The sequence below is a fragment of the Lithobates pipiens genome, unplaced genomic scaffold (assembly GCF_037356315.1).
Source record: "Lithobates pipiens isolate NorthernLeopardFrog02 unplaced genomic scaffold, aLitPip1_a1.2 Scaffold_23, whole genome shotgun sequence".
Taxonomy (NCBI): domain Eukaryota; kingdom Metazoa; phylum Chordata; class Amphibia; order Anura; family Ranidae; genus Lithobates; species Lithobates pipiens.
Genome location: NW_027507785.1, coordinates 87,931,129 through 88,075,307, shown reverse-complemented (window position 1 = coordinate 88,075,307; position 144,179 = coordinate 87,931,129). Strand labels below are relative to the sequence as shown.

The following is a 144,179-nucleotide window of genomic DNA, read 5'->3' as shown; positions in this document are numbered from 1 at the left end:
GTAGCAGATTGTAAGGTTGAGATTATTTGGGATTACAGCTGTTTTCTATGGAATGGCAGATAAATAATAGAAAGGAATGCCCATAGAGTATAATGGGAAGCAAGATGTGACCTGGAGTCAAAACCATTGGTCATATCAGATCAGTCTTTAGCAGACATACTCTCTATGTCCAGTGGTGATGTCCAAAATTCAGATTAAGTGGGATTATTATTGGTTTCTATGGAATGACATACATATGACAGAGTAGAATGCCCATAGAGAATAATGGGAAGCAAGATGTGACCTGGAGTCAGAACCATTGGTCATATCAGATCAATCTTTAGCAGACATACTCTCTATGTTTGTTAGTGATGTCCAAATTAGACATTAAGTGGGATTATTTTTTTTTTCTATAGAATGACAGATAAATTATAAAAAGGAATGCCCATAGAGTATCATGGGTAGCAAGATGTGACCTGGAGTCAAAACCATTGGTCATATCAGATCAATCTTTAGCAGACATACTCTCTATGTCCAGTGGTGATGTCCAAAATTCACATTAAGCTGGATTATTATTGGTTTCTATGGAATGACAGATAAATAATAGAAAGGAATGCCCATAGAGTATAATGGGAAGCAAAATGTGTCCTGGAGTCAAAATCATTGGTCATATCAGATCATTCTTTAGCAGACATACTCTCTATGTCCAGTTGTGATGCCCAAAATTCAGATTAAGTGGGATTATTATTGGTTTCTATGGAATGACATACATATGACAGAGTGGAATGCCCATAGAGAATAATGGGAAGCAAGATGTGACCTGGAGTCAGAACCATTGGTCATATCAGATCAATCTTTAGCAGACATACTCTCTATGTTTGTTAGTGATGTCCAAATTAGACATTAAGTGGGATTATTCTTTTTTTCTATAGAATGACAGATAAATAATAAAAAGGAATGCCCATAGAGTATCATGGGGAGCAAGATGTGTCCTGGAGTCAAAACGATTGGTCCTATCAGATCAATCTTTAGCAGACATATTCTCTATGTCCAGTGGTGATGCCCAAAATTCACATTAAGTGGGATTATTATTGGTTTCTATGGAATGACAGATAAATAATAGAAAGGAATGCCCATAGAGTATCATGGGGAGCAAGATGTGACCTGGAGTCAGAACCATTGGTCATATCAGATCAATTTTTAGCAGACATACTCTCTATGTTCAGCAGTGATGTCCAAATTTCTAATTAAACGGGATTATTATTGTTTTATATGGAATGACAAGACATATGACAGAGTGGAATGCCCATAGAGTATAATGGGAAATAAAATCTAAACTCATTTTCAGGCAAATCTGAGTGACATAGCAATTTATCCTTTACCACAGCTGTTCCTCAAGTAGAGTAGCAGATTGTAAGGTTGAGATTATTTGGGATTACAGCTGTTTTCTATGGAAGGGCAGATAAATAATAGAAAGGAATGCCCATAGAGTATAATGGGAAGCAAGATGTGACCTGGAGTCAAAACCGTTGGTCATATCAGATCAGTCTTTAGCAGACATACTCTCTATGTCCAGTTGTGATGCCCAAAATTCAGATTAAGTGGGATTATTATTGGTTTCTATGGAATGACATACATATGACAGAGTGGAATGCCCATAGAGAATAATGGGAAGCAAGATGTGACCTGGAGTCAGAACCATTGGTCATATCAGATCAATCTTTAGCAGACATACCCTCTATGTCCAGTGGTGATGCCCAAAATTCAGATTAAGTGGGATTATTATTGGTTTCTATGGAATGACATACATATGACAGAGTGGAATGCCCATAGAGAATAATGGGAAGCAAGATGTGACCTGGAGTCAAAACCATTGGTCATATCAGATCAATCTTTAGCAGACATACTCTCTATGTTCAGCAGTGATGTCCAAATTTCTAATTAAACGGGATTATTATTGTTTTATATGGAATGACAAGACATATGACAGAGTGGAATGCCCATAGAGTATAATGGGAAATAAAATCTAAACTCATTTTCAGGCAAATCTGAGTGACATAGCAATTTATCCTTTGCCACAGCTGTTCCTCAAGTAGAGTAGCAGATTGTAAGGTTGAGATTATTTGGGATTACAGCTGTTTTCTATGGAATGGCAGATAAATAATAGAAAGGAATGCCCATAGAGTATAATGGGAAGCAAGATGTGACCTGGAGTCAAAACCATTGGTCATATCAGATCAGTCTTTAGCAGACATACTCTCTATGTCCAGTGGTGATGTCCAAAATTCAGATTAAGTGGGATTATTATTGGTAGGGATGAGCCGAACACCCCCCGGTTTGGTTCGCACCAGAACTTGCGAACGACCCCCGCGTTCGGTACGAACGTTAGAACCCCATTGAAGTCTATGGGACTCGAACATTCGAAATGGAAAGTGCTAATTTTAACGGCTAATATGCAAGATAGTGTCCTAAAAAGGGTTTGGGGACCTGCCTCAGGGGACATGGGTCACTGCAAAAAAAAGTTTTAAAAACTGCCGTTTTGGCGGGAGCACTGATTTTAATGACGATTAAAGTGAAAAAAAAAAAGTGAAATATTCCTTTAAATATGGTGCCTGGGGGGTGTCTGTAGTATGCCTGTGAAGTGCCACGTGTTTCCCGTGTTTAGAACAGTCCCTGCACAAAATGACATTAAACGGAAATAACACCATTTAAAACTGCTTGCGGTTTTAATGTTATATCTGGTTCCTGCAATATGGTTGAAAATCATTGAGAAACATGGCATGGGTAGCCCTCCCTGCCCATTACCAGCCTATTTGGGTCTTGTATGCATATTAAGGGGAACCCCGTACCCATATTAAAAAAAGGAAATGCGTGTGGCCCCCAGGCCCTATATACTCAGAACAGCAGTATACAGGCGGTGCAAACAAGACAGGGACTGTGTAGGTTTGTTGTGTTAAGTTGAATCTGTTTGTCATTTTCAACCGGTACATTTTTAAAGTGTAGCTCCAGTCAAAAAAACGATTTTTAAGCTTTTTGGAAAACATAGGGAAGGGTTATCACCCCTGTATAATTTGTTTTGTCGTCCATCTTTTTTCATCTCACTTGCTGCTGTCTCCTTGCGTTTGCAAGTAGGAGATGTTTGTAAGTTGGATGTTTGAAAGTAGGGGCCTGCCCTATATTATAGCGGTATGTACTGGGTACAGAGCACGCAGATAGCACGCATCTCCTAACACTACTGACTGCAAGCTCTATTATTAACCACTTGACCACTGGGCACTTAAACACCCTTAATAACCAGACCAATTTTCAGCTTTCGGTGCCCTCACATTTTGAATGACAATTACTCAGTCATGCAACACTGGACCTATAGGAAATGTTTGTCCTTTTTTCACACAAATAGAGCTTTCTTTTGGTGGAATTTAATCACTGCTGGGTTTTTTATTTTTTGTGCTATAAAAGAAAAAAGACCGAAAATTCTGCGAAAAAATGAATTTTTCTTCGTTTCTGTTATAAAATTTAGCAGATTAGTCATTTTTTCTTCATAAATTTTGGCCAAAATTCATACCACTACATATCTTTGGTAAAAATAAGTACAAATTGGTGGATATTATTTGGTCTTTGTGAAAGTTATAGAGTCCACAAGCTATGCCAATATCTGAAAATTGATCACACCTGAAGTACTGACGGCCTATTTCCTTTTTTTTTTTTTCCACAAAATTGTCATATTATCAGGTTATTTCACACACACAGCATATGCATACCACAAATTACACCCCAGAACACATTCTGCTATTACTCCCGAGTACGGCGATACCACATGTGTGAGACTTTTACACAGCGTGGCCACATACAGAGGCCCAACATGCAGGGAGCGCCATCAGGCGTTCTGGAGCACCCAGGCCAATTCTGACATTTCTCTCCTACATGTAAAAATCATCATTTATTTGCTAGAAAATTACAGAGAACCCCAAAACATTATATATATATATTTTTTTTTTAGCAAAGACCTTGGAGAATACAATGGTGGTCGTTGCAAATTTTTATCTCACACGGTATTTGCACAGCACTTTTTCAAACGCGTTTTTTGGGGGGAAAAAACAGTTGTGTGCTTAAAAAACAAACAAAAAAAACAGTAAAGTTAGCCCAATGTTTGCATAAAGTGAAAGATGAAGTTATGCTGAGTAAATAGATATCAAACATGTCACTCTTCAAAATTGCACATGCCCGTGGAATGGCGGCAAACGTCGCTACTTAAAAAATCCCCATAGGCGACGCTTTAAATTTTTTTTTACTGGTTACATGTTTTGAGTTGCAGAGGAGGTCTAGGACTAGAATTATTGCTCTCGCTCTAACATTCTCGGCGATACCTCACATGTGTGGCACATGCGAGCACATGGGGACATGGGCGCTTTAATTTTTATTTTATTTTTTTATTGTTCATTTTACTTTATTTATTTTAGTTTGACATTTTTTTCCCCAAAAATATATTTTTGATCACTTTTATTCCTATTACAAGAAATGTAAACATCCCTTGTAATAGGAATATGGGGTGACAGGTCCTCTTTACAGTGAAATCTGGGGGGTCAATATGACCCCACATCTCACCTCTAGGCTGGGAAGCCTGAAATAAAAAATAAAAAAAAGATTCTGGCTTTGATCGTACTGGCGAGTTGGTAGAAGCACCGGAGGGCGGTGAGGGGTGGGGGGCGTCTATGGCTGGGTATTTCAGGGTATCACCGAGTATGGCTGGGTATCTCTGAGTATGGCTGGGTATGGCAATTTATGGCAGGGTATTACAGAGTATTGGCGGGGTATTGGCGGGGTACTACAGAGTAATAGCAGGGTACTGCAGAGTATTGGGGGGGTACTACAGAGTAATAGCAGGGTACTGCAGAGTATTGGGGGTACTGCAGAGTAATGGCGGGTACTGCAGAGTAATGGCGGGTACTGCAGAGTATTGGGGGGTACTGTAGAGTAATGGGGGTTACTGCAGAGTAATGGGGGTTACTGCAGAGTAATGGGGGGTACTGCAGAGTAATGGCAGGGTACTGCAGAGTAATGGGGGGTACTGCACTGCAGAGTAATGGCAGGGTACTGCAGAGTAATGGCGGGGTACTGCAGAGTAATGGCGGGGTACTGCACTGCAGAGTAATGGCGGGGTACTGCAGAGTAATGGCGGGGTACTGCAGAGTAATGGCAGGGTACTGCAGAGTATGCACTGGTATTGCAGAGTATTGGCAGGGAATTGAGGGGTTAAATTCGGTGAGCAGCGATGTGGCCACTGCAGATGCAGCCCACATCGCTGCTGACACCGATCTCTTTCCCCTCCGCTGTACCGATCGGTACAGAGAGGGGAGGGAGGAACCGGCGTCATGTTATGACGCCGGTTTGTTTCCAAGTGATCACTCCGTCATTTGACGGAGCAATCACGTGGTAAAGGGCCGCTATGAGCGGCCGTTTACCGTGATCCGTGATGCGCCGGGTCCTGTGGACCCGGCGGTCACGGATGCTCTCGAGTGCGCGCACCTCGGGGCACGCGAGAGCAGAATTCTGGGAGGCCGTTAATTAACGGCCTCTCAGAGTTAAACAACCGCCCTGAAGCCGTTAATCGGCAATGGGCAGTTGTTAAGTGGTTAAAGCTAGATCACTAGCTATATAGGTGAGGTGAATATAGTGGTGTATACTGCAGTCAGGGCACAGACAACAACCACTACACAGCAGCAAGATAGGAAATCAGCCAAAAACGATTGGTGTGTACTGTGTTGAAGGTACACAGAACACCCACTGCTTCAGATGCTAAGTAACACACTACACGAGGCGTGTGGGGCGTGCACTACACAGCCTGAGCTATGATTGGCCACAGGCAGGATGCCTGTGGCCAATCATGGCGCTCCTCGCTGCCGGCGCTGCGATTGGCCAAGCATGCGGGGTCACAGTGCATGCTTGGCCAATCATGGGGCAGCAATGCACTGCGCCACCGCAGTGCATTGTGGGCCGCGCGCGCGTCACTCGAATTTTGACGCGAACGGCCCAAAGGTTCGGAATTCGCCGAACGGCCGAACAGCCAATGTTCGAGTCGAACGTACGTTCGACTCGAACACGAAGCTCATCCCTAATTATTGGTTTCTATGGAATGACATACATATGACAGAGTGGAATGCCCATAGAGAATAATGGGAAGGAAGGTGTGACCTGGAGTCAGAACCATTGGTCATATCAGATCAATCTTTAGCAGACATACTCTCTATGTCCAGTGGTGATGCCCAAATTAGACATTAAGTGGGATTATTTTTTTTTTTCTATAGAATGACAGATAAATAATAAAAAGGAATGCCCATAGAGTATCATGGGGAGCAAGATGTGACCTGGAGTCAAAACCATTGGTCATATCACATCAATTTTTAGCAGACATACCCTCTATGTCCAGTGGTGATGTCCAAAATTCACATTAAGTGGGATTATTATTGGTTTCTATGGAATGACAGATAAATAATAGAAAGGAATGCCCATAGAGTATAATGGGAAGCAAGATGTGTCCTGGAGTCAAAACGATTGGTCCTATCAGATCAATCTTTAGCAGACATACTCTCTATGTCCAGTGGTGATGCCCAAAATTCACATTAAGTGGGATTATTATTGGTTTCTATGGAATTACATACATATGACAGAGTGGAATGCCCATAGAGTATAATGGGAAGCAAGATGTGTCCTGGAATCAAAACCATTGGTCCTATCAGATCAATCTTTAGCAGACATACCCTCTATGTCCAGTGGTGATGCCCAAAATTCAGATTAAGTGGGATTATTATTGGTTTCTATGGAATGACATACATATGACAGAGTGGAATGCCCATAGAGAATAATGGGAAGCAAGATGTGACCTGAAGTCAGAACCATTGGTCATATCAGATCAATCTTTAGCAGACATACTCTCTATGTCCAGTTGTGATGTCCAAATTTCAAATTAAACAGTATTATTATTGTTTTATATGGAATGACAAGACATATGACAGAGTGGAATGCCCGTAGAGTATAATGGGAAATAAAATCTAAACTCATTTTCAGGCAAATCTGAGTGACATAGCAATTTATCTTTTACCACAGCTGTTCCTCAAGTAGAGTAGCAGATTGTAAGGTTGAGATTATTTCAGATTCCAGCTGTTTTCTATGGAATGACAGATAAATAATAGAAAGGAATGCCCATAGAGTATAATGGGAAGCAAGATGTGACCTGGAGTCAAAACCATTGGTCATATCACATCAATCTTTAGCAGACATACCCTCTATGTCCAGTGGTGATGTCCAAAATTCACATTAAGTTGGATTATTATTGGTTTCTATGGAATGACAAACATATGACAGAATGGAATGCCCATAGAGTATAATGGGAAGCAAGGTGTGACCTGGAGTCAGAACCATTGGTCCTATCAGATCAATCTTTAGCAGACATATTCTCTATGTCCAGTGGTGATGCCCAAAATTCACATTAAGTGGGATTATTATTGGTTTCTATGGAATTACATACATATGACAGAGTGGAATGCCCATAGAGTATAATGGGAAGCAAGATGTGTCCTGGAGTCAAAACCATTGGTCATATCAGATCAATCTTTAGCAGACATACTCTCTATGTCCAGTTGTGATGCCCATTATTCAGATTAAGTGGGATTATTATTGGTTTCTATGGAATGACATACATATGACAGAGTGGAATGCCCATAGAGAATAATGGGAAGCAAGATGTGACCTGGAGTCAGAACCATTGGTCATATCAGATCTATCTTTAGCAGACATACTCTCTATGTTTGTTAGTGAGGTCCAAATTAGACATTTAGTGGGATTATTATTTTTTTCTATAGAATGACAGATAAATAATAAAAAGAAATGCCCATAGAGTACCATGGAGAGCAAGATGTGTCCTGGAGTCAAAACCATTGGTCATATCGGATCAATCTTTAGCAGACATACTCTCTATGTCCAGTGGTGATGTCCAAAATTCACATTAAGTGGGATTATTATTGGTTTCTATGGAATGACATACATATGACAGAGTGGAATGCCCATAGAGTATAATGGGAAGCAAGGTGTGACCTGGAGTCAGAACCATTGGTCATATCCCATCAATTTTTAGCAGACATACCCTCCATGTCCAGTGGTGATGTCCAAAATTCGGATTAAGTGGGATTATTATTGGTTTCAATGGAATGACAGATAAATTATAGAAAGGAATGCCCATAGAGTATCATGGGGAGAATGATGTGACCTGGAGTCAAAACCATTGGTCATATCAGATCAGTCTTTAGCAGACATACTCTCTATGTCCAGTGGTGATGTCCAAAATTCAGATTAAGTGGGATTATTATTGGTTTCTATGGAATGACAGATAAATAATAGAAAGGAATGCCCATAGAGTATAATGGGGAGCAAGATTTGACCTGGAGTCAAAACCATTGGTCATATCAGATCAGTCTTTAGCAGACATACTCTCTATGTCCAGTGGTGATGTCCAAAATTCAGATTAAGTGGGATTATTATTGGTTTCTATGGAATGACAGATAAATAATAGAAAGGAATGCCCATAGAGTATCATGGGGAGCAAGATGTGACCTGGAGTCAGAACCATTGGTCATATCAGATCAATCTTTAGCAGACATACTCTCTATGTTCAGCAGTGATGTCCAAATTTCAAATTAAACGGGATTATTATTGTTTTATATGGAATGACAAGACATATGACAGAGTGGAATGCCCATAGAGTATAATGGGAAATAAAATCTAAACTCATTTTCAGGCAAATCTGAGTGACATAGCAATTTATCCTTTACCACAGCTGTTCCTCAAGTAGAGTAGCAGATTGTAAGGTTGAGATTATTTGGGATTACAGCTGTTTTCTATGGAATGGCAGATAAATAATAGAAAGGAATGCCCATAGAGTATAATGGGAAGCAAGATGTGACCTGGAGTCAAAACCATTGGTCATATCAGATCAGTCTTTAGCAGACATACTCTCTATGTCCAGTGGTGATGTCCAAAATTCAGATTAAGTGGGATTATTATTGGTTTCTATGGAATGACATACATATGACAGAGTGGAATGCCCATAGAGAATAATGGGAAGGAAGGTGTGACCTGGAGTCAGAACCATTGGTCATATCAGATCAATCTTTAGCAGACATACTCTCTATGTTTGTTAGTGATGTCCAAATTAGACATTAAGTGGGATTATTTTTTTTTTCTATAGAATGACAGATAAATAATAAAAAGGAATGCCCATAGAGTATCATGGGGAGCAAGATGTGACCTGGAGTCAAAACCATTGGTCATATCACATCAATTTTTAGCAGACATACCCTCTATGTCCAGTGGTGTTGTCCAAAATTCACATTAAGTGGGATTATTATTGGTTTCTATGGAATGACATACATATGACAGAGTGGAATGCCCATAGAGTATAATGGGAAGCAAGATGTGACCTGGAGTCAAAACCATTGGTCATATCAGATCAATCTGTAGCAGACATACTCTCTATGTCCAGTTGTGATGTCCAAATTTCAAATTAAACGGGATTATTATTGTTTTATATGGAATGACAAGACATATGACAGAGTGGAATGCCCATAGAGTATAATGGGAAGTAAAATCTAAACTCATTTGCAGGCAAATCTGAGTGACATAGCAATTTATCCTTTACTACAGCTGTTCCTCAAGTAGAGTAGCAGATTGTAAGGTTGAGATTATTTGGGATTACGGCTGTTTTCTATGGAATGACATACATATGACAGAGTGGAATGCCCATAGAGTATAATGGGAAGCAAGATGTGACCTGGAGTCAAAACCATTGGTCATATCAGATCAATCTTTAGCAGACATACTCTCTACGTTCAGCAGTGATGTCCAAATTTGACATTAAACGAGATTATTATTGTTTTATATGGAATGACAAGACATATGACAGAGTGGAATGCCCATAGAATATAATGGGAAGTAAAATATAATCTCATTTGCAGGCAAATCTGAGAGACATAGCATTTTCACCTTTACCACAGCTGTTCCTCAAGTAGAGTAGCAGTTTGTAAGGTTGAGATTATTTGGGATTACAGCTGTTTTCTATGGAATGACAGATAAATGATGGAAAGGAATGCCCATAGAGTAGAATGGGAACCAAGATGTGACCTGGAGTCAAAATCTTTCAGCATACCAAATAAATCCTTAGCAGATATAGTATCCAAGTTTAGTGGCACGATTTTAAATCGAGTGTGTATGGATTTTAATTGTTTTATAAGGAATGAAAGAAGAAAATGCCCACAGAGCAGCCCTCAAAAATTACACTCGCCTGCTCACATTTTGCGAGTGGATTTTGAGGGCTGGCAGATGTGGGCTGCCTGGGGGGGCCAGCACCACCACTGGCGGCCCGCCCATAGGGGGCGCCCGGGCGCCGCCCCCCCTCCCCCTAGGTGTAAAAAAAAAAAAGTAAAAAAAAAATAAAATAAAAAAAACGGGCCCTTTAAGACATTTAAAAAAAAAAAAAAATGTAATTTAACAATTTAACATAGTGTACTGTGGCGCCGGTCACAGTGCACTATGAGAAGCGCCACGTCGATGCAATCACAAGATTGCATCCATGGCACTTCATTTGCGGGTTAAAAACCCGCCTTGCGGCGCTCTGCAGAACGCCGACTAGCTTCCGCCCGTAAAATCATTGTGTTTCTACGGGCGGGAGCATTGTCAATCTTAGACAGGCAGGTCACTTCCGGCTTTCGGCTGCTTCACGAAACCCGGAAGTGACGTTGGCAGCTCCGTTCCTCAGCCCGAGCGGAGCTGCAAGACAGTGAGGCAGGAGGTGAGTCACCGCATAAAGGCTTTCTAGTTTCTACTTTGTTGAGAATGTTCATGCATTTAGCTGAATGAATGGAAAAAAAGCTTTCACAGCCAGAAAGCTTTCCCCAGGCAAGGCAACTTTTGCCGTGGCCAATCAGAGAATTAGCTCTGAAGGACGAACTCCACGCCAAATTTCTGAAAAAAAATTTGACGTGGGTTCCCCCTCCGAGAGCATACCAGGCCCTTAGGTCTGGTATGGATTCCAAGGGGAACCCCCTATGCCGAAAAAGCGGCGTGGGGGTCCCCCCCAGATCCACACCAGACCCTTATCCGAACACGCTACCCGACAAGACCCCCGAAGTCGGAAGAAGAGGCCGGCGGCGAGGAAGAAAGCCGGGCTCCTCCACTAGCAAAAGAGCTACAAGAAGATAGCGGAGGAGTCCGGCGAGAAGACCCCCGAAGACGGAAGACCCCCGGAGCTGTGCAATAAAATATTTTAACCCTGTGTTGTGTTTTTTTTGTACTTTTTTTCACAGGTGAATGGGTAGGGGTACATTGTACCCCATACTCATTCACATAGGGTGGGGGGCCAGTATTAAAGGGGGCTCCCGGATTCCGATAAGCCCCCGCCCGCAGACCCCGACAACCAACGGCCAGGGTTGTCGGGAAGAGGCCCTTGTCCTCATCAACATGGGGACAAGGTGCTTTGGGGGTGGGGGGGCCGCCCGCCCCCCCTCCCCCAAGGCACCCCCCCATGTTGGGGGCACGCGGCCTGGTACGGCTCAGGAGGGGGGGGGCGCCCGCTCGTCCCCACCCCCTTTCCTGGCTGGCCGGGTAGTGTGCTCGGATAAGGGTCTGGTGTGGATCTGGGGGGGACCCCCACGCCGTTTTTTCGGCGTAGGGGGTTCCCCTTGGAATCCATACCAGACCTAAGGGCCTGGTATGCTCTCGGAGGGGGAACCCACGTCAAATTTTTTTTGGCGTGGAGTTCCCCCTTCAGAGCTCATTCTCTGATTGGCCACGGCAAAAGTCGCCTGGCCTGGGGAAAGCTTTCTGGCTGTGAAAGCTTTTTTTCCATTCATTCAGCTAAATGCATGAACATTCTCAACAAAGTAGAAACTAGAAAGCCTTTATGCCGTGACTCACCTCCTGCCTCACTGTCTTGCAGCTCCGCTCAGGCTGAGGAACGGAGCTGCCGACGTCACTTCCGGGTTTCGTGAAGCAGCCGAAAGCCGGAAGTGACCTGCCTGTCTAAGATTGACAATGCTCCGGCCCATAGAATCACAATGATTTTACGGGCGGAAGCTAGTCGGCGTTCTGCTGTGCGCCGCAAGGCAGGTTTTTAACCCGCAAATGAAGCGCCATGGATGCAATCTTGTGATTGCATCGACGTGGCGCTTGTCATAGTGCACTGTGACCGGCGCCACAGTACACTATGTTAAATTGTTAAATGACATTTTTTTTTTTAAATGTCTTAAAGGGTCCGTTTTTTTAATTTTTTTTAACTTTTTTTTAACTTTTTTTTTTTTTTTTACTTTATTTCTTTCTTACACCTAGGGGGAGGGGGGCGGCGCCCGGGAGCCCCCTATGGGCGGCCCGCCACTGGTGGTGCTGGCCCCCCAGGCAGCCCACATCTGCCAGCCCTCAAAATCCACTCGCAAAATGTGAGCAGGCGAGTGTAATTTTTGAGGGCTGCTCTGTGGGCATTTTCTTCTTTCATTCCTTATAAAACAATTAAAATCCATACACACTCGATTTAAAATCGTGCCACTAAACTTGGATACTATATCTGCTAAGGATTTATTTGGTATGCTGAAAGATTTTGACTCCAGGTCACATCTTGGTTCCCATTCTACTCTATGGGCATTCCTTTCCATCATTTATCTATCATTCCATAGAAAACAGCTGTAATCCCAAATAATCTCAACCTTACAAACTGCTACTCTACTTGAGGAACAGCTGTGGGAAAGGTGAAAATGCTATGTCTCTCAGATTTGCCTGCAAATGAGATTATATTTTACTTCCCATTATATTCTATGGGCATTCCACTCTGTCAAATGTCTTGTCATTCCATATAAAACAATAATAATCTCGTTTAATGTCAAATTTGGACATCACTGCTGAACGTAGAGAGTATGTCTGCTAAAGATTGATCTGATATGACCAATGGTTCTGACTCCAGGTCACACCTTGCTTCCCATTATATTCTATGGGCATTCCACTCTGTCATATGTTTGTCATTCCATAGAAACCAATAATAATCCCACTTAATGTGAATTTTGGACATCACCACTGGACATAGAGAGTATGTCTGCTAAAGAATGATCTGATATGACCAATGGTGTTGACTCCAGGTCACATCTTGCTTCCCATTATACTCTATGGGCATTCCACTCTGTCATATGTATGTCATTTCATAGAAAATAATAATAATCCAACTTAATGTGAATTTTGGACATTACCACTGGACATAGAGAGTATGTCTGCTAAAGATTGATGTGATATGACCAATGGTTCTGACTCCAGGTCACACCTTGCTTCCCATTATACTCTATGGGCATTCCTTTCTATTATTTATCTGTCATTCCATAGAAACCAATAATAATCCCACTTAATGTGAATTTTGGACATCACCACTGGACATAGAGGGTATGTCTGCTAAAGATTGATGTGATATGACCAATGGTTCTGACTCCAGGTCACACCTTGCTTCCCATTATACTCTATGGGCATTCCTTTCTATTATTTATCTGTCATTCCATAGAAACCGATAATAATCCCACTTAATGTGAATTTTGGACATCACCACTGGACATAGAGAGTATGTCTGCTAAAGAATGATCTGATATGACCAATGGTTTTGACTCCATGTCACATCTTGCTTCCCATTATACTCTATGGGCATTCCTTTCTATTATTTATCTGTCATTCCATAGAAAACAGCTGTAATCTGAAATAATCTCAACCTTACAATCTGCTACTCAACTTGAGGAACAGCTGTGGTAAAGGATAAATTGTTATGTCACTCAGATTTGCCTGAAAATGAGTTTAGATTTTATTTCCCATTATACTCTATGGGCATTCCACTCTGTCATATGTCTTGTCATTCCATATAAAACAATAATAATACCATTTAATTTGAAATTTGGACATCACTGCTGAACATAGAGAGTATGTCTACTAAAGATTGATCTGATATGACCAATGGTTCTGACTCCAGGTCACATCTTGCTTCCCATTATTCTCTATGGGCATTCCACTCTGTCATATGTATGTCATTCCATAGAAACCAATAATAATCCCACTTAATCTGAATTTTGGGCATCACCACTGGACATAGAGGGTATGTCTGCTAAAGATTGATCTGATATGAGCAATGGTTTTTGACTCCAGGACACATCTTGCTTCCCATTATACTCTATGGGCATTCCACTCTGTCATATGTATGTCATTCCATAGAAACCAATAATAATCCCACTTAATGTGAATTTTGGGCATCACCACTGGACATAGAGAATATGTCTGCTAAAGATTGATCTGATGGGACCAATCGTTTTGACTCCAGGACACATCTTGCTTCCCATTATACTCTATGGGCATTCCTTTCTATTATTTATCTGTCATTCCATAGAAACCAATAATAATCCCACTTAATGTGAATTTTGGACATCACCACTTGACATAGAGGGTATGTCTGCTAAAAATTGATGTGATATGACCAATGGTTTTGACTCCAGGTCACACCTTGCTTCCCATTATACTCTATGGGCATTCCACTCTGTCATATGTATGTCATTCCATAGAAACCAATAATAATCCCACTTAATGTGAATTTTGGACATCACCACTGGACATAGAGGGTATGTCTGCTAAAAATGTATGTGATATGACCAATGGTTTTGACTCCAGGTCACATCTTGCTCCCCATGATACTCTATGGGCATTCCTTTTTATTATTTATCTGTCATTCTATAGAAAAAAAAAATAATCCCACTTAATGTCTAATTTGGACATCACTAACAAACATAGAGAGTATGTCTGCTAAAGATTGATCTGATATGACCAATGGTTCTGACTCCAGGTCACACCTTCCTTCCCATTATTCTCTATGGGCATTCCACTCTGTCATATGTATGTCATTCCATAGAAACCAATAATAATCCCACTTAATCTGAATTTTGGACATCACCACTGGACATAGAGAGTATGTCTGCTAAAGACTGATCTGATATGACCAATGGTTTTGACTCCAGGTCACATCTTGCTTCCCATTATACTCTATGGGGATTCCTTTCTATTATTTATCTGCCATTCCATAGAAAACAGCTGTAATCCCAAATAATCTCAACCTTACAATCTGCTACTCTACTTGAGGAACAGCTGTGGTAAAGGATAAATTGCTATGTCACTCAGATTTGCCTGCAAATGAGTTTATATTTTACTTCCCATTATATTCTATGGGCATTCCACTCTGTCATATGTCTTGTCATTCCATAGAAAACAAAAATAATCCCATTTAATTTCAAATTTGGACATCACTGCTGAACATAGAGAGTATGTCTGCTAAAGAATGATCTGATATGACCAATGGTTCGGACTCCAGGTCACATCTTGCTCCCCATGATACTCTATGGGCATTCCACCCTGTCATATGTTTGTCATTCCATAGAAAACAGCTGTAATCCCAAATTATCTCAATCTTACAATCTGCTACTCTACTTGAGGAACAGCTGTGGTAAAGGATAAATTGCTATGTCACTCAGATTTGCCTGCAAATGAGATTATATTTTAATTCCCATTATACTCTATGGGCATTCCACTCTGTCATATGTATGTAATTCCATAGAAACCAATAATAATCCCACTTAATGTGAATTTTGGGCATCACCACTGGACATAGAGAATATGTCTGCTAAAGATTGATCTGATAGGACCAATCGTTTTGACTCCAGGACACATCTTGCTTCCCATTATACTCTATGGGGATTCCTTTCTATTATTTATCTGCCATTCCATAGAAAACAGCTGTAATCCCAAATAATCTCAACCTTACAATCTGCTACTCTACTTGAGGAACAGCTGTGGTAAAGGATAAATTGCTATGTCACTCAGATTTGCCTGCAAATGAGTTTATATTTTACTTCCCATTATATTCTATGGGCATTCCACTCTGTCATATGTCTTGTCATTCCATAGAAAACAAAAATAATCCCATTTAATTTCAAATTTGGACATCACTGCTGAACATAGAGAGTATGTCTGCTAAAGAATGATCTGATATGACCAATGGTTCGGACTCCAGGTCACATCTTGCTCCCCATGATACTCTATGGGCATTCCACCCTGTCATATGTTTGTCATTCCATAGAAAACAGCTGTAATCCCAAATTATCTCAATCTTACAATCTGCTACTCTACTTGAGGAACAGCTGTGGTAAAGGATAAATTGCTATGTCACTCAGATTTGCCTGCAAATGAGATTATATTTTAATTCCCATTATACTCTATGGGCATTCCACTCTGTCATATGTATGTAATTCCATAGAAACCAATAATAATCCCACTTAATGTGAATTTTGGGCATCACCACTGGACATAGAGAATATGTCTGCTAAAGATTGATCTGATAGGACCAATCGTTTTGACTCCAGGACACATCTTGCTTCCCATTATACTCTATGGGGATTCCTTTCTATTATTTATCTGCCATTCCATAGAAAACAGCTGTAATCCCAAATAATCTCAACCTTACAATCTGCTACTCTACTTGAGGAACAGCTGTGGTAAAGGATAAATTGCTATGTCACTCAGATTTGCCTGCAAATGAGTTTATATTTTACTTCCCATTATATTCTATGGGCATTCCACTCTGTCATATGTCTTGTCATTCCATAGAAAACAAAAATAATCCCATTTAATTTCAAATTTGGACATCACTGCTGAACATAGAGAGTATGTCTGCTAAAGAATGATCTGATATGACCAATGGTTCGGACTCCAGGTCACATCTTGCTCCCCATGATACTCTATGGGCATTCCACCCTGTCATATGTTTGTCATTCCATAGAAAACAGCTGTAATCCCAAATTATCTCAATCTTACAATCTGCTACTCTACTTGAGGAACAGCTGTGGTAAAGGATAAATTGCTATGTCACTCAGATTTGCCTGCAAATGAGATTATATTTTAATTCCCATTATACTCTATGGGCATTCCACTCTGTCATATGTATGTAATTCCATAGAAACCAATAATAATCCCACTTAATGTGAATTTTGGGCATCACCACTGGACATAGAGAATATGTCTGCTAAAGATTGATCTGATAGGACCAATCGTTTTGACTCCAGGACACATCTTGCTTCCCATTATACTCTATGGGCATTCCTTTCTATTATTTATCTGTCATTCCATAGAAACCAATAATAATCCCACTTAATGTGAATTTTGGACATCACCACTGGACATAGAGGGTATGTCTGCTAAAGATTGATCTGACATGACCAATGGTTTTGACTCCAGGTCACATCTTGCTCCCCATGATACTCTATGGGCATTCCTTTTTATTATTTATCTGCCATTCCATAGAAAAAAATAATAATCCCACTTAATGTCTAATTTGGACATCACTTACAAACATAGAGAGTATGTCTGCTAAAGATTGATCTGATATGACCAATGGTTCTGACTTCAGGACACATCTTGCTTCCCATTATACTCTATGGGCATTCCACTCTGTCATATGTATGTCATTCCATAGAAACCAATAATAATCCCACTTAATGTGAATTTTGGGCATCACCACTGGACATAGAGAGTATGTCTGCTAAAGACTAATCTGATATGACCAATGGTTTTGACTCCAGGTCACATCTTGCTCCCCATGATACTGTATGGGCATTCCTTTTTTATTATTTATCTGTCATTCCATAGAAAACAATAATAATCCTAATTAATGTCTAATTTGGACATCACTAACAAACATATAGAATATGTCTGCTATAGATTGATCTGATATGACCAATGGTTCTGACTCCAGGTCACACCTTGCTCCCCATTATACTCTATCGGCATTCCATTCTGTCATATGTATGTCATTCCATAGAAACCAATAATAATCCCACTTAATCTGAATTTTGGGCATCACAACTGGACATAGAGAGTATGTCTGCTAAAGAATGATCCGATATGACCAATGGTTTTGACTCCGGGTCACATCTTCCTTCCCATTATACTCTATGGGCATTCCATTCTGTCATATGTTTGTCATTCCATAGAAAACAGCTGTAATCCCAAATAATCTCAACCTTACAATCTGCTACTCTACTTGAGGAACAGCTGTGGCAAAGGATAAATTGCTATGTCACTCAGATTTGCCTGAAAATGAGTTTAGATTTTATTTCCCATTATACTCTATGGGCATTCCACTCTGTCATATGTCTTGTCATTCCATAGAAACCAATAATAATCCCACTTAGGCTGGGTTCACACTGCTGCGGGGGGAGATCCGGATGTGATTCGCACCGCAAATCACATCCGATCTCCGTAGCGATGCGAGTACAGCCATACAGATAGTATGGCTGAATTCGCATCGCTCCCGCAGCAAACTCGCACGGGACCCTTTTTATGGTCCGCAACAGAATCAGATCGCATGGGGGTTCACACCATGCGATCCGATTCCTGTGCGAGTCGGCAGATCGCACTGCGATATGCGGACGGATCTGGGGGTGTCATTAACATATCATTGACACTCCCAGCCGTCCGCATAGGGCAGTGTGAACTGCCGGCGGGAGTAATGCGATGCGGGAAAACGACGTGGATTCGCGGCGTTCCCGCATCGCAGCGGTGTGAACCCGGCCTTAATGTGAATTTTGGACATCTCCACTGGACATAGAGAGCATGTCTGCTAAAGATTGATCTGATATGACCAATGGTTTTGACTCCAGGTCACATCTTGCTCCCCATTATACTCTATGGGCATTCCACTCTGTCATATGTTTGTCATTCCATAGAAAACAGCCGTAATCCCAAATAATCCCAATCTTACAATCTGCTACTCTACATGAGGAACAGCTGTGGTAAAAGATAAATTGCTATGTCACTCAGATTTGCTTGCAAATGAGTTTAGATTTTACTTCCCATTATACTCTATGGGCATTCCACTCTGTCATTTACCTTTGTTATGCCATAAAAAACAACATTAATCCCATCTAATCTAATATTAAACATGGCCACTGATATTTAAAAGTAGGTCTTTAAAAAAAAAAAAAAACATTTATATGTCAAAAGAGTCTGTCACAAACTGAATTTTTTTTTTTCCATTATTCTCTATGGGCATTCCACTTTGTTCCATTATTCTCTATGGGCATTCCATCTCCCTGTTAAAGTCTATGGGCATTCCATTCTGTCATTCCTTTTAGTATGTCCCTGGAGTGGACACATCTACCCCTTAGGAGACGGTCACCTCAGTTTACCTCATTGGTGGCACTCTCCGCATACAGACCCTCCTCTGTAATAATAACCTGCTAGCAATGTTTTGTACACTCGAATTTAGTTTCATTTTAATGGACATTAAATTGAATGGACCAGAAGTCATTTTTATCTACCTACATTTATTTCTATACATAAACACATCAAAACGGATCAAAAGAGGAAACAGAACACAGGAGCCGCACTGCATGCTCCCGACACACAATGTCGCTCAGATTGTCTATTGTTAATAAAGTTAGTTTAAAGAAATAAAAAAAGGCGGCTTGGAGCTGCTTGTGGCCTGTCAGCGCTGGCCCCGCCCCCCTCTCGAGGCCCGGTGCACTGTGGGAAGTGACAGGCTCAGGCGAATATGGCGGATGGTGAAGAGCCGTGAGTATCCGTGTGTGTGTCCAGCTAGGGTCCCCTCTGTGTCCCAGGCCGGGAGGGGGTGAGACCCTTCTTTTATTCTCTCTCTCTCTTTTTAGGGAGAAGAAAAGAAGGCGGATAGAAGAGCTCTCTGACAAGTTAGTGCTGGCACAGGGGAGGTGTTAGAACATGAACAGAGGAAAGCACCTCAGACAATGCCCAGGATACCCATAGGGGAGAGAGAGGCGGGGCCAGCTGTCAGTCACGTGACCTGTACACCATCCCCACACTGAGGAGCACATAATACTGACCAATGGGGCTTCACTGGAACATAGCGCGTGCAATGATTGGTTCATTTTAAGGACATGTCCACCTAAACTAAAATGTGTGCCAGGAGGGTTACTTTGTGTTTCTTCTCTCTTTTTGTGGTTTATTCACACCGCCTCGGTGCACCCGAGGTAATGTGTTGCGTTAAGGCAGCCCATCCCCGTGATGCACCTAAAACCGTATAAGAACTATTATTTTTGTAGCGTAGCACACTACAGTATATGGGAGAACGTTATTGTGCATTCCCCTCCCCCTGCTGTACTTACCGCCAACCCTCCCGAGCCATCAGCATCCATGCTGGAGTTTGAAATCCCCGCTCTTCTCCAAGGATGACTCCGGCATGTTCACAGCTCCACGTTCCCGCTCCCCCCAGGAAGCTTACACTGCACACCGCTAATCACAGGTAAGGATGAGCTCCGGCGTGTTCGCATACGCCACGTGCAGAGCCCGCCAGGAAGTCGACGCAGTGCTGCTCTAATCGCAGGCAGTGAGACATTGTCCCGATCTTTGCAGCTATGCATCGGGAAATGTCTCACTGCCTGTGAGTAGCGCCACCCCAACTTCCTGGTGAGCTCTGCACGTGTCGTATGCGAACGTGCCGGAGCTCATCCTCAATCACAGGCAGCGAGACATTTCCTGATCCGGGCTGCACAGATCGGGCAATATCTCACTGCCTGTGATTAGAGCAGCGTAAGCTTCCTGGCGGGAACATGGAGCTGAGAACACACCTGAGCCCATCCTTGCTCTTTGTCAGAGCTTCCAGAATGGACCAGATCGATTTTGATTGGTCAGCACTACCCCTGTGACGGTGCAGACCAATCGGAATCAATCTGGTCCATTTTGTAGAAAAGAGTGGAGATTTCAATTCCTCAACCACTGGACCAGCTGTGGGGTGCTGACAGCTCAGGATCGCTAGAAGTAATACAGCAGAGACCAGGGGGTGGGGCGTGTGTCTGGTGTTAAAGTGTTACTAAACTCAGGACCCTGCATTCATTATATCTGGTCTCCCACAGAACATGAAATTCAATTTTTTTACTAAATATAAACTCCTAAATACGTTTTCTCATCAGCAGTATATAGCAGTCTTGTGACTTCTTTTGGTGTCCAGCAGAGCATTGGTTAAAGTTTGTAGGAGGAGTTTTCATTCTCCTCTGACTGTCCTATGAGGCTGCAGGACTCCTGATCCTCTGTCTGGACAGTGCTAATTGGTGCTGTGCTGATCACATGCACCCTCCCAAGAAAAAATTGAGCATGTGCAGAGTGACTCCAAGCCTCTCTACTATCAGCAGATGGATTGGGGACAGTGGAAGAAGGGGAGGATCAGATAGACTTTACACAATGTAGAGCATTAACCCCTTAGGTTCCACAGTGAGTATAACAAGAATGCTTTACTGCATATACAGGCTGATTTTACTGTTGTGGGTTTAGTAACACTTTAACTTTTACATTTTTTTTTTTTTGCACCACAAAACTTTAATGTACACGATGGTGGGAACAGAGCTTTATTATTAGGGCAAGCATAGACTGCCTTATAAAGTGTGTATGGGTAAGTGATGTATCTCTGCCATACATGCACATTTCCATAGTTTACACCAGTGGTCTCCAAACACCAAACTCCCTTTGCTTGCTTTTATCCAGCCCTTGGAGCATTATTCCTCCCGCTGTCAAAAACAGTGGGGCATTAGTCCTCCCACTGACCCTTACAATGGGGCGCTAGTCCTCCCACTGACCCTTACAATGGGGCGCTAGTCCTCCCACTGACCCTTACAATGGGGCGCTAGTCCTCCCACTGACCCTTACAATGGGGCGCTAGTCCTCCCACTGACCCTTACAATGGGGCGCTAGTCCTCCCACTGACCCTTACAATGGGGCGCTAGTCCTCCCACTGACCCTTACAATGGGGCGCTAGTCCTCCCACTGACCCTTACAATGGGGCGCTAGTCCTCCCACTGACCCTTACAATGGGGCGCTAGTCCTCCCACTGACCCTTACAATGGGGCGCTAGTCCTCCCACTGACCCTTACAATGGGGCGCTAGTCCTCCCACTGACCCTTATAATGGGGCGCTAGTCCTCCCACTGACCCTTACAATGGGGCGCTAGTCCTCCCACTGACCCTTACAATGGGGCGCTAGTCCTCCCACTGACCCTTACAATGGGGTGCTAGTCCTCCCACTGACCCCTACAATGGGGCGCTAGTCCTCCCACTGACCCCTACAATGGGACGCTAGTCCTCCCACTGACCCCTACAATGGGGCGCTAGTCCTCCCACTGACCCCTACAATGGGGCGCTAGTCCTCCCACTGACCCCTACAATGGGGCGCTAGTCCTCCCACTGACCCCTACAATGGGGCGCTAGTCCTCCCACTGACCCCTACAATGGGGCGCTAGTCCTCCCACTGACCCCTACAATGGGGCGCTAGTCCTCCCACTGACCCCTACAATGGGGCGCTAGTCCTCCCACTGACCCCTACAATGGGGCGCTAGTTCTCCCACAGACACCAATAATGTGGCGCTGAGTTGATTTACTCAAGACAAAAAAGACCGTGCACTTTGCACAAAGTACAATTGCCCTCTGCAAATGCAGTTGCTCCAGAGCTTAGTAAACAAGGTAAAGCTTCACTTACACTTTGGAGTACCCAATCATGTGCAAGGAAAATAAAAAAAAAATGCATTTTTGCTTGCACATGATTGGATGATGGAAGTCAGCAGAATTTCTTCTTGTTTACTAAGCTCTGGGGCAACTGCACTTTGCAACGTGCACAGTCTTTTTCCCATTAGTAAATCAGCCCCACTATTCCTGCCCCTAATACCAAAGATGGGGCATTGTTTTCGGCAGCTGACACCAGTACAGTTCCTACTCCCGCTGGCCATAGTCCGCCCCCCCTAAAGTTTGAAGGGTAATAAACTGGCCCTTTGTTTAGAAAGTTTGGAGACCTCTGGTTTACACCATTAAAGAAGAATTCCAGAATTTTTTTACATCGTATTGGACCCGGCTGGACCAATGTAACTAACTCTGTGTACACTATACCTAGCCGATGCCCCTGGAATCACTGAAGTAGACACCGCTGCTCCAGTGACTTCCACTGGCTTTTGGGTCTCGCGCAGAGCAGCTTCCCTGCTGCGTTTTTTTAATTTTAAAGCAAATGGTTTCTTATTTGTCAAGGGAGTGACATCACCGTCCCGCCTTTTCACCTCATCCAACCAAAGAACGCTTTGCATTCATTCAGAGAATTCAAAGCAATCTCTCAATGCCGCTGTTGCCAGGCGGCTCAGCTGTGCCAGGATGCATTGGTATAGCTGCTTGGCACATGGCCTGGAAGCAAGTGGAGATTTCTGGAGTAGCGCGGTCTATTCAAGTGATTTCCAGCTTCCAGGGGGATCACCCAGGTGTGGTATATACATGGTTAGATTGGTCCAAGCTGGATCAATGTAATTGCGTATAAAATATCTATTCCATATCGTTCCCTCCGAGAAAAACAAGCATTTGGGGGCTCCCCATGCACTGCAAGGGTATTTTATAAGTTTCTCCGCAGTTCACCTTTAATGTATATGGAGGTGGGAAAGTTTCCTTAAAGGAGAACTGTATTTGTAGAGCCGTTCCACGCATTGGCTTTTCATCTCTGCTCCCTCCAAGTCTTATAATATCCTGTCCCCGCTACACTGAGATCTGCACTGTGCATGCTGCTTGGTGTCACACAGCCCCTTCAAATTCGTCCCCGGCAGTTCCTCCTCCTCCCAGGCATTTGATGCAGAAATTCGGTTGGTACTTCAATGGTTCATTTCCATAGGATTAACTGGAGATTGCGATGAGCATGTGTGGGTTGCGAACTTGCGATACGTTGCTGGTCTTTTACCTGCTGTTTATAATCTACTTGACCCATACCCACACTAGCAATCCTGGTGCTGGAGACAGCGTGCCAGAATAAGAATGAGAGAGAACTCCTCTGTTCCTATGTCATTGTTCTTGGCTGAAGGAGTAAGGTGTTGCTTCATCGCTGCTGACTGGTGAGCAGAATTCTGCACCGTTTCGGCCTGTGAAGCAACACTAGGATTAGGTGGGTGTTCTTTAGCAATCCTGGAGACTTTTAACCAGCATCAAGATTGCGAATATGAAGCAGCGCTTCTAGTCATTTATTATTGTAGTTAAAAGGGTCAGACTGTCCAAAAGAAATAACTTTATCCCACCAGACACCACAAGACACCACCACCACTATCTACAGACATTCCGGATTCTAATAAAAGATTGTAGTAAAAATTATAAATAAAAATAACAAGAAGGTATTTTATACCTGATGGTGCAGGTGCATGGTAAAAGTCCTGATTGCTTATTATTTAAAAGATTAGATTAGCACAGAAGATTCCCTATAGTGTGTGTGGGGAGAGGGATATCTCTCTGTAGGCTGGAAATGGGATTATCGGTGAAGCTCTTCATTCTTCAGAGGTTCAGGCAGAATGTAGTTATTTTTCTTGTCCTCCTTTGATGTTGAGTGCTGCTAAGTTACAAGAAGGACAGGAGATTCTATCATGGGGAAGAGCATGATTAAACAGACACCAATGTAAACAAGCTAGGCCTAAGATGCCATTTGGAGCTCTGAAAACAGAAATATCAATGCTTGCATTTCTGTAATTCTCCTTTCCTGGTGCCGATAAATGGCAGTATACATATGGTTGAAGCTCAACCCACAGGACCTACCATAACTCCTATAAAAGTTTACAGTAGAACTATAAGCAAAACCTCTTCATTTTGGATAGAGTAAGGGAAGGGTATAACCAATGTAAAGTTAATTTTTGCCATCTTTGCCACATTAGGGAGAGTTCTCTTCACTTCTTGCTCCACAGCTAAAACATGAAGTGAGAGGAAATCCCTTGGGGATCCTCAGGTCACCCAAACTTGTTTCCCCACTGGAGGGTTTGTCTACTTTTACTTTTCTGGGTACAACCCAAAGTTTAGGATTTTATTTTACTTTCAATGATAATGGTAAACAGGACAGAGAGGATGTTTCTCCCTAACGGGGACACAGACAGCAATAAAAACTAAAATCTAAAACTAAAATAAAAGTTTTGCCTTCTAGTTAATGTTCTACTTTAGGCCAGAGGTAGGCAACCTCGACCCTCCAGCTGTTTTGGAACTACAAGTCCCATGAGACATTGCAAGACCTTGACAATCACAGGCATGACTCGCAGAGGCATGATGGGATTTATAGTTTCACCACAGCTTTAGGGCAGAGGTTGCCTACTCCTGCTTTTGTCTATAGCCCAGGCTCGCCCTTCTGTTTCTGTCCTCAAGACTTGAAGGATCCAATCTACTGACCTCTTGCTTCAGACATTTTGGACTTCTCTAGGTGTGTTCATACTCTCCTGTTTGAAGTCCTTAGGGTGGTGGAGCTTGTTGTGGAGGCACCAGGAAATCAACATTGCACTGCATAGGACAGTTCTATTTGGGACAGGGAGGTGAGGGAGCAGCTACTGCTGCAGGGAGTGGTCAGGAATTAAAACTATTATATTGTACAATCACATCAGTCCCTAAAGCCTTTGTACATGTGATTGGATTTTCCGCTGGCAATTGTGTGATGACAGACTGTTGGCCTAAAATCTGGCTGTTTGTATGCTCCATCGAACAATTGTCAGATTTTCCGCGGACAAATGTTGGATGGCAGACTTATAAATTTTCCGTGGACAATGGTCTGTTGTCATATTTTCCGATCGCGTGTACACAAGTCCGTCAGACAAAAGTCCAAAGTACAAACGCGCATGCTCGGAATCAGTGCTCACCAAACACAACATTAGCAGAAGGCGGCCAAAGGGTGGCGCTAAAGAGCTGAAAAAACACATAGTACGTCACTATGTTTGTGTTTGTTGGTCGACAATTGTGTACCGTTTATGTGCAAGACAAGTTCCTGGCCAACGTCCTTTGGACAAAAGACTGACGTTTTTGTCTGGAAAATCCAATCGTGTGTATGAGGCTTTACCCTTTGATGCAGAACTGTTATTAAACTAGACAATGGTCCCATTTATAAAACTTGAAGCAAATAATTATACATTTGTTGCTTTTAGAAACTAATTATCCAGTAGCTGTAGCTCAAAGCTTGGCGAGAGTGTAAAAGGTAACTTTTTATTGGTTAGTATGGGCAGTTTTTTTATGAATCAGCCCAGAACCACTATTGTGTACTTAAATCACAAAGTACCTCCAGCATTTTTGTTTAGGTGGATATCCTCATTTTGTTATACTGATACAGTATTAATGCTCTGTTATTTCCTTTATGTATTTTTGTTGTGTTTTTTTTTTTTTTAACTTTCTGTTTTGAAGCTGTTTAATATTTTTACTTTTTTTGTTTGTTAATAATAAAAAAAACAATAATTAGCTTTTATTGCTCCGTGTTACTAAAAAGTAAGTCTTATTTTAACTTCAAGCCCAATTTTACTTTACTAAAACCTATCCTGGCTACATTGAAAAGGTATATGGTAAACGTCTTACTAACCTAAGTTCCGGCATTCATTGCAGAGAAGGATTGGCTACTGACCACTGTTCTCTTCAGTAGTCCAGACTTGCCTTCTGCTGAATCAAAGCTAGAGCTCTCCAACCAGCAGGGAACTGGAGATTGGATTACTAGAGAGGCATTGACCATATACCTGCTGAACTTTAGTCAGCTTATAAATACAACTTTTAAGTGACACACATATAGTAGGGATCTATTCTTCTACCACTATAGGGAATATAACTTATGTACTTAAAACTTTATAAGTTATAACTTAAAGTGGAGTTCCACCCACATATACATATTTTCAGGATCCGTTTCTAAACAGCAAACTAAAACATCATTGGGCTCCCCCCCACCCCCCTCTATACCTTGGTAGGGTGTATGGCATTTTCTTCCTTTCTCGGGGCCGCGGTGATGTACATCATATCCTGTGGTGCCTTCTGGGAGATGTGTGTCATCATTCCCAGGCATCAGTGGGCTAGATTGATTAGGTTACCATCACAATGGGGTGGGAACTGCCTCCGCAGCCATTGTGATGGCAACCGTGCGCCACTCTGTGTTTTACGCACATGCGTGAGATAGGGAGGTGCATGCTGGGTCACAAGAAGCACCTAATCCCGGAAGAAGAAACTAGTGGGCTTCACATGCCCACAGTTAAGATGGGAGCATGCTGACGAGCCAAACTAATGGTTAGTTTGAATGAAAAATACTGAAATAAGACAGCGACTTTGCATATAATTTAGCTTTTTGGAAAGTTATTAATCATAACATTAGGGGGTCTTTAAAAAAAAAAAAGGGGGGGGTGGAACTCCACTTTTTACATATTTTATATACTGTATATATAATTTATATAACTTAACATATAACGTGCATGCCTTATTCCTCTCTCTCTGACAGCTGGTGTTCTTCTCTACTTGCATCCCTGCCTTCTAATATGGGTTGGCCCATTGACTTCCTAACTTGCATTGCAGGACTTTGACTTTACAGAACTTCCCCATTAGTAGAAGAGCCAACATGGATTGCCATGTGGTTAAAATGAAATGCCAAGCTTCCATAGCCCTTATGCTAGACATACATAGAGCAGATGTCTAGAGGTATCCTCGTAGCTTTTGTGTGCAAAACCGATCAAGGCAACTGACCATAAATAGTTGTTATATATTTATATGGCAGGGATGTTGGTTGGCTTGATTTGATTAATGTACATGTAAACCCAAACCCAATGGCATTTAATTTGCTAAAGCACCTTGTAACATAAAAATCCTCCTTGGCCTTTTTTTCATAAAGTACAGTACTAGTTTCACCATTTTTTTTTGCATATCGGTGCTTTATATTGACTCAGCTCCTCTGCCCCGCTTCACCTTTCTGCATTTTATCTGGGGGGGGGGGGGGTAGGTGTAGGAGCAAAGAGCAATAGAGCAGTAGAGCAGTAGTAAGCACTCCAGCTGTGATGATACTACAAATTTCATTATGCCTCTGAGCCATGCCTGTGCCTGTCAGTCTTGTAATTTTCCTACAGCTGGAGTGCTGACGTTGCCTACACCTTGCGGTAGAGTCCCAGCTCTGAGCCTGCTGACATTACATCCATGGAGGAGGCACAGACCAGCAGTCTCAGGGCATTTGGATGTCTACACAAGGGAGGGATTTCCAGGTCAATAACCATAAGATCTCTTTCACACTAAGGCAGTTTTCAGACATTTAAGCGCTAAAATGAGTGCATGTAAAGCGCCTGAAAACTGCCTCTCATGCCACCCCAGTGTGAAAGCTCAAGTGCTTTCACACTGGGGCAGCGCTCTTGTGGGACTAGAGAAAAGTCCTGCAAGCAGCCTCTTTTGGGTGATGCGGGAGCAGTGTATACAGCGCTTCTACACCACCCCTGCACATTGGAATGAATGGGCAGCGCTTCCGAAGCGTCTGTTAAGCGCTTCAGAAGCCCAGCGACACGGGCACTTTTAACCCTTTCTTTGCTGTTAAGAGCCCTGCTAGCGGCCAAAAAACGCTGCTAAAACAACGGTAAAGCGTCACTGTCCCCCACCACCTCAGTGTTAAAAGGGTCTAAAGGCATATTAAACCTTTTTAACGAAAAATCTTTTTATAAGGTCTGGTGACGGGGTCTCTTTAATCTCCTTATGCAATCAAAATCTGTTTGAAGTTCCTAGAAATCTGTAAATGACCAACGTTCGAGTTTTATAGCCTTGCTGCATTGCAGGGAGACTTTAGGATACGTTTTTGATTTGTTTTCTGGATAGCTGATAAGATGTCCTTTACTAACGCTGCTCCCAGGATTTTCACATTTCTGATAGTTTGTCCCTCTCATGCCTTACGGCTATATTCTCCTCTGCTCTAAATCTAAATCTTTCTCTCAGTTCTTTATTATAAAAGTAATATGAACTCGATCACTTTGATTTGCTGTCTCAATGATTACCACATGTGTCTTAAATGTTCTGTTATGTAATAATAAGCAGGATTGTATTTTTTGTGAATTCCATTGATGTGGGTAATTTAACCTTTATATATAATGGCTTATCAATAAGCAAATGTATTCTGTGGGCATTGTGTTTGGGGCTTAAAATGGACCTATAGCTGACATACAACCTCCACCCCTATCCTGACCAGTCTGCTTTAAATCTAATAAATGACATAGGAGGGGAAGGAGGATCTTTGTAAGATATATGCGGCAGAAAATATTACATGCTGGTAATCACTTGACCTTTTGCCTCGGCATTCTATCATCTGGCCTCAGCTGAAGCAGCTTGGGGACTGGGTGAGCCAGAGTGAAATACCTGTATCTGGTGCAGCTGTGCATGTTGGCCAATCAGCTTCTAACTTCAGCTTGTTGAGTTAAGTTTTAACAAATGGAACTGTAAGCTGATTGGTTTCTATGCAGACTTGCATCAGATTTTTCACCCTCTAGTTTTAGCAAAATCAACCCCAATGGCTTTTCCTGATTTCTGATCTTCTCTCCTTTTCAGCTAAGAGTATGGAACCAAATGCCTAGACATAGGGTCACCTGGCTATCCATTATAGGAACTTGGGGAAGGGTGGGAAAGATGTATTTTCTTTTTATTATAGGTCTACTGTAAGATATCTAGCTCGGGCAAGTATAGGCCAATTATTAACGTATCCTATTTCTGTGGGCAGTGTACAATCTCTGCAGTCACTCTCTGGCTGACCATTCCTGGGGCGGGCAGGGGGGGGGGGGGAGGGGGGAATAGATCATCCCAGCTGATTTCCAGATAAGTCCTTGTTGCTCCTCTGAGGTGAGTCCAGCACTGTAGGTTCATAAATATGTATGTTCTCATTAAACAAGCACACTTCTTCATGTCACAATCCTCAGAAAACCTGCTTTTGTGTTTGGATTTTCTAATTGTCATCTAATGCCTATGATTTAATCACCTGTCATTTCCAGAGATCATTTTCTGTAAATACTGCTTTGTTGTAGAATAATGTCAGTGAACTGTATTGTGTTCTATGCAGAATGGCTGTGGATGTTGGGTGTGGGGAGACTGGAGACTGGGAAGGTCGCTGGAACCATGTTAAGAAGTTCCTCGAGCGATCAGGACCTTTCATACACCCCGCGTTCGAACCAAGCAATGAAGTGAGAAACCACATGTTTACATTCTTTTGTCTATAGCTTTGCATTCTAGCTAGGTGGAATGAGAGTGAGACTTCTTATTTATGTCTTTTATATCAAGTGTATAGTATGATCCATTGAAATTAAGAATAAAGCTAAACTCCAGGCATGTGGCTAAATGCACAAATAAAATATACATATAGGAGCAATCTAACCTACTAATTTGTGTCTTTTAATTTTAATTGAATTTTTAATATTTTTTTTAATTTGTGTGTGTGGATTTGTGTGTCTGTCTTTTCAGCCCTGAGATTTTCTTAGTTCTGCCACATAGCATGGCCCTGTTATCAGGGCAGGAGACCCGATTGATTTTCTTCTTCTTTGCATTTAAAGTGGTTGTAAACCCTTACAACCAACTTTGACCTACAGGTAAGCCTAGATTAAGGCTTACCTGTAGGTCCAAGAAATATCTCCAAAATCTATACGGTTGCGGAGATATTTACCCGAAGACAGCCACCGCTGTCTGCGGCGCATGCGCCGTATACAGCTGCGCACTGGGCAGGCCGCAGATTGCGGCGATATGCCGCGAGTGTCGGCTCCCGTGCACATGCGCGGGAGTGCCGTCATTGCGGCTCCGGCGAATCACAGCGCCGGAGCCGCGAGACCCGGAAGTTGCTCCGGGATACATGGCAGCGGCGAAGAGGAAGACGGAGGACCGCTTCAGGGGCTTTGTTCTCAGGTAAGTTATTCATAATGAGCTAGTATGCTATGCATACTAGCTCATTATGCCTTTGCCTTACAGGGTGTGGTGTTTGTTTTTGTTTTTTTTGCCTTTAATTCCTCTTTTAAGGCTGGGTTCACACTATTGCAAGTTGGAATGCGGCTTTCCCCGCAACTAATTTGCATAGCAGGAGATTTTGACTGGCTCTCTATGGAGCCGGTTCACACATTTTCAGGGCGGCTCTGGTGCGAATTGTACGAATTGTCTTTTGGTCCATTTCGGGTCTGAATTCAGCCAAAAATTTGGGCTGATATCGGACCTGAAGCGATGAATGGAGACTCACCGGACTCCTGCTATGAGCTGTTGCGTTCTTCTCCCGTGTGAACCCAGCCTGAGTCCCATTTAGACTATATTTGTAAGCTTCTTAGCGTTTTTCCATGGGGCAAATGTCAGCGGCAGGAATCTACATATTCCTGCTGCTGTGTTTGAGGCAAGGTTCACATATATGCAAATTGGATGTGGGTTTCCCCGCATTCTATTCGCATGACAGAAGAATGTGACGTGATCTCAAAATGCAGCCGGTTTACACAGCTCTGGGGCGGCTGCGGTCTGCATTTGGAAAGGGTCCTGGTGCATCTTCTGGTTCGTTTTTCAGTTGCGAATTCGGACCTGAAACAGGGACACACCGGACCCCATGTTGTGAGCGGAGCCTAACAGGACTAAGTGGCTGACACAGGTTCAGTGACAGGTTGTCGGCAGCTTATTGTGTCTATTCACACTGTGTCCAGCAGTGATCACCGCAAGCATTCGCTGGCTATACTAACAGCCGCAAGTAGCTGCTGCCACCATTCGTTCATACCACCTGTCATTGAAATGTACAGGTTCTGCTGCTGCAGCTGGTTGTTTACACCTGTTGAATAGAACATCAGAAGTCAATAGGTTCCTGCTGCTGGCATTTGCATTGTGGTAAAAGACCCTGGCAAATGTAGCCTTAGGACCCATTCACGTTGTTACTTTGTGGTAACAGGCATTACAAACGTTGGTTTGATGCAGCTCCATTAATAATGGTTCTTGCCACATTTTGCCAATGAGATGCACTTGAGGTGACGCACTACCATGTGTTGTGTTGGGGGAAAAAAAATGTACGTGTTCAGTCTGGAACAGTGTAAATGCCCCCCTTAGATCTTGTCCTTCCCCCAGCCTGTGATTTGATAGTGAAAGGAGAAACCTCAGATTTCAGTTCAGCATATGAGCACTGAAGCACTGATTGGATTTATGTGCTGCTTCTTCCTTTCCCATTCTGAACGGTGATGTTCAAGGCTTACAAGAAGTTAATACCAAGTCATATTGAGATAATTACTCTGCTTACAATTTAAAAATACATCTAATGGTGTTTTGATTACAGAATTGCATTAATTTGTTATATATCTGCCTGGAGTTCAGCTTTAAGAGCAAATCGGTGATAAGAGAAATATGTTGCTACCATTGCTGATCTCCTTTTTAAAATGCTAGTTTGTCTGCCAAATACAAAACATATATGCAGATCTGGAGCTGTGCATTTACTCTGGCTTCACTTGCCTTGTGCTTGTTCTAGATAATTGATTTGGAAACTGTTGTGGTCAGAGACAGCCAGGCATCTGGGATTTTCAGAAGAAGGTCAGCAGTGTCAGTCCCATTATTTCCCTCATTCCAGTTTCTCAGTAAAGTAACTGCAATTTTTCTGAAAAAAATTGATGACCTATGTATTTTTTTCTATGTATGTTAGCAGTTTTAAAAAAAACTAGTCATCCAAAAAAAAAAAAAAAAAAAGTTCCCCTCTGGATGCATTGCAGGAAATTTAACAAACTTTACTACAAATTCCTACCTTTTGTTATTCTGAAGAGATAGCTGTTCATGTGCAAAACAAATGCAAATAGAGTGATTTCTTAATTATCAATCAGCTGCTGCACCTGCCGGGTTCTATTCAGGAACATTACATGGTCTGAATCTTTTTTAGATGTAATTTCCCTTTGAGAGTATCTTACCAAAAATTACAAGGGATGCCTAAAATCTATCTTGTATCTTAGTGCAAACATCTGGGGAAATCAGTAAGCCAGTCACACAAGCAGGAAATGACATGTCTTGGGGGTGTTCTGTATACCATCTGTGTACATATTGCATTTTACAGAAAGGAAAAGTAATATTTAATAACATTCAATTACAATATGACTTGTGTCACAATTGTATTTACTGTATTTTTTTTTTTATTTGGTATTTATTTTTCCCCACAAAAGTGGAGTTACCCTTTAAGCCTAGGCCTTTATATGCCCTTGCTAATATCTTTTAAAGAAAGTGCTTAATGGGAAGTTTCTTTGCTATAATTATTTGTTTAGTCTCGCAATAACCAAACAGTGTACTCCAATCAGTCGCTCCATCCTGCAACATATTTGTAAGTATTTTCCTAAAGATAAACCTGGCAGAGGGCATACTGGGAATTGATTCTTGTAAGATTTCCCCTTTAACTTGACCCTCTGGGTTTTGTAAATGTTTGGGTGAGACAGTGATTTAATAACAGGAAAAGTGGATAACTGTGGGGAATTCCTGATGCAAACGGTACTGTTGCCATGCTTGCCAGGTAAATACATACATTTTTTGGGGAATAGAACAGAGCTGCAGATCTTAGAGACTGTAATTACAGAACATTGTGTCTTTCTTGTCCATTGAAGGACACAGGAATTCAGAGGCAGTCTGTTATCTTACCATCTACAGGAGGTTGGAACACTGGCATACTGAATGATTGTATGCCAGCTCCCAAATTGTAGGCCAACCCACACCTCTAGCAAGCATGCCTCATTTTTTTGCTATTGTCCCAAGACCCCTTACACATTGGGGCGCTTTGCAGGTACTACAGCGATAAAAATAGCGCCCTGAAAGAGCATCTACTGTCTCTCCAATGTGAAAGCCCTGAACTCTACTGGACTAGAAATGCAGGGCTAATCTGGAATGTGATTTTCCAAAACTGGGCTCTGCATTGTGGCAATTTCCAGACCCGAGTGTACTGTGTTAAGAACGCCTTTCAGAGCCAAAGCTGTGACCCTGTCTCTGGAGACTGAGTTTGTGTGTAAGGCCACTTGGGCTGAAGCACTGAAAGATGCACCATCAGGCACCTTTTCAATTGTCCCACCACTTTCAGGATTACTGCAGTAAGGGTTAACGCAAAGCAGTCAAGTAAGGTGTTGGATGGCTTGTCATGCCTGCACACTTGCACTTTTTTCCACCACTGAGCCTGGAGGAAGCAGTTAAATATTCAGTCTCTTTCCACTGGTCACCTTGAGCCACATGCAACCCTCATCTGCACAAGCTGCCCTAGCAAAGACATGTTGTGACCGCAACATGTCTTTGCTAGGGTACACACAGGACAGTCCCACTGCCATGGATGACCTCCGCTTATTCTCTGTAGTGGCTCTGGTGGCATTTACTTGGTATACCCAGAAGGAATTGCCACCCTTTATCTGGAACCTGAGACCCCTATTGTTTGTAGGGTTGTTGGCAGCAGAGTCTTCCTCAGGTCCGTTCGGCAAGGCTAAAGCCTCCCTAATATCCTCAGGGACCTCCATATCAAGACTTCTTGGCTCATTCTGCACTTAAAGGTTCCAAGTGCATTGCTGCACCATCCCCTGTAGGTCTGCTTCTGCCCCTCCTGAGCCCCTAAATCAAGCCAAGCAGAATACAAGCAGTTTATTGCTAAGGACTAGGAGACTGTGTTTTTGAGGCTCAATGGTTTCCTGTCATTGACTCCTGGTTTTTTTTCAAACCTTACTGATTCAGTGTGTATTACCTTACCTCTGAAGGATCAGCCTGCTTTTCCCAAACTTTTATTTTTGAAGAGGAATTTGTAAATCGGTGGTCTGTTCCCTCCATGGATGATCCACTTTAACAGGAATAACACTAAAGGGTTGGGGGTGTATTCGCTTTTTGCAATTCTACATTTGCCCTCTCTTCCATGTTGGCGGTAATTTTTTATCTGTCAAATTTATAGAATGGGTGAATTCTCTTAATAGGGATCCCTTTAACACCGGGGAATAGCCACATTTTGATAGGGAGCTTGGAGCAAATGTCTGGAGACTTGTGCTTTAGCTGTGATGACTTGTTACAACCATCTAAACTTTGTGTCTCCACGGGCTAATGTCCATACTTACAGCACTTTGGCTTTGTAGTCGGGATGCTGATGCTGTGTTTTTAAGGAATATCTGACTAATTAATCTGCATGAGACATTGTCTCTTTGGACCTTCTCTTGACACCATGATTAGCAATGTCATACGTGGCTGGAGTGTGCTCCTGTCTTAAAACAGAAGGTCTATGGAGAGGTGCAAGGAATCCCACCCTACATCTAGTTCTGCAGTAGGTACTTGCAGGCCTTCGAGCCTAACTCCCACTTCACCATAGGGCTGAAAGCCTGAAGTCAGCTAGCCCTTTGATACGCATTCTGGATGGACGTATACCCCTACTTCTACAAGTTGGGGCTGTTTCTGGACAGGTCTTTTTGGTAGTTTTACCTCTACAGCTTTTGGGTGCTCAGGAAAACCATTTTAAGTAAATGGGCTATCCTCTTGTATCTGACACCTCCGTTAGTTGACGCAAGGCTTTCCAGTGTTCCCTGGATTCTAGGACACCTTGTACCTGTCCAAGTGGGGTTCTGCCTTTTGGAGTTGTACCCCATGTAAACTCCCACTGCTTTCGTCAGGAAAATCCTATACCCCTGTTACCCCGCAGCATTCCTCCTCTACAGTGTTTCTCCCTGAACTACAAGATAATGCCAGGACCGGTTCCTTCTGTTTTTGCCCTCACAAGGATTTGGCCCATTGGTACCCTTCATTAGCATTTACTAAAACTATTATTTTACCACTTTACAAAACTCTGGTTTGACCCCATCATGATTTTACAGTCCAGTTCTGGTCAAGGATCCGCAGGAAGGATGTGCATGAGCTGGAGAGAGTGCACAGCAGGACAACAAAGCTAATAAGAGGGATGGAGGACCTCAGCCACAAGGACCAACTTTTTATTTATTTTTTGTTTTGAATTGAGTCCAGAGGGATTGGAACACCAGACAGGTGTTTATTGCTGTCTGTACCCCCGTTAATGAGAATTACCCTCTTTATCTGTCCTGTTTACTATTCTCATTGATAGTGAAAATAAAGTAAAGAAAATCCCAAATTTTTGGTTGACCCCAGGAAAGTAACAAGGGAAATCTTCCAAAGGGGACACTAGTTCTGGTGACCTGGGAATTCCCTTCATTTCCTCTCACTTCCAGTTTGGCTATGGGACAGGAAATTAAGGTAAATCGCCCCATGGGACACAGATGGTGAAAAAAATCTGACAGTGGTTAAACCCTTCCTTAGTTTTGCCTACAGTTCTACTTTAAAGGATAAGTTCACCTTTGGGTACATGTTCCTCCCATTTTTAGGGGGGGGGGGGGCATGTAACAGGTTACCACTACTGCTGCAGCCACTCACCGTTCTCTTCTCTCCTGTGACATCAGTAGGGGGAGAAGTTCCCTGTACTAGCTGTCACTTTTTAAAAATGGAGCGGCCGCATCATTTATTCACATAGCTCTGTGTGTGAGTGAACTACAAGCCCCCAACATCTTTTGTGGCTGTCGGCTTTAGCACAGCGCTGTCGAGCATCATGGTAGTTTATTGATTCTTTCTGTCAGTGTATCTGCTTGCCCATATGTACGGACACACAGATAAACTGGAGGAGACCTGCATGGCACCAGCGATCTACTGATCACTAGTGTAATGCTTTAACAGGCTCCAAAAATATATAATAAGTGCACATTTTGTTACCTGCAAAAAAAAGTGCTATTAATAATAATCATTATTTATATATATATATATATATATATATATATATATATATATTAACCTTTTTACCTGAGGTCTCTAAAGAAGACGTGCGATCACACAGTGTTACACAAGAATCGGTTCAGTCTTACACTGCGCAAGAAGTTCTTTACTTGTCAGAGTTGTACGGATGTTAAACTGCTTAGCCCTTGTACACACGGTCGGAGATTCCGTCGGAATTTTTCCTATCGGAATGTTTTGTCGGATATTCCGACTGTGTGTGGTCTGCATCAGACTGTTTCCGTCGGAATATCCGACGGACCAAGTTTTCCAACTTGCCGGTAAAATTTTCAGACAAAATGCTCCGATTGGACATACTCCGATCATGTGTAGCCTACTCCGACGGACAAAGTGCCACGCATGCTCAGATCAAATTCCTAGACCAAAGCTATTGGCTACTAAACTGAACATGGTCCCGTCCTAACGAAATAACCTCATCACGTTATGTACAATCGGATTTTCCGACCGTGTGTATGCAACATCACTTCCGGACCTCTTCCAGAATTATTCCGTCGGAATTACTCCAATGGATTTGGTTTTGGTTGTCGGAATCTCCGACCGTGTGTACAAGGGCTTACACAGTTGATGGTGTCAGCAGGAATTGTAGGCAAATAAAAAAAAAATTGATGTGTTTCTTAGCAAGCACAGGGATGTAAAAAAATTGTAGTTATCCAAAATGATGTACATACACACGTTGAACTGGATAGACTGGTGTCTTTATTCTACCTTACCAATTATGTAATCGGTGACCTAAGTTATATAACCTCTATCATCTTTATGAAGTCTCACACTCATTCTGAACACTTTCTATAGTGCTAAATCCTAGCATGCATTTAAAAGCCAGTAGCACTTAAAACCAAGCTTAATTTATACAGGTGTGGCATGTTCTAAAGTGGATTTGTCATTAGGAAAAGAGGCATAAAGTAATGCATGACATGTGGCATTTCAATGCAGGAAGAGGCAAGAAATGGGTATTTGCTGGAACTTTGTTCTTTTATGTTGGTTTTCCTAATGCCGGGTTCCTTTTTAAACAAAGCTTTGTATATGAGTTCCAGCTGTTCCAAATACAATATTTTATCAGATTATTTAGAATTGTAACTTTTCATGCCTGTCTATGCATCTCAGACCTATGAAGCTGAACGCCAGGTAGATGAAGTGTATTTAAAGTCAAAACCTTGGTCAGAGGGAGCTTCATCCTCTTTATTTGTCCAAATTACCATTGTCATCTTGACTTAAAGATGAAGCGTAGTGTATGCTTAAAATACCTTCCCTTAAACACCCCCACCTCCTCCCCCCCCCCCCCCCCCAGTTAAAATGTCTTAATTAAAAATATTGTAAATATACCTGTTTATAGACTCAGTGATCTATTCAATGGATCTCTACAGTTCTCTTGTCACTCTTTGCTTGTACTTGTTTGGTGAGTGGCAAGATCCCTCCTAAACAGTAGGCAGGCTCTTGGGTATGCGAGTAAGATTCATTTTATTGGCCTTGGGGGGAGTCCCAGCTACGGACCACAAAAGAAATGGGACAAACTAAACCACACCCACAAATGATGGCAGTCACCAATCATGCCCCAACAAGCAAAAAAGATTGACGATGAGCAAAACCAAAAGTTCTAAAGCCCAACACTGGCCCCCACTGCAAAGGTACATAGCTCGTTTTGTCTAGGAGAGAAGTGAAACCGTTTTACTTACCTTATTCTCTGCTCCTCCATCCAGCAGATGGTGCTCCCCTGTGCCTTAGCAATGGACTGTCCCTTTTTTGTATTATCATGTCCAATTCAAGGCTATGGACTCTGCTTTGGCCTTGATGGTGCAGGACTGCTTGCGCACACGGGTGAAAAAGTAGCGGGGACCAGTCTAGTTGCAGGGAGGAGTGGAGAATTGGGTAAGTAATCCACCTTCTCTTTTTGTTCCACCAAAACCATCTTGGGCTACATTTACATGGGCAACTAGGGTCATTGCAAATGACAGCTCCAGGAATCTGCTGATTCAGCCACCTACGTTTGGCTAGTTGCGGTTGTTGAGCTCTGCACATTTCAGTGCCAGGTCAGTTGTAGCCACACCTGTCCATGACTGTCTGAACAGCCGGCGTTTACCTGCAGTGATCGCTGATGGACCTCTAATACTGAAGATTTTTTCTGTAATAAAAAAAGGCGAGTGTGTATAACTTTCTTTAAAGTGCTGTTTTTATGTGTTACTGGCTTTTCTGCCTCCGATGTGAAATCAAAGTAACAACAGTAATCCAATAATTTGTGTTTTGGTGATTAGTATGCTGTACTACTGTGTAATAGAACTAATCTAAAATCTTTCATTGGAATTGGACTTTATCAGCCCAACGTTTTGCTTGTAGCCAGAGCTATGAGTTGTATTCGTCATATTGAAACATGTGAGATTGATGTTTTCTAAGGGCCTCTTCACCTATGTACAGCTTTCCTGTGGTGTAACACATGACCAGTTACTGCAGGTAAGCCTCAGGACACGGGTAAAATGTATAGAAGACAATGGATGTAGTTCATGCCACTGTCCTGCACTGTTCAGGGTTTTGTAAGCTTATACATGCGGCAGTTGTGCAGTAAATCAAATCTGTGTCCCACGTAGGTCAAAGCAATACATTGCCTTTCATTCTCCCCACCCCATCCCATCCCATCCCATGCCAGAAGCTTATACTTACTGTTACTTACCCCTCATGCTTTGTTAAGCAGTTGAAAAAGAAAACTTTGTGCAAGCTCCAAGACAATCTAGTCAGAGCTTACATCAGGCTGAGGATTCTTTTGGCATTCATGTGACAGTGCTGGGCAAGTCACTAATCACTAGCGTTGTCCCATGCTCCTCTGTACACATAGGTACTGGCTATTTTCTTCACTCCTAGTTTCTGAATGGAATAGTGAGGAAGCTAATGAAAGGTGAGTGTTTGATGCTGTGTGCAAAGTACAGGTGTGTTTTTAAGGAGACTTGGCCATTTTTCCTATTCACTGGTGAACAGAAGGCAGTCACTTTTAAAAAGTGGCTTGGCTGTGCAGGACTTTATACCCGCACGCCTGTGTCATTCATTCACACAGCTCTGTGTGTGAATGAACTACAGTCCTTTTGTGGCTGTCAGCTTATAGTTCTCCATAAACTACAATGGCACTGTGGAGCCTTGTGATAGTTCATTGATTCTTCCTGGCAGTGTATATGCTTGCCCATATGGGCACACAGATACACTGACAGAGATCTGCAGGAGACCTGCATGGAACCAGTTATCTGCTAATCGCTGGTGCAATTCTTTAAAGGCTCCTGCAACAAAAAATTATAAACATATTTTTTTTACCTGCAAAAAAAATGTGCATTTATTTTTTTTTATTTTTTTTAAAGTGAACCTTTTCACTACTTCAATACATGGCACTTATACCCCCTTCCTGCCGAGGCCATTTTTCAGCACATTACCGGCATCTCCAGTTTACATGTGACTGGCTGTATATCGACCCAGCCGATCACATGGTTAAAGAGCCGAGGCTCTTTACAGAGATCGGGGTTGAGCCATGTCCTAGCAACATGGCGCGGCTGCGATCACTGCTCTGAGCGCCTGTTCTGGGTGCCATCATATGACATCCACCCAAAACAAGAGCTGCACCACCTGCCATCAAAGCCAGTGACACAGGAGTAGGGCAGGGCCAAGTCTTACTGTCTGTGTCAAAGGAAGCAGCAGCAGGACTCAGGAGCTTGCCTACACGAGTGCCCCCAGGAAATGTGGGTCTCTGTGGGGGCACTCGAGAAGAGGAGGAGCCAGGAGCTGTGCTGGGGGGACCTCAGAAGTGGAGGATCTGAGCCCCTCTATGCAAAACCCTTGCACAGAGGAGGTAAGTATGACATGTTTTGTTATTTAAAAAAAAAACTTTACAACCCCTTTTTAAGTGTGTCTGTGTAGTAGGTTGCAGGAAAGAAATTTGCACGATTCCCCCATCAACGCAGACAGTGCTGACGGGAATTCCTTCTGCCAAGATATTATGTTCTCCCAGGGGGAGACAGTGATTATTGTAAACTAAAATCCGTCAGGCTGGTTGTACCCAAGTTGATTGATCGATCAACTTGGTACATTCTGCCAGCTCATACACGATTCGAATCTCAGCCCGTTGCTGCTGAACTGTGTGCAGAACCATAAAAGAAAACTTTGGCTGCTGTGATTATGGCTCTTTACATGCTGATCTTTTCTTTATTAAATAAGGCTGTTCGTGTGATGTGCACATAAAACTGCATTGTTATGATTTTTGTGAGCTATGTAAGGGTTGGATAAACAATTTAAACTTTTTATCATATAAAAGCATGTACACATAACAAGATCGTGGTTGCAGGTTGGTAATGTTGGTTATGCAGTGGAAACATATTAATTTTTTTTTTTTTTTTTTTCTGTTTACAGTCTCTCCAGTTTCTATTAGAAACCTGTAAAATATTGGTTGTTGGAGCTGGGGGTTTGGGGTGTGAACTCCTCAAGAATCTGGTAATTTTAACATTTTATTTATATATTGAAAATTTGTTTTTTTTGTATATTGTCATTGCTTACTCATTGCTTAGTAAATTGTTCATAATTGTAAAGCTAAACCTGAGCCCAAAGTCTTAATTTTGTTTTGGATTAGCGGGGAAGGCTTAGAGCAGTTCAGGTATTTATTTTAAAGTGTATTTTCACCTTTTACAGTCAAGGTTGAGACCCCCCCCACTATGCGTTTGTGTTCTTATTCACACAACATACCTAAGAAGTACCGGTGAACGATTGTGTTCTGACAGTGGCTGAGAGCGCTGATCGGGTCATGATCTGCAGACCTTTTTTGGTCAAGCCCCTTCGACAGAAGCCAGCCCGGCTGCTGTACATACGGAGCCGAATGTCGGCCGGTTCAAAAGATACCAGATCCCTTCTTAACATTATATCAAATGGGGGGGGGGGGGAGAGATTAGTAGAATTTTTAGGCAAGAAAAAAGTTGGAAGTTATACTATAATAATGGGAGCAAATATAAACTAGGTCTTATCCTAATTTGACTGCAAAAACAGAAATACAAAAAGTGGATAGCTCATGCTATCCAAAGAAAAGTTTTCCGAAATCCCCATTCTTTAAAGTGCATTAAAAGAAAATTGTACCATCCTAATCAAGACACAGGCAAAGTATTCATAGACCCTGTTATAGGTGCATACTTTCAGGTGTTTGGACGCTGGCAAATCTTTCAAGGACATGCCCCCTGGGTGCTTCCCCTATAAACCTGCCCCCATCTGTAAGTCCTCCGTTTTTTGCTAGTGTCTTAAGGAACTTTTTTCCTTTGCGGAGAAAGCGCGTTTACCTTAACCACCTTTTAATTTTTATTTGTTATTTTATCTTCAAACGCCTTAATTTAACTCCTCACTGCTTCTAATGCCACAAATAAAAGCAGTGCATCCAGATAGGCGCAACCGCAATAAGCCTTGGGAGCCATACCTGGACGCCCACGCTGTGAGGGAGGCCTGTGATTTTTGCTTAAGGTGCTGGATCCTGCATGGTCTCTTACCTTGGCACTTAATGCAATGAGTGTACTCAGCCAGTGCAACCCAGCCTCTGAAGACCTTTTCAGGGGGTATACCTACCATGATGGTAGAATCCTGGTCTTTATATACAGTTCAGTGTCATGGACAGATAAGACCAGGTCATCCTGTATGCTTCGGACCATTACTGTTAGGGACTGGTACAGTATTTGAATGGCATTTAGTACTGTGTAAACATTTCAAATTTGGTGCTAAAACTCAACCACTTAGAGGTGAATGGCCGGTGTGACACCACAGGTTACACAGTTTACTGCTACCACCACCTATAGCTTTTGTAGGTTACTCAGGCGCTTCCTCCAGCTCTTTCACCATGAGGATTTGCAACAGGATGGTCTACACTTGGGTTGCTTTATTGTCCTTCTGGATACACTTGCCCTGTATTTAGCATCCTGTTCCATGAGTACTCCACAGGGGAATACCCAAGAGCAGGTTAAAGGAAATTGCTGCACAACTGCAAGTGAACATTCACTCTGCCTGCACAGCACACAATCGCACAGTGGCAATGCACCCCTTACATCAGAGCAGAAGCTGGCTCTAACACTGCTCTCTTTATCCGAATCTAGGGATGTTTTCAGGAATACAACAAACCGCCTATTTGACAGATAGGGAGGAAAGAAAGAGGACATTGAGGCAGTGTTAGAGGAAACTGCAGAATTTTTTTCTCCTCCTGGTTGTCGCTATATTGTAGCGGGAGCTTCACGCAACTGATTTTTAATGTGAAAAAACTCACTGCTACCTTCCAAAAAAGCCTTGCCATTGTGCAATTTGATTATTTTCTGTCTTGAAATGCCCCTTCAAAAACTTTCAAAACATTCCATGTTCATGAACTGCTTTTTACTCCAAAATCTTCGCCAAATGTATCCAGTGAAGAAAAAGTTCACAAAGAAGTGGTCTGTCCCTGTAGTTTATTCTGTCTTATACTTAAATATCTCATTGTACCTACTGAAGGTGTTCCTTCTTTCAATGATACTGCAGCTTGAGATACTCTTAGTAGGCTCTCTTTACTCTGTTACCCTGTTTTCCAGGATCATGCTTTAACAGATAAATTATAGAAATGGCCTTCCGCTCTGCCCTTTTGTATGGTTGCCCTAGAACAGCGTTTCTCAACTCCAGTCCTCAAGGCACCCCAACAGGTCATGTTTTCAGGATTTCCCTCAGATGAAACAGCTATGGTAATTACTAAGGCAGTGAAACTGATCAAATCATCTGTGCAAAATAATGGAAATCCTGAAAACATGACCTGTTGGGGCAACTTGAGGACTGGAGTTGAGAAACACTGCCCTAGAACATGAGGCAGGTCCAGAATGACTCCATTAACCTGCACGGCAGCAGCTGCCTGTAAAAAGCGTCTCCCACATTTCTTTTCAAGGAAGACCTCTATTTTGTACAGGCACTTGACAGATTCATAATACATGCCACAGGAGGGCAGGTTTTGCAAACCTACCTCCTCAGGAGCCTCTACTTCCTCAAAGCACAGAGCACCTAACTGTTGCACCCAGGCTTCAACTTCAAAACCTGGGGTCAGCCCTTCCCTTCGGCACAAGACTTAGGCCGCCAAACCCAGTAATTCTTCCTCAAAGCCGCCTTCCCAATGAAGGGGTGCTCTCACTCCTAAACGTGGGGCGATATCTGTTACAATTTGCTCCTCTATGGGTCGAAGACATCCCAGAACTTTAGAGTTCATTTGGTGGTTTCAAAGGATACAAAATAGAGTTCAAAACTCACTGCTTTCTTCTCAAATCATCCAAAAAACTGCCCAAGGACAGTCAGATTCTCAGAATGCCTTAAACCATCTCTTGTTATGGGGAGTAGTCGTACCAGTAACTACACAAGACCGGTTCAAAGAATTCTGTTCAAACCTGTTTACATTACTTAAGCCCAGCAGAGTTATACATCCTTTTTCTGAACCTATAAATACGTATAAAAAATTCAAAAAGGTTTTGCATGGAATACGCAGTGTTGGTTATTACCTCTCTGAGATAAGGGGAATACATGTTATCCATAGACATCTAAGATGTCTACCTACATGTTCCCATTTATCCAGCTCATTAGTGCTTTCTGCACCTTACAATGGCAATCACTTCTAGTTTGTTGCATTGCCCTTTAACCTATACTCTGCTCCCAGAGTATTCACAAAGTACCTCTTCTTGCCCTTCTCAAAACTCTGGGCATCCAGGTCACAGGGAACCTAGATGACCTTCTTAAGGACTCCTCCCACATCCAACTGTTTGCAAACATCCACAAGACAATTCAGATGCTTCAGGCTTTCAGTTGGGTGAGCTATTTAAAAATAATCTGCTCTCCAGCCTCCTTTGCCTGGAATACTTGGGTCTGGACCCGGACAAATCCCAAGCAAAAGTTTTCCTTCCAGAAAAGAAAATTCTTCCTATCAAAGCCCACACTGTGACATCTCGCAAAGATAGAGTTTTAGGCCTCATGTTAGCTTCATTTTGAGGCTGTACCATTTGCCCAATTTCTTTCAAGAGCTCTCCAACACAACATCCTGTTAACCTGGAACAGCTACGTTCCTTATGGTGATCTACCCATGCTCCTATCAAGCCAAGTGGGAGACTCCCTGTTTTTAAGCCCAGCCCTAATAATAGGGCGGTCTTTCTTCCCTGTCTCTGGAAAGAGATCACAATAGATGCCAGCCTTTCAGACTGGAGAGAAGTGTTCCAGTTCCCCATCAACATCTTGGAGCTCAGAACAGTTTGGTTGGTTCTGCAAGATTGACCCCGCCTTCTGCGAGGACACCCAATTGGGGTGCAGGTCCTGGCCTACATTTACCATTAGGGGGCACCAGGAGTCATGCAGACACGAAGGAAGCAAATCAAATAATCTCATGGATGGAAACCCACTGTCCAGTGTGATCTCAGTCCACGTCCCAGGAAAACTGGAAAGTGGAAATATTTAATATCTTATATACTGTATGTAAGGGCTGTACATGCTGAAAATTAAAGTCCCAGTTTTATATGATTTATGAGGTTTATATATGATGTATAGGGATGCCAGAATTTAAAGCCTTCATGTGATTTAGATCTCTACCTATAGGATTTCTTTAATCCACACTGAGCTAGGTGTAGATCTGTTTCCAGAAGATGGTTTCTCTTTTAAATCATCCTACTGTTATAAATTCTAAATCTGGAATGGAAAAATGCTGATGATCATGTGGAAATGAACCTTCAATCTGCTTTAGGGCCTCAGGGAAATTGTACTAAATGCGCACTATTGATCGTAATCCATAAGTGCACCACTGAATCAATATCTACTTTCATTTCCTTTTGCTTGTCTGGAAGCTGATGTAGAACGAGGGAGCATTTAAAATATAATGAGCAACGAGAATATATATATATATATATATATATATATATATATATATATATATATATATATATATATATATATATATATTTTTTTTTTTATTATTATTATTATATAATATTTTTTTTTTTTCCTCTTGTCAACAGGCACTCTCGGGATTCCGACAGATCCATGTTGTAGATATGGACACCATAGATGTCTCTAATTTAAACAGGCAATTTCTTTTCCGGTTAGTATTGACTTCATTAGTAAGAAAGTTGAAGAGAACATAACTTTTTACATTTTGCAATAGTTTTAGGGTATTATTGAAGGGTGATGTTAACCACTCCCTTTTTTTTCCTTACTATTACCTTTTACTTTCACTATTCACCTGGAATTCTGCATTAAACATGATAGATCCACTGTGCACTAAAGCCGTCCTCTTTGGGAGAACCGTTTACAGTGTCTACATTCCCTCTGTCTTCACATAATTTGCTTGCTATTTAATTACAGTTATTCTTGAATAAATTGTTTTCTGATATGCTTTTGCAGGCCAAAGGATGTAGGAAGACCAAAAGCAGAAGTGGCAGCTGAATTTATAAACAGCAGAATACCTGACTGTTGTGTCACTCCGTATCCTTCCTGGAAGTGTATGACTCATATACAACATTTCAGATTTGGCATTGTTAAAGTTTAACCCCTTGGCACCAAGCGTAGGAAAATATGCAGGCCCCCACTGCACTGGGCTTTTTCACTGTGGGACCACGTATATTCGTATCTCTCTTTTGTGCTGGCAGCGCCCCACACGGTGAGGTCCCAGCACAGAGATCGAGGCCCTGTACTAATGATCAGGACCCGGAACTCTCAAATCCGGGTCACCTGATAGCAAATCAGGGGCTACCAAAGCAATCACAGTGATCAGTCACTGAAACCCACCCCAGTTTTTTATCTCTGTCCTTGCAGAGAAAAAAAAAAGTGTTTGAAGTGTTTGTTACCCCAACACTTCATATTCCTGATATGTGCTTGCTGTACCATGTACTTGTATGAGAAAGTATCCTGTTCTTTTTATATTGCTTCCTTTATGTGAAATCCCTGGTGTTCCTACCAGTCCCCTTGCTTTCCTATTAAAAACTGACTACACTAAGCAGCAGAGCACAGCGTGGTTAGTTCTCTTGCTGTGCTGGGAACGCAGTGTACTCTCCTCCAATGATCAGTCTTTTCCTGACATGCCCCCCCTCTTGCACAGCCATTCACTGGGTAGCTCAGTGTGCTGCTGCTGCTGCTCCCCCCCCCCCCCCCTTTCCAGCTCTTGTACAGCTGAGAACAAAAGGAATGTGATCACTTCTAAACAAGGTAATTTTTATTTTATTTTTTTATATTTATTAAAACATGTTTTGCCTTTCATTACTATTTTAAACTGAATAGATTGTTTTACAAGGTGAATGTTTACAATCAGATACCCTGATCAAGGTTTGAACTAGGTCCATGGCAGGGATAGTGTTTGGGTCAGAGGTTAGGTCACTGTTTTTGGACAGGGTTTTTTTTTTTTTTTTTTTTATAATTCATATCAGTGTGATTTAGGTAGAATAAAGTATAAAATAAAACCTTTTTAAAAAATGCGCACCATTGTTTCTGGGCTGTACTACGGGTACAAATCACAAATAATATACACATACATGGTATCACTGCAAGCTTCAAATTTATTTTGGGTTGTCCTTTGGTGGAAGGTTTTGGTAGCGGAAAGAAATATACAGCTAAATAAAAAATAAAACCAAAAGATATATATATATATATTTTTTTTTACTTTTTTAGCCCAGTTTTCCTTTGATGATAATAATAAAAAAAAAGATATCCATTACCATTTACCACCAGATGAAAGGCCAATTTGTCCTGAAAAAAACAAGATCTAATCCACCTGGACGCACATAGTAGTTGTGGTGATATGCACGGTTTTACTAACGCATGTCAAAGTTGCAAACTTGTGCTTGAGCATTAAGATTTGTTTTACCCTTGGGGACGAAAGGGTTAAAAAAAAAAAAAAAAAGTTTAAATTGTTTTTGTGGCTTCCACAGACATTTTGTACATGCCCTAGGTTATTTCTAACAAATGCTGATGGCTTTGGCCAAGACCACTGTGAAGACATAAAATATTATTCCTCCCAAGCTCGCCATGAACCACATATCTCGCCAACAAAAATCATTTTTACTCTTTCTTGTTTAAGCTCTGACGCCTGCTGATGTTTGCAATGTTGTAAATTTATTTTTTAGATTATCCATTGATTTTTGTACTGTAAATAATGCAATGGGTGACAGCAAGATGCACCCTGCTGCAAATGTGAGAGCGAATCTTTCCCTGCCTGAGTACATGGAGGGAGTTCCCTTCTCCCATAGTGTAGGCAGAAAATGCCTATTGTGGGGGGGGAATTTCCAGTAGAGAACAAAGTAATACGTGTGAGCATATTGAAGGAGGCAATGAGCAGCAGCAAATCTGAATTTACTTTGTCCTTAACCTTGGATCCTAACAAAATAGTCATTATAAAAAAATTCAAGATATGGATGAATCGTTTTATCGAGGTAATGCATGTCTCTTGATTTCAGATATTAGCATATTGATCCCTTGTTGTTCAGGAATGTAATTTTTTTTTTTTTTCAACCACTCCAGAGTTCCATCTTGTAGTATGTGGTTTGGATTCAATTATTGCCAGAAGATGGCTGAATGGAATGCTGGTAATGTTATACTTCCTTCTTATTGCGTTTTAAAGCAAACCTGTGTTTTACATAGTAAATGCCTCTTATGTACATAAACCTTTTGTACATGTACATTCATACATGTAAAATTGTATACAAACCCGAATTCTCACAAATCTGTGTATGTATATTTATTCATGTGTACAAATGTGCTGCAAGTTTATATCAAAATAACTGACATAAAAATTCCACAATTACATTTATACCCGGGGAGAATAATTGGGCGGTGTGTGGTATGTGTGTGTGTGTGTGTGTGTATGTATGTATGTATGTATGTATGTATATATATATATATATATATATATATATATCTCTCATTTGCAGTATCTCACAAAAGCGAGTACACCCTCACATTTTTTGTAAATATTTTATTTTATCTTTTAATGTGACAACACTGGAGAAATATTACTTTGCTGCAATGTAAAGTAGTGAGTGTACAGATTGTATAACAGTGTAAATTTACTGCCCCCTCAAAATAACTCAGCACACAGCCATTAATGTCTAAACCGCTGGCAACAAACGTGAGTACACCCCTAAGTGAAAATGTCCAAATTGGGCCCAAAGTGTCAGTATTTTGTGTGGTCACCATTATTTTCCAGCACTGCCTTAACCCTCTTGGGCATGGAGTTCACTAGAGCTTCACTGGAGTCCTCTTCCACTACTCCATGTCATCATGGAGCTGGTGGCTCTTAGAGATCTTGTGCTCCTCCACCTTCCATTTGAGGATGCCCCACAGTTGCTCAATAGGGTTTAGGTCTGGAGACATGCTCAGCCAGTCCATCACCTTTACCCTCAGCTTCTTTAGCAAGGCAGTGGTCATCTTGGAGGTGTGTGTTTTGGTTTGTTATGTTGGAATACTGCCCTGCGGCCCAGTCTCCGAAGGGAGGGTATCATGCTCTGCTTCAGTATGTCACAGTACATGTACATGTTGGCATTCATGGTTCCCTCAATGAACTGTAGCTCCCCAGTGCCAGCAGCACTCTTGCAGCCCCAGACCATGACACTCCAACCACCATGCTTGACTGTAGGCAAAACATGCTGGTCTTTGTACTCCTCACCTGGTTGCTGCCACACAGGCTTGACACCATCTGAACCAAATAAGTTTTTCTTTATCGTACATCACGGGACACAGTGCCATAGTAGTTACTATGTGAGTTATGGGCCACCTTCAGGTGATGGACACTGGCACACCCTAAGACAGGAAGTCCACTCCCTATATAACCCCTCCCACTACTGAGAGTACCTCAGTTTTTTCGCCAGTGTCTTAGGTGTTGGTCACGAGTAAAGATGTGCTATGCTGAGCTCCACTGGAATGTTCCTTGCTGGGGGCAAGCTATGTGACCAGATCCAGTCAAAGTGTCTTTTTAGGCCAAATTGAATGGTACCCAGGCCTCGTGGCGGAAGAAACAAGGTTTAGCTCTTAACACTTCTCGTTTTAGAGAGTTGGACCTTGGGATCCAGTACTTTGTTTTTTTTTTTAGCCGTAAAGTTTTTGTGGCGGGGTGCTTTACGGGTCCAGGAGTGTGGATCCCCCGATAAAAAGGGGCCCCAGTTCCTGAAGGTTTTTTAACGGAGCCACCACAGAATCCTTGCGGCAGGAAAGGTAAGTGGCGATTTCTAAGGAATTTTTCATTTTCTTATGAGTTGTCTCCTTTAAAAGTAAATGTTGTCATGCCTAAAAGCCACCACTGGGGGCTGTATAGAGCATGTACCTTGTCATGCTTTCCTCAGGTCACGTTGTCTCAGCAGAAGCTGCAGATCTTCCTCCGGCTAGCAGTCCCAATGGGGAGGCATTTTTTTCCAAAAAACACTCCCCACCTGGACAGAAGCCCTCCCCCTCTCCCTGGATTGAGGGGGGAGTTAGAATGATCGGGGAACGGATTCCACTCTTGCTTTTTTTGAAAAGAGGAGGGGGGGGGGAGCGGTGGAAGTGCAGAGGGGGTGTGGCTTAGAGCGGCGTTGGCGTGCAGCGGGGGAGTACACTTAAAAAGCTCCATTTTGCTGACTGCAAGCTGTCGGAGGGACACAAGCAAAAAGGGGTCATGTAAGTGGTGACACAGGCATTCCTTTGGCACGTTTACTAAAGCACTAGGCTGAGCACTAATAACAGTGGCAGTTGCTGGACTATTTGCTTAAGCAGTAGGTGCAATTTCTTCTGGTAGTACCTCTGCATTTTGTGCATCGGGCTTTGGTCAGGAGAGAGGTAGAATCGCCCCAAAAAAAGGTCTGAAAAGGGACTCCCTCAAGCTATAAAAAGCCTAAACTCATCTCTGCAATGGCATCCTCCCCTGAGAGATCTGAGGTGGCTGGTCAGAGTGAGCCATTAGGGCTGGCAAATGTTGCAAATGTTTCCAACACTGCAGCCCCTGTCTGTATTACTGAGGACGTTTTTTCCTCAGCCATGATAGGTTTGGAAGACAGGTTAGCGGCTTTAAACGCATCCCAGTGTGTGGCAAAACGCGGCAGGTCCCCGTCCATTACCCAGGACCCTCAAACTGAGGAACTAGGGTCGGCAGAAGACTATCTTCTCTCAGGGGACCGTGAAGAGACTGATGACTCCTCTTCTGAGGGGTCAAAATGTGGACGGATCGGCTTCACAATCTTAAAGATTGATGGTGCAATCTCTTATTGAGATGGTCTGTTCCACATTTATGCTACCCTTAACTGAGTCGGTTGATAAGCCCATGTCTTATTTGTGTTAGCTAAAGCCTCCTCAAGCTGTGCATACCTTTCCTGTCCATTCATTGATGGAAAAGCTTATGTATTCTGAGTGGGATCACCCAGATAAGCATTTTTTTTCCTCCTAAAAAGTTTTCAACACTTTATCCTATGGAGAAAAAATTCACTAAGAAGTTGGAGATGCCAGCAATTGACGCTGCTATATCCTCTATGATGAAAAAAGTTTGACTTGTCTGGTAGACAATGCTCAAATGCTTAGGGATCCAATGGATAAGAAGTTGGAATTCCTATTAAAAACACTTTTTCTCTGGCAGGTTCAGCGACTCAGCCTGCGCTGGCATCAATCTGTGTATGTCAATCCTTGAGAGACCACTTTAAAAAGGTTCTCAAGATTATTCCTGATCAGCAGGCCCAGGATTTAGCCAAGCTCTCCAGGCCTCACGCCTTGCGCTCGGGCTGGTATATATGTGTAGAATCTTATGGCTGAAAAATTGGTCAGCCAAAGAGCCATGCAAAAGCTCCTGGCTAGTTTTCCTTTTCATGATGAACGGCTGTTTGGGGAGGATTTGGATAAATACATCCAAACAATTTCTAGTGGAAAAAGTACCCTTTTACTAGTTAGGAAGATGAGTAAACGCATTTCATTTAAACAAGCTCCTTCTCTAGTGCCAGGGGTGTCTGCCACCAGGCAGTCACGACTGCCTACGCCGTCAAGTTCAAGAGGTTAACCTCAGGTTCAACCCCAAGGACAAAAGGAGTCCTGGGGGAGGAAACCTACAAGACAAAATACTAAAGCCTCCTTATGAAGGGGTGCCCCCACTTGCTCGAGTGGGGGGAAGACTTCTGCAGTTTTCAAGGGTCTGGCAGGAAGAGTGTTGAGACAGATGGGTGACCTCTAACTCTAGGGTACAAACTAGAGTTCTGAAAATTCCCATCTCCTCGTTTTCTCAGATTAAACGTTCCCAGGGATCAAGGAAAAAAAAAGTGTCTCTGTTAAGCATTGGACCATCTTTTGTCTCAAAAAGTGATCTCAGTGGTTCCCATGGAAGAGCAGGGTTTGGGGTTTTAGTCAAACATTTGCACGGTACCAAAACCAAATGGGGATGTCAGACCCATTATAGATCTCAAAGATCTAAACTGGTTTTTCACTGTCCGCTCTTTTCGCATGGAATCAATCTGATCAGTAGTTTCCATCCTACAAGGGGGGGAACTTCTGGCGTCAATCGACATCAAGAATGCATACCTCCATGTGCCTGTTTTCCTCGCTCACCAGAAATATCAAAGTTTTTGAGTTAGAAAATCTTAATTTTCAGTTTGTAGCTACTGCACCTCGGGTGTTTACAAAGATCCTGGCCCAAGGTATAACGATTATAGCTTACCTAGACGATCTGCTCTTGATAGATCAGTCAACTACCTGGAATACCTTGGGTTCTCAACCTAGATAAATCCTCCTTAAAACCATCAGGGAGATTAGAATACTTGGGTCTGATTATAGATACAGCTCAGAAAAGGATATTCTTGCCCCAGTATTTGGATTTGGTACCGTGAAAAGGTTTGAATAAAACCCCAATCCCTGCTTCCAGTGACCAGTATGAGAGGGAACACATTTAACACACCTGCTCCCCATTCACACCTTAGACCTTGTAACACTGAGTCATATGACAACAGGGAAAATGGCTAATTGTGCCCAATTTTGGACATTTTCACTTTGGGGTGTACTCACTTTTGTTGACTGCAGTTTAGACATTAATGGCCGTGTGTTGTTATTTTAAAGGGACAGCAAACTTACACTGTTATACAAGCTGTACACTCACTACTTTACATTGTAGCAAAGTGCCATTTCTTCAGTATTGTCACATGAAAAGATATAATAAAATATTTACAAAAATGTGAGAGGTGTACTCAGTTTTGTGAGATACTGTATCAGGATTGGTAAGGTGAAATATATTGCGTTTTGGGTTTATTACGCTTTTAAAAAAGAAAACTAATCCAGCCACCACCCTTTTTTTTTTTTTTTTAGGTAGATGCGTGGCTGATTAGCTTCCTAAAAAGTATACACTATACATTTATTTTTATTTTTTTATTCCTAGATGTCCCTCTTAAATTATGAAGATGGAGAGGTACAGCAAAGCACGGTTGTTCCCTTTATTGATGGAGGTACAGAAGGCTTTAAAGGAAATGCCCGTGTCATTTTACCGGGAATGACAGCATGCATAGAGTGTACTCTTGAATTGTATCCACCACAGGTTAGTGTAAAATGTTTTCGGTACGATTAAGGTCACCTGCATGTGTCAAAAGATACACCAGTTGTCCACAGAACAAGTGGGAAGTGGGGCAGTTGCACAGAGGTTTTCACAATTCTTAGCAATGACCAGTGTGTTAATTGTTGTTGTTGTTATACAAGATTTATATAGCGCCAACAGTTTACAACATGAGGGCAGACAGTACAGTTACAGTACCATTCAATACAGGAGGAATCAGAGGGCCCTGCTCGTTTAGAGCTTATTTTATGTTGTATTTACTAATTTAGATGGTAAGAGTTCCTCTAATGGTCCCTTACCTGTCTATTTAGCGGTCTTGCTGTAGTTGCTCTAGATAGATGAGCACTCACAGAAGTTGACTGTCTCCTGCCTTATATCGCTTTGCATCTTGAGAAGTACACGGTGTGAAGTGCAGATTAGTTTCCTGTATAGCCAGACAATTTTGTTATGGAAAACCACTATATAATATGTATGTCATATGTCGTAGGGTTCTTCCCTGCTGGATGCACACCTGAGGATGTAAATGCCAGTAATGAGCCAATGATGTGAACATTTTTCTACACCCATCAAATTCAGGCTTGTCTTTGATTGGTGAGATAGTGAGGCAGAGGAAGTTACAAAGTCAAAGTATACATTTACGGGTTTTGTATAGAGGTGTTTGTTTTGCACTGAACACAGAAAAAGAATCTTACCAATTGAGTGGTAACAAACTGCAATACTTCTTACTAAAAACTTCTACACAAACAAAGACTGCAGAGCGCAACAGCAAAGTGTAGAAACTCCTTTTAATATGAAATATAATATTTTAATATGAAAAAGTAAAAACAAAGTATCACATTTACAATGGAAACTCTTTACTCAAAGCATGCCAGGGTTATAGACTGGCTCCGGCTCTTAGCCACTTGTTAGCTTGGGATCCGGCAAGGTTGACTTGTTGGCTCCAACATTCAGTCCACACCCCTATCCTGTTCCTCCTCTTGTCACCCACATGATGACTTTTAGGAGCGCACCATTCACTGCTAGATATTCTGTCAGCTTCCTCAGCCTTAGGCTGAGAGCAGGAGCCAGAATACACCCCATGTATGCTAGAAGTAAACGGTTTCTTTTGTGAGTGTAATGCTTTCCTTTTACATTTCATATTAAAGTTACTAGATATTACAGTTACTGCACACTGCTGTTGTGATTTGCAATCTTTTTTTTTTTTTTGTACTGAACACCATTAGTAGCTCAATGAATGCTCTCACTTGTTGCCTGGCATTGCCTATAAAAACAACGTTTTCTCATTATCTCAGAGTCCCATACAATAGATGTACAAAAAAGGGGAAAAAAAAGTTAGACTACGCACTTTTATTTTACACCTGTCTTTTGCCCTACACGCGATGAAATTGCTATCTTTCTGGCAAGATTCCTAAGGGCTCATTTCCACCAGCAGCGGCTGGGGTGCAGTCTGGCCGGATCATGGATCCTGGCACATCACACTTTTTTAACATATACTATTAAAATGTCACACAAATCTTTAACAAAGTTTAATTGGCACCAGTGGATTGCCTCACACTTTACTGTGCTGAAAAAAAGTACTGGATGCAGTACTTCTTTTCAACTCACACCACCAGAACGCAGCAGTGTGAACCACCCACATAAGGTGACAAGGCATGTTTCCTTGTTACCTTGTCATGTGGTGGGATTTTGCTGATGTGTATGGTCATGTGCCTTACATGTGCCTTACAGCTCATCTTCTGGTTTTTCTGCCTGGAATCTATGATGTTCATCAAACAGTACTGTGTCAAAGTGCCCTTAATCATTACACCCAGCTGGTTCAAGTACCAGAGATTGCCTTCATATATTGGTCTTGTATTCTCTTGTACTGAGTTTGGGAGAGGGAGGCCTACATGAACAGTCAGTCTGGCTCTGCTGCACTTCCCATGTACTGATGGAACATATTCATAGGAGGAGAAAGCCAAGTGATGTACTCACTTTAGCGGCTAAAATAATTTCTATATATGTATTTAGCCACTTTCCCAGAATTCAGCTTGCAGTGTATATATTTTGTGTAAAAATGCGATGCACATGTGGGATTTTAAATTTTTTTTTTATTATTCTAAGGCTAAGTTACATTTAAGCGTCATTCCATTAAATTCGCCTGTTTTCCTGCACTGTTACTGTAACGTATTTGTATTGTTCTCTCTCTCAGATTAACTTTCCAATGTGTACGATTGCATCTATGCCCAGGTTACCAGAGCACTGTATAGAGTATGTCCGGATTTTACAGTGGCCAAAAGAGCAACCATTTGGAGGTATAACAGAAATCTCTTTGATCTGTAGTTGGCAACTAATTTCTGATCTGCAAAGTGATACTTTTTCAGGTTTTCAAATCTATGTGTATATATGGCTTAATATTTTTTAATTTTAGATGTATTTGGAAGGGTTAGTGACCTGTTAGGTTCTTATTGCTGTCTCTGTCCCCGCTGGAGAGAATCGCCCCCTCGATCTGTCCTGACAACGATCATCACAGAGCTGACAGTGGGGAAAATCCAAAATTGTAAGTTGTCACTGGAAAGGCAGTTGAGGGGAATCTTCTAGTGGGGACACTTGTTGCAGCGGCAGCTGTTTAAAAAGTGCGTTTCCCTCAGTCTGGAGAGATTTCCATGTACACACCTTACCTATGCTCTCACAGCTCCCTTGCTGCTACAGCCAGTACTGAAATCAGCCATGTCAGCGAACTGGGGGAGCATTGGCATCACTCCCCTAATCATGTGACAGACAATATCAGGGGGGGGGGGGGGCAGGTCACATCCCCCATACCTGGAAGTGCTGGGTATTGCTAGTTTTGGAGGTGCAGTGGGGGAGCTCAGGTAAAAGTGTATGGGGGTATTGTTTGCAAAGAAAGAAGACAACAGTGACAGGTTTTGGTACATGAGACTCTGACCTGAGTGCAAGGGTTGTATCACAAATGAGGCCAGGGTTCAATTAAGAGTGAGTTGTATTCAGACAGCATTTGTTTATCATGGATATTATATCTAATCAGAAGAAAATGGCTTCTTTGCTGTGCACAAGGCTGTATACTTTAGTATAAACTGTTTGTTTTTTCTAGAGGGCGTTCAGCTGGATGGAGATGACCCTGAGCATATCCAGTGGATATTTAAGAAATCTCTTGAGCGTGCTTCTCAATTCCATATCCGAGGAGTCACCTACAGACTCACTCAAGGTAAACGGAAGCATTCTATAGCAGGAATATTGTGCATGGAACTTTTTTCATATTTCAATTATAACTCCAGTCAAAATCTATACACACCTCAAATTCCACCACCTAAGTGTGTCAACACTGCGCCAGCACCCACCCTCCCCCAGCTGCCACTTATATATATGTCACTAAATAAATCAAAAAAGTAAATATAAATCAACAACTCCACTTTGTCAAATCGATATTACCTTGTGGCGCTTATTCAGTACAAAACCCCCCTATATACCCTCGCAAAAATATATACTTTTCAGTAGAGTGAATGGAACGGGTCAGCTAGCCCTTGTTACACTTATTTGCAAAATATGTATGAAATATACCCTAATTCACCAAATGAATACATATAAATAAAAGCAAAATGTCAATCCAAATACACACATATATATATATATATATATATATATATATATCTACAAAAACAAAAATATACATTTCCTTTGAAATGCTAGTGAACAGCACAACAAATGTAATTATCATTAAACCACAAAATGCGAATGTGAAAAAAACATCTTTTTATGTGTTTTTAGAAAAGCAAGAAAAAAAGTACTAAAAAGTGTCCAAAAAAAGACTAATGTTGGTATAGAAAAAATCCTTCTCCTGTGCAATTTCTTGTCAGGACCATAGATGTTCAGCACTCAGCAAGCATTTTTCATCTTTTCAGGCTCCAGTGAGGCTATCTCTCAAAATCCCCCTCCTTCTGCTGTATGATACCCATGAATAAGTCCTATGAACAAACATGTCGGGGGCGTGGCTATCTGGCAACTATCTTTGATTGATTCAACACTGCAAACAAGGCGGAAGTGTGTGTGTTTGTAACACGAGGAACAGAACTGGAGAGAGTGTGACGCTGGGCTTGAACTGAGAACTTCGCTGTGGGGTACCATACAGCAGAAGGAGGGGGATTTTGAGAGATAGCCTCACTGGAGCCTGAAAAGATGAAAAATGCTTGCTGAATGCTGAGTGCTGAACATCTATGGTCCTCATTTAAGTGATTCAAAACGCCTGTTGAGCCTGGTGCGAGAGTGCTAGGCGCTATAGTTGGTGAGTGCTCCATCAAAGGGGGGGGGGGGGGTCACTGTCACTGTTGGTGTGGTGAAGGTTTCATCATCTTGTGGACACTGACAAGAAATTGCACAGGAGAAGGATTTTTTCTATACCAACATTAGTCTTTTTTTGGACACTTTTTAGGACTTTTTTTCTTGCTTTTCTAAAAACACTTAAGATGTTTTTTTCACATTCACACTTTGTGGTTTAATGATAATTGCATTTGTTGTGCTGTTCACTAGCATTTCAAAGGAAGTGTATATTTTTGTTTTTGTAGATGTATAGATATATATATGTGTATTTGGATTGACCTTTTGCTTTTATTTATATGTATTCATTTGGTGAATTAGGGTATATTTCATACATATTTTTCAAATAAGTGTAACAAGGGCTAGCTGACCCGTTCCATTCACTCTACTGAAAAGTATATATTTTTGCCAGGGTATATAGGGGGGTTTTGTACTGAATAAGTGCCACAAGGTAATATCAATTTGACAAAGTGGAGTTGTTGATTTATATTTACTTTTTTGATTTTATAACTCCAGTCAACTTTTTTTTCTTTTTTGATTGCATAGGCAAGGTTTTGACTCCCTAACAGGTTTTCATTGCCGAGTCCCAATTGGGGAAATTTCCCCTAACTTTCTTTCCTCAATATTGCCACTGGGAAAGAAAGCATAGGGAGATCTTCAACAAGAAATTGCACCGCAATAACAATTTGATAGGTTCTAATCTTCCCCACGCTATGTTTATTGCCGTTGTGTCACTAGAACCACCAATGAGTGGAAACCTGTCCAAAATTATTATAAAGGTTTAGGCTGGTGTTAAACTTCAAATATCTGAAATTGTGATGTCTGGAGTGTTGTGATCTGCAGTAAGATGTATAATTTAACCTTTTGGTAGTTTGAACTTTAAAGCGGAGGTCTAACCCACCTCCCAAAAATTAAAAGCCAGCAGCTACACATACTGTAGCTGCTGGCTTTAATAATCAGACACTTACCTGTCCTGAAACCCAGCGATGTCGGCACTGCAGCTGAAGTTTCCAACAGCTGTCTGGTGCTGCTGCCAATGCCTGTAAGGGAAATCGGCAGTGAAGCATTGCGGCTTCACAGCCGACTCCCTAATATGCTCTTTTACTGGCCCAGCAGCTGGGGGAACGAGGGAGCCTTCTGACGTACCTGCTTTAATATAATATATAATTTATACAGCTCATAAGAGATCAAATTGAGCTTATGCTTGTGGAGCTTCAGCTTATGCATGTGTGACATTATTTTTTTTCTGATTCGTAGGTGTTGTGAAAAGAATTATTCCAGCGGTAGCATCTACAAATGCAGTAATTGCAGGTAAAGCCCTGAACTTTGTGAGATTGTTTGGATTTTCTGACTTCCTTCCACAACCCAAACATATACTGGTGGGGTAATTGGTTTTAAGACATGATGGCCTTGTGTGTTTGCTAATTTATAGGGATTTGAAATTATAAGCATCTATGAGCACCTTGTTCATATTTCTATTAATGTGGTAGCCACTGTTCTCAGTCAACTTGCTTTCTTTAATTTATTTAAGTGCCTTTAATTTGACAATGATCTCTTTGTACTTTTTAGCGGCTTGCGCCACTGAAGTATTTAAAATAGCATCAAGGTAACCAAGTTTATAAGTCACTCTTTTAATCCAAGTAGTTCCATGACATGTCATTTGTTAACTCTTTTTTTTCATTATGGTTTCTTGTAGCGCTTATATGCCCTTAAACAACTATCTGGTATTTAATGATGTGGATGGATTGTACACGTATACGTTTGAAGCTGAAAGAAAGGTTTGTACAGACACAGGTGTGATGTTTTCCCAGACATTTTTAACAGGATTTCATGACTTTGCATTGATTTTTATAAAACTTGAAGTATTCGGATCTATCTATCCTACCATAAGCTGCCAGTGAGTAGCAACAGATCCATATAGGAAAGCATCTATTCAAATAGTTTATCTCTTTTTTTAATAATATGATTTATCAACTAACTCTTGCTGATGGATTTGTTAAAAAAAAAAAAGTACATTCCATTTGGAAAAATACTCTATTTAGTAGTTGTCTGTGATTGACTGCATGACTAATCTTGTCGCATTGTCGATTTTATGACAGCCTGTTAGGTAATCTTCACACTTGTGACTGTCCATTGCATTTTTTTGTAGGAAAAATAAATAGATTGCCAGACCAAGTTAGTCAGTCAACATTTAAAAAGCGGTCCTGTTACCAATTACATAAAAAAGAACTGCAAAAGAAGGACATTTAATACCTTAAGGATATCTTCAGCTTTGGGAACATATTCCACCCAGTTTTGCAGTGGCTCGGCGATCTGAGCTCTGTGTGTGATAGCGGTACGGAGGGAAGCTCCCCATACCTGCTGTGACATTTTGAAAAAAAGAGTAGTCGTGCGGGGCTCCACCCACACAGCCACATCCTTCATTCACAGAGTTCTGTCAATGAATTACAAGTACCGAAATCCTTTGCGGTTGTCAGCTTGTAGTTCTCAATCAACTACCACGGCAGTGTCGAGCGTGGTGGTAAATCGTTCATTCTTTCTAAATTAAAAAAATGATTACGCAGGTAGAAATAAATAAAATCAAAAAGTGAATATAATCTGCTGGCAACAACACAACAGGACAACTTGTGATGAAACCAAATAAATAACATACAATAAGTTGCTGCGCTAAATAATTAAAGTGGAACAAGTTGTAAGGATTTATAAAGAAAATGTCCATATATAATAACAGCTCATGTTGTTCCCCAAAGAAGAAACTGTGATTGTGAACAGTCTCCTGGTAAGTGTCTAATATAGATGAGCAGGTAATTAGTGGGAACCTATCACCCAAGTGCACCTCACATAAAATACTTCCTTTCCAGAAATCTAGTCTCCAAATTACAAGAGACTAAATTTACATGGTTAGTATACACAGAAGATTTGATTGATTCCCTTTATTAAGGCTGAAGGGTATGGTATCATGGCTGATGCTAAGGATCGCTCCATATCACAACCCATAGGGAAGAAAAGAACTGCCCACATAGTGTAAAACTATATAATGATTTATTAAAGAAAAGTAATGCTATCAACTCTCAGAAAGCCACTCTAGATTTCTGGAAGGATTTTATGTGAGCCACAGTGGAGGTGCACTTGGGTGATGGGTTCCCAATAATTACCTGCTCACCTATATTGGACACTTGCCAGGCGACTTTGTTCACAGTCAGCATTGATTCTTCCTGTCAGTGTGAAACTGCCTGCCCCAAAGTTCACATTGACAGTCTGCAGGAGACCTGCATGGCAACAGTGTAATGCTGATTGTTGGTGCAATACTTTCCAGGCTCCTAAAAAAAAAAAAAAAAAAAGTTAAATGTACATGTATATCTGCTGTCTTTAACTTTCTATAATCTTTAGAAAGTGCACATCATGCTAGATTTTTTTTTTTTGTTCACAACTGGGAGTAAAGTCTTGGCATACACTGTGTGACAACTGATTGGAAGAAAGTCACACACCCCCTCTCCACATAGGCGAAGGAAGGAATATGCAGAGCCGTGCTGTGAATAGACCAGCTCCCTGATAATCTATATATAGCACCCACCGGGACACAAATTTCAGGCTTGTTTTATCTCAGTTGTCAGAACTTCTCAGAAGTTCTCATGCTGGTAACAGTAGAACTGAGCAGCAGAAAGACCCTAGACTTGGGGCTTTGAAGAGAGATAAGTAAACACTGCAGTTATATGTGCATAGGTCAAATTTCGTGAATAAGGTTTACACCCACTTTAATGCTTTGCAAACTTTTATTGAATCCCTGTCCCCCCAAAAAAAGCGTCCAATGTAATTTTTTTTTTGTAAAAATAATTTTACCATTAGCCCACACATTTTGTTGTATTTTAAACTTGTTTTCTGTGTTTTGGAACAGGAGAATTGCCCGGCTTGTAGTCTGCACCCTCAGAACATTGAGTTTCCATCCTCTGCTAAACTGCAAGAAGTTTTGGATTATTTAACTAATGATACCTCATTGTAAGTGGCTCATTCAATGGAACATCAGACTGAATCATTAAAGTGGTCTTTGACAGAAGCTTGTCTTAACGATTGGCTTCTGTTGAACTGAAAGGGCTACACACAGACCGAAATTCATCTGGTTCCCGCTGAGCTGGCCAAATTCTAATCCATGTGTACCCAGCTCTAGCCTGTGCAGAGAGCAGAACTGTGGGAGGAATCCAGCAGGCCCCACCCCCACTACCTACAAAAAACTATAGGAGGGGCATACACAAGACTAGTAAACCTGCACAACAAGATAGCAGCAGTGACTTGTCTTTATTGCGGGAAGCTCCTCCACATAGGAAAAGTTTCACACTGGATTAATGCATTGATCTGGAATAAAAGCGCAGCAAAATTTATAAGAATATACTTGCCTTTTGTATTTAGTTCATATTTGCTTATACTGGAGTTCAGCTTTAGGGCCCTTTCACACTGATCAGTCTTTCTCCCATTTTTGCCTTACCAAAACCTGAAGAAAAATGCATGACCATTAAATCCTTTCACTCTACATACAGGCCAGTTGCTTTTTTAAAAGTCCTGCATGCTGCATTTTTGGTGCATGTTTGCTGTGGTGAAAAAAAACGCAACAAAAAATGCACCTCCCCATTGAAACTACTAGAAAACGGTTCAAAAAATGCACCCACGATTGAATCTTTAATGTGATTTTTGAGTCACATGCATATGCATTTTTACTGTGTTTTTTGCAACGGAGCATTGTGAAAGCAGCCTAAACATAACCCCAGGCTGGTAATGTGATCAAGACCATTAAGCTAAAACCACCACTCCTTGACACCACTTTCCCTTCTTCCACCTCTGCACATATGCCAAGTTATATTTTGCTATAAGCATCTGCCACTTATTTTAGGTGACTGATCTCTAAAAACACTTTCATTAATCCTTTTGTGCAGACAAATGAAATCTCCTGCTATCACAGCAACACTGGATGGGAAGAATAAGACCCTTTATTTACAGGTAAGAAGATTGTGGTAGGAGATCTTTTGCTACCTGTCTTGTTAGACAGCATTCATCTGGATCCATTTAGATTCTCTATAGTCTTAGGCAGTGCGTTTTATATGGATTCATTACTGTATACTAAATTTAGATTTCTTGAGAAAACCAATATCCTCTAAATTAGTGGTTTTAAACTTTTTGAGTCATGGATCCATTTAAGAATCTGATGAAAGATATGAAACCTTTCCCCAGAAGTATTCACATAAATATTTGTACTTTATTTTATTGAAATTTGATTTCTCGTGCATATGACATGCACAAAGTTTTAAGGGGTTGTAAAACCCTTGTGTTTTTTTTTTGTTTTTAAATAACAAACATATCATACTTTCCTCCACTGTGCAGTTCATTTTTCACAGCATGGCCCCAATCATCGTCTTCTGAGGTCCCCCAATGGCGCTCGTGGCTCCTCACATCGGTAAACTCCATAGGAGAAGGGTTCTCCCTGGGGGTTACCTTGCGGGCGTGCCCCCGATTCCAGCATTTGCGTCCATAGACACAGAATGCTAGACTCGGCGCCGGCACCAGCATCATTGGATTTGATTGACGGCAGTGGGAGCCGATGGCTGCGCTGCTATCAATCTATCCAATCAAGAGCCGAGATTCCCTGGCTAGAGAGGTACAGCACTTCTCCGCCGAGGGAACGAATGGGCTCAGGCGAGTAAAACTAGGGGGCATATTTTCACTGGCAAGTTGTACACTTACAGAGCACTTGAAGCAGAAGTTCTAATTGACACTTTTCCAATTTGTAAAAGTCTCTAGCAAGAGCAAAGTTGCAGTGGAAAGTTCTACAACATGAAAATTCAGCCACTTTAACCCCTGTGGTGGGATGACTATTGCACAACAGAATTGAACCAGAACTTGCAGCAGACCTGCTGAATGTTTGAAAATACATTTTATCTGGAGTCATGCAATGCAGACTTGCTTCAATTGTGCAACAAACTTGTGAAACCTGGCAAGTCCAGCAGTAGCTTAGCAAGTCATTTTCAAACTTGCAGCACAGTTGCTTGCTATCTGGGTATAATACAGAGTACATTAGTTTAAACAGTAAGTTGTAGATATAAGAATAAAATGGAATGTGATACTCCGAATACACCCAGGTCTGCTCTATACTACAAAATTATTTTTAATAATCATGAAATTAAACTAATAAAAATAACACCCAGAGTAAAAATACAATTGGTCAAGAATTTCCTCACATTGTGATTGTGACTTACATTATTGGTCAGTGAAAACGCACCTCTCTACATGGCAATCGGTGACGGGCCCTCACACTGGTGGTCAGAGGAGGAGAGAATTCTTTGATTGGTGGTCAGTTAAAAATGTTCCCTTAAAGGGGTTGTAAAGGTTCGTTTTTTATTTTCTATGTTCCTTTAAGCTAGTGCATTGTTGGTTCACTTATCTTTTCCTCCGATTTCCCTTCTAAATGTTTTTTTTCTTTGTCTGAATTTCTCACTTCCTGTTCCTCCTCAGTAAGCTGTTCTGGCTGACTAAACACTGCTTGGATGATGGTGTGAAGTTTACTGAGGAGAAACAGGAAGTGAGAAATTCAGACAAAGGGAAAAAAAACATTTAAAAGGGAAATCTAAGGAAAGGGTAAGTGAACCAACAATGCACTAGCTTAAAAGAACCCATTTAGAAAATAAAAAAACAAAGCTTTACAACCCCTTTAAATTTGTAGTTTGAGTAAGGCCTTCTTTTGCAGGTGTAATCTATGGAAATGGGCCTTCTTAGATTGTTGGTCATTGGTGATGATGTCCCCCCACAGATAGCTAAAATGTTCGTTGGTGTCAGTGGTTACTTATCAGAGAGGTCAAAACTGCTCATTACTCATGGAGCCCCTAAGCATTCTCTAGAGGAACCATGGTTTAGAAAGGCAGAATGCAAAATGACTTGTGTAGCAACTGTATAGTTTCCTTTTTAGGGAAGGTGACATTATCCTTTAAGTTTATTTTCTCTTTCTCTCCAGACTGTTGCATCTATAGAAGAAAGGACGAGGCCCAACCTTTGCAAAACTTTACACGGTAATCTTGTTAGCAATAAATGTTCAGCTAGGTTTTGGGCGTGGTAATTGTTGTCTGATTCATACCTGAGCACTTCATAATTGTATCCTAGCAGTTTACCTATAACATTGTAGTTGAGTTGTAAAGCAAAGCATAGGGGAAGCCTGACAGTTTGTTGTGCTTATTTTACATCTACAGAAGCACTGGTTTATCTAATAAAGCAAAAAGCATTGTGCAGCATCAGCGGCAGCCAATCAGCCATTGTTGGCTGGTCTGGCTCTGTTAACTTTGCATACTGTCATAGCTGTCTGCCCAGTATACGTACATTAATTTAACTGTGTTTAAATATGATTGACCTGTCATGTTTTATTCAGCTGTCTTCTGAATAGATACAGTACCTTTTTGTTCCCCTTTCTATGTTATGGCATAGTCATGCTGTTCAGGAGAAAAGACATCAGGAACTCAAATCTGTATCAGCAGCTTAGTACATAAAAGCAGACCCAGACTCCATTTAGGTTCGATAGGGATGGTGAGTAGAAGCAGGAAAATTTGTACCAAAGTTCCAGATCATTTGACTGAAGGCATACCTTACGGGCATGAATGCCAGTAGAGTCTTAATTCAAAGTATTGGCAACCCAGTGAATGGCTGCAAAGGCATTGGATTACATGATCTGGAACTGGACTGTCATGGGATCACCATTTTCGGGCAGTCTGCGAATTTATGCCGATTCTAATACTCCTACAGCATTTTTAAATTCTGTAAGGCTTGCCTACATTATGAGCTTGGGTCTATTTTAATGACATTAATATCAGTGGTGGGATGTGGGATGTAGGGGGTGATCATATCAAGCTACTCCTGTAACTGGACTTTTTGTAATGGTAGAAATCATTGCTGAATGTTGAAGCAAATGGGTCATGAAGCGTTGAGATGTATGGTCAGCTTTTATAGCTGTAAGAAGCCACTCCAATCAAAACATATTTGTGTGTTTAGCGTTAAAATAAATTTTATATATATATATATGTATATTATAAAATTTATTTTATATATGTGTATGTATTCCATTGTAGCTCTGGCTGTATGTTTAGGGTCGTTATCCTGTTGGAAGTTGAACCTCTGCCCCAGTCTCGAGTCTTTTGCAGACTCTAATGCCGCGTACACACGACCGGACTTAGGTCCGACAGACTTTCGAAGGAGTTCTGACTGAGTTCTGACGGACTTTCCGAATGAACGGACTTGGCCACACACAATCACACCAAAGTCCGACGGATTCGAATGTGATGACGTAGGACCGGACTAGAATAAGGAAGTTCATAGCCAGTAGCCAATAGCTGCCCTCGCATCGGTTTTTGTCCGTCGGACTAGCACACACACGATCGGATTTCTCGGTAGGAACTGGGTCCAGCGGAGTTCTTTCGGAAAAATTTGAAACATGTTCCATTTCTAAAGTCTGTCAGACTTTTGCAAATCAAAAGTCCGCTGCAGCCCACACACGATCGAATAGTCTGCCGGAATCATTCCGTCAGACTTTTGATGTTGAAAAGTCTGGTCGTGTGTACGCGGCATTACAGGTTTTCTTCTAAAATAGCCCCGTATTTGGCTTCATCCATCTTCCCATCAACTTTGACCAGCTTCCCTGTCCCCGCTGAAGAAAAGCATCCCCATAAAATGATGCTGCCACCACCATGTTTCACGGTGGGGATGGTGTGTTCAGGGTGATGTGCAGTGTTAGCTCTCCACCACACAATAGTGTTTTGCTTTTAGGCCAAAAAGTTCAATTGTGGTCTCATCTGACCAGAGCACCTACTTCCACGTGTTTGCTGTGTTCCCCACATGGCTTCTCGCAAACTGCAATTGGGACTTCTTATGGCTTTCGTTCAACAATGGCCTTCTTCTTGCCATTCTTCCATAAATTCAGATCAGATTTGTGGAGTGCACAACTAATAGTTGTTCTGTAGACAGATTCTCACACCTGAGCTGTGGATCTCTGACGCTCCTCCAGAGTTACTGTGGGCCTCTTGGCTGCTTCTCTGATTAATGCTCACCTTGCCCGGCCTGTCAGTTTAGGTGGGCGGCCATGTCTTGGTAGGTTTGCAGTTGTGCTATACTATTTCCATTTTCAGATGATGGATTGAACAGTGCTCTGTGAGATGTTCAAAGCTTGTGATAGATATATATATATATATATATATATATATATATATATATAACCTAATCCTGCTTTAAACTTCTCCACAACTTTATCCCTGACCTGTCTGGTGTGTTCCTTGGCCTTCATGATGCTGTTTGTTCAGTAAGGTTCTCTAACAAACCTCTGAGGGCTTCGCAGAACAGCTGTATTAATACTGCAATTAAATTACACACAGGTGGACTCTATTTACTTATTAGGTGACTTCTGAAGGCAATTGGTTCCACTAGATTTTAGTTATTATTATTATTCACGATTTATATAACGCCAACAGTTTACGCAGCGCTTTACAATGTATGGGGGGGACAACACAATTACAGTACAATACAAAAGGTACAGGAGGGCCCTGCTCATAGAGCTTACATTCTAAAGGGAGGGGGTGGTACAAAAGGTAATAGCTGCAGAGAATGAGTTGATGGGGTGGCTCGGGGACAGTTAGATGGGTGTGGGATAGGCTTCCCTGAATAAATTAGTTTTCAGGGAACTCCTAAAGGTGGACAGGGTAGGGGCTGATTAGACAGACTGGGGCAGGGAGTTCCAGGGGATGGGAGAGGCTCTGGAGAAGTCTTGAAGGCGAGCTGTTTTTAGTTGGGGGTATTAGAGTAAAGGGGACTGAATACAAATGCACGCCACACTTTTCAGATATCTGTTTGTACAAAATTTGAAAACCATTTATAATTTTCCTTCCACTTCACAATTATGTGCCACTTTGTGTTGGTCTATCACATAAAATCCCAATAAAATACATTTACATTTTTGGTTGTAACATGACAAAATGTGGAAAATTTCAAGGTTTATGAATACGTGTTCAAGACGCTGTCTGATAATTTATGCCTATAACCCCAATAAAAATGTGGCCTTATCTTGAAATTTTTATTTCTTATTTCTCCTTGTAGAGCTTGGCCTCGTTGACGGACAGGAACTTGCAGTTGCCGATGTCACGACCCCTCAAACCATCATATTTAAACTTCATTTTACCACCTAGCTGACATGGGAGATTCTATGAAGACACTTTTAGTTAGAATTACTTGCAGGACTGAGTAGCAAATACTGATATGGAGGTGCAGTATGACAAAAATGGAAAAATAAATCTGCAGCCCTCTGACACCAAGTCAGGCACTGGTTTCTTACCAAGTTTATATGGCTAATGAAAAATGCTCATGTAACATAGCCCTCACCGTGCAATTATTTATGAAAGGGAAAATGTTTTAAATGTCCCCCCAAGAGCATTTTAAATTTAACATTTTAGAAACATCTTCAATGTACAGTATTTTGATCTAAGTACCTGTCAGCGGCTAAGCCATTTTTTTTGTAGATATACTTTGGCTTGTGGTCCACTAGAAGCTAGTGACTTTATGGCAGCTATACAAACTTCATGGATTCATGATGTCACAAGAGCCTGGCACAATAATAGGCTGCAGTCTCCAGCACTGGTATCTGACCCACAAAATGGCTGTTGTCACGCATGCACGTCAGGTGCACTTTAGCTGCTCTGATCTGTATAAAGCCTTGTATTTTTTACGTTATGTCTTTCTTATGGCAGAAGTTTAAAAAGCTGTCTTTTTTTTTTTTTTTTTTTTGTCTGGTGTAAACAATATTGTAATTAGACATAATAAAAACATCTGTACCTTAAGTACTATTTATATGCTTGATATTATTACTTTAAAAGGTAACTTCACTTTCATGGGGGAAAAAAATATTATGAGTAAAGTTGTAAAAATTAAAATGATATATACAATTGGTACGCAAGCCATACTGTAATTTTTTATTTTTCTTAAAGATTTTTTTTTTTTTTTGACAAACAAGACAAACCAACATACAAAAGAAAAAAACAGCAGAACAAAATTGGGTTGGTCATTAGTATACAGCAGGGGTGTCCAAACTTTTTTCAAAGAGGGCCAGATTTGATGAAGTGAACATGCTTGAGGGCCAATCATTTTGTCTGACATTCTTTAAACCATTAAAATTCGGCCCAACAAGAATTCTCTTGCCTTTGTGCTGTGTGTGGTGAATAGATGAGCTCGGGTGTGTTATTTGGATATACCATATTTAATCGCCTTATACCACGCACCTTAACTTTAAAAAGGATGTCTCAGGAAAAAAAATAAAAAATCTTACATTTTAAATAAAGATCTGTGAAGCAAAATAAGGGTCAGTGCCCATCTGCAGCCCCCACCATATTGCCATGAATGCAGCCCCCACCGTATTGCCATGAATTATACAAATGGTGCAGTGCAAAATACAAAAGTCCACATATATTGGTCATGTATGACAGAAGAAGAGCATGTAGAGAGGAGACACCATGTGGAGAGACAACTATTCGCTTGGACAAAAAGTCTGGACAACTGGACAGGAAGGAAGTGAGCAGTTTGACCACAGCCTCGGGAAACATCCAGCTGAGGGTGATAACCCCCATTTTATGTAACCTAGCCGGGGTAAGGTGGGAATGGTGGAAATTTTTAACTTGTATAATGCGATCCCTTGATGAGATTACATGTTCAGTTTTGCATGTGTCCCTAAATTCAGTCCAGTCATCTGTAAGGCTCGATTCACACAAATGCGTTTTTTTTATGCATTTTGCAGAAATGCAGGGAAATTTTTTAACATGGGTTCCTATGGAACATGTTGACATCAATGCATTTTTGTGCCTCTGTGTTTTTGGAAAAGGTCGGGGACTTTTTTGTATGTAATAGACTTCAATGGACCCACATCCAAAACGCAAGTACTGCATTTTCACTGCGATTTGCATTGTGCGTTTTTTTATTTTTTATTTTTACACTGTATATAGCTGGTTGCTAAGGGGGGGCCCAGAGGCCAGTCGCCACCTCCTTAACAACTGATGAGTCATCAGTTGGCTTCCCGCTGAATGTAAAAAATACCGGCTAAAAAAAAAATTGTGAAAGAAACTGCGTGGGCTCCCTGCCTCAGATCCTTGTCAGGCCTCTGGGTCTAGTATGGATTCGGAGGGGACCCCCATGGCAAAATGTAAAAAAAAAAAAAAATGACGTGGGGGTCCCTTCAAAATCTATACCAGACCACATGCCCTCAACATGAGGGGATGGGTGCTTTGGGGCAGGGGGGCCCCCAGATCCTGGCCCCCCTATGTGAATGAGTATGGGGTACATTGTACACCTACCCATTCAACAAGAAAAAAAGTAGTGAGTTTTTGACAAGTCTTTTATTAAAAATCTTCTCTGCTTCTTCCTCCGGTCTTCCCCTATCTTCTCCCGCATCTTCATCCTCCGGTCTTCTTCTTCTGTCTTCTTCTTCTGTCTTCTTCTGTCTTCTTCTGTCTTCTTCCGCTTTTCTTCTTCCTCTTCTGCCGCTCCCGCCGACGAACCTCCTCAGATGCTGCGTCCCGCTGATCTGTCGGTGCCGATGTCCTGCATTTCTTAATGATGTGGCATGGCAATCGGATTACATTATCCAGAGGCCACGCCCCTTGTGACGCCACAGACCCATCATGCCCTGGGCTGTGACGTCATAAGGGACGGGGTCACCAGATTACATCACCAAGTCAACATCGGAAGAAAAGAGGGGAGAAGATGATGGAGAAGACCGGGCAAGAGCTAGCAAAAGAGCAGAAGAACCTGGCAGAAGGCACCGGCCAGCGGGAGAAGAACCGAAGAGCGCGGATAAGTCGGAAGAGACCCCCGGAGCTGCCTAATAAGAGACTTGTCAAAAACCGTCTACTGTAATTTTTAACACTACTTTTTTCCAAATGGGTAGGGGTACAATGTACCCCATACTTATTCATCTGGGGACCCCCTTGTTAAAGGGGGCTTCCAGTTTCCAATAAGCCTCTCGCCCAAAGAATGACAACCACCAGACAAGGCTTGTCAGGAAGAGGCGCTTGTCCCCATCAACATGGGGGCAAAGTGCTTTGGGGTGGGGGGTACATTAAGGTACCCCCGTAATGTAGTTTTAAAGGCCTCCCATTCTGTGGAGGGATCCACTGTGCCCAGATTGTCTCTCCAGTAGCCCGAAATGCCCTTTCTACATTTCCCTCTGCACCACCTCGTCCCCTAGCGAGTAAAAATTCAAGCGCCAAATAGTAGGGCCCAAATCAGGGAAGAAGGAGGAGGCCTACAGAGAGGGGAGTGTGATCCGAAACCCCCCTGGGCAAATAGGAAACAGCAGAGACAATGGGAAGAGTGTCCCTCGTCAATTTGAGTCATGGTGTGGAAAGAGTCCAAGTGGCAGGAATACTGGCACACATCTGGATGTTTCCAGCGCTATACCTCTGTGAGACTATGAACCTGTGTCCAGTCTACAAATGAGGGGAAGGGCCTACCACCACCCCCCAAGTGGTCCATAGCAGGATCTAAAGTGGCATTAAAGTCACCCACATAAAGTATAGGGCCTGGGGGTCTGGACAGCAACTGGAGGGACAGTACCTCCACAAAAAATGGGGGAGGAATATAAATGTTAACAAGGGTTAATGTTGCAGGAAATTTGTAAGGTGAGTACAATAAATCTCACATTGGGGTCTGTTTTAACTTTAGAATTTCAGCAGGGAGAGATTTAGCCAGCAGACTAGTGACCCCCCTAGAATAATATTTGTGAGCAGCATGATAATATTGGGCCAGCCATGGGGGCTTGAGGGCTCTCGCCTTCGTGCCAGTAAGGTAAGTTTCTTGGATGCATATGATATGGGGGGGCGACATTTTTTTAAAACTGAGAGGACCGGGGACCGCTTTTGCGGTGCATTCAAACCTCTAGTGTGCCATGAGATTTACCATAGTGAAGCCCTTACGCATACGTAAACAGTGCAAAATAATCACAGAAGAGCATGAATACAGTCACATGTATAACCTGAGAAGTCGTGCCACCTAGAATATGTTCAAATATGCATACATTACAATGTGCCTATCTACCACTATGGTAGTAAGAGCCATAAAGGTAGTGAACATGAAATACCAATATTCTGCCATGGGCAGCACCCATAAAAGAAATGCAAAAGGTAAAAAAAAGAATAAAAAAAACTTTAAAAAAAAAAGTCCAGCAGAAAACCCATGCCACCCACCCCACCCCGCCCTGCCATACCAAACATAGCGAACTTTAGATCCCTAAACCTTGAAAGCCTCCCTGTCAAAAAAAAAAAAAAAAAAACTGTCGGTGGAGGTCAGAACTGTTCCTTGCCACTAACCGGTGAGGGGGGCGAGTGTGGAATCCAGTGGGGCTCTCAACAAAAGGCTTGAATGATATAAAGATGCCCTGTTCCAGGATACAGAACCACCGTTGATGTAGGGGAAGTCAAATGCCACCCAGCCTCTCTGCAGATCAGGAGGTACAATATTCAGGCCAGGTAAAGAATAGCTCAGAAAGAGAGGGTGCCGTGGTAAAGTGCTCCCTGCTAATGTGCAGGAGGGGGGACCAGGATTATCATGGCGCAGAAAGGAAACATGGTGAAAGAGGCAGATACAAATGTTGCAGCCTAGACACAAATGTGTCAATCCCTGGATCTGTAGGAATGGGGCAGAAGGCAATTTCAAGGAGCTAATGCTGCTGTCAGTCACCCCTGTGTCTGGGCACATTTCCTTAATGGTCATTCAGCCACGCTTTGGTGCTGGTATAGAAGCGGGCCTTACCATCATGAATGACATGCAGCTTGGCAGGGAAGAATTGCCACCTTGTCCTGGAAGTTAAGGATCCGTGCAATAAGGGAGCATGGGGGAGCTCCCACTGGGGGGGGCGAGGGGGGGTGCGGTGTGCACGTTCGATGACATATGAGGGTGCATCAGTACCAAAGATGTCCTGCAGCCAGGAGTACAGAAACTTTTCTGGGTGTGAGCCTTTGCTCTTTCAGGAAACCCGACAAAACGGAGATTGTTCCAGCGTGAATGATTCTCCAAATCATAGTTTTTTGTGCGAAGGGTAGCCATTTCACTAGTAATATCACACACATTAACTGGCAAGGGGTGCACAGAGTCTTCTAGGGAACTGATATGTTCCTCCATGTTCCTGGTTCTATCACGTAGGGTCTGAATATCCTGCTTCAGGAGGGAGAAGTCCATACATATAGAAGCAATCTGTGTGGAGAGTGAGGCCTTACATTCCTGTATAGCCAGCATGATGGTGGACAGTGTAGGCTCATTAGGGGGAGAATCTATGTCCTGGCTGCCTTCATCATGTTGCTGGGAGTCCTGGGACAATAGGGACTACTTGGGTGTGAAAGATAGCAGGAGTTGAGACACTCACCCCTGTAGCAGGGCTCTGGTCAGCAGAGGAGGATGCCTGCAGCGTGTCTGCCTGTCCTGCATGTATCCCGGCATCTTGCCTCTGGAACCAAGCGAGTTGTTCCACTGTGGATGGGGGCCAAGGCGGCCTGTATTTCATATTTCACCATGTCAGCCAGTCTGATGGGTTACCACAGCGGTGGGGAAGGATTTGGCACCTTTGGCGAGGAGATAGTACACAGAATAAGGGTAGGATGGGTGTTGAGAGCCGGAGCGGTGTTTCTATGCGGCAGCTCACTCCACCATCTAGCCACGCCCCCAACCATACTGTAATTTAATGTTATTAATTCTGCAGCCACTGTAATTTTCATTAAAATCAATGCAATATGACTCCTGGAGGCATTCCATACACAGAATGCCTCCAAAAATGTATCTTATCTAGATATGTATAAAATATGTATGATATAAAAATAAAAAAAGTAAAGCGCTCTTTTACCGGACAGTTGTATTTGTCCACCAGTTCATGAGATCTACACAGCTTTGCCACAAAGTGCAGTCCTGTCTGGCAGGGCAGAAGACCTGATTCTTCTCTGGTGCAGTTCAGTAACACTCACAGGTCTTGCCCCTCCCCCAGGCTGTCACTGGACAGTGAAAGGAGAAGCAGAAGATTGATGAGCTCATCTCTCTTTCACATTGCTCTCATTTTCTGTTGGCATGCTTCTTGCACTGCAAAACAACTGACTGACCTTTTTTGCTGCTACTTAAAGGGGTTGAAAAGGTAAAGGTAAAACATCATACAACGCTGGCCCCCCCAGCAAACCCCCCCCCCCCCCCCCGTTTTACTTACCTGACCCCTCGAAAGTCCCGCGCCCGCCCCTGACATCCTCCTCGCCGCTCACCCTGGCCGTTGATTGGCTAGAGTGGATGGATTGAAAGCAGCGCAGCCATGTGCAGCGCAGCACATCCAATGACGCGGCGCACCGGCGGGTGGGGCCGAGTGATAGGTGAGCGGCTACGGCCACTAGCTGTATCACGGGAGAGTGCCCGCAAGCACTCCACACCATCAAGTTGTGGAGTCCTTGTGGGAGGAAGCCAAGGCAGCCGCCGAGGGACCCGAGAAGAGCAGGTTTGGGGCCACTCTGCAAAACGAGCTGCACAGTGGAGGTAAGTATAACATGTTTGTTTAAAAAAAAAAAAAAAAAAAATTGCCTTTAGTGATCCTTTATTTCCCCCGGTCTGTGTTCTTGTGGTATAGAGGAGTACAAGAGGCTCTTTGTCTTTTTATATTTGCTTGGAGTTCTACTTTAATAGACACCTGAGACCTGTACTGAGAGAATTACATGGGTTCTATTGCTGAATGCCTTCTGTGAATGCTGTTCCCAGCTTTAAATGTTTGAGCCACTGACTTAGGACACATACTGTATGTCCTGAGTCAGAGCTAGAGCTCTCCAGTCAGCATTGAATTTGAACTTTGCAGACTGATAGGTTTGACTGCAGTGTTTGACTCTGAAGAGACCACTGCTTCCACACAGAGAGGGAGGGTCTGAAAATCTTTGCACACCTTGTATTTATGATGCACCAGGAATCTATTTAGCTGACTTAATCAGGCGGTTCCATTGGACTTCAAAGTGTAACCAGGACTTCCATGTCTCCAAGGAATTTTTTTTTTTTTTTTTTTTTGATTGTTAGGTCCCCCTATAGTACCCAGCTTCAGTTAACCCTCTGTACACTTTAGCGCTGTCCCTGACTTCCTCCAGTATTCTCTGGGGCAGAATGTCATTTTGCCCATCTCGTGTGAGCCCAGCCTGTCATTTTACATGCCTCCTTGAAGTGTGTCATCATGAAGGCTGGGTTAACAGACCCAGAGATGACGTCATAAGACTGGCAAGAAGACCTACATTTTTTTTTTTTTTTTAAAGTGTGTATAGGGATAGCAAAAAAAAGCAGGGAGGCAGTTTCAGGGGTTAATTGGTGATGTGGGGGGGGGGGGGGGAATCTTGGAGTTCTGTTTTTAAAGTGACACTTAAACCCAAATCATAAAAAGCTATCAATAAATGGTGTATGCTGTTCATTCTCACTATGGTATTCGTTTTCTGTATTCTGCAAAAAGATGATTCATCCTTTTGCTCTCTATCCACCTGTTTATGTCCCAAATTCAACTAGGGATTTTACAGCTGTGGTGGCAACTCTGCTCATGCTCAGATTTCAGTGAGTTTCTATGTTGAACATTTCCTTCCTATCACATCTGGGCTATGTGACTACAGAGTCACACATGGGCGTATGCACAGGGGTAGATGGCAGCCCACTGCCTACCTCCTCCTCCATGCCTACTAACCAGCTAAATGCAATGGGAGCGGGATATTACATGTGGATTAATGGAGGCTTCACCTCCGTGTTATTCTAAAACGCAGGCTGGAGGGGCGTGACACAGCCTGTGATTGGCAGAAATCCGCCCACACCATGTCATTGCTGAAAAATAATAAAGATTTGATTTCAAATATATATTTGTATGACATTTTAAAACCGTTAATTAATTCTAATTATTTATTTTTACGCTATTATAAAGCCTTTTTTTTTTTTTTGTTTTGTTTTTTAAACATGTGAACAGTAGCAGGAGACTAAAAGCTCCTCCTGCTTATGTTTCCCTGCAGACAGGCTGAGAAAGAGCTGCATAGTGTGACACCTGTATATTGATTAGGAAAAAGGTACTTCAATGTTTGTTTGTTTTTTAATTAAAATAATTACAGTGCCATCATCCACATACAGAAATAAAAGGGATAATGTAAATTAAACAGTTATCACTTTATGCAAATACACCGGTACTTGGTAAAAAAAGACAACAAAGTAGTACAATGGTTTTGTAGAAAGTGGAAATATAAAAACAAAGATTTGACTGATGGTTACAGAAAAGAATCCACCTTTTTTTTTTTTGTTAAGTGTTTGTAGCCTTAGATATGAAAAAAACATTTTTTTATGTCTTAGCGTTTGTTAACCCAAAAAAAGAAAATACAGATCCTGTTCCCTTAACCACTTCAGCCCCTGAAAATTTTACCCCCTTCCTGACCAGAGCACTTTTTACAATTTGGCACTGCGTCGCCTTTAACTGACAATAGCATGGTCATTTTTTGCGTCCTTTTCCCCCCACAAATAGAGCTTTCTTTCGGTGGTATTTGATCACCTCTGTGGTTTTTATTTTTTGCTATAAATTAAAAAAAAAAAAAAAAAGCAACACTTTTTGGAAAAAAAAAAAAAACTATTTAACTTTTTGCTATAATAAATATCCCCAAAAATGTTTTTAAAGAGCAAATTTCTTCATCTATATTCTTTTACATATTTTTGCTATAAAAAAAAATCACCATGAGCATATATTGATTGGTTTGCGCAAAAGTCATAGTTGTCAGGCTGGCACTTACCGAACCGATGAGTCCGCTTGGGCAGAGGGTGGTCTCCCGTACGTGTCCGACTTACAACCCCTGATAGAGCAGACAGGTGGCTGAGAGTGCGGAGTGGTAAGAGAGCCTGTGATATGGCTCCAGGAGCAGGAACTTGCAGGAAGCTTCCGGCAGCAGGTGTGTAGGTAGGACACAGGCAAACTGGGTACAGAGCAGGAGCAGAGCAGGCAGGTCCGGGTGCAGGCAGGGTACGGCAACAGGCGGGCAGCAGAGGCACAGAAGGAGCAGGCAAAAGAGAGGTCAAACAGGCCGAGGTCAGATGCAGGCAGAGGTCAGCGGTGTCAAAGGAAAGCCGGGTCGTCAGGAGATAAGCAAACAGGAACACAGGATACGAACAACGGGACAGGAACCGAGAAGCTGTTGATCAGGCAGCACCTGGGAGATGTCAGTAGCAAACCTAAATAGGCCGATTGGCGCCAAGCACCGCGCACGTGCGCGCGCATAGGCGCGCGCGCACCCGAACGCCGGCAGACACACCAGCGGTACCCGAAGTGCCCACCACAGCGCGCAACGGCGCGCGCTGACGCGCACCAGCGCCAGCAGGGGCACGTGAGGGCACACACCGACGCGCACCAGCGCCCACAGGAGCGCGCAACACCGCACGCACAGGAACACGCACCCCAGCACGCACCGCAGGACATCGGCGCGCACCAACACTGGCAGCACCGCGACCATCCAGGTAACGACCCTGACAGTGCCCCCTCCCTAAGGGCAGACTCCGGCTGCCCAGGTGAGCCGATCTGGAAACCTGGCGGTTCTTGAAGGCCCGCAAAAGTTCTTGAGCATGTAGATTGTCCTCGGGTTCCCAGGAGTTGTCCTCAGGTCCATAACCCTTCCACTTGATGAGGTACTGGGTTACATTACCCCTCTTCCTGCAATCAAGGATTGCTTCAACCTCAAACTCCTCTTCATTGTCCACTATAACAGGTTCGGGTGGGTCAGTAGTGCGGTCAGCAAAGGGATTTGGGATAACGGGCTTCAGTAAGGTCACGTGAAAGACCGGGTGCACTCTAAAAGAGTCAGGCAGGTTAAGTTCATATGCAACTTCGTTTATCCTCCTCTTTACTGAAAAAGGGACCATGAATTTAGGGCCTAACTTCTTGGAAGGACAGGCCATCTTAAGGTTGACTGTAGATAACCATACTTGGCTGCCGGGAGCCAGAACGAGTTCTCCCCGTCTCCTTTTGTCAAACGCCCGTTTATAGCATTCCTGGGACCGGGCCATGGTTTCCTTTAGGAGTTGGTTGTTTTTAGAAAAGAAGTCCAATGTCTCGGAAACTGCCGAAACAAGGCATTCTGGGACTGAGCTGGGCAAGAAGGCTGGGTGGAAGCCGTAATTGGCAAAAAACGGTGTCTGGTTGATGGCGGAGTGCAAGGAGTTGTTATAAGCAAACTCCGCCATGGGTAGTAGCGAGACCCAGTCATCCTGCGAGAAAGAAGAAAAACAGCGGATGTACTGCTCCAGGGACTGATTGGTTCTCTCCGTTTGTCCGTTTGTCTGGGGGTGATAAGCGGAGGAAAAAGCCAATTCAATTTCAAGAGACCCGCAGAGCGCTCTCCAAAACCTCGAGGTGAATTGGGCGCCTCGATCGGAAACAATACTTGCCGGGATCCCATGCAGCCTTACAACTTCTTTGACAAAGATCTTGGCCGTCTCCATAGCCGAGGGAGTGCCCCTCATCGGGAGGAAGTGGGCCATCTTGGACAGCCTATCTACGACAACAAAGATAGTAGAGAACCCCTCGGAAAGGGGGAGTTCCACGATAAAGTCCATCGAAATCATTTTCCACGGTCTCTCAGGGACAGGTAAAGGTTTCAGTAGGCCCCAAGCCCGTGTCTGGCTGTTTTTATTTCGGGCGCAAGTGCTACACGAGTCCACATAGTCCTTGCAGTCCTTAAGAAGTTGAGGCCACCAAAAGGTGCGCTGAATCAGTTCGGCAGTCTTCAGGGTACCAAAGTGTCCGGCCATCTTATGGTCGTGGCAGAGTTCCAACACGTTCACCTTCAAGGCTTCAGGGACCACAATCTTGCCTTTATGCCAGAACAACCCCTCACTACAGCTGACCTCGGGGCTCGGGGGCATTCCAACAGAAGCCTGTCTGATCCGGGAGATAAGGTCCCCTTGGAGGAGCAAGAAGTTCCCAGAAGGGAGAATTGTATCAGGAGGCCGAGTCTCTTCAGGGATAGAAAACATACGTGACAGGGCATCCGGCTTGACATTCTTAGAACCAGGTCTATAGGTGATGTGAAATTGAAACCGGGAAAAAAAAAGAGCCCATCTGGCTTGCCGTGGTCTAAGTCTTTTGGCAGTTCTCAAATATTCCAGGTTTTTGTGGTCGGTGTAAACCAGGATGGGATGTGCAGCACCTTCCAATAGATAACGCCACTCCTCCAGAGCCGCCTTAATGGCCAGAAGTTCTCGGTCCCCAACATCATAGTTCTTTTCGGATGACGACAGTTTGTGAGAAAAGAACGCCACCGGGAAAAGAAGGGCCGTTGGGATAACACCGCCCCCACATCGATTTCCGAAGCATCCACTTCAAGAACGAAGGGTAAGGCTGGGTCCGGATGTTTTAGAATAGAGGCAGAGGTGAACAGCATCTTAAGTTTTTCGAAGGCCAGCTGTGCCTCAGGGGTCCAAGAGAATCGGGTACCCTGCCTGGTCAGTTCGGTGATGGGAGCAATAATTGCAGAGAAACCCCTGATAAATTTCCGGTAGAAGTTGGAAAAACCGACGAAACGTTGTACGCCCTTCCTGTCCACAGGTGCAGGCCAGTCCAGGATGGCAGATACTTTTTGGGGATCCACCTTGATGCCCTCCACAGATATAACCAGGCCCAGGAATTGGATGGACTGGCGTTCAAACTCGCACTTTTCGAGTTTCGCGTAAAGCCCGTGTACCCTGAGACGAGCTAGCACACTACGGACATGTCTACGATGGTCTTCCAATGATGAGGAAAAGATTAGGATATCGTCCAGGTATGCAATTACGTATAGATCCAGGTAGTCGCGAAAGATGTCGTTGACAAAATGTTGAAAGGTTGCGGGTGCATTACACAGCCCGAAGGGCATGACAAGGTACTCGTAGTGCCCAAAACGAGTACGAAACGCTGTCTTCCACTCGTCTCCTTCTCGGATACGGATTAAATTGTAAGCTCCGCGAAGATCCAATTTCGAAAAGATGACTGCAGCCCCCAGCCTCTGGAACAACTCGGGTACTAGGGGTAAAGGGTAACGGTTTTTGACAGTTATCTTATTCAATTCCCGATAGTCAATGCAGGGACGTAAGGAATGGTCCTTTTTTTCGACTAAAAAAAATGCCAGCACCGGCAGGGGAAGTAGACGGACGGATAAACCCTTTTTTTAGGTTTTCGTCAATATACTCCTTCAGCGTGCCTAACTCCTGTTCCGTTAATGGAAAAATTCTCCCAAAGGGGACTTCAGTACCTGGTAACAGTTCAATAGGGCAGTCATAAGGCCTGTGGGGGGGAAGAGTATCTGCGCCTTTTTTGCTGAAAACATCCACAAAGTCCTTGTAGGGTTCCGGAACGGTCTGAAGCAATTTCGGATCGACATCCAAACAGAGAAGTTGAGAGGAGTTGCATGTTGGTTGGGCCAAGCAGTGTTGTTGACAGTAATCGGAAAGAAACTTGATTTCCCCTGTGGCCCAGTTAATGCTTGGATTGTGGGCCTTTAACCAGGGTATCCCCAGGATAATTGGAAACAAGGGGGAGGAGATGGCATCCAGACGTAGGTGCTCCTGGTGACAGGTGCCCATAGTAGCCAGCAAAGGAACAGTCTCTTGAGTGACAGGACCGGAACTAAGAGCGGAGCCATCGGCTAGATGTACAGCAAGCCCCTGAGCCTTAGGTATGAGCGAGATGTGATGGTTGGCAGCGAAAGTCAGATCGATAAAGCAGCTGCATGCTCCGGAGTCAATGATGGCTGACACTGGAAAACTCCCTCCTGGAAGCTGCAAAGTGAGGAGAAGGGCAAGGTGAGAACTGGGTTTTCGTAGAACAGAGGCACACATGAAGGAAGAGGAAACACACTTATGTGTCTTGTTGGGGCAAGCCCTGACATAGTGCCCAGGTTCCCCACAGTAGAGACATAAGTTATGGGCACGTCTGCGCTGCTTTTCTTCAGGGGTCAACGAGGGCCGAAGTAACCCGAGCTGCATTGGTTCCGGAGCTTCCAGAGCGGGAGCAGAAGAGGTAGAAGAGAACTGACCAGCAGAACTGGGAACCTTGGGGAGCACCCAGGTGGGACGGAAGTGGCTGGAGGACCTCTCCGACCGGCGTTCCCTTAACCGGCGGTCAATCTGAATGGAGAGGTTGACTAACTCATCCAGGGTTTGTGGTATTCCTACCCGTGCCAACTCATCCTTAAGGGGGTCAGAAAGTCCCATCCGGAATTGGTGGCGCAAGGCGGCGTCATTCCAATCCGTGTCGGAGCTCCAACAGCGGAATTCCACTGCATAGTCCTCGGCCGCTCTGCGACCTTGTTGGAGAGAGTGTAGTGCGGCTTCTGCAGTCGCAGTCAACTGAGGGTCCTCATAAAGCTGAGACATGGCCAAGAAGAAGTTGTCAAGGCTATCCAGGGTTCCAGATTTTTGCTCCAGTAAACGATGGGCCCAGGTTTGAGGCTCGCCGGACAACAGGGATATTACAAAGCCCACCTTGGTTGCCTCTAGAGAGAATGTCCGGGGCTGCAGTGCGAAGTACAGTTCGCAAGAGTTGCGAAACGCATGATACTTGGTGCGATCGCCGGAAAACCTCTCGGGTGTAGGTACCCTTGGCTCTGGAGGAAGCATCACTACGGAGGGTGCAGATGAAAGACCGGTGGGGGAGGTTCCTTGAGGGTTAGATGAGGAGGACAAGGCTTGGACTTGCTCCTCCAACCTTGAGTAGCCATCCTGGAGACTCTTCACGGCTTGGGTCAGACCGGCCAAATGTCTGCATAACTCATCCATAGGGGAGGCCCCCTGCCCGGACTCAGTCATGGCTGCCTGATACTGTCAGGCTGGCACTTACCGAACCGATGAGTCTGCTTGGGCAGAGGGTGGTCTCCCGTACGTGTCCGACTTACAACCCCTGATAGAGCAGACAGGTGGCTGAGAGTGCGGAGTGGTAAGAGAGCCTGTGATATGGCTCCAGGAGCAGGAACTTGCAGGAAGCTTCCGGCAGCAGGTGTGTAGGTAGGACACAGGCAAACTGGGTACAGAGCAGGAGCAGAGCAGGCAGGTCCGGTTGCAGGCAGGGTACGGCAACAGGCGGGCAGCAGAGGCACAGAAGGAGCAGGCAAAAGAGAGGTCAAACAGGCCGAGGTCAGATGCAGGCAGAGGTCAGCGGTGTCAAAGGAAAGCCGGGTCGTCAGGAGATAAGCAAACAGGAACACAGGATACGAACAACGGGACAGGAACCGAGAAGCTGTTGATCAGGCAGCACCTGGGAGATGTCAGTAGCAAACCTAAATAGGCCGATTGGCGCCAAGCACCGCGCGCACCCGAACGCCGGCAGACACACCAGCGGTACCCGAAGTGCCCACCACAGCGCGCAATGGCGCGCGCTGACGCGCACCAGCGCCAGCAGGGGCACGTGAGGGCACACACCGACGCGCACCAGCGCCCACAGGAGCGCGCAACACCGCACGCACAGGAACACGCACCCCAGCACGCACCGCAGGACATCGGCGCGCACCAACACGGGCAGCACCGCGACCATCCAGGTAACGACCCTGACAATAGTGTCTACAATCTATGGGAAAGATTTATGGCATTTTTATTTATTTATTTTTACTAGTAATGGCGGTGATCTGTGATTGTTAGCAGTATTGCGACGGACAGATCGGACGCTTTTGACACCTTTTTGGGACCATTGACATTTATACAGCGATCAGTGCTATAAATATGCACTGATTACTGTGTAAATGTCACTGGCTGGGAGGGGGTTAACAGTAGGGGACGAGCAAGGTGTTAAATATGTGTTCCCTCAGCGTGTTCTAACTGTATGGGGATAGGACTAGGGTTGCCACCTGTCCAGGATTCACCCGGACAGTTCGGGTTTGGAATCATGCGTCCGGGTTTCAGACTGCCTGAAACCCGGACACATTATTTAGATTGACTATGGCTTCCCTGCAGCTTCCACCCCCCCCACCCCACCCCCCAAACACTCCTACACCTCTGTGTCTGCCCACACTCCAATCCCCGGCGCTGTGCCTCAGAAATGGAAAGTTGGGGCTGGAAATTTGAAGGTGCTGACTGCCAAGGAGTGAGTGAGTGAATACACTAAGGCAAGTCAGGGTTCTCAGAGCACCCTTTTCATCAGAGTTCCCCTTTACACCAGAGGCCACAGTGTTCCCCCTTACATCAGAATCTTCTCCATACATCAGAGGTCTCAATGTTCCACCTTAAATCAGGGTTCCCAGAGCATCCCTTATGACAGAGTCCCCAGAGTTATCCTTTACATCAGAGTCTGCAGAGTCCCCTCCTTACAGTGAAAGGGAACTCTGTGAGTTCAGATGTAAAGGGGAACTCTTGTGATTAACCTCATATGATTAGAAATGTTATTTAATAGCAAAATATATGTATAGTTTATACTATAAAAAAAATTGCTGCGTGGCGCTAAAGTGTTCGGGTTTGACTTAAAGAAAAGGTGGCAACCCTAGATAGGACTGACTAGGGGATGAGACATATCATTGTTCCTACTTAGGAACAAATGATATGTCTCCTCTACCCTGACAGAACATAAAACATATTTGTGCCTCCTCATCAGTGCCACCTAATGAGTGCCATAAGTGCCACCTAATGAGTGCCATAAGTGTCACCTCATCAGCACCCATCAGCGAAGGAGAAAAATTACTTATTTACAAAAGAAAAACTTTTTTTTTTCCAAAATTTTCATTTTATTATTATTATTATTTTTTTTAGGAAAAGATAAAAAACACAGAAGTGATTAAATACCACCAAAAGAAAGCTCTATTTGTGTGACAAAAATTGTAAACATTTCACATGTTTACAGTGTAGCATGACTGCGCAATTGTGTTACAGCCCCCGAAAGCTAAAAAATGGCCTGGGCAGGAATGGGGTGTAAGTACCATAGATTGTAGTAGTTAAACTATGCCTATTTTTTGCTGTGGTGTGGCTGGATGTTTATTATGTAACACAGTCAACAACTGTTTGTTAAAATCCCAAATCTACAAGAGTAATGATGTTCTGATTGTGTTATACTTGGATGAGGGCGATTTCCACTCTGTATCTGATGTTCTCTGAATGGAAAGCTCTACAAGTGTCGGTTGAAAGAAAAGATTCTATTCCTGGCGGTGGAATCCTCCCTGACACTGACAGGTCACATGTTGTCCCTGCCCCTGACAGGTCACATTTTGTCCCCGCCTCCTGCAATCACGTGAGCCGCCGTCGGGAAGGCTGTCAGTGTCGCCGTGTGATGACGTCAAGGTCGGGATTTGTTTACTGCTACGTGTTCGGGAAGTGGAGGCGGCTGGGCTCCCGGGGAGAGGAGGGGGCGGAGGAGGCCAGACCGGCACCATGAGCTGGTTCAACGCCTCTCAGCTCTCCAGCTTCGCAAAGCAGGCGTTGTCCCAGGCGCAGAAGTCCATAGACCGGGTGTTGGACATCAAGGAGGACGAGACTGCCTGGGGTGACTCCATTATCACCCCCTTCCAGGACGGTAAGGGAATCCCCCACCTCACACACTGTTACCGTGACACCCACAGCTACCAGATCTCCACCAATGTGGGCTCCATAATAATCTCCTTATAGGAGATCTTCACCCTGAATATTGGACTTCCTGCTGAAATTCTTACGTGGGAGAGAATTGCTTCCCACCTCTGTGTCACAGGACTCGGGTACCAGAGAGTCTTGCAGCACATCTGTGCATGAACAGGATTTCCCATGCAAGTGCAAAGACTGCAACTAAGGGAGTCTGAAACCTTCCTTGTATGTGTACTTGTGTGGGAAATCATGGGTGCATGTGCAAGATGTATCCACTGGCTCTGCCAGGACTAGCGATGGGCACAGGCGTGTTCGGATTGTACCTGCCTAGGATGCAGTCACTGCACACCGCCAATCAAAGGCAGCATGTGTATGTGCAACTAAGGGCCGGGAAATGCCTCCCTGCCTATGACTGGTGATGTGCAATGACGGCTTCCTGGCAGGTACAATATGGACAAACCTGAGCCCATCATTAACCGACACCCGAAGTTCAAACAAAGCCTATGGGTGCATCTGTGTACAGACCATAATCGTGGGGGGGGGGGGGGGGGGGTGTCTTCGCTTCCAGAAAAGGTATTCTCAAGGTGTTAATTGGTGGGGTGTTCAGCTGGTGTTCCCTACCCCCGTCCACCCCTTGTGAAAATTTCAGAACGACGTACCGCCGTGGGACTAGTTCTTAAAGTGAACCAGGCACTGTTAGCCTCAATAACTGTTCTAAAGTTCGAATAGAGGAGTAATAACCGTCTTCATTTTTTTTTTTTTTTTTTTTTTTTTATCCATCTGGACAGATTGGACACTTTTGACACTATTTTGGGACCATTGACATTTATACATGATCAGTGCTATAAAAATGCACTGGTTACTGTGTAAATGTCACTGGCAGTAATAGGCAGTGACAGGTACTCTTTATGGAGGGATCGGGGGTCAGCGTACATGCTGGGCTGGTTTCTCTGGCCTCCTAGTGGGATGGGAGCAGGGGGGGGGGGGATGTCCCCTCCCTATGCTTATAATAACAGACAATTTCACAATCATTGATGGTCATTGGCCCTTTAAAAACTCAACCTTGAATGAATACAAGTCTGGGGTCACTCTGATAGGCCCTGTGCCTTTTTTTTTTCTCCTGATCTGCGCTGCACAATGCATTCACAGACACGGTAAGCATTCCTGGTGTGCATCCCCTCTGTAGACATGGAGGGTTTTAAACATCCTGTTTTACTACAATTGTCAATCAAGAGGTGTTAATGCAAACAATTGTAATATTTTTTTAGAGGCTTTGCATTCTATAGCTTGGAGGCACGATTGCCTTTAAAGAAGTCCAGCCTGAGCTTTTTAGACTTAGTTTCTCTTCTGGGTCACAGGAGTGCAATCCCTTTTGTACTCATGTGACCCGTTTTCAGCAGAGAGTGGTCTGAAGTGCGATCTTCGCTGAGATCACTGCCATCAGTCCAGGCAGCGAGACGTCCCAACTTCAGAAGTCTGGATCCGCCAGGTGCCTCGGCTGATGGCAGTCTCAACATCTTAGCGAGCCGCTGAGATGGTTGCTCCCTGCCCCTCCACAGCTCAGTGCTCCAATGAGCTTGGAGGAGCAGAGAGGAGAGACGCTGACTGACAGTCAGCAGCTTTCCACTCGAATCTGTGAGAACTGAGCCATCCTCATCCACCTAGGTAAGTAAGAATCTAAAAACAAAACAAAAAACATACTTCTCTTTTAATGACTGTTTCTGTAAAAGAAGACATTCCGTACATTCACTAAGATCAAGGAGTCTGTATAAATTCCACAATGTAGAGGTTGCATTACAAAGAAGTAAAATAAAGCTTGCCCATGTATTTGTAATTTTTATACAGTGAAAGTGCATCACAAAACAGTCACGCTCTGTTTAGGAGGTATTAACACTTGTTTTTTTATTCTCAGGCACCAGTTCACTTAAAGGGAGCTGGGAGAATTCTAACTGGGGAGCAAATTTAGAAGAGACCCAAACTCAAGTAGTTTTAACGCCGACGGCCATAACCAAACCAGTCAGACGAACTGTAGTGGACGAATCTGAGAATTTTTTCGGTGCCTTTCTTTCCTCATCAGAGGTTAGCCCTGGTACAGTTAGTTCTGTGGTATCCAAGCCCCCCACCAAGTCTCAAAGACCGAAAGAAGAAGTAAAAGAGTCATCACCCAAGCCTGTACCCAAAGTCGAGCAGGAAAATCCTGAAGATAATGAAAAGACACCGCAACAGACAAGCCCAGCCCAAAGTCTGACAGAAGTTGACTTGTCTGGAGAGGACTTGATACTGGTGGAACCGGAGGATTTATTAGAGGAGAAATGTGATCCTATACAAACCAACCGGGACTCTGATGGGAATTCTGAAAGTCTTAAAGGCCATTCGGAGCCCGAACCAGAAGAAGAACCTAATGGTTCAGTGGCTCCACCAGAAACTAAGGACAATGCATTGGATCTAAAAGACCAAAAAATTGAGGATAGGCAGAGCAACACCCCATCTCCTCCCGTTAGCAACTTCTCCTCTGGCACCTCAACAACTAGTGATATAGAGGTATTAGACCATGAAAGTGTGATCAGCGAGAGCTCTGTCAGCTCCAGGCAGGAGGTGGGTGATGCCAAGGGCAACCTCAACTTAATGCAGAATTCTTTCCAGCTCTTATCTCCTTCCGTGGAATACGGTCGCTTGGATGAGTTTCAGAAACTCACAGAGAGTTGCTCTTCCTCTGACGCCTTTGAAAGGATAGACTCTTTCAGCGTGCAATCGCTGGACAGTCGCAGCATAAGCGAAATCAACTCTGATGATGAGCTGCCAGGCAGAGGATGTACACTGGTCGCCATGGCAGTTAGCTCTTCCACGCCAAGCTTGGATGTTACTGACTCCACAGACAGCAAAACTGAAGAGGAAGGTAATGAAACACTACTTATGCACTCTAGTGACGATATAGAGATGGAAGAGAGTGGAAGAAGTGCAACTCCTGTGAACTCAGAACAGCCGGATCTCCTGGTCTCTGCACTCCAGACACATGAGATTGAGGATGAAGTGTTAGCTGAGCTGCAAGAGGATGGCAGCCAGCCAAAGGTTGATTACACTCTGGAGGATCTGCAAAAGGTAATAAAGAATTGGTTATCAGTGAACTGTACTGTTTGCTGAGATTAATCCTTGAATGTCGGCTAATAAGCATTGCATTTTTTTTTCAAAGTGACCTTGTTGCTAAAGAAAATAATAAAAAACAAACAAAAAACAAAATGCTCCTGTAAAAATTACACTTCATCCCCACCTGTCCCAGCAACTATTTGTAGAATCTTTTGTGGGTTTCTGTGTAAAGTCACCCAAAGGATTGTTACACATGACACATCCATGCATTGGATGCTTGTGTCTTCTGCTGTGTTCTGTGGTTCCTCCCACTATTGCCTGTGTCGACAACAGGCTGGCAGGAGGAATTGAGGAACATAAAAGCTTAAACTGCATCCTCTAGGTACAGTTGGGGTCTTAAGTTTATACACCCTGGCAGAATTTGATTTCTTGGCCACTTTTCAGAGAATATGAATGATAACACAAACACTTTTACTCATGGTTAGTCTTTGGCTGAAACTAGGGATGCACCAAATGGTTTTTTTGGTGCCGAAACTGATACCGAAAATAAATCTTCCTTGATCCCGAAAACCGAAACCAATACCGAAACAGCACCGATACCGAAATTTACTATTTTTAAAAAATATTTTTATACAGGAGATGGCCAGAGACTGGGGACATGCTACAGGAGATGGCCAGAGACTGGGGACATGCTGCAGGAGATGGCCAGAGACTGCAGGCATGCTGCAGGAGATGGCCAGAGACTGCAGGCATGCTGCAGGAGATGGCCAGAGACTGCAGGCATGCTGCAGGAGATGGCCAGAGACTGCAGGCATGCTGCAGGAGATGGCCAGGGGCTGCAGGCACGCTGCAGGAGATGGCCAGAGACTGCAGGCACGCTGCCGGAGATGGCCAGGGGCTGCAGGCACGCTGCCGGAGATGGCCAGGGGCTGCAGGCACGCTGCCGGAGATGGCCAGGGGCTGCAGGCACGCTGCCGGAGATGGCCAGGGGCTGCAGGCACGCTGCCGGAGATGGCCAGGGGCTGCAGGCACGCTGCCGGAGATCAATGCAGCCTCACTGTGCCCAGCAGCCTACCAGTGCCCGCCATGTAGCCTGCCTGTCCCTCACCAGTGCATATAAACATACACACGCTATATATATATATTACACACATACATACACACACAGGCATACAAACATATATAGACAGTCTTTTTTTTTAAATTGGCAGCTGCAGCACACACTGCTAGACGCCTCTCCTTTTGGTTTCACTTTAACAGTAAACATCGTGCCCAGCTCCTGCACAGCCGATTTACACATCGGCTGAGGAGACATATGCAGCCACCGTTGTGGAGAGGGGGACTTTAGAGCGAGACCCCACAGGATGACTGCAGCATAGGTGAGGAGGGAGGGGAGGAGGAGAGCTAAAGACAGAATGACACCCCCGTGATGGGCGGGGGCAAGCCCCTCCCTATTTTTGGCACCAGTATCGGCGGAAATTCTCTTTCGGCTTTTTGCCGAAAGGGCCATTTTCGGCCGATATGTTTCGGCGGCCGAATTTTCCGTGCATCCCTAGCTGAAACCATTTATTATCAATCAACTGCTCTTCTTCTTGTTTTGCCAAAAAAAATAAAACATTTTTATTACATTTTTCATTAGCATACAAAATGAGTCCATGCAGGGGCCAAACCTTTGCCCACACAGGGGCAGTTCTTCTGATGCGGCAACATACCGCAACAGGGCACAACATAAACTAACTTATTCTATAACCTCAATGTGGGGAGAGGTTCAATTCAGGAGAATCTGTAATCAAATTGGTACCAACAGGATAATGCAACATGAGAGTTGATTGATAATAAATGGCTTTAGCCAAACTCTAACCATGAGCGAAAAAAGTTTGTGTTTTCATTCATGTTCTCTGGAAAATGGCCAAGAAATCATAATTCATAATTCTGCCAGTAGGTAAACTTATGAGCACAACTGTATCCTGCCAGGCCTACATAGCTACAGGTCATAGGAGCCACAGAGAGGCGTCACAGAATGCTGTGAGAGGTGCAGGTGAGGTGTCAGATGTGTAGATCCTTGAGGCAGCTTTGCACAGGAATGGAGAAAACATTCTAACTCTGGTGATACACTGGTAGGTTTTCAGACAAAAGTTTGTACAAAACTTCTCTTCAATACATTTGATAATGCCAGTAGAGACTTACCAAATGTTTAAAAGTACTTCAAATTTTTTGTTTGCTTTTTTGCATTTCACAAATGAAAACTAAATACATTGTTGGAAACTGTTCAGAAAACAAATGTCAGTTTGACCCCACTAACTTAAAAAAACCAAAAGAATGTTCCGAAAATGACCCCATTTTAGCACAACATATGTAGGCAGAAAATGATTGCTTAAACCCGCAATTTTTTTTCTGCACCGCTTCTTCTGTCACAGAGACAGGAAGTGAACTGATATCTCTTTCATGGGGTCACAAATAAACCTGAAGAAGCAGAAAGGGGATACCTGGTTCAGTGTCGGCTCTTTACGTTGACAATTCCCCTGGCTTGGTAAAATTTGCTTTCACTTTCGGTTGTGTCTCCAGGACAAGTAAAGGCACCTTTTTTATTTCTCAGTAGGAAAAGGTTAAACTACCAGATTATTTGCTTCTTTTAGATTTTTGCTGTGTTATATGCTGACCTGGATAAACAAGAACTTCGTCAATTTTTAAACAAATTGGTACACTTTGTATGACTGATATCTGACCCCCGCCCTGGAATGTGATGTATCTGGTTTCCCACATTGCAGTCACATACAAATGTTGACTGCACAGTTTGTGGCCTGCACAGAGTCCTGACCTCAACCCGATGGAACACCTTTGGGATGTATTAGAGTGGAGACAGCGAGCCAGGCTTTCTCATCCAACATCCGTGCCTGACCTCACAAATTTGCTTCTGGAAGAATGGTCAAACATTCCCATAGACTTTTGGTTATATAGTGTATTTTTATATATAATTGTATTAAAATTGACTGTTGCATTTAAATTCATGATTTTAATTAATTTTAATATATTGTCGGCCATTATCGGCACTTTTAGCGCAAGAAAAGCTCAAGAAAAATGCATCCCTTAACCGCTAAAGGACCGCCTCACGCCGATGTACGTTGGCAGAATGGCATGGCTGGGCACAAGCACTTACAGGTACATTGCCCTTTAAGTGCCCAGCTGCGGTCGCGGAGCTCAGGACCGGGTCGCGAGTGCGCCACCAGCGGGTCACAGAGCTGAAGAATGAGGAGAGGTCTGTGTAAATTACCCTCTCCTCGTGCTTCCTACTGAGGCTGTCACTGATTGTCTGTTCCCTGTTATAGGGAAAGATGATCAGTGATGTCAGACGCCAAGCCACAACCCCCTACAGTTAAAAAAAAAAACGCGCGCACACACACACTTAACCCCTACACTGCCCCCTACTCCTTCACTGCCAGTGACATTTTTACAGTAATCGGTGCATTTTTAATTGCACTGATTGCTGGTCCCAAAAATGTGTCAAAATTGGCCGACATGTCCGCTATAATGTCGCAGTCGCAATAAAAATCGCTGATTGCTGCCATTACTAGTAAAAATGCCATAAAACTATCCCCTATTTTGTATACGCTATAACTTTTGCGCAAACCAATCAAACGCTTATTGCGATTTATTTATTTTTACCAAAAATATGTAGAAGAATGCGTATTGGCCTAAACTGAGGAAAAAAAATATTTTTTTACATATTTTTGGGGGATATTTTATTATAGCAAAATGTAAAAAATAATGCGTTTTTTTTTTTTTTTTTTTGTTTTTTTTTAAATTGGCGCATTTTTTTGTTTATAGCGCAAAAAATAAAAACCGCAGGGGTGATTAAATACCACCAAAAAGCTCTATTTGTGGGGAAAAAAAAGATGTCACTTTTGTTTCGGAGCCATGTCGCATGACCGTGCAATTGTCAAAGTGACGCAGTGCCAAATGGTCCGGGGCTTAAGTGGTTAAATCATATGTGTGTCTTCATACTGGTTCCTTCTTGTGTTTAAAAATCTTGCTTGCTGCATTTTATTTTTTTTATTTTTTGCTGCACATGCCCATTGAAATGCATTGAAAATGCAGAAAGAACGCATCAATAATGCACCCATGTTACATTTTTAATGCGGTTTTTGAGTCGCATGACCTATGAAAAACACACCATAAGCACAGTAAAATCGTAGCAAAATCATGTGCGTTATCGGCCCCATTTTTCTCTATTGGCAAAATGCTGATAACACAATTTTCGGCCGATATGTTTCAGTACGTCTCTAATAAAGGTCCTTCTTAAGATACTCTCTATTATGGGGTGACAGCGCTTTTATGCAGATCTCCTTTTTGTCTTCCTACACTGTCACCTGGTCACACAGCCTGCCAATGGTGACTACAGTAGTTGTTTAACACACATTATACAGGCATGGTCCACTGCTATCACCATCAGCAAAGTTGCCCTGAGATGGGGCCATGCCAGGATACATGTAGACAGTAAGTGGCTGTCCAAAAAAATAATAATACTGCATTAGCAAAGTAAATGTCATTTTAGGTTACGTCAGGGAGGATTTGATTAAAATAAAGCCGATTTATTTAAATCAAGCCTTTTTACTAGCGATTTAAAAATCAACTCGCTTTACGTCATAATTTTTAAGGAGCAACTGTCATCTCTGTCCAACAGCAGCTCCTCCTCCTCTGACCCGCTATTGACTCACTGACAGTCCCATTCACTTTAATGGGAAAGCTGGTTATGCGGCAGCAGGTTGAGTGAATGCCCGCTAACGGGCACTGCCATGATGGATCTGAAATGACAGGTGCTCTTTAAATGTAAGGACTTATTCTGGCTGATAGTTAGAATCTTTAATTTGCAAACCAAATGAAGGTTTCCTGTTTAGAATAAGCTGTCGGGTTATTAAAACAGCGATATCCGAACTGATTCAATCATACAGTTTGTAGTGTACATAGAGTTGCATAACAATGGGATAAAGGACTATTCCTGAACTTTGTTTTATATCATGGTAATGGTAATTGTTAAATTATGTGAACGAATCAAAAAAATCTGATTATTATTTCCCATTATTATTATTATTAGTTCCCAGGTTGTTGTGCAGATTCAAGCTGATTTCCATGTTTATTGTCGCTTTAGCTGGTTTGTTTGGGCCCCACTGGTCATGCTGTATAATCTGTATATAGTCTCAGCCACATACAGTATACAGCCTTGTGTTCCTGTGGTGAGACAACTTCCTATCTCGCATGTGGAACAAAACAGTCTGGCTGGGCACTGCTCAGCCATTCATAGGCAGGTTCGCCTGACAAAGGGTTTTATAAATGTTTAGTGCTTGATTTTTTTGCCACCCCTGCCACACTGCATAAACAGGGATCTGACTTCCTGTGCAGCTTGGCACCACAGTTTGGTCAGGAAACCATCCCCATCTTGTTGGATTGGCAGTGAAAAAGCAGAAACACACTGCCAGCGCTTTTGTCTCTAGTATTTGACTGACAGCACTGCAGCAGAGTCTGATTTTCTTTTAAAGTAGTAATAAAGTATCAGAAGTTTTTAGCTTGGAGCGCAATTAAATATACATGAAAAGCAAACTATTTGAATTCCTACCCCAGCAATTGCAGTCTACAACTTTCAGTGCTGCTGGCTCTTGCTGTCTGTGCTGCTTCCCTGAACGTCTGGTCGTCAAAAGAAAAGTGTGGACAGTGCAGTCTCTCATCAGTCTGTTAGCTTGGAGGCGAAGCAGAGGAATGCCTTGCCATCCTAGGCTATGGGGCTGTGTGTTGCTATTGATGCACACGGTGTAGGGAGGCACAACTCTAGTCCCTGCATGCAAGGGTGGCTCCATAGGATGCTGTAAGAGAGAAAACCTGGGGCATCCATCATGGCAGCGGCTCAAACGTGATGCACTGAAATTTCAGCCTCTGAAAATAGGGTTTTCAGTGTTGTGCCAATTAGCGTTGCACCGATACCAAACATTTGCAGGAGTACTTATAACCGGCAAATGCTCCAATGCCTAATCCGATACCTGTACAGTCAGTAAAGATGCGGTGGTGGGGGCAGGTAAAAGTGCCAATCTGCCTGTATAGATTTCAGTAAAGCAGCTGATGGCCCCTTCTCCTCTCCCTCCCCAGCGGCTTTCAGCTGCTTTATTGAACTCTATGCTGGGATCGGCACTTGTAACTACCCCCCACCACCACACCGATCACACCTGACTGTCCTCTGTGTCCCCCTCTCCGTGCTCCCCCAGTCCCCCTCTGTCCCGGATCTGTTAGTATGGAGAGCGGAGGAAGGAGCCAGTATATATGTCATTTACCAGCTCCTTCCTTTTCAGAATGAGCAGTCAGTGATCACTGACTTTGTTCATTCATAACTGAGACATCATAAACTTTGTTTACAATGTCTCAGTTTATGAATGGAGAGGAGGCACTGTCTCCTGTACATTCATCTTCAGTGCAGCTGAAGATGCAGCGAAAAGAACTGGGGAATCTGTGTCCTCAGTCCCTTTTTTCCTGGTCTCAAAAGGGAGATGTCGGGGGTCTGTGTTTAGACCCCTGATATGTCATCAAAATCCTCCCAACAGGGCAGATTTAAAATAAATGTTTAAAAGTTATAATTGAAAATTTAAATAAAATAAAACCACTGACTCCTCTCACCCCCCCCCCTCCCTTTCGAAAAAACGAAAATAAACTTTGTAAAATAAAAATAACAAAAAAAAAAAAAAAAAAACACAGTCTGCACGTTTTTTTTTTTTATTTTTTTTTTTTTTATGTCCTGTAACAGTGGCATATTAGTGCCACTGTTGCATGACATAAAAAAAAAAAAAGTATCGGCACTTGGTCTTAAAGTGGTATTAGTGCAACCCTAGTGCCAATAATGGCTGCCAAAAATGCCCACAATTTTTACCTTATGGTGTGTGTTTATTTTTTTTATTTTTTTATTTACAGGTTACGTGACTCAGAAAATGCATCAAAAACGCAACATGGGTGCATTTTTGATGCGTTCTTGCTGTGTTTTTGGTGAAGTTTGCCTAATATACACCAAAAATGCAGCAAGCAGGATTCTTAACATCGCTTTAAAAGATGTCGATAATGGTTGAATATAATGCGGGCGTGTGTGTGTGTGTGTGTGTGTGTGTGTGTGTGTGTGTGTGTGTGTAAAATGTGTGTATAAAATGTGTGTGCAATATTCAATCTCTCACAAAAGTGAGTACAGCCCTCAAATTTTTGTAAATATACTTTATCTTTTCATGTGACAACACTGAAGAAATGACACTTTGCTGCAATGTAAAGTAGTGAGTGTACAGCTTGTATGACAATGTAAATTTGCTGTCCCCTTTAAAATAACTCAACACACATAATCTAAACTGCTGCCAATAAAAGTGAGTACACCCTAAGTGAAAAGGTCCAAATTGAGCCCAATTAGCCATTTTTTCTCCCCGATGTCATGTGCCTTGTGTTACAAGGTCCCAGGTGTGAATGGGGAGCAGATGTGTTTTAAGTTTTGGTGTTAATGCTCTCACTTTCTCATACTGGTCACTGGAAGTTCAAAATGGCACCTCATTGCAAAGACCTCTCTTAGGGTCTGAAAAAAAGAATTGTTGCTCTACATGAAGATGGCCTAGGTCAGTGATGGCGAACCTTGGCACCCCAGATGTTTTGGAACTACATTTCCCATGATGCTCCTGCACTTTGCAGTGTAGTGGAGCATCATGGGAAATGTAGTTCCAAAACATCTGGGGTGCCAAGGTTCGCCATCACTGGCCTAGGTTATAAGAAGTTTGCCGAGACCCTGAAATTGAGCTGCAGCATGGTGGCCAAGACCATACAGCGGTTTAACAGGACAAGTTCCAGTCAGAACAGGCCTCGCCATGGTCGACCAAAAAAGTTGAGTGCATGTGCTCAGCGTCATATCCAGAGGTTGTCTTTGGGAAATAGACGTGTGAGTGCTGCCAGCATTGCTGTAGAGGTTGAAGGGGTGGGGCATCAGCCTGTCAGGGCTCAGACCATTCGCAGCACACTGCATCAAATTGGTCTGCATGGCTGTCGTCCCAGTAGGAAGCCTCTTCTAAAGACGATGCACAAGAAAGATGGCAAACAGCTGAAGACAAGCAGACTAAGAACATGAATTACTGGAACCATGTCCTGTGGTCTGATGAGACCAAGATAAACTTATTTGGTTCAGATGGTGTCAAGAGTGTGTGGCGGCAACCAGATGAGGAGTACAAAGACAAGTGTATCTTGCCTATAGTCGTGCATGGTGGTGGGAGTGTCATGGCCTGGGGCTGCATGAGTGCTGCCGACACTGGGGAGCTACAGTTCATTGAGGGAACCATGAATGCCAACATGTACTGTGACATACTGAAGCAGAGCATGATCCCCTCCCTTTGGAGACTGGTCCGCAGGGCAGTATTCCAACATAACGACCCAAAACACACCTCCAAGATGACCACTGCCTGCTAAAGAAGCTGAGGATAAAGGTGATGAGCTGGCCATTAGGGGTGCAACGGATCGTCGCTGATCCGTGATCCGAATGGCCACCCCGTTCGGATCGGCGCAAGCCGCGCTCTCAGTTTTAGGAAAAGCCGTGGCTTTGGCCTAGTTCTGAAGCGGCGGCCATCTTGGTTCACCCGTCGGCTTTTACAATGTGATCGCTCCGTCCAATAACGGAGCGATCACTTGTAAACAAAGCGGCGTCATGATGACGCCGGTTCCTCTCTCACCTCCGTGTACAGATCTGTACGGTGGAGGAGAGAGATCGGATGGAAGCAGCACTGTGGGCTGCATCTGTAGTGCCCACAGCGCTGCTCTGTGACAAGTGCAGTCGCCGCCATCCCTCAATAACCTGCCATGCCCTGCAATACTCGGTAATACCTAGCCGTACCCAGCCATCATGCTCAGCCAATATTACAGTGCTGGAGATGACGTGGATATTACATCGGGGACTATATGGTGGTGGAATTTTCATAGGTTTTTGCAAACCTAAACCCTATTGAGCATCTGTGGGGCATTCTCAAACCGAAGGTGGAGGAGCGCAAGGTCTCTAACATTCACCAGCTCCGTGATGTCATCATGGAGTATTGGAAGAGGACTCCAGTGACAACCTGTGAAGCTCTGGTGAACTCCATGCCCAAGAGGGTTAAGGCAGTGCTGGAAAATAATTGTGGCCACACAAAATATTGACACATTTGGGCCCAAATTAGGCAATTTCACTTAGGGGTGTACTCACTTTTGTTGCCAGCAGTTTAGATATTAATGGCTGTGTTGAGTTATTTACAAATTTACACTCACTACTTTACATTGTAGCAAAGTGTAATTTCTTCAGTGTTGTCACATGAAAAGATATAATAAAATATTTACAAAAATGTGAGGGATGTATTCACTTTTGTGAGATTATGTATGTGTAAAATATATATATTCCTATATCCATTTTGGTTTTAGTTTTCAGCCATGTGCATCCTGAAGTTTTGATATTGAAAAATTTCGTTTCATTGCACCACTAATATATAATATATGTGTGTATGTAGTTTTGGTTTAAAATGAACCAATGCTTTGTCCGGCTAGGGCAAAGCAACAGATTCCCTTTAAAGTTTGCCCCTACCAGCTTTGCACAGCTTTGCACAGCTTTGCACAAGACTTTTTGTAAACCCTTTACAACCACCTACAGGTAAGCCTAGATTAAGGTGCTTGAAATATCTCCTAGACCTGCACGGTCTTGGAGATATTTGCAAATCGGCGTACGGGAATTTCTTCTGCGCATGCGCCGGAGTTAGGCCACGCTGTGCCGTTTCTAGCTTGGGTCATGCCATTAAAGGCAGCTCCCGCAACTCCGGCCAGTCACAGAGCTGGAGTTCGTGGCCCAGGGAAAGAAGAGGGGTGAAGAATGGACGCTCGCTACTAGTGGGGAAGACGGGGACAACGCGGGCTTCTCCTCCAGGTAAGTGTCACATAATAGGCTATTATGCAATACATAGTAGCCCATTATGCTTTACCTTTGCAGGGAAACAAAGAGGAAGTAACACCCATCAGGTTTACTTCCTCAAAGTGAGATTAAAGGCTTAAAGCGGAGCTCCACCCAAAAGGGTAAGCTCTGTTGGTTTGCTTCCATCCCCCCCGTCGCTAGGCCATTTGCAAAGCGCAGCATGTGCAATAGGGAACCGGCTGTGAAGCCCCAAGGCTTCGCTGCCGAGTTCCCTTACAAGAGATGGCACTGGCAGCACCCGAGAGCCAATTGAAAAATCATCTGGGGTACTGAGATCGTGGGATCCCTGGACAAGTGTCCTAATATTAAAAGTCATCCGGTATGTTTTTGGTGAAGGGGCTGGAGCTCCGCTTTATTGTTTAAAATACATTTTAAAAAATAAAAACTTACCTGCTCCGTGCTGGGATTTTGCTCAGAGCCGACCCGATCCTCCTTTTCTTGGTTCCCTTGCCACTGCTCAACCGTTGTCGAGTGCCCTCTGTATTAAAGGAGTTGTAAAGTCAGAAGGTTTTTTATCTTGATGCTTTAAGATACAAATCCTTCTGTGTGCAGCAGCTGCCCCAGAACCCTCTAATACTTACCTGAGCCGGCCGAGACATTCCCTCCTGGTTGGTTGAGACACAACAGCAGTTCCACTGGCTCCCACTACTGTTAGTCAGTCAATCGGGAGAGAGAGGGGCAGGGCCGGGCCACAGCTCCGTGCCTGAATGGACACAGGGAGCTCTGACTTGGCTTGGGTGCCCCCTTGCCAAGCTGCTTGCTGTGTGGCACTAAACAGGAGGGAGGCGCAAGGAGAGCCGAGGAGGATCCAGGCTGCCCTGTGCAAATCCACTGCAATGGAGCAGGTAAGTATTAAATGTTTTATTGATCGCTTTCAAGACAGTTCTGTTTGTCCATAAGACTCGCAGTGTGGATCTGCCCCGCCTTGCCCCCTGTTCCCTCCTTCCTTGCAGTGATGGCAACGGGTCCCAACGGCTCCTGCTGCTGTACCTTCATGCATTCTATGCATTGGCTTAGACAGATGCCCTTCAGCCTTTACAACCACTTTTAAAGCAAAACCCTTGACAAGTATAACAATACAAAAAACAAATAGCCCAATAAAAGATAAAATAAGAAATCCAGGTTTTGCTGCAATATTCACTTACAGCCAAGAGTTTTCTTCCACAGTAGTTTTTATTTTCTGCCTTTTTTTAGATGGATGTCTTCAGTCTGATAATATCATTCAACTCGCTTCCCCTAAGCCCAGGTTGTTCTAAAACCGCCCGCAGTCTGTGACTGGACAGTGAATGGAGAAGCAGTGAGTTCATCTCACTATTACTCCTCCGATTTGTCATGCCTTTTGTTCCTCTCATACTCCTCCTCTGCTATATAGGGGCTGTGAAGGGTTGGTTCCAGTTCAGTTACTTCACTGCTTGTTTTTGAAAATACAACTGAAAGATGTATTCGTGATTACCGAGCTCCATTTATTTGTGTGTTTTATATCTGGCCAGAGTTTAGTACTGTTGTTTCAGGTGTGTTTTTGCTGCTTCTTGAACGCCTAGCAAAGCAGCCGTCTGCATTGCATAATATGGACAATAGACAGAGCTATTCACAGTAGAAAAATGTGTAACGTTTGTGTTCATTTGCAACATTGTGGGGTAAAAATGAAGCTACATGTCGCGTCTGAGAGGAGTTGAAGCTTGTCAACTTCTTTAGTTGAAGTCTATGGTAACGTGCCTGTAGCGTTTATAGCTCGTTTATGGTGCATTTACAACGTATCTGACAAGCATTTTATCAAAGGTTGAAAAAAAAAGGAAAAATTAATTTGGAGGGTGTGTGTGTGTGTGTGTGTGTGTGTGTGTGTGTGTGTGTGTTTTTGTTTGTTTTGTTTTGTTTTAACGCACATTAAACGTGTCAAAAATGCACGTTAATCCTATAGGCGCGTTGATTCACGTTGGAGTCAAAAATCACTTCTTTGCAAGTGTTATCTTGGCCTTAGAGCTGAAACTTCAACCCTCACCCCCCAGTGTTCTAATTGGGGGGGAAACAGCAGACCTCTGTGTCCTTCAATGAACTCCTTGGAGAAAATTTTTTACAGTGAGTGCAAAAATCTGTTTTTGTTGTCTTGTTTTGAATAATATTTTTTTTAACTGAATCCCTTAAAATTTTTGTCTTTTAGATTACAGATGAACTTACAACACGGTTGGAGAAGAGGGAGGTACAACTGTTATCTGTCAGCAAAGAAAAAGCACTTCTGGAAGAAACAGTGGACAATCTCAGAGAGTGAGTGAATGTCAGGGGTATTCTGCTGTGCTGTGTGCATGCCGCAGTTTTTTTTTTTTTATATCTGTAACATACCTGCACAATTCATATATAGGAAAAGGAAAGTGAATCCTGGTAAATGGTTCTTTAACCACTTCTGGACTGCCCCCTAGCAGATTTACTGCTACATGGCGGCACTCCAGGCAGAATCACGAAAATATACGATCTGTAAGTGCCAGGTATTGGATGTCCACCAGCATATGCCAATAGTCTGGCTGAGCCTCAGAATTGAGTGCTGCCTATTTAAACAAGGCAGGTCTCCAGTCTGATGGGGGAAAGGATGGATTTTGTGTCCCTGCAAAAGCAGGGAAAAAATCCATAATTTCTCCTAGTAAAAGCAGCACCTACAGTAGACAAAAACACTGGCACTAACACAGTTAAACCCTTGATCACCCCTGATGTTTAACCTCTTACCAGCCAGTGTCATTAGTACACTGACAGTGCATATTTTTAGCACTGAACACTATTAGTGTAACTGGTTCCCGCAAAGTGTCAGTTAGTGTTAGGGGTGCGCATCTTCACTGGTCTCATGATTCGATGCCACGATGCATCACGATTACCGATGAACTCTCACTTCCGCTTGGGACACCTAGGCGGCCCTTCCACCCTGCAATCTTCTGGGACACATTACAGGTCCCAAAAGATTTCCCCGCCATTCAGGACAGCACAGTGAGACATGCGCCCAGTAGTATTGCCAGCACCGTGGACAGGCTGGGGTGAGAAGGGAGGGTTTGGGTGGCCACGTTGCTGGGTTGTGGGACAAGTGAGTGTCTTTTTATTAAAAGAAGATACACTTTTGTTTTGTAGCTGCTGACTTTTAATAAACAAAAAAATTTACTGGAACTTTAAATTAAAAATAACCTCACTCCCTTAACCACTTCAGCCCTGGAAGATTTAGCTGCTGAATGACCAGGCCATTTTTTGCAATTTGACACTGTTACTTTAACTGACAATTGGGTGGTCGTGCGACATTGTACCCAAACAAAATTGACGTCCTTTTTTTCCCACAAATAGGGCTTTCTTTTGGTGGTATTTGATAACCTCTGCGATTTTTATGTTTATTTTTATTTTTTGCGCTATAAACAAAAAAAAAAAGCATACATTTTGAAGAAAAAACACTATTTTTTACTTTTTGCTATAATAAATATCCAAATTTTTTTCAAGGAGGACAAAAGGGTTCACTGGTGCTCAGTTAGGTGAGATGGATGGTCCTGGCGCTTAGTGGGGAGAGATGGGGGGGGTATTAGTGGGGAGAGATGGGGGGGGGGGCCCTGGTGCTTAGTGAGGGGAGATGGGAGGGTTCCTGGGGCCTAGTGGGGAGAGATAGGAGGCTCAAGTGCTTAGTGAGGGGAGATAGGAGTCCTGGTGTCTAATGGGGCAGTTTGGAGGCACTGCCAATCAGTGGGTAAGGGGGCAACTGGTGCTCCTTACCTGGCTGCTTGATCCATATGGAATCCTGTAGAAGAATTATCCCCCTCTCGCTTTTCTTGTCTGCTGATTTTTCTCATCTGAAGGGATGCCAGTGCAGTGATGGCTCAGACGATCTCACAAAAGAAAACTTCCTCTGCTCACTTCTCTGCCAGGCTCTGACTGATGACATCTTCTATTGCAGAGCCCAGCAGAGAAAGCCAGTGGTGAAAGTTTTCCTTTGCTGCCAGTTTTTGATTACTCGGCTGAGCTATCACTGTCAGCAAACGCAGTTTACTCAGAAGCTCCTTTTGAAAGCCACTCCATCCAGTGCCTGCATCAAGTCAGGAAGACCGTTGGATGAAGAATGTGATGGACAGGCCTCCCTGTGTACCCATTGGCTGAGGAGGCAGCAGGAGGCGCTGCCGCCTGTAGACCGCACCGCCTCCTGCTGCCTCCTCTGCCAATGGGTATCTCAAGAGTGCCCCTCATTTGTCCCTCCCTACTGAGTCCTGACATCACTTGAGAGTCCCCCTGCTAGCCTTGTGAACTATGTGGTTGGGCTGCCTGTAACGCTTATCTGCGGCACTGAGCATAAGTAACTCCGATGTGACTTCCTGTGCCTGGCCCGCCTCTCTGCTCTCAAGTCTCATGTCTCTCCTGACGTCAGCAGGGAATTTTCAGCCCCGTCTCTCTTCTGACTTGATAGTGACAGTAAGCGGGCGGGGCTGAGAATTTTCAGCTGAGGTGAGGAGAGCTGGAAGTGAGAGAAGAGAGGCGGGCATTGTACAGAACAGGGCATATGCTTGGAGCACTCTCCCGTGAGGGGCGGAGCAATGACGTCACAGCGATCGATTTCTACAGTCGCATGCATCAATGCCGCATCGGGGACATCAGAATCGCGATGCAGCGATTAATTTCAGCACCTCTAGTGTCCGATTTGTCCATTGCAATATCGCAGTCCCGATATAAGTCACTGATCGCTGCCATTACTAGTATAAAATAAATTATTCAAAAAATTCCATTATATACCATATATTGTAGACACTATAATGTTTGCATAAACCAATCCATATATGCTTATTGGGATTTTTTTTTACCGAAAACGTGTAGCAGAATACATATTGGCCTAAATTTATGAAGATATTCGATTAAATCCAATAATAATTTTTTTTATTTTTGTTTAACGCTGAAAGTAAAAAAAAATTTATTTTTTTTTAAAAATTTTCTATCTTGTTTTGTTTACAACGCAAAAAATAAAAAAATGCAGAGATTAACAATTAGCACCACCAAAAGAAAGCTCTGTGGAAACAAAATTTACATACGTTTTTTTTTAGGTACAGTGATGCATAGGCGTGCAATTGTCAAAGTAACGGAATGCCGTATAGAAAAAAAAAATGGCCTTGTTGTGAAGGGGGCTAAATCTTCTGAAGGCCAAGTGGTTAAAGTGTTTGTAACCCCCAAAAAATTAAATAAAAATGGATCCTGTTCCTTTTTAAAGCTTGTTATACAGCACAGTGCTTGTGCTGTGTAATTTGGCCCTTTCTATCACCTGAAATACCTGGCTAATCCTGCCTGGTTCTGCCTTCCCCTCTGTAAACTGACCATGGTTTATCATGGCTGCTGAGCCCTGACAACGTGGTCAGTTTATGTGCCTCCATCATCCACTGTCTCTCCTGTCTCCCCCCTGCATGTCAGTTAGTAACAGTGCCAGCCCATCCTCTCCTGCTGATGAAATAACTGTGTAAAGTACATCCAATCCCCTCTATTAGAAAACGTCTTATGCTCCAGAGTATGTTCTTTGTAAAAAAAAAAAAATATATCCATTTCTACCTTCTCTCATGGCACCATTCGGTGCTCACGTGACTGCTGCTCTCCTCCTGAATAATGTCAGTGAGGGATTCTCAGCCCCCCTGTAGCTGTCGGATTGGAAGAGGGAGCAGCGAGCAGTCACGTGAACACTTCGAGTGACGCTATGAAACAAGGTAGAAATACACTGGAGCATAGAACGTTAACAGGGGATTGCATGTACTTTACAAAATGGCATTACAACCACTTTAAGACCAACAGTTTTTAAATGGACCTATGATTAAAACCTTTAATTTTTTTTTTGTAGTAGAACTATAGTAAAAAAAGGTTTAAGTTCACCTTTTACAGAAAATCTGTAAGGTGATCTTACACTAGACCCCCCCCCTGTCCCGCTGTACCTAAGGCCCGCGATCACCCATTAGGAAACATCGGGTCGCCGCTTCACCGGTCCAGGGATTTGGAGATTTACTGCGACTTAATCTCCTACTTGTAAAGGTATGCACAGGAGGCATTCTAATTGGTCGACGGTGACCAATGATAACCCGTCTAGCCCTTCCTGTCAGCGGGGAGAAGAAGAGAGAAACATGCCCCATGTTGCGTTGGACTTGAAACTCTGATTGAAGAGGTCTAGTACTTACTCAAATTGGGGTGTATTTGACCTTTGCATAGAGGCCACTGATTCCACAGAGAGAGAGTGTTGTCATTTACTGCAGCATACTGGCAGGGGGGCAGGCTTTTCTACTTGGAAAGTGGCCGCTTTCTAGAGCAAATAAGACTTTGAACACCTCGTTTTAATGCATCTGGAATTTATTTAGCTGATTTTTCTTTAAATCTTTTTATTTTGTTTTTTTCATGTCAATTTAAAGCGGTAGTAAAAGTCCACTTTGTGATTCAATTATTTTTTTACCTATAGCTAAGCCTATAATAAGGCGTACCTGTGGGTAAAATTGCGGTTTAGGAGGTATTCAACCTGGATACAGCCAGTGATGTCACCGGCGCATGCGTTCTGAAGGTCCGCCATACCGCGCAAGACTTTCAGAGCACCGTGCTGTATCCAAGGGCTTGTATTGCAGTGGTTTACTACCTTTTTAAAAAAAAAAATACTGAGTAATTGTGCCGAGGAACAAACGTTCCTATAACAGGACAACCTTGCTAAATGTAAAAGTAAAATCACTGCAACGTTGTCAGATTTTTCAGCATTGTAGCCACAAGGACTGCAGCACTGCTTTTTCACGCATGTTAAGAAGGCCTTCGGTGTTTTCACCGTTTATGCCTTATCCTCGATGCCATGCCCCCAGTGCCAACTACAGTTTCAAAGAGTCTGCCTATTGACTGTCTCTAGATAGTAAGCTCATGTAGTCTGGTGCCCTGCATCTGTAGGGACTGACCCAGGACCAAATCTAATATCCCTCCTTCTGGTTTCTGTGTCCTGAGGAACATTACAGCCCATGTAATGACCATTCCTGGGCTTAAAAAAAAAAAAGTTTCTCTGATTTCTGGATGGGGCATGTTTAAAAAAAACAAAAAAAAAATGCATAGGGTATGTACAGGAGAAGGAAAAATGTGATATGTTTGCCTTATGTTGAATTTCTAAGAGGTATTGTTAGTTTATCCATTCAGCTATTGATTCTTTTGTTTTCTTTGTCTTGCTTTACAGTGAACTGGTCAGGGTTAAGGAGGAAAGCAGCAGCATTTCATTGTTAAAAGACGAGTTCACGCATCGAATTGCAGAAGCCGAGAGAAGGGCACAGCTAGCCTGTAAAGAGCGAGATACTGCGAAAAAGGTATATGATGTGAGCAAAGTGGTTTCATTATCCTGGCTGGACGTCGTATGACATCTAGCAGGATAAGCCCATAGCGCAGCAATTGGTGGTGTGTCAGTCTGACACACCACATCTCTGATCCTGCTAAAGGGCCTCTGATGTAAGCTCTTTACCAATGCGATCAGCTGTGTCCGATCACAGTGTAAACCGGAAGAGCCGTACATCGGTGTGAGTAGAGGAGAGCCGATCAGCTGCTCTCCTGGCAGGGGGAGAAAGACTCATTGATTATCCGTGCAGACCCATCGAGGATGCCCAGACCACCAGGGATGCCAATCAGTTTCCATTAGGCAGGCACTTTGTGCCAATCAGTGATTGGCTGGTGGTGTCTCCTGATTAGTGCTGCTTATCAGTGCTGCCTATAAATGCCCGGCAGTGCCACCTCATCAGTGCCAATCAGTACTGCCTTAACAGTGTTCATCAATGCAGCCTTCGGTGCTTGTTAGTGAAGGAGAAAACTTATTTACAAATTCATGTAACAAACAAAGAAAGTTGTTATATATATATATATATATATATATATATATATATATATATATATATATATATATATATATATATATATATATATATATATATATATATAATTTTTTTTAATTATTTATTTATTTTTTTTGAGTGCAAAAAAAACCCCCAGTGGTGATCTAATGCCACCAAAAGATAGCTTTATTTGAGGGGAAAAAAATTATAAACATTTTGTTTGGGTACAGTGTTGCATGACTGCGCAATTGTGACAGCGCTGAAAGCTGAAAATTGGCCTGGGAAGGAATGGGGGGGGTTGTGCCCAGTATTGAAGTGGTTAATTGTCCTACTAAAATTGGTGTGTGCTGCAAATTGCCCTTAGTATTGCTGCTGTTCCTTCTTGCTGGAGGCCACCATTTTGTTGAAGTCCAGGGCAGTCGCTTCCTTATTAGAAACTCCCCCCCCTCTATTCATCCCTATGGACCGGCAGGTGTAAATGGATTTGTCTGGTTACTTCCGCCTACCTTAAATCCGACATGCTCAGCTGGGGGAAAAAAAAAATGTAATGGGATCGGTGTAGGCGAATCCTTACCTTGGTACCCAAAGTGTCTCTGTCACAGTCATGTAGACTGATGTAATTGTTCAGAACAGATCACCCGAGTTTCTATTTTACATTGGGTTACTCTAGCTGCAGGAAGTGTGGGAGAGACTTTTTTTTTTTTTTTTCTTTCTTTTACTGAAGGCAAATCCACTGTGCACTACATGTGCACTTGGAAGTGCAGTCACTGTAGATCTGTAACACAGGGCGACACAAGCCTTGGCGGCATTAATTATGTGAGGAAGAACAGATTTCTTGTAGGTTCTTAGAGGAATGTGTGAGCAGTGGAGTAAGAAACAGGCAGGATCTGCTGGGATCGGGAAGTCGGTAAACTGTTCGGTGTTCTTTTGCACCTCTAGCCAAAAAAATATGGAGCAACGTCCCTCACTCCCCTGGCAACTCCAGCAGCGGTCAGAGAGATTTCCAGAGAATATTTACTAAGAACTGATGGAATACGATACCAATGTGTTTAAAGCTTGTAGTTATTTTCTTAACACAGGTGCAGATGGAAGATTTCAAAGCCAGGTATACAATGAGCTCGCGTTGAGCTGACATAAAGGTTTTATCGAGACCTCTTTCCCAGGTGTTAAGACTAGGCATAATAAAATCTTCAGTGGGGAGATTAATGGCGCATACATCTTAGATAGGGATCTAGGAAGAGGATCACTATCCTCTCAATATGATTCAAATACTGTCAGACTACATCGGAAATTTACTGGGGGACCCAAGGTTCGAAGATAATGCAACAACTGCAGTGCTTGCCAGAGGCTTAACCCAAATCGCCCATCCGACTGCATCAGAGCGGAGGCAGAGGGCCAACCATCGGAGCCCAAGAAACGGGAGCATTGGAAAAGGCCTCTCTCGATAAGTCCTTGGAATGGACCCTTTTCTATTCCCGAGTGGAAGCTAGGGTTCCCTCGGATGGCATACAGCGGCAAATGGCTGGAGGAAAGCTCTGGATACTGAGGAGCAGATGCGGCGTGTGTAGCCAATACAAGGATGAGATTTAAGGCAAGCCGGTAGAGCAGCATAACACCACAGTTCTCTACGCAAGGGGGCAGGGCTCTACAGTTGTTCAGTGGTTGTCCAAAGCTTGAATTTTTGGTCTATACCAATTGATCACCCTTGGGCGGCTTGGTAATATTTGAACCCATCTGGCACCGCTGCTACGCCGCCGTGGCATTTAGATAATGCCATGAGCCATCTACTTAGTCTGGGTCGTTTATGTGCCCAAATAAACTTGGTGAAAGAGCATGAGTTTGACGGAAGAAGGCCGAGGGAATATAGATGGGCAAAGTCTGAAGGAGGTACAGAATCTTAGGAAAAATACACATCTCGATGATGTTGCAGAGACCGAACTATGAATGGAGTCCTTGGTGCCACTTCTCCAGTAAGATATGGACTTTACTGAATAAAGGTGGGAAATTCAGGGTGAAGACATCCGCTAATTTTGGGGGGCTATACTTTAGTGCAGCGGATGCCCATTTGAAATTAAAATTATGTTGTAGAGTCCGGAGCAAAGTGGGGGTAAAGCCACAAGATTAGGTAAAGAGTTATGTGGATTGGATAGGGAGAAGACCAAGTCATCTGCGTAAGCAGAAACCTTAAAGTTATGATTTCCCAGCTGAATTTCCAGAGACGTCGTCATCATTCAACCGCACTTCATTCAGAAAGGGTTTCAGTGATAGGGCAAATAACAAGGGGCATACCTGATGGGTGCTGTTTTGATATGGTTAATGGGGTCGAAAACACCCCGTTTGCTTTGACACAGGCTTGTGGATTAGAATACACACTGGAGATCCACTGAAGTAGCCGGTCTCCAAACCCCATATGTTGGAAAGTTGCAAACATAAAGGACCATTTCACCCTGTCAAAGGCTTTTTTCACATCAGTACTTGGGAAGATGCAGGGGGATTTATTTTGGTTGGCTAAGTAGACCAAGTTAAGTACCTTTTTTAATAGTATTATCTCGTGCCTCCCTGGATGGTATTATTATTATTCAGGATTTATATAGCGCCAACAGTTTGCGCAGCGCTTTACAATATGAGGGCAGACAGTACACGTACAATACAAATCAATACAGGAGGGATCAGAGGGCCCTGCTCGTATGAAGCCCACCTGATCCAGATAGACCAACTGGGATTGCTGACGGGACATGACCGGACTGGCAGAAAAGATCAGACGGAATCATTCCGTCGGATATTATGATCGTGTGTGTGGGCTTCATCTGACTTTTTTCTTCAAAAATTCAGACGGACCTAGAAATGGAACATGTTTCAAATCTGTCCAACAGAATCAATTTCTATTGGGAAAACTGTTTGTCTGTATGCTGGTCCGACGGACCAAATATGACGCAAGGGCAGCTATTGGCTACTGGCTATTGAACTTCCTTTTCTAGTCCCGTCGTATGTCATCACATTCAAAACAAACGGACTTTAGTCCGTTCGTGAGTGGGCAAGTCCGTTCTGTCGGAACTCCGTCGGGAAGACCGTCGGACCTTTTTCTACTGGAAAGTCCAGTTGTGTGTAGGCGACATAAGTTCATGAATGAGAGGGTGGCGGGAGGAAAGGAGGTAGACTGGCCCAGGGTATTGAAATCCTTGAGCATGTGTGAGCCTAATAAAGGCAGAAGAGTCTTATAATGCATTATAGCGAAAACATCTGGGCCAGGTGCTTTCCTGGGTTTCGCAGCATCCACCGCCGCCTGAAGATCACCGATGGTAATGGGGGCTTCCAAGCATTGACGGACCAGGGAAGGAAGGTGGAAATATGGGCTGAGGAGAGATATTACTCAATAGCAGGTGGAGGAGAGCTAGGGAGGAGATGTTTTAGAGGGAGGAGTCAAATTTCCCAAACTCGCACGCAATTTCCATCAGTTTTCCCGTATATGGGGTATGTACTAAGCTGCACGCTGGTCCCTGAGGGCCCTGGCGAGGTACTTTCCACATTTATCCCCCGCTTCATAGGACAGTTTCCTGGTGGATTGCATAGCTGCTTTGGCTTTATAACGAAGAATGTCTGAAAACTGTCTACGGAGATGCGTAAGGTCTGCCCCCAAAGATGGAGTGGGCGTTCTCTTATGTTGCAGTTTGAGGATTGACTTTCCGAAAGCAACTTCATAATTTTGCTTTTCCTGTGCTTTTTTAATACGAGAGCCATGTTTCATGATGATACCTTTGATGACAGCTTTGTGGGCTTCCCAGACTATACCAGGATCACTCTCTGGGGTATCATTTGTCTGAAAGTACGCTATGAGTTCTTTGGATACATCGGTGAGGACCTCTGGAGTCTGCAGGAGGCTTTTGTTTAGGTGCCAGCGCCATTCTGGTGAGGAGGCTGAGTTGTTTAAGGCAAGACGCAACATGATCAGGGCATGATCCGACCCAAGCTATATGACCTATTGAAATGTCCAGGACCGAAGAGAGAAGTTTATACGGTACGAGGAAGAGGTCTATACGGGAATAAAGTTGGTGAGGTGTAGAAAAGAAAGTATAGTGCCGCTCCCCAGGAGGTAGAATTCACCACACATCGACCAACTGCAGTTTATGCTGGATACGCCTCCAGGAGCCAGGAGGAACAGAGGCAGTGCCCGAGGAAGTGTCCGGATCAAGAGATACATTAAAATCCCCACGAGGATCAGTATACCTTCTGTAAACTCCACTAGCTTTGAGAGGACATTACAGAGGAAAAAGTCTTAATGAAGTTTCAGAGTGTATATAGTAGCTAACGTAACACCAATGTGTCCTTTGAGAGAGAGAGATAACGGCCACCTATGTTGGAGAGCCTGTCTGAAAGGAAGCATGGAATTCTACTAGAAATCAGAATGGAGACACCTTTAGACTTTGCCACCTGATTGGAGGCATGGTAGGCACAAGGAAAGAACCGACTCTGAAAGAAAGGAAGTCCGCCTGCCTTTAAAATTAGTTTCTTGCACAAATGCCACGCCTGTGCGACAGCGTTTCAGATCATTAAAAAGCATTCTCCGCTTCTTGGGGATGTTAAGCCCCTTGACATTTAGAGAGGTGATGCACACGCTATCCACTGCATCTGGGGAAGGGAGAAAACAACCACAAAAAGGGGGTGGGGAAGGAAGGAGGGAGGGGGGTTTCCAGTGGAAAAGAGGAATGAGAGCCTAACGGGTGGTAGTTAAGAGACTAAAAGTACAAGAAAACAAGTAAATGCACTCACTTTAGAACACACTGGTTCGTGTGAGTGCAGGCTTAAGTGGGGAGGTGGTTGGAACCAGCTAAAGAGCAGAGCCCTGTGCCAGAGCTCTTCAGCTACAATAAAACAAGAAAATGTAGAACAGTAACAGGAAATCCTGTTTAGAAGGCAAACAAGAAAAGGACATTAACATGTTGCTATTATAAGGAGTTGTATTACCTTAAACAATGCAAAAGGGCTAATTTCACATTGACCTACATCCACCCATTCAGGGCTGAAGTGGGCGGGGCCAGTGTGGTCATGTGTATGAGGCAGCCCCCATGATACCCCTGTGGCCTGGGGTGGGAGGGAGGAATCGGGTAAGCACTTTCAGGTGGCTAAATTACCCCATGCCACTGTCATCTGGGACTTAGTAACCAAAGATTGCACAGGTGGGCTGCTAGAGGCTCAGGCAGACATCACGCCCCAGGACCCACAGCAAGCCCCGTACTGTTCCTCCCGGGCAGTGCCATCCCCGGAGCTCCACCACCGCCCAGGAAAGCCCTCAACTCACAGAGCACACAAATACGGGGGGGGGGGGGGGGGTTACAGGGCAGTTGGGTATTTTTTTTTTTTTTCAACTGTTCCTGAACTCTCCTCTGTTATCTTATCATTACATGTACACAGGTTTGTTTATAGTCGTTTCTAGGCAATTGCATTTAGAGGCTTATTTTGGAACCCCAAAAAATCGTTCAGAAGCTGTGTTTAGAGGCATTTCAAATGCTAAACGCGGTAACTTGCGTTTAGGCGCGTTTCATTTACAGACCTTTTTTTCATTTTTGGCTATTTTGGAAAAAAACAAAAAACGCTTCTAAACGCAAATGTGGCAAAATGTCACTAAACTTGGCAAAACAGACATTTTAAACGTGGATTACTATCTTTTAAGTAAAATAGTTCAGGAGAGGTTGTAAAAACGTCCCGTGTACATTAAGCCTAAGTTGAACATAACAGGCAGTCCGACATGCATTGAATCAGCTCCTGGAAATATAAGATATAACCCAAATGTAATTAGGTTAAAGAGAAAGACATTACTATTGCCAAAACAATAAAACATGAAAACCTTTAGGAACAAAGCCCTCCTATATGTTGTGAGCCTGTAGTGTGTTCTTCATGGGTAGCAGAGGTCCCCACTAGATAGTGGGAACAGAACCAGTCAAACGGGCAGGACTGCAAAACCATAAAAAAAAATAAAAATGAAGGCGCAAAGCCCTTCATAAGCTCAAGCAATATACTATACGTGAGTCAGGCAGGATCCCACAGTGAATAGCCTAAGTATAGCTGTTAGAGATCTCACAAATCCACAGTATCAGCCATGGATTTTTGGCAGAACGGGTTAAGACTCCCGATCACCAGGTTGAGAGGAGTAGCGTGGGCCACGAGAACTGTGGCTCTCCCTTGTAGCTCGTGGATGGGTTCCAGAAGCAGCAGCCAGAGCAGTAGATAATCTAGTAGGTCGCAGCAGGGGTTGGAACCAGTTAGGGACCGGGAATGCCTCAATGCCAAGGAAGGCAACCCGATCCGGCAGGGCGTGCGGGTGGTAGATTGTTAAAAACCCTGAGTCTTTTCACACAGATAATGAAACCCCATCTATACGTACATCCCAGCTGTCGATTCAGTCTAGCAGAGGATGGAGCAGCACATGGTGCTGCAGGGTAGCCCTTGATAGATCTGGGAGTATTTTTGCAGACTAGCCATCAAAGTCCACCTCTCCTACCTCCCAGGCTTTACGGAGAATGAGGTCCTTATGGGTGTAGCGGTGTAGGCAGCATACAACATCTCTGACCAGTGAGTGAGGGCCCAGTGCCCTATAGACTCAATCTAATTCTAAGTCCTGGGGAGGTATCACGGTGGCTAGTTGCTGGCAAATAGCCACGACAGTAGGTTGCAGTGACTCCTGCAGCGAGGCCTCCAGGAGGCCCCTGAACCCTAGGTTATTGCAGCAGCTTGCTATCCTCAAGCTCCTTGAAATTCAGTTGTGGGGTAGTTGCATGGGAAGCCTGAGAGGACTGGGCCTGTTTCAGCTGCAGGATACGGCCTTCCAGGGAGGCAACTGTAGATTCCCCTGCTGAAACTCTATCCGACAATTGTTGGATGTCATTTCGGACTAGCTGCATGTTGCATGTCCTGCCTGTGAGTCTCCTCAAAGCGGAGGACCAACGCCTCCATATCTGCCTTCATGGGCAGCTTCTGAATTAGGGTTCTGAGGTCGGGGTCTCCCATTGCCGAACCTGAGGACCTCGGCACAGGGGTATGCTGCGGTTGTGAGGACAGGGCATCTGGGAAGCTGGATAGCTACTCTGAGGCAGTGGATTAAGCTGGGGAAGCAGAAGGCGCTGCTATTGGCTATGTCCAGTGATGCCCACCATGCATGCGGCCTCGAGATGTTGCAGATCGTGTACCGTGGAAGAAGAGCTGGATCTCGGCCTGGGGGGGGGGGGGAACGACACTTTAAGGCAGGCATGTCCAAAGTCCAGCCCGTGGGCCAATTGCCGCCCGCGGTCCGGTTTTGAACGGCCCGTCTGGTCTTTCTCAATTTATTGTGCTGCGGGATCAGGGCTGTCAGATGAGCCGATCCCTGGCACTGTGAGAAGCTCCGTGAGCTTCAAAAGTGAAAGTAAAGTGCAGAGGTTTGTGCTGTGCTCTCTGCTTCCCCCTACAGTGCAGTACCCGGCTGAATGAGGAAGCTGCAAAGGTACTGTACTACAAGCTACATTAGTGTTAAAAAGGCCTTTATTCATGTGTGTGTATGTATGTATGTGTATGCATGTGTCTGTATTTGTGTGCACATGTCTGTATGTGTGTGTGCACGTGTCTGTATGTGTGTGCGCACATGTGTCTGTAGGTGTGTGCGCACATGTGTCTGTAGGTGTGTGCGCACATGTGTCTGTAGGTGTGTGCGCACATGTGTCTGTAGGTGTGTGCGCGCACATGTGTCTGTAGGTGTGTGCGCGCACATGTGTCTGTAGGTGTGTGCGTGTGGGTGTGCGCGCACATGTGTCTGTAGGTGTGTGCACGTGTGTGTGCATTTATGTCTGTATGTATGTGTGTGTGTGCACATGTGTCTGTGTGTCTGTATGTATGTGTGTATGTGTATGCATGTGTCTGTATGTGTGCCTGCATTTGTGTGCTTGTGTCTGTATGTATGTTACTTTTAATCTGGACCCCCCTCCCCCTATTCTTATACCATCAAAACTGCTTTTGTAGGGCTTGTGTGTGATATTAGCCAGGACTCCTGCTCCTCTGAAAAGCAATCCATGCACAGATCTCTTTGCAGAGGCATTTGAATGGCGGTAAAGAGGCATTATGTTGCCTCCTCACCACCTGTTTTAAGCCCGTAAATGCAACATCTGTGTGGTTGCGTACTGTGTGTGTAGGGCAGCCCATTAATTTCAATGGACTTCCCTACTCACAAAAATGCAGGGAAAGAAGTTCCCGAGCTTTTTTTTTTTTTTTATTGCACTGCACCAAAAGCACCCTACATTTTCCAATGTGTGGGGTACCATTAAGAATTAACGGTACCCCCTAAAGTGCAAAGCATTCGTCTGTGTGTTGGGAACGAGTGCGACAAAGGCAAGAGAATTCTTGTTGGGCTGTGTATTAGAGCTCGGATGGACACACTTAGACCGAATTTTCAACGGTTCAAAGAATGTCGGGCAAAATGGTCGGCCCTCAGGCATGTTCACTTCATCAAATCCGGCCCACTTTGAAAAAAGTTTGGACACCCCTGCTTTAAGGTAATTCCTCGCTCTTCTCATTTTTTGCTAAGCTCATACCGGGGCCCAATATGGCATATAGGCACTGAAGAGATGGCCAGAGCTCAGGCAGCACATGTCTCTACTCTGCCATGTCCAGACCATGCCCCCCCCCCCCCCCAGTGCTCTTCTAAGTGCATTTGTAGTGCACAGTGGATTTGCCTTTAGTAAATCAACCCCACTGTCTCTTATGGAGCTGTCAAAAGTTTCACCAATACTGGAATGATGATACTGATACATAGTATTCAGTCTTTCTTTGGAGTTTAACCACCATACAGGTCTACTTATTACACGGGTTATTTTGACCTGTCCACTTTAGACCCACACACTGTAGAAGCTGTTGGTAGAGCACTCTTTACTGCATGTAATTGGATTGCTAGGGAGTTGATCTCCCCAACTCTTCTCCCACAGCCAAGGAATGTTTTTGAAAACTGCACTATGTACTCTTGTTTAAAAAGCTGCCACACACTGATAGGGGCTTCCCACTGAATTATTTTTTTAAGAAATTATGGTCTTTGTGGCTTGAAAGGATTGCCATTTGGTTAGTTTTTGTAACTAGCACTCCTTGTTTGTGCCTGCCTTAAGCAGTGATGTGGATTGCTATTTTTTGTTTAATATCAGGCTGGGTTCACATATATGTGAATTGGATTTGCGCTTCTAACCGCATCCAATTTGTATAACATGCGAATGTGACCGGCTTTCAATGGAACTGGTTCACACATGTGCGGGGTGGCTGCGGTGCGGTTTTGAAAAGGGTCCTGTGCATTTTTGGGTCCGGTTCAGGTTCGCACCTGAACAGGTGGACAGAAACACACCTGCAATCCCCAGCCGCCTATATGGGAACCCAGCCTTACACAAACCATGGTCGTGTCTGTTTCAGGGCCTTGACGAGGACATTATTGTAATAGTTACAGTTGAAGGATATCTGTGTGTTTATTGTACTTGACAATTAATCTTGTACTTGTCTAATGTTTTTCTTTATATAATATATATAATGTGGTTTTATTTCTTTTTTGAAAAAATAACCTCATTTGCAAAAAAAAGTGTTTTTTTTTGGTGAAAAAATGAAATAATAACATTCATTTAGGGCAGGTTATTGGCACAGCCCTCCTATATAATGGATTCTAAATAATAAACATACCCTTTCCCTCTAGGAACTATGGAGCTGGGCAGATATAATTTATTTTTATGTTTTTACCCCTTCAGTTAGAGGCCTCAATGACAATTGTATCTCTTTTTAACAAGCAACCTAAAGCTGATCTCCAGCTTTTAGTAAAGTTGAAATAGTTTGTTTGGCTCAGGCTGGTCCAAATTAAGTATTTACTTCATGAAGCCTCTGTTCACACTATGAACCGTATGTGAATCGTACAGGAACCACACCGCATACCTTTTCCATCCGCATGCGATTCAGTGCGATTTGATTTTCATTTTGAATAGGCTCAAATGGCATCGCTTTGCACCAAAGTTGTGCATGCAGAAATTTTGGAGCCACGCTGCAACCGCATCGTATGGTACGCTTGTACCGTGGGATCCAGTGTCAGCAAACGCACTGCGTTTGCTACCTCCCTTTTGGGGTGTCAATAATATTGCATTGACATTCACAGCAAAGGCCCGTGAGACTTGAATGTGGTGTGGAAAACACGCACAGATTTCAGCGTTTCCAGTACAGCTTTAGCATGGACCTTGTCGTAGACATGCAGGGGCTCTCAGCACTGTATGTAGCCTCAGCACTGTGCAGCCATTCACAGGCATCTTTGTGTTTTCTGAACTAATACAAAGCTTCCTCTGATTGGACAGGGTGGAAATTGTTATGTCTGCCTCGTCCAATCAGAGGAAGCTTTATATTCATTCAGAAAATATAAATCTCCCTGTGAATGGCTCCGCAGCACTGAGTCTACATACAGTCCATACAGCGCTGAGAGACGCTTTATGTCTTGGTGAAAAAAATCATTTGCACCAACTAGGTACAAATAAACTAAATTTCATTCAAAGCTTAAGATCAACTTTGAGTGCTGGTTGACAGCAATCCCAATAGGAGCATATTGATTTTGATGGACTATAAAATGAAGGGACAACCAACAAATGGTTACATCTCAGCAGAAAGACATTAAAATTGTCAATCAGCAATAGTTTTCAAAATTTTGTTTTATTTCATTCTCAGGAAGTAAAAACTGTGAAGGAGGAGCTGGCCACACGGCTGAACTCTAGCGAAACAGCAGAGATAATGAGAGAGAAGGATGAGCAAATTAAAGGGCTCATGGAAGAAGGTGAGTACATTAAAGTGGAGCCTTAGAGCTTTACACATCTTCATGAATACATTTTTATTTTTCGTTATCGGATTTACTCCATTGATTTTATTATGTCTCTTAAATCAAGCATAATGAAATGCTTACATTGTTTCTTTTTCTTTCTAACTAATTACTTTTATTCACATGCAGTGTGCCTATAAAACTTGCTAGAAAATGTAATTGCTCCAGGAGGGTCAATTCTGAAGCATAGCCCATTATCTCCTTGCACATTATAGACCTCTTGTCTGGGAGTGCCTAATTACTCCCTGTGCTGGCCCAGCTCCTCCACCCTACATAACCTTTTATGTAGCCACCAGAGGTGCAGCGGATGGGAATATATTAGTCTCACTCCGTCTGCTGTGGCTTCTGACATCAACTATAAGATAGCGACACCCAGCAGCTTCAGGGCTTTTGAATGCCTACACAAGGGAGAACTTTACAGGCTAATAACATGTATAAAATATGTTAAATGCACATATAATCATATCAAGTGGTCTGGCAACAGGGTCTCTTTAAGGGGCCCTTCTTTTTTTTTCCCAGGCTGTTTTTATTGTATGATTGTGTGTGATAAGTACACGTTGAGTCGCCTTTTTAGCACACAGCATTGGTTTCCTCCTCCGTGTTTGCAATACAATGTCACTTCACTAGTTCTGGTACTGTTAAAACAAACGCTTGATTTCAGAAGAGATTTTTTTACAGTTGTAAATGTCAGCAGTCATACATCAGTTAGCAGCAAGAACTGATAGAGTGCTTTCATCCTTAACCATCTGAACATTTCCTGCTGTGACAGGGGAGAAGCTTTCTAAACAACAGCTGCAAAATTCCAATATTATCAAGAAGCTGCGATCGAAGGAAAAGGAGCATGAGCACACAGTTACAAAACAGGCAAAGAAAATTCGGGAGCTGGAGGATGAAATGCAACTGTTAAAGCAGGTACTATATCAGTCTGACCTTTTGTATGTGTACAATCTTCTCAGCAAGTGAAATGGCATGTCCTTCTTCTTTTTTTTTTTTTTTTTTTTATGGACAGAATAAAAAAAAGTACCTATTTCATGCACCTCTACAATACATACACATTTGCCCATGTTTTGTCTCATGTTTGGTAAAAACTAATTACAGAAGTACAGAAACATATCTGTTCTGCACAAACCTGCGAATTGTGCTAAGGCCTTCTATTAATGACTGCTGCATGATGTGACTGAAATCTAAAGATCCCCGAGTATAGGACCATTCCTTACTTTCTGTAGTGCGTTGACAATACAGTAAGACCTCTTTCACACTGAGGCAGTTTTCAGGCGTTTTAGCGCTAGATATAGCGCCTGAAAACTGCTTCCCATTCATTACAATGGATGCTTTCATACCTGGGCGGTGTGCTTGCGGGATGTTCGGAAAAGTTCTCCAAGCAGCATCTTTGGGGTGGTGTAGGAATGCTGTATACAGAGCTCCCAAAATGCCCTGCCCATTGCAATGAATGGGCAGCCCTTCCGAAGCGCCTCAGAAGCGCAGCAACAGAGGATTTTTTTAACCCCTTTTTTGGGGTTAAAAGTGCCCTGCTAGCAGTCGTTAAGCGCCACTTAAACATCGCTTTGGGGATTTGGTCCCCCCTACCCTGGCTTGGTGTTCCAAGCGTTCTGAGAAAGACCATCCATGCATGTGGCCTGTTAAACGATCTTTACATTCATGTCTGTGAGTAGACATTTTAACCATTTTATTGTTATAAATTTTTTTGGGATAATACACTAGGCCAGTGCGCCCTCTTTTCTTTTCTACAGTACGGTCAGGACAAGCCCAGTCCTAGAGGGCAGCAAGGCATCTAAAGAATTTTCCACATTGTCTAAGGCAACATGGCCACTAAAGAGCTAGTCCACTCATGCGCAGCAGTATGCTGCTACACTTTTCTTTGTACACACCCCCTCCTCATCCCTAAGACATAAGAAAGAGTTGCTCTGTAGCCCAGCAGGGGGAAACTCCAGTAGCAGCACAGTTTGCTTTGTCCTTGTAGCTCTTGTCTCCTTTCGAAGTGACAAACATCACATCAAAAAGGATAAGTTCATCTTTTATAAAATAAACATAAAATAAATGCACATCTTTTTGCAGGTAAAAAATTTATTTATTTATTTTTAACTAGGAACCTGGAAAGCATTGTGCCCACGATCAGCAGGTGCAATGCAGGACTCCTGCAGACTTCTCAGTGTATCTGTCTTCTTGTACCATATACGAACAGGCAGTTACACAGAGCCAGCAAAAGACAATGCCCTGGTAGTTCATTGAAAAATCTAGGGGTGATATTTCATGCTAATTTAACCTTGATCCACGTGTGAAAAATGTTGTCAGAACACTTCACTCAAGAACCATTACTCGGCTGCATCCTATGCTAGCATAAACTATAGCTAAAAAGCTGATCCATAAATTTTTGTTCTCTCGACTTGAGTACTGCAATGCTCTACTTGCTGGTGTACCTTAATTCACAATTAATTGACTTCAATATGTTCAAAATTCTGCAGCCAGAATCCTCCGCTTCTCAAATTCTGGTTTGCTGTGTCTCCCCCCTACTCGCCTACACTTGATGGGAGACACAGCCTTCTCCTGCTATGCTCCAAACCTCTGGAATTCACTACCAAAGAACATCAGAGAGTCATCTTCTCAAAACTCATTCAAATCCAAATCTAAAAACTTTTTTTCTTTAGACGAGCTTTCACTTAATTGTCCCTCTTCTTCTTCTTTTTTTTTTTTTTGTTATCCTGTGTATTTCTTGTATTTTCCTTGTAAAAGGCTTTGAGAAGCTACCTTTAAAGGCGCTATATAAAATAAAGTTTATTGTTATTATTGAGCTGCAAAGCGACAGCTCCAAAGGTTGTTGGTGCTTGTAGTTTCTAATTCACAACACTCTGTGAATAAGTGATGCAGCCTTTAAAATGGTGACCGTGAGCAGGGCAGAAGATTCTGTCCATACACACACAGGCTGGTATCGGCGTTTCTTTTTTTTTTTTTTTTTTGGCAGGGGCGTTTTTTGGATGGAAAAACCCCCAGAACTAGTGGGTTGGATGGGGAGCTCTAAAAACACTCTAACTAAAAAAGACGAAAAATACTAAAAAAAAAACAGCTGTTTGACATGCGTGTTTTTGAACCAAAGGCTTTTGTGGGAGTTTAGATTTGCTAAAACCCTACTGCAAAAACACTGCAAAACTCATTCTACAGCTACAGTTTTCTACAGCTAATACTACTGCCATTTTTATAACCTCCAGTGTGCATGAGGCGATATTATCAGTCCTGCCCAGAGACAGAGTTGTCAGCTCACTATGGATGGCACACCAGACATAGACACAAACAGGGTAGCAGACCATTTATATAAGGAATTCACAAGTTCTTCTGTTACCCTCCTGAATCTTGACACAGAAAGATCCATGGCTAGTTAGCATTTTCTGTTAGGCCTACAATGAGCTTAAAGTGGTTGTAAACCCTTTACAACCACTTTTTACAACAGGCAAACCTATAATTAGGCTTACCTGTAGCTACACTGGATATCTCTTAAAACTGCACGGTTAGGACATATCCCTGTATTTGCATGTGCCAACGTCATCGGCACACCGGTATGTGCCGTTGCTTCAGTTGTACTGTGCCATTACCAGCAGCTCCCGTGCGCATGCGCGGAAGAGACGACATCGCAGCTCCGGCCAATCTCCGCGTCATAGGTGCGATACCCAGAAGTAACCCCCCGGAGAGATGTCGGCCGCCGGAGCGGTGAATGAGGACTGCTGCGGTAGCTTCAATCTCAGGTGAGTAATTCGTAATGAGCTAGTATGCTAAGCATACTAGCTCATTATGCCTTTGTCTTGCAGGTATGTTTCTTTTTCTTTTTAAGGGTTTACAACATTATATATATATATATATATATATATATATATATATATATATATATATATATATATATAATATTTTTTATATATAAATGGTAGATTCAAAAGGTTGACCATATTCCCATGAGAAATTCTAGCTTGAAGCTTTGTGGTGGTGTTGGTGTTTGGCATTAAGAAGTATCTTTATTGCAGACTTTAGACGGTAAGGAGGAGCTGGAGAAGCAGCATCGGGAGAACATCCGGAAGCTGAACAGTGTGGTGGAAAGGCAGGAGAAGGACGTGGGAAGACTGCAGTCTGAACTGGAGGAATTTCAAGAGAACAACCGCAGCCTTCAAGCTGCTTTGGACAGTTCCTATAAGTAAGGAAACAAGACAAAATCATTTTATTTTGGGTTCCTGTTACCAACACCAATCTATAACAAATGGAACAGCCTGCAATTTTTTTTATATTTTTTTTTTAATAAAGTTAAAGAAGAACTCCGGGATACCATATAAAAACTACAATAAGTACATTGACCTATACCTATATACTTTTAGCATTTTATGTATTAAACCTCCCCATTTAGGAGAAAAATTGATGTCATCACTGCAATTAAAACAAATGCCAGCTTCTGCCGACCCTAGAAGAAGGTGTAAATCCAGGGACACGTCAAATCCTGCCTTCTCACTCTACAGCTATGAGAAACTACAATTCCCATCACAATGAGAACTGTAGTGAATGGGCATGAATGTGGGCGGGTACATTGAGCATATAATCATTGCACTAAATGAGCTTGTGTACTCGGCCACATGCTCTAAAATGCCACCCACACATCTCAGCCCAACATGGCAAGATTGGAAAGTTATAAAATAAATCTATAAATTATAACTTATCATTGGAATCTGTTCAGTGTAGGTGTCCTGTGAACCTTGGCTGTGCAGGCATTCATTAATATTAAAAGGGCTGTAACTGCTCCTCAGTCCAATATGGAATGTGACTGTGAGGAGGGACGCTTACACTGAGCATAGTGCTCATTTATATAGGCTGCATATCACAGGCATGGGGAGCCTACAGAGGAGAGGAGACTCTTAGCCTGTCAGTCAGTCAATATGAGGTCATGGAAGGAAGGGCAGACCAGGAGTCTCCTGGCTATCATACTATTGACGTTACATCTGTAGACGGTTCTGACCGGTAGTCTCAGACTTCGGGGTCTGCCCACTACAGTGAGCGGGTACGGAATTGGGTCGCCACTCGCTGTAAGGAACTACAGCAGGGCTCAGACAAGACCGGTGGCCACAGGCAAACAGGGCATAACCGCCACCGGTCTTACAAAAGGGATATCGCAGTCAAGGAAGCCTGTTATTCACATAATGCTCCTCAGTTTTCTCAGAGAAGACAGAGAGGGGAAACATTTGGACAACATATTTAGAAGAAGGTATGAAACCACCACCTGGAATGGAGAAACCCCTAGGTGTGAGGCTTTAAAGGCACTCAATAGTAGTACACTGGAGTATTTGAAAAAACACAATTTATTGATAAAATTTTTTAACTGAAAACATGGTTTATACATGGCCTAGACAATTGGAACTACATAGGAATAGAAATACAGGTATCCACCTGACGTGTTTCAGAGCTGATTGTCGTCTCTTTCATCAGGGTTTAAACAGGATATCGGTAATATCTATTTAAGTTATGTACATGTAGCGAATTCCATGTTATATTTAAAATAAAACATTGTCTCATAGAGTCTGGAAATCCTGCCCACTTTGCGGCTGCTTCGAGATGGAGTATTGGGAGGGAATAAGAAAACAAAATGGGGTAAAAGAGGGGGCCCTCGGATAAAGGCGCCCCTGCAGGGAAAGACCATGAGCACTTAATGTCAGCAACTGTAAAGCAAGGATACGGATTATATACCTTGATAGGTTAGACAGACAGAGTTTTATGTAAGGTAACACCAAGCCCATGGAGCTCCAACCTGGATTGGCCAGCCACCAAAGTGAACTAATTGAAGGCTTCTGTCTTAGGTAGAAGTGACCACCTCTGAGGCTCACAGAGGCGATGAGGTGGTCACTTCTATTTGGGACACCAGCCTTCAATTAGTTCACTTTGGTGCCTGGCTAATCCAGATTGGAGCTCCATGGGCTTGGTGTTACCTTACATAACGCCGTCTATCTGGCCTCGGTGTTCTTAATCTTTCCCTGCAGGGGCACCTTTATCTTAGGGCCCCCTCTTTCACCCTATTTTGTTATATTTTTCACTTCCAATACTCCATCTCGAAGCAGCCACAAAGCAGGGTTTCCAGACACTCTACGTGACAGTGTTTTATTTCAAATATAACATGGAATTGTTACATGTACATGACTGGAATAGACATTACTGATATCCTGTTTAAACCTTGCTGAAAGGGAGGACAACCGGCTCTGAAAGCGTTGGATGAAGGATACCATTGTATCTGTATTTCTATTCCTATGTACTTCCAGTTGTCTAGGCCTTGTTTATTCCATGTTTTGATTTTTAATTTTCTATCAATAAATTTATTTTATCAAATACTCCATTGTACTACTATTAAGTGCCTTTAAAGTCCCACTTCTGGGGTGGGGTTGTCCATTCTAGATCCTCCTATTGGGTCTTTTTTTATATATTGTTAAGAGAGGGACACTGTAGTACTGTATTAGTATTTATTTTGCTCAGTTTTTATTGTATTTGTTTGATATGCTGTCCTACAAAATCATGGATGTTTTTTAAAGTTTATTTAAAGCCAGAATGTTTGTGTTGTTTTTGGATCGAGTGGGAAACACTACGGCTGCGTACACAAAGGGTGACTGGGGGCATATGACTTAAATTCTGGCATACTTCCATGTCCAAGATCCACATCTGTTGCATACAGCTGTCCATAAAAATCAATTACAAGATGTGGCTCTACACAGGTATACCCCAGTACTTGTGTAAACCTGTGTACAGATGTACACCTCTGGATGCATACTGTCTGCATTAATAGTGTATGCCTGTGCGCTTGATAAAGCATGTACCAACATATATCCGTGCAAAGCCTCGTCCTCTAATTTCTATTGGTGGCTGTATGCAGCAGCTGTGGATTCTGGGTGAGAAAATACAAATTTTATGTCATGTGGGTGAGGCTTATTTGTCCTCGTGACCATTATTGACCAGGAAGAAACTGGGGGGTGGGTGGGTTCCAAATTTTGCATGGCCAACAAAACAAAAATAGAGAATTCTTCTAGTTGGTACAACAGATTAACAGATTTGTAGATTCTCCTGGCTCTCTGTATATCGAGGTGTATAATCAGTATCCTTGCTGTACAGTTGCTGACATTCAATCAAGTAGCCACACATAGGGGTTGATGTACTAAAACTGGAGAGTGAAAAATCTGGTGCAGCTGTGCATGGTGGCCGATCAGCTTCTAACTTCAGCTTGTATAATTAAGCTTTGACAAGAAAAAAAAAACTGGTAGTACATTGATTTCTATGCAGAGCTGCACCAGACTTTGCACTCTCCAGTTTTGGTAAATCAACCTCTGCGCCCTTAGGGGGACATCATCGACTCGCTCATCCAGGTCTTTATGGACCTTGCACTGCTGAGAGTCTGGGATGGATTTATTTTCAGCTTCTAACAGACGGGTGCTTCATAGTCCTGCTTATCTGCTGACTATATTGATCTCGAAAGTGTACCTCTTTTTACTCTTCCAGAGAGCTTGCTGAGTTGCACAAGGCCAATGCTACAAAAGCCAGCGCGGCTCAGGAAGTGGCGTTAAGCTGCGAGATCAAAGCAAAAGAAGAAATGTGTTTTGCACTAGAGAGAGCCAAGGAGGAGTCGCAGAAACATCAGGAGGCATTGTCCATGCAGGTGAGTAATCTAATAGTCACATTATTAGTTTTTTAATCTTTTTTGGACACATTTCTTTCCCATTATCGGTTTTCCCATGAGGCTGTTGAATAAATTCAGATATGCAAAACCAAAGTTTCTGTAAACGCACGGTTAACATTTAATCCTTTCGTGACTGAGGGTCATCCATGCCTAGATGTCCAGGCCAAGTTTAGTAGCCAATAAAGTCAAAACTACAATTCAAACTTTTGGTCCTATTCTTTTTTTTTTTTTTTTTTCTTTAACAGGTTTTTATTTACTTTAAAAGCCAGAATCTTTTGATTTGCTTATGTTAGTGCCCCTCTCTTTGAGGCACTGTGTTATTTCAACTTGAGAGAAGTCAACTTGTTTGTTAACCATGCAATGTGAGCACTAAGGCACCTTAGCAATCCTGCCACTAGTTCCAAACCCCCAGCAACAAGATCACTAGAAATATCATGATGGACACATACCTGCTTTGTATGTATTGTTCCCTCTCTGGCTTCTTCAGTGAGGTGTCGCTTCCTTGCTGCCAAAAATACTGCATAACTTGCATAGCTGGTGAGAGTGCTGCCTTGTTTCTCCAGCTGGTGAAGGAGCGACGCAAGCAGGCAGGTGCGTATTTTCGCTCACTTGCTGCGTTCTTCAAGGTAATCCTGCTGCTGACAAATTCTTACCAGTAGAGGGATTGCCAGTGTTAAATGGCCCTAGGATATTGTGATCACATAATGTGACCAATGCTGATTGGTTCATGATCACCATTTTACTAAGCTATCCTCAGCATGAGCATTGTGCTATGGAATGTTAGGGTAGTCGGGGTTAACCCACTTATAAACATCAGATGGCAGATGGATTTGCAGACACAATCTGGAAATTGAAAGATATTTCTTGTGAAACATCTTTTCAAAAACATGTTTGCTTGGATCATTTATGTTCAGGATTGTGCCCATATGGAAAGAACAGACTTGGCTTATGTCAGAGGAAGAACAGTAAACAGTAACTAACATTGGTCAATAGTTGGTCTAACGTTTTAGTCATTGTGTATGCATTTTCTAGTTGGTATTTCTTCCCTTTTCTTCATCTTTTAGCCTGAAATCGTATTTGTCATATGTTATTAGGTGACTGATCTGAGGATTGCACTTCAAAGAGTGGAGCAACAGGCCGCGAGAAAGGAGGATTATCTGCGGCAAGAAATTGCAGAACTGCAACAGGTGATCTGCAATATGCTTATAAAATATACAAAAATGTCTTTCTCTGCACAGCTTACTTTTTCATTTTAAAACCGCTCAGTCCCTAGTTTAAAAAAAAATCTCCAACATCTCCTGGTTTCTGTAAAAGAACAAGTTGTATAGTAACCAGACTGGGGGTGAACTAGTAAATTCTTTGCTCTGGGCACTGCTGCTATCAAATACCTTTAGGCCTGTCGATTAAGCATGTCACCGCTCGGCAATGTGTATTGTTTTGCCCTATATTTGCTTAAGTGTCAGAAAAAGGAACCACAGTGCCCAGCGGAGGGCACACTATTCAACACACCCAGAAGTGTTTAATAGCAGCAGCACCCAGGGTTGAGAATTCACTTGCTGAGCATCAGACTGGCTAGTATACAACTTATTCTTTTATATGAGGGATTAAGAAGGTTTTTTTTTTATTTTTTTTATTATATATAAGTAACTAGGTCAGTTTAAAAGTTGAGCACCCCTTTTTAAAGTAGAGCATGTCATCCCACTTGCTATCTCCTCTACATGTACATAGAGGCTGTTGTATGCTCTTTGATCCCTCTCTCATTCCCCAGCTTTCTAGCAATCCCTAGATAGCAGCTGTGAAGCTCTGTATAAAAATCTATGTGCACTTTAGCTTCCTTTATCCCTTCTTTCTCCATTGACTGGAATTATTTTTTTCTATTGGCAGCCAGTAAAAAAAAAAATGGTTCCATCCAGAATTACCTTTACCTTCAACTGACTGATTTCCAGTGTTTTCACAACATATGTACTTTATAAATATAACACAATATACAGTGTGGCAAATAATTATTTGATCCCCTGCAGATTTTGTAAGTTTTCACACTTACAAAAAAAAGGGGTCTATAATTTCTATTATCGGTATATTTTAAATGATGGAAAAAAAAGAACATCAACCAGAAATCCAGATAAAACACGAAACAATTGTTATAAATTGAGTTGCAGTTAAGTGAGTAAAATAAGTATTTGATCCTCCAAGCAAAACATGACTTGGTACTTGGTGGAGGAACCCTTGTTGACAAGCTTAGAGATAAAACATTTCTTGTAGTTGATGACCAGGTTTGCACACATCTCAGGAGGGGTTTTAATCCACTCTTCTTTACAGATATTCTCTAAATCCTTAAGGTTTCGTGGCTATCGCTTGGTAGCTCAACTTTTCAGCTCCCTCCATAAATGTTCTATAGGATTAAGGTCTGGAGACTGGCTGGGTCACTCCAAAACCTTAACGGCTTCTTCTTGAGCCCCTCCTTTTTTGCCTTGGTGGTATATTTTGGGTCATTACCATGCTGGAAGACCCATCCACGACCCACCTTCAGTGTTCTGGCTGAGGGAAGAAGGTTCTCATCCAAGATTTTATAATACATGGCCCTGTCCATTGGCCTCTCAATGCATCACAGTCAGTCTTACCTTTAGCAGAGAAACGGCCCCAAAGCATAATGTATCCACCTCCGTGCTTGACTGTAGGAATGGTGTTCTTAGGGTCATAGTCAGCATGTTTCTTCCTATAAACATGGCGAATTGAGTTAATGCCAAAGAGCTGAATTTTGGTCTCATTTGACCACAGCATTTTCATCCAATGCCTCTCTGAATCATTTAGATGTTCATTGGCAAACTTCAGAGGGGGCCTGTACGTGTGCCTTCTTGAGGAGGAAGACCTTGCAGGTGCTGCAGAATTTCAATCCATGGCAGCATATTGTTACCAGTTGTTTTTTGGTGACTGTGGACCCAACTGCCTTGAGATCATTCACAACCTCCTCCCGTGTAGTTTTGGGCTGTCCCTCACTCATTATCATCCTTACCCCATGAGGCGCAAATCTTGCATGGAGCTCCAGACCGAGGGCGATTGATGGTTATTTTGTATTTCTTTCATTTGCGAAATATAGGCTCCAACAGTTGTCTCCTTCTCATCAAGCTTCTTGCTGATGGTCTTGTAGCCCATTTCAACCTTGTGCAGGTCTACAATCTTGTCCCTGACATTCTTTGACCGCTCTTTGGGTCTTGCCCATGATGGTCAGGTTTGGATGGAAAAAAGGGATTCTGTAGACAGGTGTCTTTTACACACATAACGAGTTTTATTAGGAGCACCTTCTTAAGAATTAATCTGTGCAGCCAGTCTGTGAAAGCTAGAATTATTGTTGGTTGGTAGGTGATCAACTAGTTATTTTACTCACTGAACTGCAACACCATTTTATAACATTTGTATCGTGGTTTTCTTTTTTTTTCTGGATTTTTGGTTGACATTCTGTCGCTATCATTTAAAATACACCTATGATAAAAATTATAGACCCTTCATTTCTTTGTAAGTGGGCAAACATACAAAATCAGCAGTGGGGAAATCATTATGTTCCCCACTGTGTGATGGTTGCCTTTTCTGCTGCTTTTTATTTTGCAAATACTAACTGCCTGTCTGTCATTCTGTTTTAATGGTTTACTCTTTTCTGAGTCTCTGACTCCACGTAAGCCTACAGAAGAAAAGTAGCATTTTTAGGAGGGCAGCAATGGCAGCCAATATATTTTTTTTCAGTATTAACTTCTTGGATTAGATCAGTAGGAGATGGGTAACAAGCCACTGTAGATGCAAATTATAGCAAAGTGAAATATCATGTAAATAATTAAAGATATTATACAACATAACTTTCCAAAATTTACTGATTGTCCAAAGAAATTATAGTTTTCCTGCAAGTATATAAAAAAAAAAATGAAATGACATTGTTGCTGTCAATATGACAGAGACTCCAAGAAGGTGAAGCTAGGAACCAGGAACTGAGTCAGAGTGTCACTTCAGCCACCAGACCTTTGCTGCGACAAATCGAGAATCTGCAAGCGACCTTGGCAGCTCAGACAGTATCCTGGGAGAAACTGGAGAAGAATCTCTCTGATCGACTTGGTAAGAACAGATCTAACCCTGTAAAAGAGTGATTACATTGTGATAGTGCTAACATAACCTGTACAGAGAGCAGAACTGTGGATAAGACCCAGCAGGTCCACCCACTACAGGCTTGCTCAATAAAAATACAGGGGGCAGGTTACAAAACCAGCCACTCTGTTTTATAGAGAGAGGGCAGTGATGACCGGTTTGTATTACACTAAGCTCCAGCACATAGGAAAATTGAAGGAGGATTTATGCTGGATTACAATAAAACAATAACAGTCTCTTATCCCTTAACCTCTTGGACCATTTTTAATTCTAAGACACCTCTCTTTGCCATAGCTGAATCCCAGACTTGGTTGGCATCAGCAGTGGAGAAGGAACGAGCGTCTATTGAGGAGCTCCTGTCCATAAAGACACAAATATCTGCTATGGAATCTCAGAACAGTCTTCTCCGACAGGAAAAGGGCCGCTTGCAGGCTCAGCTAGAAGTGGAGAAGTCCAGGCTATCAAAGATGGAGGAAGAGCACAGTAGGTAAGTACAGAGACCTGTTTCTAAAGTTTGATGTTAGCTGTTGCCAAAGGGAACGAGTAAGATTTTAAAAGCGGAAAGTGACTGTTATGAGAAATATGTAGGTGGCAATTGTTCCCATGCTTTGACTTTTTTAGCTTTTTGAGTTGCTGACCTGAACCAGGAAGTTTAAGGAGAAGGAATTCTCACTTTTCTCTGACTTTCATTTGCCACTAAAAGCTCTGGCACACCATAACATACACTGGATGCAGGGGGGGGGGGGGACGGACGGGCGGACGGACGGACTTCTGCAGTGAACAAGTGTGGATTGATCGGTTTTCCTTGCTAGGGAGGGCGCTTATGCCACTTTTACACTGTGTCTTTTTCAAAACTGAACTTTAAGTGTACTGCTTTTGCCATGATGGTCAAATTTTCATCATAGTTGCACTCTTTGACAGACTCGCCTGCTTGCTTGCCTCTTCCAGAAATGACAGGTTACAGCTGTTCCTCACTGTCCCTCGTTGCTTTGTGCATCACCCTCTTCTTCAGGTCTTCCTCTGGGTTCTTGTTGCTTCCTTTCAGCCATTGAGTTGTCACAAATGATGTTATTTTGCACACAGGATTTATATCATCGTAGCATTATATGTGGCCTTTAGAGATCAACACGGTGTTCATTAGTTTTTTTCTTGGATACAGTGCATCCGGAAAGAATTCACAACACTTCACTTTTTCCACATTTTGTTATGTTACAGCCTTATTCCAAAATTGATTAAATTCATTATTTTCCTTAAAATTCTACAAACAATACCCCATAATGACAACGTGAAAGTAGTTTAAAATCTTTGCAGATTTATTAAAAATGAACTCTGGTGCATCCTGTTTCCTCTGATCATCCTGGAGATGTTTCTAAAACTTGATTGGAATCCACCTGTGGTAAATTGTTGATTGGACATGATTTGGAAATGCACACACCTGTCTTTATACGATCCCACGGTTAACAGTGCCTGTCAGAGCACAAACAAAGCCATGAAGTCCAAGAAAATGTCTGTAGACCCCTGAGACAGGATTGTTTTGGGGCACAGATATGGGAAAGGGTACAGAATTTTGAAGTTCCTAATGAGCACAGTGGCCTCCATCATCCCTAAATGGAATACGTTTGGAACCACCAGGACTCTTCCTAGAGCGGGCCGCCTGGCCAAACTGAGTGTTTGGGGCCTAATCGGGGAGGGTGACCAAGAGCCCAATAGTCACTCTGACGGAGCGCTAGCTAGCGCTAGAGAGGAGAACCTTCCAGGAAAACAACCATCTCTGGAGCACTCCACCAATCATGCCTGTATGGTAGAGTGGCCAAACGGAAGCCACTCCTCAGTAAAAGACACATGACAGTCTGCCTGGAGTTTGCCAAAAGGCACCTGAAGGACTCTTAGACCATGAGGAATTCTCTGGTCTGATTAAACTCTTTGGCCTGAATGGCAAGCACCAAGTCTGGAGGAAAGCAGGCACCGCTCATCACCTGGCCAATACCATCCCTACAGTGAAGCATGGTGGTGACAGCATCATGTTGTGGGAATGAGGAACTGGGAAACTAGTCAGGATCGAGGGAAAGATGAATGCAGCAATGTACTGGGCCATCCTTGATGACAACCTTCTACAGAGCCCTCTGGACCTCAGACTGGGGTGAAGGTACATCTTCCAACAGGACAAATGATCCTAAGCACGCAGCCAAGATAACAAAGGAGTGGCTACAGGGACAACTCTGCAAATGTCCTTGAGTGGCCCAGCCAGAGCCCAGACTTGAACCTGATTGAGCATCTCTGGAGCGATCTGAAAATAGCTGTGCACCAACACTCCCCATCCGACCTGATGGAGCTTGAGAGGCCCTGGAAAGAAGAATGGGAGAAACTGCCCAAAAATAAGTGTGCCAAGCTTGTAGCATCATACTCAAAAGTATTGAGCAAAGGCTGTGGATACTTATGTACATGGGATTTTTTTCGTTTTTTTTATTCTTAATACATTTGCAAAGATTTCAAACAAACTTTTTTAACATTGTCATGGGGTATTGTTTATAGAATTTTGAGGAAAATAATTAATTTAATCCATTTTTGAATAAGGCTCTAACATAACAAAATGTGGAAAAAGTGAAAATCTGTTAATACTTCCCGGATGACCTGTAATTTGCATTTACAAAAAGCAACTAGGTTATTGGCTATTAGGCCTCATGCACACAGGACTTTTTGAAAACTCTCCTAGAATCTTTTCCATTTTGCAGCAGAGTTTTGGCAGAAAAAAAATCTTGACACTTGCAAGTGTCTAAAACTTTTACAAGCGTCTAGGCCAGGGGTTGACAAATTTGCTTTGAATTTAGGAGCCAGTTAAAAAAGTTAGGAGCCAGTTTTTTTTTTCCAGCTCCCGGGGTAAGGCCACTCATTTTCACCCCCTATCCCTAACTCACAATGGAGCACCCAGTCAATAACTCCATTGAAACACTGTTACATCAGGGGTATCGGCTGACCAGAAAGAGTAAGGCTGGCAACAGATGGAACTGGCTGGCACTGGTTGCCACTGGAAGGCACGTGGAACTGCCAGATGGCACTGGCAGGTGACACTAGTTGGAACTGGCAGGTGACACTAGTTGGAACTGGCAGGTGACACTGGTTTGGAACTGGCAGGTGACACTGGTTTGGAAGTGGCAGGTGGCCCTGGTTGGTGATGGCAGGTGGCCCTGGTTAGCGGTGGCACTAGTTGTCACTGGCAGATAGCACTGATTGGCGTTGGCACTGGTTGGTGTTGGCAGGTGGCACTGATTGGCGGTGGCACTGACAGGTGGCACTGATTGGTAGTGGCACTGATTGGCAGGTGGCACTGGTTGGTGGTGGCAGGTGGCACTGGTTGGCGGTGGCACTGATTGGCGGTGGCAGGTGGCACTGATTGGCGGTGACACTCGGCACTGGCAGGTGGCACTGATTGACGGTGACACTCGGCACTGGCAGGTGGCACTGACTGACGGTGGCACTGATTGGCACTGGCAGGTGGCACTGACTGACGGTGGCACTGATTGGCACTGGCAGGTGGCACTGGTAGGTGACACTGATTGGCACTGGGTGGTGGCAGGTGGCACTGGGTGATGGTTGCAGGTGGTATTGATTGGCAATGGCACTGGTTGGCACTAGCAGGTGGCACTGATTTGTGGTGGCAGATGGCACTGGTTGCGGCTGGCAGGTGGCACTGATTGGTGGTGGCACTGGCAGGTGCCACTGACTGACGGTGGCACTGGCAATGGCAGGTGGCACTGATTGGCACTGGTAGGTGGCGTAGGTGGCACTGGTTGGTGGCAGGTGGTATTGATTGGCGGTGGCACTGGTTGGCGGTGGCAGGTGGCACTGGTTGGGGGTTGCAGGTGGTATTGATTGGAGGTGGCACTGGTGGCAAGTGGCACTGATTGGTGGCAGGTGGCACTGATTGGCGGTGGCAGGTGGCACTGACACTGGCTTGTGGCACTGATTGGCGGTGGCACTGATTGGCACTGGCAGGTTTCACATGGAGCACTCTGTTACTGAATTGTAACAGAGGAGCTGTCAGAATTGAGCTTCATGTCGGAATGGGCGGGACCCTGCCGGGGTGTGAAACTGACAAGTAACAGGCAGGCGGATATGTCAGATATCAGCCTGATGCCGGGGTGGGCGGGACTCAGCAGCTATCAAACACCAGCCAACGATTGGGCTGCTTAAGAAAAGGGGCGGGCCACATACACGTAGTGGCCCGCCCAGATCCCATTGGCTGGTGTTTGATAGCTGCTGGGTCCCGCCCCCACCCCGGCCGGGTCCCGCCCACCCCGACATCAGGCTGACAGATCCTCCTCTCTCCATTGCTTGTCAGTTTCACACACTCAGTGCGGTGCTGCAGAGTGTGAAGGAGGGAGGAGGACGGCAGTCAGTGTTAATGCTGCTGCATGTCTGGGGCATCGATAGTGAGTGGGCTGGTGGCAGCTTAGGCGCCAGGTCGCGATTTCTGGTCGCATTGGCGACCTGGCGCCTGGGGTTTGTCGAAGCCCTGGTCTAGGCACATTTACAGAGCTTGGGCGTGAATTAGTTTCATTGTCCATTATAATATATTTTGACACAAACAAATGTCGATCGCCTCCAACCATAACTGGCCTTTACAGCAAAGAGCACTGGAAGGGCGACGCATGTCAAAGAAAACCAAAGAAATTTCAAAGCTCAACTTACCGACCAGCCTGCAACCAACCAAATTGTGTGCCACTGTGCCTTTAAGGAGGGGTGGGCTCCCTCTAAGCTGGCCTGCCCTCTGCCTATCCATTATAATGCTTATGGTTCCATCGTGGAGGCTCTCAAAATTTAGGGTTGGGACCATAGAAAATGGGTGCCTTGACACGGGGCTCTGTAGCTTACAGATATATTTGCAAATGTGTGCAGACTAAACCCCTGTTTTTAACACATATTGTTAGACAGGATAATTTGGTTGGTGGCAGGCTGGTCATTGATATGAATTAACACAAGTGCTAAACACGTCCAACATTAATGGGTGTTTAACAGCATCAATTGTTTTTTTTTTTTTTCTGCCAAAACTCTGCTGCTCCTGGACGTACTGGCAGTGTTTTTTTTTTTTTTTTTTTTTTTCCATCCTCTATAAGCCCCTGTCACTAAACACTGCTATTAAGCCTATGTGTGCATCTACACACAGGCTAACATGCAGGGGAGTTTAGAAGCAGGAAAAAAAAAATGTCAGAGGCCCCCTAGAAGCAGCTGCAAAAACGTCCAGTGTGCATGAGACCTTCTACCCCTTCCACACTGAGGCAGTTTTCAGGTGTTTTAGCACTAGAAATAGTGCTTGAAAAGCGCCTCCCATTCATTTCAGTGTAAATTTTCACACTGGGCCAGTGTGCTTTGCGGGAAGTTAGAAAAAGTCCTGCACACAGCATCTTTGGGGTGGTTTACAGTGCTCCCAAAACGCCCTGCCCATTGAAATGCCTGAAAAGCACTTTGGAAGTGCCGCAAAACGGGAACTTTTAATCCCTTCCTTGGCCGCAAGCTGTAGTTAAAAGTGCCCCACTAGCAGCCAAAAATCGCCTCTTAAACAGCGGTAAAGTGCCGCTAAAACAAGCGACGCTTTGCCGCTAGCGCTCTGCGGCCCCAGTGTGAAAGGGCTTTTAGAGAAAAAGTAAACAAACCATTCCATGCATGTCTCTTGCTTTTGCATAGAGATCAAGACACTCCCTTCTATCAAACACTAGATGGCAGTCATAGAACACGTTTTGCACAGCTATTCCCATGGACTGCATTTTTTATAGTCTTACTTTTGGTCAATACTTGCACACCAGAAACCTCTATAGGGACTGCAAGAATGCACATCACCTCTTACCATAAACTGTTACTTATCCTACAGAAACCAAGTGGAGCTTGAAAATCTAAAGATGGAGTACAAGAAAATGGTTGAAGAAGCCAGAAAAGAAAAGGTTTGATTGCAATTTGTTATTTAGGTCTTGCTTCATCCTCTGCTTCTTTCCTGTCATGTTTTTTTATACTGAGGAGTTTGCCTTTCAGAATCTGCTGGCCAGTCAGTTGGAGATGGAAAAGATGAGGGTGGAGCAGGAGAAGAAGAAAGTCTTGTTGGCCCAGGAAGCTGTGAAAGAGAAGGTAGTGTACACGTGTGTGTGTGTGTGTGTGTGTGTGTGTGTGTGTGTGTGTCACAAAGAGGTCATTGATGCTTAGATGCCCAGGCAAAATTGAGTCGCGTGCAGTAATTTTTACAATAACTCTAACTAAATTTCACACCTAAATACATTTTATTTTGTAAGGCTTTTATTTATTATGCTTTTTAACACCTCCCCATCCGGCGTATAGTACAATGACAGCTGAGCAGGAGCACTGTTTTTCTAGGAGGATGTTGTATGACATCCTCCCAGAATGCATGTATTTCCAAAACATCTGGAGTGCCATGGTTCACCATCACTGCTCTAGACCTTCATCTAAGTACATATAAAATAAACATGTACTGTTTAGATATCAAAAACATATGCATATTACAATCTTGTGATCCACTTAACTTTGCTAGACCACATAGCACTAACAGGATGGCAACACGTTTCAGAATCTGTAATTCTGAGTATTAAACAAGGTATATTTATATTTAAACTCATTGTGATGCCAAATACCAATGTGGGTCACTAGTATGCAGCAGTTCTCAGCACAGGATTTTGGCAATGGAAAAAGTGTTACCCAACATGTACTGACCAATTAACCTAATCTCTCAAGGGTACACCTTACGGAGAATATGGAGGTGTCTGTTGCTGACCTACCTTCTACTAATGCTAATTGTGTGGATCTAATGCTAATCCAATGGCCTCAGTACTTCCAGGCACAGACTCGGAGCAAGCATGCCAGTCAGGAATTTTACTGTGACTTTCTAGTCAGCATGCTCCAAATCTGCAACTCAGAAAGTACCGAAACCAAAGACTGACAAATGGCTAGTGTTCTTAGGAGGTCAATGAAAGCCCCTATAATTATATCTTGGGTGATAATAGTGCTCGAGATGCCACTTTAGCAGCACACCCTAAATGTGCGTGATGAATTAGGGACAGTATCTTACACTATATGTGTTTTGATAAAAAAAAAAAAAAAAATTTTTAACCGTGTTTTTTTTTTTTTTTTTTTTTTTTTTTTTTTTTTAAAGGAACGTAAATCCTATGGATTGCCTTCAGCAGAACCAGGCACTCCCACTCCCACACTGTCCAGATCCAGCTCTGTTAGTGGGGCGGATCTGACTGGTCTGCAGACATCTCTTCTGGCACAGGTAAACAGAGCTGAATCTTGCTTTTTTGTTTTTTGTTCTGCCTAATCTGTTCTGTATAAATCCAAATTAAACTCTAAGACCTTTATTTTTGTAGTCCTGCATCCCACGAGTTAATGTTTGTGCGTGATTTTTTTGCTTGGAAATGCTTTTAAAACCCTTTCTCTTAACAAAAATAAAGGCGATATGGCGCTACTCCGAACCAATAAAGTGACCATAAAGTATTAGTGCAAAACACCCTATACAAAATTATTACGTAAGGTGGGCAAAATAAATAAAAACAAAGAATAGCATCCTTGTGAATACAATGTGTAAAAAAATAAATAAATAAACGGTCCAATGAGACCAAACAAATATTTTAAAAATGAAGCCGCGTACACACGGGCGGACTGTATGGCCTACTTAGTCCGTCAAAACACATTTCAGCGGACAGTCCGCTCGTGTGTGGGCTTCAGCGGACTTTTTCAGCGTGCAGTCTGGCGTACTAAGTATTTCAGAATTTCCGTAATTCTGTCTGTCATACTTTGGTTTCAGCGGACAATCCGCTCGTGAGTAGGCTAGTTCGACGGACTAAGAATGGCGCATGCTCAGAAAGGATTTACACGGCGGAAGGTTGCATTGCTGTGTATTGGACTTCCTATTTCTAGTCCCGTCGTACGTGCTGTACACGTCATCGCGCAAGCTTTCGATGGACTGTTTGTGCATCCGTGTGTGGTCAAGTCCGTTCATTCGAAAGTATGACGGACTGTCCGTCGGATTGTATGACGGACTAAGTAGGCCATACAATCCGCCCGTGTGTACGCGGCCTTATAAATACCCCCTTCAGTGGATAATATATGCTGCAAACCAGTGTATGTGATATGTGCAATCATTTTGTCACCCCTATGGATACTACGGAGTTATAAAGACTGAATGTAAAGCACAAACTCAAAAACAAAACCAGCAGTGTGCACAAAAAAATGCAATAACAATAATGGTCCCCCTCTGCAACATTGAAATCAACCATAAAAAGAATGCAAACCAAACGCATACAAGAATTACAGTATTATAAAGGAAAACCTAAATGCAGACACATACGTTGCTATTGCACAAATTGTGTGTAACATAAGTGACACCTTTCTGGTGGTTAGCAAAACTCAAAATAAATTATATGTAATATTATAATAATTAATAATAATAATTTATTATATAATAAATGTCCATACACATCTTGTAAATCTGTGCAACTGTTCACATATATAAAGTGTGTGCTTGATAGAGTGCACTTCTCCTTATAAACCGCATCCAGTCACTGCATGCGTTTTTAAACACCATGTGAATCCTTCACCAATAAGGATGACAGCTCACCTCGAAGACTAGATTTAATAAATATAGGTCTAACGCACATCGCCCTTTTTGAGTCGGGACCAAATCATATCCTGAAATTCCCCCACTGAGTACTTCACTAGGATGTGAATCGAAAGGTCCGCTTGTGTATGTAAATCCACTCCTTAAAGGTTAGGTACATGTGCTCAAAGGAACATGAAAGGAACCATCATCCCACAAAACAACCAAACTAAACTTTCAGTAGATTTATTCTTCTTAAAATACACTCATGTTTGAGCATGCACAAAATGGTCACACAGAGCATGGTTCGGCCCCGCTCCCTCCTCCCTGGCTGTGATTGACCGCACCAGGAGGCAATGAAGAGGCAGAGACTAGGGAGATCTTAATCTGTCTTGCACATTGCTGGATCAAGCTCAGGCTCAGGTAAGTATAAGGTGGGGCTGAGAGGGGAGCTGCACACTGAAGGTTTTTTTACTATAATGCTTTACAACCACTTTAACTTTGATGCTTGTTGGACTGCATGATTACCTACAGTGACTTGAAAAAGTATTCACACCCCTTCAAATTTTCCACATTTTGTCATGTTACAACCAAAAATGTAAATGTATTTGATTGGGATTTTATGTGATAGACCAACACAAAGTGCAACATAATTGTGAAGTTGAAGGAAAATGATAAATGGTTTTCATATACAGTATATCATGATAAATGGTTTAATTTTTACAAATAAATAATGTATTTATTGGCGTATAACACACGCTGGCGTATATCACGCACCCCAAGTTTAGGAGGGAATTTTAAGGAAAAAAAAACTTACATTTAAATGCCCATCAATGCAGCCTTATCAGTGTTCATCTGCAGCCTTGTCCATCTACAGCCTTGCCCAGTGACTTTTGCAGCCTTGCCCAGTCTCTTTTCAGGGTTGCCCTGATTAAAATTTGGCACCGATCTCCGCTGACTGAGCGGAGAGGAGCGAGCAGAGCCAAGATCTGCTCACAGTCAGGGGCTGGACTGCGAGAGGAGTCGAGTCTAGCCGAAGTACACTCGGCTTTCTGTATATCAGCGTTTTGAGATATATTATGGACAGCACAATAATTCACTTAATATAACAGGAGCCACTTGTATTTGTATATTCACTGTGGTGATGTTTAATCAGAGTAAAGGGGACTAAATACAAAAGCATTCCACACTTTTCACATATTTATTTGTAAAAAAAAAAATGAAAACCGTTTATCATTTTCCTTCCACTTCACAATTATGTGCCACTTTGTGTTGGTCTATTACATAAAATCCCAATAAAATACATTTATGTTTTTGGTTGTAACATGACAAAATGTGGAAAAATTCAAGGGGTATGAATACTTTTTTTTTAAGGCACTATGACTATATTCATCCACATGTCTAAGGCTGGATTCACACCTATGCATTTTTAGTGCATTTTGTAGATTTGCACTACAGAACGCGTTCCATAGGAAACCATGTTAAATGGACTGTAGTGCAAATCTGCAAAAAGCGTTAAAATGCATAGGTGTGAATCCAGCCTAAGACCTGATGTGATTTCACTAATAGTGTTTGGCCTCATACATAGTTCAAGCTTTTCCTTATGTACACTTAGGACAATCCTCTGTATTTATCTCTGCTTGTCTTTATCGCTTTTGCCATCTTGATGCTTTAATCTATGTTCATGTTTTTCTTTTTGCATATACCAGGATGAGGCTCATGATCACCTCTATGGATCAATGACGATGTCCATCAGTGGTACAAACCTCTATGAAGCTGTGAGGATGGGCGCCGGCTCCAGCGTCATTGAAAATTTACAGTCTCAACTAAAACTGCGGGAAGGGGAGCTTGTCCAGCTTCAGGTAACAGATTTTCCAAGACTTTAACCAGACTTTAAGAAAATGTCTGTAAAAAAAAAAAAATAAAAAAAATCATCGGTAATGTTTGTTGGAAACTTGAATGTGTTTACACAATGTTTTAAGTTAACCCCTTCCTGATCGCCTACAGTAAAAATACTGCTGGGGCTGGGGAGCGCATGTGCTGCTGGCGTCCCGCTCCTGCTAAGATCACACACAATGGGAGCTCAGCGGCAGGTACCACGGACTTGAAGTCCTCCGGCACCTGCCGATTGCACAGGCAGAATGACAATCCGCCTATGTAAACAGAGTAGATTATTGTTTTGTCAAAAGGGAAGACCTTGATCTGTTTTTCCGCTAAGCAGGAACACGGATCTTTGCCTTCCCCTTGTCAAAGCACCCCCGCAGTAAGCAAGCACAGTCCATTTAATCCTTTGATTGCCTCTGTTAACCCCTTCCCAGCCAGTGTCATTAGTACAGTGATGGTGCATATTTTTGAGCTCTAATCACTTTATTAGTGTCACTGGTCCCCAAAAAGTGTCAGTCTGATTTGTCCACCGAAAAAAAAATTAAAAAATAAAAATGATCCTATCGTTTGTAGAATATATAACCTATTCAAAAAAAAGAAAAACCAAAATGGGGTCAGTGGCGCTAGCTATATCACGAAGAGTGATCTTTTGAGTCTTTAGTTATATGGCTAAGATTGTGGATCTATATGCGTATCAACCCCGGTAGTAGGGGGTTAAAGCAGCTGGTGAGTGGGGACCTATGAGGGGGAGCACGCAAGTCATCTGTAAAGAACTATGAGCACTAAAGTCACCTGCAATAATCTGTAATGCACAAATAATACTCACATTGGAACTGTACCCAAATAGAACTTTTGTACATTTTTTTTTCTGCCACAGTTTTTTCTTCTGGTGGCAATTGTCAGTTAAAGTAACGCAGTGCCGTAGTACTAAAAATGGCCTGGTCATGAAGGGGGTAAAACCTTCCGGAGCTGAAGTGGTTAAAGTATATGTCAGGCTAAGCTTAAAAAAATAAAAATACATTTAAATCTTTTATCTTTTTATAAACACTATAGTGTACAGAAAAACATCTGATCTGCCACAAATCCAGTGCGCTCCTAACTTCCTGTTTGGACTGAAAACTCAGTGCCTTTGCTGTACTGAGCTTCCAACAAGTGTTGTCAGCATGCTGGACAAACTCTGCCTAGGTCTGAATTACCCTTAGTATTTTATCGCTCGCAGAGAATCTAGTGAAAAGATTTTGTGGAATGGAGTTTAGTCATCCCTTGGTATAGCCAGGCTTTCCCATTAAGTCCTGGTTCACAGATATGCACTTTTTAGTAAGTTTTGCAGTAATACACTGCAGTCCATTTAACATGGTTTCCTATGGGTCGCGTTCACATCTGTGCATTTTATGGAAAGGGCCAGGGACTTTTTTTCTGGTTTTTGGTTCGATAGACTTCAATGGATCAAAAACGTGTATTGTAAAATGCACCTGGAATATGCAAACTGCAACCTGCATAGGTGTGAACCCAGCCACAGCCCCATACACATGGGCCAAATGTTGGGAGACAACGACCGGTTAAAAAGACATTCAGCCCGTGTATATGTCGGTCTGTCTTCTGTCGGATGTGCATGTTGGAAAACTAGCAGCTTACCGACTCCTGATCAGCGGTCTCGGCCAATGGCAGAGTGCGCTGATCGGAGTGCCCCCCTGGCAAACACAACAAGTCAGCGGGGGCAAATCGCTGAACTAACCTTGCATGGTTAGTACAGCAGCTCCGTTCGTCCGTTTTTATTTATTTATTTATTTATTTATTTTTTGTGCAACCCACTGGATTGCATGAAAAAAAACACTGTAGTGTGTACCTGACTTTATTTGTAAAACTTCTGTTTTTTGGTTTTGATTTGCAATTTTTTTTTTTTTTTTTTTTTTTATATAGAACTGCAAGGTTGTCTCCATACAGCTAAAACTTAAATGAGATGCTAAGACATCTGCCTGGCCTCACTGTGATTTAATTTGTCTGGCCTCACTGTGATTTCCTGAATCAAATATTTTTCTGAATGAGAAGCAGCCCGATCTGATATGCAGCTAGTTCTGCTGCTAATTTGCTTGATAAATCTCCTTTATATTTTTCAGTACGTGTGACTTACTGTATTCAACAACAATAGTGGCTTACTGTAATGTTTTCACTTCCAGCTTGAAATTGGGAACTTAGAAAAAACTCGATCAATACTTGCTGAAGAAGTTGTTAAATTGAACAATTTAAATGAGGAGCTGGAAGAAAAGGTGAAAGAGATTCCAAAACTGCGAGCTCAGATGAAGGTAGGTAGACATGGATTGTGAGTAACATAATAAGTGCTCTGATTTCTGATTGAGGGATAGCCCATTCTGACCTGCAGATGTGGTGTTGCTGTATTATGTAGCAAGGATCTCTTCTCCCACATCTTCATTTTCTCTTGGGCATAAACCCCTATCTTACATTTCAGTACCGCACTCCCTGTATGTCTGGTGTGAATTCTAAGTGTTGTTCACAAGCAGGTTACCAGTCCCTAGATGTAGTGGTTGCATTTGTTTTTCTTTTATTTTAGGCTTTTTTTCACCTTTATTGCCACCTGGTGGCATTAACACACCTCAGCTGATGTGTAAACACTGCTGCCAACATGTGACATGAAGCGAGAAGGTTAAAGGATATTTCAGATCACGAGTCCTTAGGCTGCATTCACACTACAGTGTCTTGAATCGCGGGCAGATTTGCCATAAATCTGCCCATGATTTGACTGCGCTGAGGTGTGAATGACAAAAAGTGGGACTGGGATTCAAAATGGCGTTCATTTGACTGACACCTCAAATTGTGGTTCGGGTCTGCTGCGATTGTCGTGCAATAAATCGCGCTGCAGTCGCAGGACACATGTCTCCCAAAAGTAGCTCCTGAACTATTTTTGGGCGACTCGCATCCTGTGATGTGGGTTGCCACGATGCAGCGTGATTTATCGCGCCAGACCCGCACCGCGATTTGAGGTATTATTCATATGAATGGCATCTCGAATGCGAGTCCCGCGTTTTGTCATTCACACCTCATCACGGGCAGATTTGCGGCAAATCTGTCCGCGATTCAAAACGCTGTAGTGTGAATGCAGCCTTAGATATAGTGGCTGTGTTTTCATTACATTTTGTGCAAGTACAGAAAATAACTGTTCATGCTAGATATTCTTGTAACTTCCTGCAACCCGTGGTTGCAGGAAAGAAATTTTGCTCCGTGAATGCCCGGCTTAAGTGTAGTTTCTGTCTGCTGCTTCATTCCTCTGCTATCAGCATAAAGTCACTTCTGACAAGTTTTCCTGACCCCAAGAAAAAAATGGTGACGGGGAGAGCACAGCCTATGATTGAGCCTCAGCTCTGTTTCTGTGTGTTGTGTGAAGGGAGTGTGTTCCTTCCCTCCAATCAGCTCTCAGAGCTCTCCAAACTAATGTAATTTCAGCTCGCTGCCCCCTGCTTTTCAGAGCTGAGAGATCCTGTGTAAAACCTGCACTTTGAATGGATGTAGGGAACAGACAGCTGCAGATAAACAGGTACAAGTTATGTAGGTGTATTTCATCTCTGTATCACCTGAGGCCAGTCACTTCACCGGGTGTATAGATAAGGGTTTACAACCACTTTAAATGACCATCTGAATACTTGCATGTTTTCAGGCCACTCCGAGCTGGTCACGTGATCTACCCTGTGTGCAGGCTGCCGGAGAGAGGAGAGAACTCTCGAAAAATGTCTGGAATGCTTAGGAGCGGTGATGTCACCCATGAGCTGACTATGGCCCATCCATCGTTGGCACTCTCCTCTCCCCTGAAGCCGCCACTAGCTGACACAGGGGAGCCGAATCACGTGACTTGACCAGAGCGGCCTGAAAATCTGTATTCAGATCTTTACAGAAACATACAAATCTATATTGATCTTTCTTCCACAGGTTAGGTAGTATAGGTGTTGGGTGGGAGCAGTTATATGATTAGCTGGTATATCTTGGAATAATATTTAAAGTGCCAGCACAGTAATCTTATGTCTCTTGTTACAGGACTTGGACCAGAGATACAACACCATACTGCAGATGTACGGTGAGAAGGCCGAAGAAGCAGAAGAACTGCGTCTGGATTTAGAAGATGTAAAAAATATGTACAAGACTCAAATCGATGAACTTTTACAGCAAAGGATGAATTGATTTTTCTGAAATTAAAACTAACAAAAATCCACGTTAGTAGGCTGACAAAAAATGTATTTGGAGATTATGTTTAATATGTAATTACCTTGTAAAAATAACTAGTGTACATTAGGAAAGTTTTATTCTCCGCATGTTTATATTGACCTTCTGCCTTGTAGCTATTGCTTAGAGCCGTGTTTCTCAACTGCGGTCCTCGAGGACCCTCAACAGGTCATGTTTTCAGAATTTCCCTCGGATGAAACGGCTGTGGTAATTACGAAGGCAGTCAAACTGATCAAATCACCTGTGCAAAATATTGGAAAGCCTGAAAACTTGACCTGTTGGGGCACCTTGCGGACTGGAGTTGAGAAACACTGGCTTAGAGAGCAACTCCCTGTAGAACCGATTTCTCTGCTTTGGGTGCAGTGGGGTAGGGTGTGATCTCTACTCAGATCTTTGTTGGTCAGCAGGGAAATTCCCCTTACACCTGGCATCGCCTTGACAGTATGAGAGTACAGCTTCGTAGCCAAGCTACTTGTGTTACTGGCCTGTCGCCATATATTCCTATAGAGCACCCACTAGGGGGTAGACTTGGCCTTCCAAATGCTGTGCCAGGGACCCAAACCAGAATTAAAAACCTGATGGGGCCAGAGTTTGCTCCATACCACCCAAAATGGAGAAATCCGGCTTATCGAAGAGGGAGTTGCTCTTTTAAGTTAAATTATTTATGTAATATTTAAATTTACTTTGGGTCCAGTAAGATTTTTTTTTATAAAAAGAAGATTGGTTAAACTAATTGCTTATATTTTATTGACCTTAAATAATGTTTTTGCTTGGAGAAAGTGTCTACGGTTCCCTTGTAAATGTATAGACCAGGCCGATTAATATTACTTTTATTTTATTTTTTATTTTCTATCAGCATCACTTGCACTCTAAGGGTCCATGCACACTGGGCTTTAAAAAAAAAAAAAAAATGCTGCTACTACAGGAGTTATGCGTTTTGCCTGTAGAAGCAGCTTAGTGTTACTCTTTATGTCCATGCACATTAGGATATTTACAGTCATATTTTAAGCTCAGCATTTAGAGGCAGAAAAAAAAACTCCTTCTGGCTTGCGTTTTTGAGAGGAGTTTTCCGGCAGAAAAAACGATGAACGCTCTTAAATGCATGTACAAAAATGCTCTATGTGAGCGATTTTTCTCTGCAAAAAAGAACTGGCATTTTTCTTTTAAACCCAGTGTGCATGAGCCCTTATTTCCAAAGACGACAGTCATTTTAGTGTTGAATTGGTAACTTATTTATGAGAAATCAAAGCAAAGGGGCATTTATTTTCTGTAGAAACTTACAAAGTGATATAAAGCTGAAACCACAAACATGGTAAAATATCTCTCAAGAGAATAAAAAATATTTGAAAAGAAGAATCATTGCGTATTGTGACTGTTTACTCTATTTGCATCACATTGAATCAGTAGTTTATTTTTTTTGTTGTATGTAGATGTGATCTAAGGCTAGACATGCATGCTTACACACTGGGCTAAATAAGATAAATCAATTGATTTCCACCATCCATGCTAAACAGGAATCTCCACTGCTGGCCGTTGTACTCAAGAGGCGGCAGCATTTGGGACTGCCAGAATATCCGAACAGCAACTGCAGTTTTGTTTTTGTAATTCTTTATTTTCAGAAAAAAGTTCATTACAATTAGCTTAACCAACATGGGTACAGAGCATGAGTCCGGTTAGAGATTCAGATAGGATTACAGCATAGAATCAACAATTCAAATTCACTAACCTTGCACTTTGAGTAAGGCACGGGAGGAGAAGACCCCATCATAGCAGTGCTAGCGGTGTGCGGGGCCGTGGAGGCATCGCAACCACCGCTTGTCCGACCTGGGTTCGGTGATAGCACGTACCAAGTTATGCAATATAACAACATGGTATACATTTTA

General features: G+C 43.1%; 2 protein-coding genes across 3 annotated transcripts; both read left to right on the top strand.

Moving 5' to 3' along the window:
* The first annotated feature begins 19,555 nt into the window (after positions 1 to 19,555).
* UBA3 (ubiquitin like modifier activating enzyme 3) lies at positions 19,556 to 68,419 on the top strand. 2 transcript variants are annotated; one of them, XM_077451980.1, is made up of 18 exons: positions 19,557 to 19,656; positions 19,752 to 19,790; positions 29,914 to 30,034; positions 41,010 to 41,090; positions 45,626 to 45,708; positions 46,011 to 46,091; positions 47,988 to 48,031; positions 48,120 to 48,184; positions 52,975 to 53,130; positions 55,337 to 55,439; positions 56,237 to 56,350; positions 58,714 to 58,767; positions 59,026 to 59,062; positions 59,153 to 59,234; positions 61,352 to 61,452; positions 62,382 to 62,445; positions 64,451 to 64,505; positions 67,567 to 68,419. In XM_077451980.1, the coding sequence occupies exons 1-18, from the start codon at positions 19,637 to 19,639 to the stop codon at positions 67,653 to 67,655; spliced, it is 1,389 nt and encodes a 462-aa protein (XP_077308106.1). In that variant the 5' UTR covers positions 19,557 to 19,636; the 3' UTR covers positions 67,656 to 68,419. The 2 variants fall into 2 exon arrangements, with proteins under 2 accessions (XP_077308107.1, XP_077308106.1); XM_077451981.1 differs by lacking the exon at positions 19,752 to 19,790 and having other exon boundaries at positions 19,556 to 19,656.
* Positions 68,420 to 83,724: 15,305 nt separating this feature from the next.
* On the top strand, positions 83,725 to 143,652 carry TMF1 (TATA element modulatory factor 1). Its single transcript, XM_077451979.1, has 17 exons — positions 83,725 to 83,986; positions 85,943 to 87,129; positions 99,255 to 99,358; positions 104,271 to 104,397; positions 115,609 to 115,714; positions 116,526 to 116,668; positions 119,785 to 119,951; positions 123,278 to 123,434; positions 124,550 to 124,642; positions 127,400 to 127,556; positions 127,881 to 128,073; positions 133,453 to 133,522; positions 133,611 to 133,703; positions 134,740 to 134,859; positions 137,892 to 138,044; positions 140,244 to 140,369; positions 142,111 to 143,652. Exons 1-17 carry the CDS (start codon positions 83,845 to 83,847, stop codon positions 142,252 to 142,254), a joined length of 3,282 nt encoding a protein of 1,093 aa, XP_077308105.1. The 5' UTR covers positions 83,725 to 83,844; the 3' UTR covers positions 142,255 to 143,652.
* The last annotated feature ends 527 nt before the right edge of the window (positions 143,653 to 144,179 follow it).

Bases quoted from the DNA above. Each gene is read 5' to 3' on its own strand.
- UBA3 (XM_077451980.1), top strand. From the start codon at position 19,637: ATGGCGGATGGTGAAGAGCC. The intron at 19,791-29,913 runs GTTAGTGCTGGC...TGTTCTATGCAG, and splicing joins ATAGAAGAGCTCTCTGACAA to AATGGCTGTGGATGTTGGGT. The intron at 55,440-56,236 runs GTATAACAGAAA...TGTTTTTTCTAG, and splicing joins AAAAGAGCAACCATTTGGAG to AGGGCGTTCAGCTGGATGGA.
- TMF1 (XM_077451979.1), top strand. From the start codon at position 83,845: ATGAGCTGGTTCAACGCCTCTCAGCTCTCCAGCTTCGCAAAGCAGGCG. The intron at 115,715-116,525 runs GTGAGTACATTA...CTGCTGTGACAG, and splicing joins TAAAGGGCTCATGGAAGAAG to GGGAGAAGCTTTCTAAACAA. The intron at 119,952-123,277 runs GTAAGGAAACAA...TTACTCTTCCAG, and splicing joins GCTTTGGACAGTTCCTATAA to AGAGCTTGCTGAGTTGCACA.